Source organism: Salvelinus namaycush, chromosome 18, assembly GCF_016432855.1.
Source record: "Salvelinus namaycush isolate Seneca chromosome 18, SaNama_1.0, whole genome shotgun sequence".
NCBI classification, from domain to species: Eukaryota; Metazoa; Chordata; class Actinopteri; order Salmoniformes; family Salmonidae; genus Salvelinus; species Salvelinus namaycush.
Genome location: NC_052324.1, coordinates 26,234,284 through 26,351,271, shown reverse-complemented (window position 1 = coordinate 26,351,271; position 116,988 = coordinate 26,234,284). Strand labels below are relative to the sequence as shown.

General features: G+C 45.4%; 1 protein-coding gene and 1 pseudogene across 2 annotated transcripts; one reads left to right on the top strand and one right to left on the bottom strand.

Moving 5' to 3' along the window:
- Positions 1 to 24,536: 24,536 nt before the first annotated feature.
- LOC120063272 lies at positions 24,537 to 31,585 on the top strand (annotated as a pseudogene).
- Positions 31,586 to 39,640: 8,055 nt separating this feature from the next.
- LOC120063271 (growth hormone receptor-like) lies at positions 39,641 to 116,242 on the bottom strand. 2 transcript variants are annotated; one of them, XM_039013538.1, is made up of 10 exons: positions 84,541 to 84,772; positions 83,774 to 83,891; positions 56,306 to 56,438; positions 55,739 to 55,911; positions 53,999 to 54,177; positions 53,453 to 53,606; positions 52,898 to 52,988; positions 52,708 to 52,777; positions 41,966 to 42,183; positions 39,641 to 41,692 (listed from the first exon to the last, which is right to left on the bottom strand). In XM_039013538.1, exons 1-10 carry the CDS (start codon positions 84,601 to 84,603, stop codon positions 40,843 to 40,845), a joined length of 2,049 nt encoding a protein of 682 aa, XP_038869466.1. In that variant the 5' UTR covers positions 84,604 to 84,772; the 3' UTR covers positions 39,641 to 40,842. The 2 variants fall into 2 exon arrangements, with proteins under 2 accessions (XP_038869466.1, XP_038869467.1); XM_039013539.1 differs by lacking the exon at positions 84,541 to 84,772 and adding an exon at positions 115,895 to 116,242 and having other exon boundaries at positions 40,550 to 41,692.
- Between the last annotated feature and the right edge of the window lie 746 nt (positions 116,243 to 116,988).

The window sequence follows — 116,988 nt, the reverse complement described above, 5'->3', positions numbered from 1 at the left end:
AAAAGCATGCTCGAGCGGCAGAGTCGATTTCCGCGCTTATAAACACAGGGTCGTTACACTATACAGAAACACACCAAAATACAATGGAGAGTATTTTTTGTTTTGTTCGTTTTTTCTACTAATAGGTGTTAGGCTATTTCATGGCCACGATATTATTTTATGTGCTTTTAATGAACAACAGCAATCTTTCCCATATCTTTTGTGAGTCTGTCTGTATTATTTTCTCCAGTCTGTGCTAACATGATTTCATGTGATGTTTTAATCAACATATTCATCCATTCTGTAAAACATTGGATTATTAAAGATTTTCCAATACCTGAGGACCAGTCTTAATTAACACTGACACAATACCAAAGCATAATATTTTATATTCTGTTTGGTTACGTCGCGTTCACATGCTATTCAGAACTAGGAAACTGACATTTTCGACTTGTTAACTGCTTATAAACGTGCTGCGTACAACCAGTTAACAAGTCAGACATTTTCAAGTTTCCTAGTTCCGACTAGCACGTGAACACGGCATAAATCCCTCTCTATTCCAACCTGTCACTTACCACAGGGTTTCCCAAACTCGGTCCTGGGGCCCCCCCTGGTTGCACGTTTAGTTTTTTCCCTAGCGCTATACAGCTGATTCAAATAATAAAAGCTTGATGATGAGTTGGTTATTTGAGTCAGCTGTGTAGTGCTAGGGCGAAACCCAAAACGTGCACCCAGGGGGGCCCCCAGGACCGAGTTTGGGAAACTTAACAGATAATGGGCTTGTTTGAGTGGTAAGGCTGAAGCAACCGACTGCAGATGAAAGTCGAGGAGTGAAGTTGAGGGAGGTGCATCTACTACAGCTGAAAGTCAGACACTGATGTGGTTTTCCAACAACAATAAGGCTCAGTGCAACATGGCAGTGTTGTCATTGTTTGTAAAAGTTTTGCTTTACACACTCAAACCAACCCCCATATCTCACACTCATAAATAAATATATGTGTGTATATTCAGTGTACTACATTGTACTATCAATTGGGGTGAGAAAGCCTCAAATATCACATTTATTTGTGTAATGACCGATGCTGGAGTCGAGAAGCAGGTACGGGAAGTCAACATTTAATTAGGTACAGACACGGAACAAGACAGGAACAGCGCCAGCAGACACGGGTATACAAAGACAGACGACAATCAATGCAGCAGCGGGGAACAGAGATGGGGAACTGAAAAATATAGGGGAGGTAATAAACAGGTGATTGAGTCCAGGTGAGTCCAATAATACGCTTGCGCGTGACGGGGGAAGGCAGGTGTGAGTAATGATGGTGACAGGAGTGCGCAATGCTGGGGAGGCTGGTGCCCTCGAGCGCCAGAGGGGAAGAGCGGGAGCAGGCGTGACAGTACCCCCCCTTCTGGGGTCGCCACCCGGCATCCCACCTGGGCGAGCCTGATGGGCCGGCCGAGGCACGAGCGCTAGACAAGCCGGTTGGACGTGAATTCCTGACGAATCGGCAGAGGCGTGAGAGCCTGGCGAGCCGGCTGAGGCATAGGAGCCTGACAATCCGGCTGAGGCATGAAGGCCTGTCAATCCTGCTGAGGTGTGGGAGCCCGATGATCTGGCGGAGGCGTAGCAGGAGTGCGTAATGCTGGGGAGCCTGGTGCCCTCGAGCGCCAGAGGGGAAGAGCGGGAGCAGGCATGACAATTTGTACATATCCACTGTATACGTATGAATCGTGGAAAAAGTTGCATTACAGATAGAACCAGTGGTGACCCGTCATTCAGGGCAGGTGGGGCAGAGCCTGTTTTGAGCCCCACCTGTTTTGCATGTTATTTCGACATTAATACGTGTCACATATCAGTTTGCAAACAACGTAATAAAATATATATCATTGAGTTAATAAAGCCGCATACAAACATGGTCTCTTTTTTTCTTTCTTGAGTAAGGAAGCTCCAACATGCAGGTGTTTCAGCCTAGCTCAGTGCTTTCTGTGGTGGTGGGGCAGCCAGGGGAGTTGGTAATGTTCTCAAGTTGTGCCGTGATTGGCTCAGTGTTCTGTCACTCATGGGGACACTACGTCACTGCAAAATCTACAGGGAGAGCTCGAAAATTCAAGCCCCCTGGGTGCTGCCATAGAGATACATTAGAAGTGCCCTTCCAAAAATGCTCAAGGTCATTGGCCACAGATAAAAGGACATCAAATCACGTTATATCTACCATAGCTTTGATTGGACTGATCATGTCAACATCATACTTTCACAATCTTAGCTAGCAAGCAAGACAAGCAGTCATCATCATGACTCATGTTTACAATCTACTGGTGTCGTGGAAAATCGGTTCAAAATATAACGCTTAGAAGAACTTGTAAATTCAATATAGGCTTTTAATACAACGTATCACAAGCCGGGATGGTCCGCGGATCACACACCGTTTCCCAGAGCCCTGGCTCTTGTATTTATACACATACAGCATATGAGTCCATCCCACATGCAAATGAAGATACTTCCCCTAAGTCATCTGCCACTATTATCTTTTTAGTTCAGGCTTCCTGCTTGTTCACACCCAATAACGCCCATATCTGCTTTCAGTTAGATTATAATGGTGGCAGGACCCTCGCTCGTCCTAAAAATAATATATGTCCATCTATTCTATAGGCCTATGTCTTGGCCTTGTATTTAGCTCAGTGTATTCTTTGGTATGTTTGCCCTTATTAGGATCAGCAGACTATGTGTCTCTTCTATCATTAGTGTGTCCAGTTGTCTTAGGCGCCTATGTGTCGCCTTCTCTTCCTGTAGTCTGTTTTAGTGTTCAGCTGTCCTATACGTCTATGTGTCGCCTTCTCCTCCTGTGGTCTGATGTACACTTCTATGTCTGTCCCTAAATGTATCATTCACTCCCACACTGGCAAATCCTTTTCATTCCTTGTCGTATGAAGATAAATGATGGATAAAATTTATTGTGCTCATCGGCCATTGGACATAAACATTACACAACAAGTTAGAAAACGCAAATTCAACAATGAGTGGTTTGGAAGGAATCAGTGGCTAACTGCAAGCGTTGCAAAAACAATCACTAGCCTGCAATTCCGTGGAAAGGGTGTGTGGTCCAAGTCTGGGTTTAACGGTCTCTTTTCCAAGCTTAAAAGTATAAACATTCAACACCATGTGCCAGAAAAGTTTGAATCCATTGGCCATGCTGTCAATCCATCATGACTTCTGCCGAGTTCAAAACAACTGGAAACTCGGAACTGCTCTGACTGGGAAAATAAGTTTTGAACGGTCATCCAACTCGGAATTCCAACTCGGAAACTCGGGCCTCTTTCTAGAGCTCCGACCTGAAGATCACTGACGTCGTGATTCAACCTTGTTTTTTCCAAGTTCCCAGTTGTCTCGAAAGCACTATAAATCCAGAGAATGCCTGACTTTGATGACAAAGTTTGATGACAAAATTTTCCCAAAAGGACTGCCTCGCCACCTTCCTGTTCAAGTGAGCATAGCACAACAAGGTGAGTCCAAAAAAGTCTTGTATGCTGCTGCATAAATTATGTAATATTTTTTTTTTTATGTCACCTTTATTTAACCAGGTAGGCTAGTTGAGAACAAGTTTTCATTTGCAACTGCGACCTGGCCAAGATAAAGCAAAGCAGTTCGACACAACAACACAGAGTTACACATGGAATAAACAAACATACAATCAATAATACAGTAGGAAAATCTATATACAGCATGTGCAAATGAGGTAGGATAAGAGAGGTAAGGCAATAAATAGGCCATGGTGGCAAAGTAATTACAATATAGCAATTAAACACTGGAATGGTTGGATGTGCAGAGGATGAATGTGCAAGTTGAGATACTGAGGTGCAAAGGAGCAAGATAAATAAATAAATACAGTATGGGGATGAGGTAGATTGGATGGGCTATTTACAGATGAGCTATGTACAGGTGCAGTGATCTGTGAGCTGCTCTGACAGCTGGTGCTTAAAGCTAGTGAGGGAGGTAAGAGTCTCCAGCTTCAGAGAGTTTTGCAGTTCGTTCCAGTCATTGGCAGCAGAGAACTGGAAGGAGAGGCGGCCAAAGGAAGAATTGGCTTTGGGGGTGACCAGTGAGATATACCTGCTGGAGCGTGTGCTACGGTTGGGTGTTGCTATGGTGACCAGTGAGCTGAGACAAGGAGGGGCTTTACCTAGCAGAGACTTGTAGATGACCTGGAGCCAGTGGGTTTGGCGACGAGTATGAAGCGAGGGCCAGCCAACGAGAGCATACAGGTCGCAGTTGTGGGTAGTACATGGGGCTTTGGTGACAAAACGGATTGCACTGTGATAGACTGCATCCAATTTGTTGAGTAGAGTGTTGGAGGCTATTTTGTAAATGACATCGCCGAAGTCGAGAATCGGTAGGATGGTCAGTTTTACGAGGGTATGTTTGGCAGCATGAGTGAAGGATGCATTGTTACGAAATAGGAAGTCGATTCTAGATTTAATTTTGGATTGGAGATGTTTAATGTGAGTCTGGAAGGAGAGTTTACAGTCTAACCAGACACCTAGGTATTTGTAGTTGTCCACATATTCTAAGTCAGAACCGTCCAGAGTAGTGATGCTGGACGGGCGGGCAGGTGCGGGCAGCGATCGGTTGAAGAGCATGCATTTAGTTTTACTTGCAATAATATGCAATAATATGCCAGGGAGATGTGTATACTGTAGCTTAAAATGTATACTAAGTGTATGTTGTGTAGTAAGCTGTTAGTAGTCCATGTGCCTCACCCTAATAATGTGGTCCCTTTCCCCCTCATAATTTAGCCTACTGTTCTGACTTGGTCATGCACATGTAGCCTATAGCCTGTTTTAGAGAAATGTAATCATTGAATATTGTAAGAGCTTTCATTGTCTGCTTTTATGCCCCCTTTATTTATCCTACGGTTCTGACTTGGTGTACAGGGAGAATACTGTAAGAACGGCCCATGTTCTGAATTCTGTCGCTGTACATTTCAAAAGTGCTGAACCAATTGACTACGTCCGTCGCAGCTCGCTCATTAATGTCTTAATTGAAAATCTGTGCGTCGTCCCCTTATGCCTTAGTTTGTACATCTCATTTGTCAGTAGAAACCACATTTGTTTAAGCAAGTCAGCCATAGCAGCTATTTCTTTTTAAAGGCAGTAAATGAGGCTGAATGAACTGTTTCGCTGCCAGACAATAGCCAGGTGTAGCAGTGGTAAGGATTCACTTCATGGTGCTGGGGCACCGTTTGTCAACATTATAGTGCAATTAATGTATTTTTTAGTGTTGTGTCGTGGCTTTGCTGGCATGCATATGAAATGTATTATTATTTTTTTGCCCCACTAACATTTAAAATTGCCACTGGATAAAACAATACGCCAAATATTTCACCGGATGTATAAGTGTGAAGCATCCAATTGGCATTTCCACTCACTACCAAATATGGGGATGAGAGGAAGCCCAGTGGCCGGCAGCAGGAGAAGATGGATTTTGACCGATATTATGCACATTTTCACATCAATGAAACATTTGATCTCAACACAGTTTTCTGTTCTCAAAACTAGAATATGTTACGAACAGAGTGGACTAAGTTTTGTAGATTTTACCCTTTGCTAAATTAAATAAAAAATTGCATTTCAAATGTTTTGTTCATGAGCATGGCCTTATTTCTATTACAACATATTGGATGATTGTCATTCATATTTCATTCACCCAGTTCAATGTAAAAGCAATAAAAAAAAGTTTGTTACTAATACAGGGGCAGAACAACAGGTCAAGGGCAGGCAGAGGTCAGTAATCCAGATTCAGAACGGCAGGCAGTCTCAGGGTCAGAGCAGGCAGGGGTCAAAACCGGGAAAAACTAGAAAACAGTAACTAGAACAGACAGGAGCAAGGGGGAAACCGCTGGTAGGTATCACAAAACAAAATGAACTGGCAACAGACAAACAGAGAACACAGGTATAAATACACTGGGGGATAAGGTATTGGGGGATAAATGTATTGCCACCGGGCCCCGGTGGCAATACATTTGTAAAACTAAAAGCTTACCTTGACGTGGAAGAGTTCCAATGTTGTGTTGGATAGTCATAGCCAGCTAGCTAACATAGCATCCCTCTGTTTGAGCAGGGTGTTTGAGTAGGCTAAACTTGCTAGCTGCATAATGCTTCAGCAAATGTATATTATCCCAGGGGTGCTGGAAGACACAATGTAAGAAACCTCATTTATGTCCCTCTTACTACCCTGAATGCCTCTGCTGATCCTACAGCTATTGTATGCTATGAACCAGAGTTATACTGTTAGCACTGAGGCTGTACTAGGTCTGGGTGTAGCTGGTGCAGAGGAGTCAGGTGCAGGACAACAGAGATGAGTAATACACGTAAATTTACTCAAGACTTGTGGTAGATTAATTTCTGTATTACCAAAGAGAGAGAGAGAGAGACAAACTTCACACACCAGTCAGAGTTATACTTAATCTACACCTTTAATAATAATTAAGCTTTGCAATAGCATTTGACTTTCAACAATTCACTATCTCTAATGAATAGTTGAGAGTGTCAACATAATGGCAACTGAGATCTTTTATAGCAAAGATCCACCCCCCTAGTCGACATGACAAACCACAGATACAGTGGGGCAAAAAAGTATTTAGTCAGCCACCAATTGTGCAAGTTCTCCCACTTAAAAAGATGAGAGAGGCCTGTAATTTTCATCATAGGTACACTTCAACTATGACAGACAAAATGAGAAAAAAAATCCAGAAAATCACATTGTAGGATTTTTAATGAATTTATTTGCAAATTATGGTGGAAAATAAGTATTTGGTCAATAACAAAAGTTTATCTCAATACTTTGTTATATACCCTTTGTTGGCAATGACAGAGGTCAAACGTTTTCTGTAAGTCTTCACAAGGTTTTCACACACTGTTGCTGGTATTTTGGCCCATTCCTCCATGCAGATCTCCTCTAGAGCAGTGATGTTTTGGGGCTGTTGCTGGGCAACACGGACTTTCAACTCCCTCCAAAGATTTTCTATGGGTTTGAGATCTGGAGACTGGCTAGGCCCCTCCAGGACCTTGAAATGCTTCTTACGAAGCCACTCCTTCGTTGCCCGGGCGGTGTGTATGGGATCATTGTCATGCTGAAAGACCCAGCCACGTTTCATCTTCAATGCCCTTGCTGATGGAAGGAGGTTTTCACTCAAAATCTCACGGTACATGGCCCCATTCATTCTTTCCTTTACACGGATCAGTCGTCCTGGTCCCTTTGCAGAAAAACAGCCCCAAAGCATGATGTTTCCACCCCCATGCTTCACAGTAGGTATGGTGTTCTTTGGATGCAACTCAGCATTCTTTGTCCTCCAAACACGACAAGTTGAGTTTTTACCAAAAAGTTATATTTTGGTTTCATCTGACCATATGACATTCTCCCAATCTTCTTCTGGATCATCCAAATGCTCTCTAGCAAACTTCAGACGGGCCTGGACATGTACTGGCTTAAGCAGGGGGACACGTCTGGCACTGCAGGATTTGAGTCCCTGGCGGCGTAGTGTGTTACTGATGGTAGGCTTTGTTACTTTGGTCCCAGCTCTCTGCAGGTCATTCACTAGGTCCCCCCCGTGTGGTTCTGGGATTTTTGCTCACCGTTCTTGTGATCATTTTGACCCCACGGGGTGAGATCTTGCGTGGAGCCCCAGATCAAGGGACATTATCAGTGGTCTTGTATGTCTTCCATTTCCTAATAATTGCTCCCACAGTTGATTTCTTCAAACCATGCTGCTTACCTATTGCAGATTCAGTCTTCCCAGCCTGGTGCAGGTCTACAATTTTGTTTCTGGTGTCCTTTGACAGCTCTTTGGTCTTGGCCATAGTGGAGTTTGGAGTGTGACTGTTTGAGGTTGTGGACAGGTGTCTTTTATACTGATAACAAGTTCAAACAGGTGCCATTAATACATGTAACGAGTGGAGGACAGAGGAGCCTCTTAAAGAAGAAGTTACAGGTCTGTGAGAGCCAGAAATCTTGCTTGTTTGTAGGTGACCAAATACTTATTTTCCACCATAATTTGCAAATAAATTCATAAAAAATCCTACAATATGATTTTCTGGATTTTTTTCTCTCATTTTGTCTGTCATAGTTGAAGTGTACCTATGATGAAAATTACAGGCCTCTCTCATCTTTTTAAATGGGAGAACTTGCACAATTGGTGGCTGACTAAATACTTTTTTGCCCCACTGTAATAGGAACTGTTCACAAAGAAAGACTTTTATTTGAGAGAGGAGTATCCCATAGCCAGATAGCATTCGCTATAAATTATTGTTCAGTTTGGTCTCTAAGACGAGGTTCTAATCTCGTTCCTGGTACTTCATAGTACAAAAACACCAACTCATCCAATGGCATATATCAATTGTCAACTCTAGATACTGCCATCTCAAGTACACCCCACTCCTGGACAAGCTCACTGAGGGGAGTGAGCCTCGAGGTCATATACTATCTCAAGATAAGTGCAACATCAGAGGAGACATACAATGGTTCCAGACACTGCCATACTCATCCCCCCAATGGGAAAAGGAGGGAGTGACTGGCGTACAGACATTATGGAGACACTTAATTGGTTCCCCATTAATCACGCCATCCCTTCACATGGTTTAAGAATAGGTAAAGACACATTCACATAAGAAGACAATGTTCCATTCTGTCCTCCTCCCTTTCTGATATTCTGCATAGCACCAGATGGTTTAACAGATACATTCACATATAAAGACAAGCCTGACCTCTCCCCTCTCTGGGCCCAAGTGACTGAGCCCTAGCTGAGAAGGGATAAGTGCAACTGCCAACCCTATAGTCCAAAGGGAAACATTCTAATGACAAGTATCTCACATAAGCATATTATGCAAATAAAACATTATCTATGTTACCCAACTAATTCTGATTCATCCGCCACAGACTTAAAAATACAAGTCGATAATACCGAGCCCACAATACGGACCGTAAATACAACAAACAAACACGCACAAAAACCATGGGGAAAACAGAGGGTTAAATAATGAACATGTAATTGGGGAATTGAAACCAGATGTGTAAAACAAAGACAAAACAAATGGAAAATGAAAAGTGGATCGGCGATGGCTAGAAGGCCGGTGACGTCGACCGCCGAATGCCGCCCGAACAAGGAGAGGGACCGACTTCGGCGGAAGTCGTGACAGAGGCGGTGTGCCCTAGAAGTAAGTTAACTGTGTGCAGCTCACCCTGCACTAATATAAATAACCTGGGCATGTCTACCTCTGCTAATCTTCTCAGTAAAGCAATAAAAACAATCAAGCATACCAGAAAAGGGGAAAAAATTGCCCACTTTAACATATGTAGCTTAAGAAATTTGCTAGTAACAGATGACATTCATATTCTGACAACCTCTGAAACTCACTTAGATAATACCTTTGATGATACAGTGGGAGCAATACATGGTTATGAGATCTACAGAAAATACAGAAATGCCAAAGGTGGAGGTGTGGCTGTTAATATTCAGAACCACATTCTTGTAAAGCTTAAAGAGGATCTCATGTTAAATACTGTTGAAGTAATTTGGCTACAGGTTCATCTGCCTCACCTAAAGCCCAGTCTGGTGGGACGCTGCTATAGACCACCAAGTGCTAACAGTCAGTATCTGGATAACATGTGTGAAATGCTTGATAATGTACGTGATATCAATAAAGAGGTATATTTTCTTTGTGATTTAAATATTGACTGGCTTTCATCAGGCTGCTCATTCAAGAGAAAAACTGGGAGGGGTTGTGTTGTGGGTTAAAAAAGCACCGCTGCTCTTTAAATACTTCACTCACTGCATCAAGTCACACCCTATGAACGGAGCAAACGTATCTCAAAGTCAAGAACGTACAAGAATGTTTTGGGAAAACGGTAGCATTCAGTACAAACTGTTCCGCAATGTAGCGAACGTTAAAGCAAACTGAATGCACGCCTGGTGTGGTGCCTAGTTGAAACAAAATCCTGCAGTACCTGCGGTACTCCAGGAACAGGGTTGCCTACCCATGCTCTAGGGTCCTGTGGTGAAAGGACTGCTGTGCAAGGTCAATACCTTGCACAATACCTTGGGTAGTAGCTTTCTTCCAGGGCTCATATTCACAAAGCGCCTCAGAGTAGGGATAGTGACCTAGGATAACCTCCCCCTTGTCAATGTAATTGTACTCTGTGCGAAGGCAAAATTGATTATCCTAAAATCAGTAATACTCTGAAATTCTTTGTAAATATGGGCCCTGGCCTGTCAGCAATGTCACTCCACCTGAAATGCAACAACCACAAAAGCATGACTAAGAATGAGCTTATTCAGTCAGTAACTTAGCTAACTAGCTAATTAAACACTAATGTAAATGTCCACAAGCCCCCTTATCAGCCAAATTATATGGAAACAATGCTTATTTGCAGTAAAATAAGGAGGGGCATTTTTGCAGTCCCAAAAGCATCAATAAACAGGCAGGGGAACAAAGTAGTTTAACAAAAACTGTTAAAATAGTCAGTAACAAGCTACTCTTTAAAATATATCTACCAATTATATAGCTGAGAGAATGCCAAGAGTGTGCAAAGCTGTCATCAAGGCAAAGGGTGGCTACCTTGAAGAATCTAAAATGATATTTATATTTTGATTTGTTTAACACTTTTTTGGTTACTACATGATTCCATATGTGTTTTTTCATAGTTTTGATGTTTTCACTATTATTCTACAATGTAGAAAATAGTAAAAATAAAGAAAAACCCTTGAATGAGTAGGTGTGGCCAAACTTTTGACTGGTACTATATATATTTGTTTTATATATTTTCCTTTATTATGCTCCCCTATCCCTACTACCCCTCCCCTAATTGGAGTAAACAAATGGACAACAACACTTAGGCATCTACTTCCAGCTTATACACACTATATACACTACCGTTCAAAAGTTTCGGGACACTTAGAAATGTCCTTGTTTTTGAAAGAAAAGCTATTTTTTTGTCTATTAAAATAACATCAAATTGATCAGAAATACAGTGCAGACATTGTTAATGTTGTAAATGACTATTGTAGCAGGAAATGGCAGATTTTTATGGAATATCTACATAGGCGTACAGAGGCCCATTATCCGTAACCATCACTCCTGTGTTCCAATGGCACGTTGTGTTAGCTAATCCAAGTTTATAATTTTAAAAGACTAATTGATCATTAGAAAACCCTTTTGCAATTATGTTAATACAGCTTTCTGATTAAAGAAGCAATAAAACTGGCCTTCTTTAGACTAGTTGAGTATCTGGAGCATCAGCATTTGTGGGTTCGATTACAGGCTCAAAATAGCCAGAAACAAATAACTTTCTTCTGAAACTCATCAGTCTATTCTTGTTCTGAGAAATGAAGGCTATTCCAATGTGAGAAATTGCCAAGAAACTGAAGATCTCGTACAACGCTGTGTACTACTCCCTTCACAGAACAGCGCAAACTGTCTCTAACCAGAATAGAAAGAGGAGTGGGAGGCTCTGGTGCACAACTGAGCAATAGGACAAGTGCATTAGTGTCTAGTTTGAGAAACAGACGCCTCACAAGTCCTCAACTGGCAGCTTCATTAAATAGTACCCGCAAAACACCAGTCTCAACGTCAACAGTGAAGAGGCGGCTTCTGGATGCTGGCCTTCTAGGCAGAGTTGCAAAGAAAAAGCCATATATCAGACTGGCCAATAAAAATAAAAGATTAAGATGGGCAAAAGAACACAGACACTGGACAGAGGAACTCTGCCTAGAAGGCCAGCATCCCGGAGTCACCTCTTCACTGTTGACGTTGAGACTGGTGTTTTGCGGGAAGTCTTGTGGAAGAGGATCTTCAGATCCACAGCCTCCAGTGGTTAAAAGGTGTCCTCACAAGGAGCATCCAAAACCAAAGCTAATACCCAAGTGGGCGCAATAGGTTTAGAAACAGGTCTGTGACAGTGCACACCTTTTAGGAACCGCACTACTAGGGCATAAGGTTGAAAAGCTCCTGCTTGAAAGCTCCTGTAGGAACATTAAAATGTCCCCCAGAGAACTCTGAAAAGGCACAATTTATTTTGGCACCATAGCCAGGGTCAAAGCCTTGGCCGAGGGTGCCAAACCCACCCATGCGCCTGGGACAACAGATCCCTGCGCAGTGGGACTTGCCATGCGTCCCCGGCCAACAGGCAAATGATCCTCGCAAACCAAGGTTGCTTGGGCCAAAGGGGAGCCACACGAATCGACAACAAGCCCTCCAGGCGCCCCCTTTCCAATGTGGGCTGAATCAGCTCCACAGGGAAAAATCCGTAGAGGAGGGTTCGAGGCCACTGGGGTGCCAGAGCATCCGTCGAGTCCCTTATAGAGAAAAACAGACGACATTGAGAGTTTTTTCTTGCAAAGCATCAAATGCTTACGTCTGCCCTGCCGAGCATTTCCCATATCTGGTAGACCACCCAGGGGTGTAGCCTCCACTCCTGAGAAAGAGGGTCCCACCTGGATAAAAGAGTTGAGGCAACCAGGGACATGCGTCGCCTGTAGCAATACCATGTGCACACTGATGCTCTGCAATAGGGAGCGAGGCAAGGTTAGGAGGGAGAGAGACAGGGGGCTTGTTTGTCATTGCAGCCGACAGTGCAGGCAACAGCCGACTGACTGATCGACAAAGAACATTGCATCATAAATAATTACTCATTATTATTTGTCGTCAGTCAGTCACAATTTACCCATAATACATTATGGTTTTAATCCTCTTGAACACAACCAGTTTCTCCCTGTCTGTTGATGCACACCACTGACATATTGTCGCTCCGGGGGGATGCTTCTGTCGCTTGCGGGATACAACTGACAATAGCAGAGGGTCCCACCACTGGGCCAGGGCCTGTCGGCATGACGGGGACACCCGAAGCGACTGGCTTAGCTGCAAGATGCGTCCAGGTGAGGGGCTAGCACAGGGGAATGACTTCCATCACAGACGCCATCAACCACAGTAGGTGTAAGCACTGGTGAAAACACACTGTGTGACCCAGCCAAAATATGGGCTAAGCAGAGCCGGAACCCGGACACCCTCCCCTATACAAAAGCGCGATATGCGTGTGCGTCTAGCTCAAGACCCAGAAAAAGAATGTGCTGAGACGGAGTCAGACAGCTCTTTTTCTGGTTTCTTATGAAGCCTAGAGACCAGAAATGGGACAGTACCATGGATGTGTGTAACACTGTTTGCTCCCTCAACTCTGCTGCCACCAGCCAATAGGCTGTCATTCTGAGGCGCTTGTTGTTGTTGTTGTTCTTCTTCTTCTTCTTCTATGATATAATGGTGGTCTGTAAACCAACGTTAAAGGTGCATGCCGCCACCTACTGTGCTAGAGTGTGTGGTCAATCACGGTTAGCAACATTTCTATATCCTCCTACCCAACTCAGTACTTTTGAGAAAATAAAAAAGAGCCCTACTAACTTCTAATAGACCCTCCCCCATCTCCAAATTCCCTAACAACCCCCCCCCCCCCATCCTTACACTCTATGAGATGCTTGTTGAGGGCATGTAGGTCTAAAATGGGACGCAAAGCCCCGTTCCTTTTTGAAACCAGGAAATACTGGCTGTACCAGTCAACCTGGATCTTCTACAAAGGAACCACTCAGATTGCCTGCTTCTGGAGACCGGAGGATATTTCCTTCCTCAAAACAGGCGCTGAGGGGACTCACAACAAATTGTAGCCTGTAACCTGACCTCACTGTTAGCATGATCCATGGCGACACTGCACATGTGCGCCATTGGTCGGAGCAGACAGCAAGCCTCCCATGAAGTGCCATCTAGAGGGGCCGGATGCTATCTTGTGGACTGGGAGAGATTGGTTATTTTTCCATTTCTACCATTCTTGACAACGGTGTGTCTGAACATGGAGAAGGGACACTTTTCATTAAACTTAAATGCGGGAAGCACAACACTTTGGACACCCATGAACACGATGGAACTTGCAATTGAAAAAATCAGTGCCCGTCCCACGCTGGGTTCCCGGCCCACTCTGGGTACAAGGGCTCCGGCATTCAGTGACATCCCCTGATTGGCAGTGCCACCTGGGGGTACTGTTGTCACAACAAGCCTCACTCGGTTTAGGTGGTAAGATGCGTTCCGGTAACCATCTGGAACCCAGCAGTGGACCGCACACATAAAAAATAAACCCAGGGAAAATACTTTATCATGGAGGCTATCCTACTGACCAGTCATATGTGCTGGCGCAAAGTGCCTTGTGATCTAACTGAGAACGGGACAGAATTTAATTCCTAGGAATGATAAGCTTTGAGCTGTAGAAAGACAGCTCATTCCGGGGTTCATATGAACCACAAGGAGTGTGTGGGATAATAGCATGGTCATGTTCAACCCTTCTTGTTCCCTCGACTCTGCTACCAACAAACAATTGCCACAGAGCCCATAACCTGTATCGCTAGACAGCTCATAGGGACTAGTGAGCTACAGGCAAGAATAAGCAATCAATCCCAGTAATGCTCCACCTATGGGGAGGGGTGCCTCCTTGTGGACAGAGAGTGATTCGTCCAATTTATTAATCTCACCCTAGGGAGATCGATATACCCCTTGAACCCCGTGAACACCATGGTACATAATGTTGCTGCTACTGTCTCGTATGACCGAAAATAACTTCTGGACATCCGAACAGCGACTACTCACCTCGAACTGGACAAAGATTTTTTCTTTAATGAGTCCGACGCGAAGGGTATACTACTTTCTCGGGAACGGGCACAAATCCACGTCATTTGTAAGCGAGTGAGTAAACTTCCATTACCATCCATTCTATTGGCCAACGTGCAATCATTGGAAAACAAAATGGATGATACACGATCAAGACTATCCTACCAACGGGACATTAAACACTGTAATATCCTATGTTTCACAGAGTCGTGGCTGAACGACGACACGGATAATATAGAGCTGGCGGAATTTTCTATGCATCGGCAGGATAGAGAAGCTACGTTTGGTAAGACAAGGTTTGTGCGCGATGTCTAATAGTCTTGGTTGTATCATAAGGTAGAGTACCTTTTGAAAAGCTGTAGACCAAACTATCTACCAAGAGAGTTCTCATTTATATTATTCGTAGCCATCTATTTTCGGGATCAGTGTCTCATCCATGGGACAGTTGAGCTAACGTAGGCTAATGCGATTAGCATGAGGTTATATGTAACAAGAAAATTTCCCAGGACATAGACATATCTGATATTGGCAGAAAGGTTAAATTCTTGTTAATCTAACTGCACTGTCCAATTTACAGTAGCTATTACAATGGAAGAATACCATGCTATTGTTTGAGGAGAGTGCACAGTTTTGAACTTGAAAAGTTATTAATATACAAATTAGGCAAGTTTGGGCAGTCTTGATACAACATTTTGAGCAGAAATGCAATGGTTCATTGGATCAGGCTAAAACTTTGCACATACACTGCTGCAATCTAGTGGCCAAAATCTGAATTGCACCTGGGCTGGAATAATACTGGAATAACACATTATGGCCTTTCTCTTGCATTTCAAAGATGATCGTACAAAAAAATACAAAAAAACGTTTTTTTTCTTTGTATTATCTTTTACCAGATCTAATGTGTTATATTCTCCTACATTCCTTTCAGATTTCCACAAACTTCAAAGTGTTTCCTTTCAAATGGTATCAAGCAAATGCATATCCTTGCTTCAGGGCCTGAGCTACAGGCAGTTACATTTGGGTATGTCATTTCAGGCGAAAAATGAAAAAAAAGGCAGATCCTTGAGAGGATCTTAAATCTGTTTTACCTCATTTCTACCAGCATGTCACATGTGCAACCACAGAGGAAAAAAACTCTACAGCACTTTTACTCCACACACAGAGATGCATACAAAAGCTCTTCCTTACCCTCCATTTGGAAAATCTGACCACAATTCTATCCTCCTGATTCCTGCTTACAAGTAAAAACTAAAGCAGGAAGTACCAGTGACTCGCTCAATACGGAAGTGGCAAGTGTCTTCACTGACATTTTCAACCTCTCCCTGACCGAGTCTGTAATACCTACATGTTTCAAGCAGACCATCATTGTCCCTGTGCCCAAGAAAGCGACGGTAACCTACCTAAGTGATTACCGCCCCATAGCACTCACGTTGATAGCCATGAAGCGCTTTGAAAGGCTGGTCATGGCTCACATCAACAGCATCATCATGGATACCCTAGACCCACTCCAATTCGCATACCGCCCCAACAGATCCACAGATGATGCAATCGCACTCCATATTGCCCTTTCCCACCTGGACAAAAGGAACACCCATATGAGAATACTATTCATTGATTAGAGCTCAGCCGTCAACACCATAGTGCCCACAAAGCTCATCAATAAGCTAAGGACCCTGGGACTAAACACCACCCTCTGCAACTGCATCCCGGACTTCCTGACGGGCCACCCCCAGGTGGTAAGGGTAGGCAACAACACATCTGCCATGCTGATCCTCAACACTGGGGCCCCTCAGGGGTACGTGCTTAGTCCCCTCCTGTGTTCCCTGTTCACCCACGACTGCATGGCCAAACACGACTCCAACACCATCATTAAGTTTGCTGACGACACAGCAGTGGTAGGCCTGAATACCGACAACGATGAGACAGCCTATAGGGAGGAGGTCAGAGACCTGGCAGTGTGGTGCCAGGACAACAACCTCTGCCTCATTGTGAGCAAGACAAAGGAGCTGATAGTGGACTACAGGAAAAGGCTGGCCGAACAGGCCCCCATTAGCATCGACGGGGCTGTAGTGGAGCGGGTCGAGAGTTTCAAGTTCCTTGGTGTGTACATCACCAACAAACTACCATGGTCCAAACACACCAAGACAGTCGTGAAGAGGGCACGACAACACCTTTCCCCCCTAAGGGGGAAAAAAGTTCCACAGCTGCACCATCTAGAATTTTCTGACCGGTTGCAATCACTGCCTGGTATGGCAACTGCTTGGCATCTGACCATAAGGCGCTATAGAGGGTAATGCGTTCGGCCCAGTACATCACTGGGACCAAGCTTCCTACCATCCAGGACCTGTATACTAGGCAGTGTCAGAGGAAAGCCCAAAATATTGTCAAATACTCCAGCCACCCAAGTCATAGACTATTCTCTTTGCTACCGTATGGTAAGCAGTACCGGAGCTCCAAGTCAAGGGAAAAAAAGGCTACTTAACAGCTTCTACCCCCAAGCCACAAGACTGCTGAACAATGAATGAAATGGCCAATCGGACTATTTACATTGACACCCCCCCCATTTGTTTTTACACTACTGCTACTCGCTGTTAATTATCTGTGCATAGTCACGTTACCCATATCTACATGAACAAATTACCTCGACTAACCTGTAACCCCGCACATTGACTCGGTACCGGTACCGCCTGTATGTGGCCTCGTTATTGTTATTTCATTGTGTTACTTTTTATGATTTTTGACTTTAGTTTATTTGGTAAACTCTTTCTGGTAAACTTTGATTTGATTTGGTAAACACAGGCTAGGGAGATCTTATACGTTTTGTTCTATGAGATAATCTTCATCAGCTAACGTTACATTTTGTGAATTTTGAAGGATAAATGTAATCACAAAAAGCACATAAAGCACATAAATGCTTCATCATTCATTAAGGTCATGTTAACTGACTGATATTATCTCATAGAACAAAACGTATAAGATCTCCTATGCATGTGTTAACCTCAGACCTTATTTTCAGCGTTTATCCCCAAACCGTTTTCTTTCCCCATTCATTTTACCTATAGGAATGGCTGAACAAACCAGAGGTAAATCATTTCCAGTTTTTAGGACTATAAACTGGTGAGATCTTTAGAAATGACTAGAATCAACTAATCTCTCATGGGCAAATTCTGATAAGGAAGCTGACCAAATTTAGCAAGAAGGTACTTCTGGATAAACAAATCTAGTCTAGAAGAGAATAAAATAGAACTATTATCAATTTTGTGTGGTCTGCCTTTCTGCCTATTTCACATAGAATATATTCATTGTCTGCAATGGAATAACTTGTCTCAAAGGTTTTCAAATTAGCCTACACAGCATTTGTAATCTGCCGTTGTCAACATACACCTTTTGAATTTGCAGACAAGACAATTTTCTAAGTTAATCGTTTACGCTTCAGATAGTATCATTGAGTTCAGATCAAGTTCAAGTTTTTTTGTCACATGCACAATTACAGTGAAATGCTTAACTTGCAAGCTCTACCCAAAAGTGCAGTGATCAATATCAAAATAGTAATTAATTGTTATATATATTGTAACGGTGTTCCTCCTCCTCTTCATCCGAAGAGGAGGAGCATGGATTGAACCAAGGCGCAGCGTTGTGAAATGACATGATTTATTAAACAAGACGAAAAAACGAACTACACTTGAATAATTAACAAAACAAATAAACGATGTAGACAGACCTGGACGACGAACTTACATGAAACACGAAGAACGCAATAACAGGAAAACTGACTACACAAAAACCGAACGAACAAACATACCGAGAACAGTCCCATGTGGCGTAACATACAGACACTGACACAGGAGACAACCACCCACCAACAAACAGTGTGAAAACACCTACCTTAATATGACTCTCAATCAGAGGAAATGAAAAACACCTGCCTCTAATTGAGAGCCATATTAGGTCACCCTTTAAACCAACATAGAAACAGAAAACATAGACTGCCCACCCAAACTCACGTCCTGACCAACTAACACATACAAAACTAACAGAAAACAGGTCAGGAACGTGACATAACCCCCCCCTCAAGGTGCGAACTCCGGGCGCACCAGCACAAAGTCTAGGGGAGGGTCTGGGTGGGCATCTGACCACGGTGGTGGCTCAGGCTCTGGGCGAGGTCCCCACCCCACCATAGTCAATCCCAGCTTACTTCTCCCCCTCAGAATGACCACCCTCCTATTCCACCCACCTAATAGAAGAGGCAACACCAAAATAAGGGACAGCTCCGGGACAAGGTAGCTCAGGACAGAGAGGTAGGTCAGGATAGAGAGGTAGCTCAGGATAGAGAGGTAGCTCAGGATAGAGGGGCAACTCCGGACTGAAGGGCAGCTCCGGACAGAGACAGCTCTGGACTGAGTGGCAGTTCTGGATACATGGCAGCTCTGGACGCTCATGACTAGCTGACGGCTCTGGACGCTCATGGCTGGCTGACGGCTCTGGACGCTCATGGCTGGCTGACGGCTCTGGACGCTCATGGCTGGCTGACGGCTCTGGACGCTCATGGCTCGCTGACGGCTCTGGACGCTCATGGCTCGCTGACGGCTCTGGACGCTCATGGCTCGCTGACGGCTCTGGCAGATCCTGTCTGGTTGGCGGCTCTGGCAGATCCTGTCTGGTTGGCGGCTCTGGCAGATCCTGTCTGGTTGGCGGCTCTGGCAGATCCTGTCTGGTTGGCGGCTCTGGCAGATCCTGTCTGGTTGGCGGCTCTGGCAGATCCTGTCTGGTTGGCGGCTCTGGCAGATCCTGTCTGGTTGGCGGCTCTGGCAGATCCTGTCTGGTTGGCGGCTCTGGCAGATCCTGACTGACGAATGGCTCTAGCGGCTCCTGACTGACTAACGGCTCTGACGGCTCGGGACAGACGGGCGGCTCTAATGGCTCGGGACAGACGGATGGCTCAGACGGCGCTGGGGAGACGGATGGCTCAGACGGCGCTGGGGAGACGGATGGCTCAGACGGCGCTGGGGAGACGGATGGCTCAGACGGCGCTGGGGAGACGGATGGCTCAGATGGCGCTGCGGAGACGGATGGCTCAGATGGCGCTGCGGAGACGGATGGCTCAGACTGATCCTGTCTGGCGGAAGGCTTTGGCTGCTCCTGTCTGGCGGAAGGCTCTAGCGGCTCCTGTCTGGCGGAAGGCTCTAGCGGCTCCTGTCTGGCGGAAGGCTCTAGCGGCTCCTGTCTGGCGGAAGGCTCTAGCGGCTCCTGTCTGGCGGAAGGCTCTGTAGGCTCATGGCAGACGGGCGGCTTTGCAGGCTCATGGCAGACGGGCGGCTTTGAAGGCTCAATACAGACGGGCAGTTCATGCGGCGCTTGGCAGACGGACAGTTCAGGCGCCGTTGGGCAGACGGCAGACTCTGGCCGGCTGAGACGCACTGTAGACCTTGTGCGTTGTGCCGGAACTGGAGGCACCGGGCTAAGGACACGCACCGTCATGCTAGTGCGGGGAGCAGGGACAGGGCACACTGGACTCTCAAAGCGTACTATTTGCCTGGTGCGTGGTACCGGCACTGGTGGCACCGGGCTGAGGGCATGCACATCAGGACGAGTACGGGGAGAAGGAACAGTGTGTACAGGGCTCTGGAGACGCACAGGTGGCTTAGTGCGTGGTGCCGGAACTGGAGGCACTGGGCTGGAGACACGCACCATAGGAAAAGTGCGTGGAGGAGGAACAGGGCTCTGAAAACGCACTGGAAGCCTGGTGCGTGGTGTAGGCACTGGTGGTACTGGGCTGGGGCGGGAAGGTAGCGCCGGCAATACCGGACCGTGCAAGCGTACTGGCTCCCTTGAGCATTGAGCCTGCCCAACCTTACCTGGTTGAATGCTCCCCGTCGCCTGACCAGTGCTGGGAGGTGGAATAACCCGCACCGGGCTATGTAGGCGAACCGGGACACCATGCGTAAGGCTGGTGCCATGTATGCCGGCCCGAGGAGACGCACTGGAGACCAGACGCGTTGAGCCGGCATCATGGCACCTGGCTCAATGCCCAATCTAGCCCTACCAGTGCAGGGAGGTGGAATAACCCGCACCGGGCTATGCACACGTACAGGAGACACCGTGCGCTCTACTGCGTAACACGGTGTCTGCCCGTACTCCCGCTCTCCACGGTTAGCCTGGGAAGTGGGCTCAGGTCTCCTACCTGCCCTTGGCCCACTACCTCTTAACCACCCCCAAGAAATTTTTGGGGTTTCTTCACGGGCTTCCGTGCTAGCCGCGTACCTTCATAAATCCGGTCTTGAGCTTGATTCTCCGGCTTCCAGCCACGTCTCCTAGCTGCCTCCTCATATCGCCGCCTCTCTGCTTTCGCTGCCTCCAGCTCAGCTTTGGGACGGCGATATTCTCCCGGCTGTGCCCATGGACCTTTACCATCCAGCTCGTCCTCCCAAGTCCAGTAGTCCTGTGTATTCCACTGCTCGAACATACGCTGCTTGGTTCTGGATAGGTGGGTGGTTCTGTAACGGTGTTCCTCCTCCTCTTCATCCGAAGAGGAGGAGCATGGATTGAACCAAGGCGCAGCGTTGTGAAATGACATGATTTATTAAACAAGACGAAAAAACGAACTACACTTGAATAATTAACAAAACAAATAAACGATGTAGACAGACCTGGACGACGAACTTACATGAAACACGAAGAACGCAATAACAGGAAAACTGACTACACAAAAATCGAACGAACAAACATACCGAGAACAGTCCCGTGTGGCGTAACATACAGACACTGACACAGGAGACAACCACCCACCAACAAACAGTGTGAAAACACCTACCTTAATATGACTCTCAATCAGAGGAAATGAAAAACACCTGCCTCTAATTGAGAGCCATATTAGGTCACCCTTTAAACCAACATAGAAACAGAAAACATAGACTGCCCACCCAAACTCACGTCCTGACCAACTAACACATACAAAACTAACAGAAAACAGGTCAGGAACGTGACATATATATATATATATATATATATATATATATATATATATATACAGTATATATATATATCTACAGTACCAGTCAAAAGTTTGGACACACCTACTCATTCAAGGGTTTTTCTTTATTTTTACTATTTTCTACATTGTAGAATAATAGTGAAGACATCAAAACTATGAAATAACACATATGGAATAATGTAGTTACCAAAAAGGTTTTAAACAAATCTAAATATATTTTATATTTTACGTTCTTCAAAGTAGCTATCCTTTGCATTGATGACAGCTTTGCACACGCTTGGCATTCTCTCAACCAGCTTCACTTGGAATGCTTTTCCAACGGTCTTGAAGCAGATCCCACATATGCTGAGCACTTGTTGGCTGTTTATCCTTGACTCTGTGGTCCAACTCATCCCTAACCATCTCAATTGGGTTGAGGTCGGGTGATTGTGGAGGCCAGGTCATCTGATGTAGCACTCCATCACTCTCCTTCTTGGTCAAATAGCCCTTACACAGCCTGGAGGTGTGTTTTGGGTCATTGTCCTGTTGAAAAATAAATGATAGTCCCACTAAGCGCAAACCAGATGGGATGGTCTATCGCTGCAGAATTCTGTGGTAGCCATGCTGGTTAAGTGTGCCTAGAATTCTAAATAAATCACAGACAGTGTCACCAGCAAAGCACCCCCACACCATCACGCCTCCTCCTCCGTGCTTCATGGTGGGAACCACACATGTGGAGATCATCCGTTCACCTACTCTGCGTCTCATAAAGACACAGCGGTTGGAATAAAACATCTCAAATTTGGACTCATCAGACCAAAGGACAGATTTCCACCGGTGTAATGTCCATTGCTCATATTTCTTGGCCCAAGCAAGTCTCTTCTTCTTCTTGGGTTCCTTTAGTAGTGGTTTCTTTGCAGCAATTCGACCATAAAGGCCTCATTCACGCATTCTCTTCTGAACAGTTGATTTTGAGATGTGTCTGTCACTTGAACTCTGTGAAGCATTTATTTGGGCTGCAATTTCTGAGGCTGGTAACTCTAATGACCGTATCCTCTGCAGCAGAGGTAACTTTGGGGTTCCCTTTCCTGTGGCAGTCCTCATGAGAGCCAGTTTCTTTATAGCGCTTGGAGGTTTTTGCGACTGCACTTAGCCAATTAACTTGCCTAAATATTTTGAAATAACTTACATTTGTTTTGAAAAGATAAGCTTGAATAGGCATGGACTGATTGATCCAACAACCAAAAACACATATCTTAGTTAAGCTTTCCTAATGAACCAGAAAATCTGTAGTTATTTCTGTTTGTTTATCAAAGTTTGCTGACTAACCCATTGATCCTACTTTGTAGTAGGCCTATTTCCTATTTGTATTTGTTTTGGATCTCCATTAGTTGCTGCCAAGGCAGCAGATACTCTCCTAGGATCCAGCAAAAAATAAGGCAGTAATTTATTTTATAATAACACTTTTAAACATTAAAATAAATTTTACAACAGATTTCACAATACATTAAGTGTACCCCTCAGTTTTAAATGAAATCTTGACAAATACCATTCAAATCACATTTTAATTGTCACATGCTTCATAAGAGAACAAGTGTAAACTAATAGTGAAAATTACTGACTGAGCATTTTGTTGGATTAAGGTTAAAAGACAAAATGCTCTTACGTTGAGGAGGTTTTGCAAATCCAATTCGTTTTCCACATTGATTTAACTTCAACACATTGATTTTTGGGGTCGAAATGACGTGGAAAAATATTGATTCAACAATTTTTTGCCCAGTGGGCTGTTCTACAGATCTATGTGTGGACCAATTAAAATAAATACCATCATTGTGTCATCTAAATGGGCCAAAGATTGTTTTTTTGATACAATCTTGATTGTCTTTCAACTTATACCCAATTACACCTGTACAGTAATCTTACCTGTGGATAAACCTTGTCCTATGGTACCTACTGCCATAATAGGGAGAAGAGTTCAACCAAGTCTTATGTCATTGACTTGCTGTGGTCCTATCTTCTAGCTAGCTGACTTCTGCCCCTTAGTGATCACTGTTTCATAAGCTGACCTAGATCCATACGGAATGAGAAACACTTTGCTGCTTAAGGACTTAAGTTCTGTGTTTCCCAAGAGTTCATTGCATCCTTGTATTTTTTTATGATGTCTTTGGAACTTTGACCTTTATGTCTCTGTGCCCTTGAAATGGAACACCAGAGATAAGCCATTGGCAGTTAAAACCTCTTTGTAGAAGATTGGAATTTTCATACCATGCTGCAAGACAGTACATGGAACAACTTTGAGATTTTTTGGTGCATTTTTCTGTTCAACTTTACAACACAGTATAGCCTTCATGGGTTGCAAGTCCATACATGCACGCTCTCTCTCCTTTTTGTTAGATTTATCTGTTTTGTGTCAAATTGTTCAGTTAGGCGATCAGGTGATATACTGTACTTGTGCTGACTTGCATAACATGCTGGACACTGGCCAACCCCCACTTCCTCTCCCTCCCCTCACCCCGTTTCTTCACTACTCCTTTTTCACTTCTCCCCTTCAGAGAAAAACAGGCTGTCAAAATGTTCTGTTCTTTAACCATTCTGTGGCAGGCTTCACTTTTTCAGGCAAAGGAATGAGACAGAGGTAGTCATATGATCTGCATGCAAATCAAGTGAGATATAGGGACATTTTGATTTACAAGGCTAGTGCGCACAGACATGACAAACAATTACAAAGCAATAATGATGGTTAAAAGTTCACTGTTACTTTCCATGCTATTCTCAAGATATGTGTACTCCCCTTCTCTCTCTCTCTCTTTTTTTCCTCTCTCTCTCTTTCTCTCTCTATCACACACACATGCAAGATGTGCAGTAGTGCATCTGCACAGAACCCCATCATGAACTTTGTCTTCCTTTCGGGTATACAGGAAAATAACAGTGCGAGTATAAAAGGGGGGAGCAGAGGGAGTTGTTGTTGTTCCAAAAGCTACTGCTAGACAGAGCTGAGCTGACTAAGGAGGGACATTTTAACAGAGGGTAAGTGACTGCAGAATTATTTTGTAACTTGTTGTGCATTCTGATAATACAGAGAACAGCCTACATCTCTCTCTCTTTTCTGTATATAACCTGTGATGCACGATATGAACAAATTGAGATAGTGTTTTGCTATTTTAAAAAAAAACTTTGTTTTTTGATGCTCCGTGCGGCATATATTTAATCATTTCCAGTTGGTTCACAATTAAGTGTTTCTATAGCATTAATATGCAGAGAAAGAGAGAGAACCTTCTGCATTTACCCACCCGTCTCCGAATCTTAATTTTTCTGTTGTTCATCAGTTTGCCTTTGGTTGTGCAATAGAATAAAAATAAAATAAATGAAACAACAAAATGATATCCCTATAATAAAAGGCAAGAAGTGTAAAACAGAAATAATTACCTTATATTCTAATCACTAATTTATTTCATATCAGCAGATAAATATATATTTTTTCAAAGTCAGTCAAAACTGGAGAAATGTAACCACTCTCAAATTCATAGACAGAGCTATGGATGCAAGAACTGACCCTCCATAATATGAAAATAATAGTTTTAACCATGTTTTGTGGCTATACAGTGTTTGTTTACATTTACTTTATTTACAAACATTGGTGTAAACATTTGGGTTCTGATGGGCTACGACAGTTGAACTAAGCTCACAAGGCATTTGTAAGGACCAGTACCAAAATATTGTGCACTCACAAATGTAAGTTGCTCTGGGTAAGAGCATCTGCTAAATTACAAAAAAAAAAAAATATATATATATATTCTTCAAGAATCAATGGGTACATATAATTAATTTATGAGTCCAAAAATGGATGCAGCAACTGCAGATTGCTCCTTTACCTGCCATTGAAAAGACCTAATAAATCAGTTCCTTTCAGAGAAAGAGAAGTAATTTAGGAACATTTGGACACACCCAACGTTTGTACATAGGGAACATCCCCCTCATTCTCTGAGATTGTCAGCTTGAGCTTTCTCTTTAGTGTTGACACAGGAAAGGGACACTGTTCAAATCTTCATTACCTGAGTTGACTCTAACCTTTGTCTTACTTCTTTCTCTCTCTCTGTCTCTCTCTTCTACTCACACACCCTCAGCAGATCGAGCCTGCTGCAAGGCACCGTGATGAAGGCGGGGCTCAGCCTGCTCCTGGCTCTCTGCCTGCTCCCTGGGGGCGGAGCAGAGGGGGAGGGGACCCGCTGTAAGCCACCACCTGGTTGGAGCATTGGGGAGGTGGAGCCAATGAAGGGGGTTATGGGCCAGGTCACGGTGGTGGCCCTCCTCCAGGCCAGTTGATTGTTCTGCTTGGTGCAGGCATCCTTGTAAGTGGACCAGATAGGGCTCTGTTCCATTCCCTTAGCCACTTTCCTACCCCTAGTGGAGTGTGTGTTTTTTTTAAAGAATCTTTAAAATTGACACTTTTCCGGTTGTCAACAGCACATCTCTTTATAGAACGCCCGTTCTTTATTTTGTTATAACATTATTTATTTTGGCCATCTCTCCATATGCTCATTTTTCACTTCCTTGTTGTGTTCCTTTGAGCAGATTGGATGAGCTGCGCCTGAAGCTGGAGGGCCAGGGTCTGGACAATGTGACCTATATGGTGGTGAACCACCAGGCGGACCAGGCCCAGCACCTCCACACGTTGCTGAGCCAGAAACTGTCTGAGAACATCATATTGTACAAACAGGTGCCCAAACAGGATGACGTGTGGCAGGCCCTGGCTGGAAAGAAGGATGACTTCCTCATCTATGACAGGTCAGCTCCTTACTGTGGTCGGTCGGTCCGTCGGTCCGTCGGTCGGTCGGTCGGTCTGTGTCTCGTCTGTCTCGTCTGTCTCGTCTGTCTGTCTCTTGCCTGCCTGCGCTTGGTCTGCTCAGAAATACAAAACAGTGCTCAGCATTCTGTCTGTTCCTCTCTCTCTTTCACACACAGTATCTTGTCTTATACAGTATCATATACATACCTCTTTTTCCTACAGCATGCTGCTGTGTAATCATTAAAGTATCCCTCTCTCTCAATTAAATTCAAAGGGATTTATATGCATGGGAAACTGTATGTTTACATTGCCAAAGCAAGTGAAATACAGTGCCTTCAGAAAATGTTCATACCCCTTGACTTATTCCACATGTTGTTGTGCTACAGCCTGAATTCTAAATGTATTAAATTAATTGTTTTCTCTCACCCATCTACACGCAAAAGCCCATAACTACAAAGTGAAAACATGTTTTTAGAAATGTTTGCAAATTTATTGAAAATGAAATATAAAATTCTCACCCTTGAGTCAATACTTTGTAGAAACACCTTTGGCAGCGATTACAGCTGTGTCTTTCTGGGAAAGCCTCCAAGAGCCTCCAAGAATGTTCTTTGGAAAGCAGACTAAACCAGGGTTTCCTCTAGGATTTTGCCTGTGCTTAGCTCCATTCCATTTTTTTTTCATCCTGAAAAACTCCCCAGTCCTTAACAATTACAATAATACCCATAACATGATGCAGCACACACTGTAATTGAAAATATGGAGAGTGGTACTCAGTTATGTATTAGATTAGTTTTGTGGAGTAACTACAATGTTGTTGATCCATCCTCAGTTTTCTCCTATCACAGCCATTAAACTCTGTTACTATTTTAAAGTCACCATTGGCTTCATTGTGAAATTCCTTAGTGGTTTCCTTCCTCTCCGGCAACTGAGTTTTTGTAGTGACTGGGTGTATTGATACATCATCCAAAGTGTAATTAATAACTTCACCATGCTCAAAGGGATATTCAATGTCTTATTTTGTTTTGCATTTACCAATAGGCGCCCTTCTTTGCAAGGCATTGGAAAATCTCGCTGCTCTTTGTGGTTGAATCTGTGTTTGATATTCACTGCTCGACTGAGGGACCTTACAATTGTATATGTGGGGTACAGAGATTAGGTAGTCATTAAAAAATAATGTTAAACACTATTATTGCACACAGAGCCAGTCAATGCAACTTATTATGTGACTTGTTAACCACATTTATACTCCTGAACTTATTTAGGCTTGCCATAACAAATGGGCTGAATACTTTAACAATTTCTAAAAACATAATTCCACTTTGACATTATAGGGTATTGTGTGTAGGCCAGTGACACAACATTTAAATTTCATCTATTTTAAATTCAGTCTGAAACACAACAAACTGTGGAAAAAGTCAAGGGGTTTTACAAAAGTGAAATAAACAATCAGAAATGAACAGTAAACATTACACTCACAAAAGATTCAAAAGTATAGAGGCATTTCAGATTTCAGAAAATACATAAACATAAATATGGGTTGTATTAACAGTAGTTTGCCCTTTTCTTGTGGCAACAGGTCACACAACTTGCTGATGTGATAGCACTCTATGGTATTTCACTTAATTTGTTTTCTAATTCTTTGTGGATCTGTGTAATCTGAGGGAAATATGTGTCTCTAATATGGCCATACATTTGGCAGGAGGTTAGGAAGTGCAGCTCAGTTTCCATCTCATTTTGTGGGCAGTGCCTGTCTTCTCTCAAGAGCCAGGTCTTCCTACGGTGGCATCTCTCAACAGCAAGGCTATGCTCACTGAGTCTGTACATAGTCAAAGCTTTCGTTAATTTTGGGTCAGTCACTCAGTTATTTTCCAACTGTGTACTCTCTGATTAGGGCCAAATAGCAGTCCAGTTTGCTCAGTTTTTTAGCTAATTCTTTTCAATGTGTCAAATAATGATCTTTTAATTTTCAAATGATTTGGTTGGGTCTAATTGTGTTGCTGTCCTGGGGCTCTGTGGGGTCTGTTTGTGTTTGTGAACAGAGCCCCAGGACCTGCTTTCCTAGGGGCATCTTCTCCAGGTTCATCTCTCTGTAGGTGATGGCTTTGTTATGGAAGGTTTGGGAATCGCTTCCGTTAAGGTGGTTGTAGAATTAACAGCTAATTCCTGGATTTTGATAATTAGCGGGTATCCTCCTAATTCTGCTCTCCATGTGTTATTGGTGTTTTACATTGTACACGGAGGAGGTTTTTGTAGAATTATGCATGAAGTCTCAATTTGGTATTTGTCCAATTTTGTGAATTCTTGGTTGGTGAGCGGACACCAGACCTCACAACCATAAAGGACAATGGGTTCTATAACTGATTCAAGTATTTTTAGCCAGATTCTAACTGGAGTTTTATGATCCTTTTGATGTCATAGAATGCCCTTCTTTCCTTGTCTCTCAAATCGTTCACAGCTTTGTGGAAGTTACCTGTGGTGCTGATGTTTAGGCCAAGGTATGTATAGTTTTTTGTGTGCTCTAGGGCAACAGTGTCTAGATGGAATTTGTATTTGTGGTCCTAGCATCTGGACCTTTTTTGGAACACCAATATTTTTGTCCTACTGAGATTCACTGTCAGGGCGCAGGTCTGTTAATGATAATCCAGAGGATTTTCCCAAGGTTGCTGTTGATGCATATGCCACGGTAGTTATTGGGGTCAAATTTGTCTCCACTTTTGTGGATTGGGGTGATCATTAGTTGGTTCCAAATATTAGGGAAGATGCCAGAGCTGAGGATCATGTTAAAGAGTTTAAGTATAGCCACTTAGAATTTGTGGTCTGCATATTTTATCATTTTATTTAGGATACCATAAACACCATAGACCTTTTTGGATTGGAGGTTTTGTATTTTGTCCTGTAGTTCATTCAATGTAATTGAAGAATCCAGTGTGTTCTGCTAGTCTTTAATAGCTGATTCTAAGATGTGTAATTGATCATGTATATGCTTTTTTTTCCTTTTTTTTCTCTCTCTCTCTCTCTCTCTCTCTCTCTCTCTCTCTCTCTCTCTCTCTCTCTCTCTCTCTCTCTCTCTCTCTCTCTCTCTCTCTCTCTCTCTCTCTCTCTCTCTCTCTCTCTCTCTCTCTCTCTCTCTCTCTCTCTCTCTCTCTCAGGTGTGGTCGTCTGACCCACCATATCTTCCTCCCCTTTTCCATCCTGGGTACTCCCTACGTAGAGAACGCCATTAAGGAGACCTACTGCCAACGCATCTGTGGGGACTGCACGTATGAGGTACACACTCTCACACACAATCGGTATGTCTGTGTTTGTATGTGGGAATTAGTTCTATGACAAACCATCCAACACCCATCCTCCTCTCTCACACACAGAGCACAGAGATCCCAGCAGAGTGCAACAGGATGGTAGAGGTAAAGCCTGAGGGAGAAGACAAGCCAGTCACTGGAGGGGATACACCTCACGGTGGACGCGGCCATCATCACCATGGCAATGGGCACGGTCACCATGGCAAAAGCCATGGTCACGGTCACCATGGCGAGAGTGAGGTGGGGCGCGATCACGGTCGTGGCCATGGGGTGGAGCAGCAGCAACACCAACATGGTGCTGAGGGGCTCCACAATGGCCAGGCCCATGGCCAATTGCACGTTGGTCAGGAGCATATGGGTCAGCAGCCCAAGGAGGCGCAGGAAGGGCATACTATGCAGAGGCCCTGAGTGAAGGGGAGGGCCAGGTGAAAGGCGGAGCTCAGTTGACATTTGAAGGAGGGGTCTGATATAAGTCCCTCCTCCAAGGTCAGCTGATGCTGACACTGACGGGGGCTGTTTGGCAATGGGGTGAGCAACGAGCCAATCGGGCTCTGACACTGTGATGAGGCGCTGCCCGCCTCCTGACAGTGACAGGGACTGATGGGCGACTCCACCAATCACATCAGGGAGACCTGACAGTGACGCTCGCCCCCCGCTGACTGACAGCAGCCTCCGCCAGTGATGTCAGCCTGATCCCCGGGTGTTGAAACCTGAGGCTGAGAGCAGCTGTAAGCAGGGCCATGGCTCTGTGAAAGTTACCTTGCTTATAGGCCTCATATTAACATCTGTGAGACCAACACCGGGGCAAAGCGCTCATACCATCTTACCAACTAGTATTGCTCCGGTACTGTAAAGCCACACTTGATAGAGAGGGATGGAGGAATACATTGGGTCTGGTAGAAGAATGCTAAGCCTAAACCTATTACGATATGGGGAATAGGATGGTATTTGAGATGTACCCAAAGAGATAGTATGACATCAAGGAAGGTAGCCTCCACCCTCTCTCTCTCTATCAGTGCGTTGGTGTCACCCTCCCGGTAGTGTATGGGGTGACTATGTTGACGTTTCTCCCCCTCCGTTTTGCTCCCTCCATCCAAAATGAAGGCAGGCACAGAAACTACGCTTTAGTGGTGTCTGTCTGATGTCCGGCTGGGGAGAGGGGAGGGAGAGGGCCATACAATATGACCACCCCCTAAAGTTCAAAGTTCACAATATCGAGAGCTTTGGAAGGAGTATGAAGGAGTAGCGGCCAATGTTGAAATAAACTGACATCATGGCCAGAAATGAAAGATTTAAACCAAAGTTAGACATTGTTATATTCAGCGTTAGTTAGACATTGTTATATTCAGCGTTAGCAAAACCAATTTGGTTAAAATACATTATTGATAGAGTAAGATTTTTCTATTATGACCCCATCAACCTTTTCAACTTTTTCTTCAACTAAAAATCTAATGTCACTCCTTTCAAGCGACCACATTTATTTTTACCTTTGAATTAACGCTGTTTATTAAAGCAGTAGTATGTTTTGTAGACAAAATTCAATATTCACAGTTGTAATAATGTGTGTTTAGTTTTCCATTTTTCTGTCACTGTTATTGCTGTTGGCAATATTACACACATATCTATAATGCACTGTTTGTGAACTAACAAAACAAAGTGACCACTTTTCAACTAACAAAACCAGCTGGAATGAAGGTGGGTAGAGAGAAATATTGAATATACTGTACTTAATGAAGGTCTCTGGGGAAGACTACGGTCACCTAGAACACCCTATGCTTTGTACAGAGCAAATTCTTTCTGACTGTGGAGTGTAGGTGGTGGAACATGTAAGAAAATATCAATAAAGAATGGTTGATGCACTCATATTGCACTATGTGGTTTCTCTCTCTCTCTCTCTCTCTCTCTCTCTCTCTCTCTCTCTCTCTCTCTATATATATATATACAGTATATATGTTCCCTCCCTCTCTCTCTATATATATATATATCTTCCCTCCCTCTGTGTCTCTCTCTCTCTATATATATATATATATATATATATATATACATATATCTTCTCTCTCTCTACTCTCTACCTATTTTTCTCTCTCTATATATACATTTTTCTTTCTTTCATCACATTCCCAGTGGGTCAGAAGTTTACATACACTCAATTAGTATTTGGTAGCATTGCCTTTAAATTGTTTAACTTGGGTTAAACATTTCGGGTAGCCTTCCACAAGCTTCTCAAAATAAGTTGGGTGAATTTTGGCCCATTCCTCCTGACAGAGCTGGTGTAATTGAGTCAGGTTTGTAGGCCTCCTTGTTCGCACACGCTTTTTCAGTTCTGCCCACACATTTTCTATAGGATTGAGGTCAGGGCTTTCAAATCAAAGTTTATTTGTCACGTGCGCTGAATACAACAGGCTCTAAACAATAGTGCAAAAAAAGGTATTAGGTGAACAATAGGTAGGTAAAGAAATAAAACAACAGTAAAAAGACAGGCTATATTCAGTAGTGAGGCTATAGAAGTTGCGAGGCTACGTACAGACACCGGTTAGTCAGGCTGATTGAGGTAGTATGTACATGTCGATATGGTTAAAGTGACTATGCATATATGATGAACAGAGAGTAGCAGTAGCGTAAAAGAGGGGTTGGCGGGTGGTGGGTGGTGGGACACAATGTAGATAGACCCGCTAGCCAATGTGCGGGAGCACTGGTTGGTAGGCCCAATTGAGGTAGTATGTACATGAATGTATAGTTAAAGTGACTATGCATATATGATAGCCCACTGCAACCCCAGTGTCTTGTTTTTTGTCAGAAAGAAGTCGAACTCCGTAAAGTCGTCGGCTGTCATACCCCATTCGTGTCAAAGTACGACGAGTTGTTTATCCTTGTTTGCGTCTTTGGGCACCAATGCTGTCCTGGACTGTCAGTTGACTAACTGTAGCCCGTCTGTTGCTCTGCACAATTCGTGTCAGCCTCCTTTGTCCTCTTTCGTCAATGACACATTTTCGACCACTGGCATGCCGTTGGCAGGATGACCTTTGGGTGGTGGACCATTCTTGATACACATGGGAAACTGTTGAGCGTGAAAAAACGAGCAGTGTTGCAGTTCCTGACACACTCAAAACGGTGTGCCTGGCACCGACTACCATACCCCGTTCAAAGGCACTTAAATCTTGTCTTGCCCATTTACCATCTGAATGGCACACACATGCAATCCATGTCTCAATTGTCTCAAGGCTTAAAAATCCTTCTTAAACCTGTCTCCTCCCCTTCATCTACACTGATTGAAGTGGGTTTAACAGGTGACATCAATAAGGGATCATAGATTTCACCTGGTCAGTCTGTCATTGAAAGAGCAGGTGTTCCTAATGTTTGTACACTCAGTGTATTTAGGAGTTTATGTAATGGGGTCAAGGCATCCTCTTCCACCTTTAAAAAGCATATTCCAGAAGCGTCTCTGCACAGCAACTCCTCACTGTAATGGAGCTGAATAACCATTGAGACTGCTCCTCTAAGAAGGTCAACAAGCAAGCAGAGGCAATAAACGAGTGCTGTGTGGGCAGATAGCGTGGGCGTAATTGGCCTGAAGATCCAATACAGGGGGAGCAGTGACTTATGGGTAATTACCTGCAATGTCCTGGGACGCAGACCTGTGAGTGGCTGGCTCTCTGATCCAATCAGCCCCACACTGAGCAGCTGGGTACACAGGCTCTGTCTAATTGGCCAATCTGTTGTCCTCTCGACTGCTTCCAGGATGCTTCCTGATCCACTTAGCGCCGGAGAGACCCACACAGATGCATGGACAACTGCGCGAGCACGCACACACTCTTTATTCCTTGCTGTGTAGAGCATTTACTGAATCAACACCCTCCACTGTCACAGCACATTGTGAACTCATCCTGAGTGACCTAAAATGTGGAATATCACGCTCCTATTTCATCTGCATCAGAAGGTTTAATGGCCCATGCATTCTGGCCTTTAAATCAGAGTATCTACACTCAGGCATGACCTTCTTAAGTAGTGTGAGAAATCAATAACAATGTACAAATACCTAACCGACAAAGATATGTATTTATTGTGCATCTTTTTGAAAGATTTTGAACAGAAAACAGGAAAGAAAACAATGCAGCAGAACTTCAGAAACCCGTGGAACGTCGAGGCCCTCAAACCAGACCCTGTCACATTTTGTCAAGCAGGGTGTATAGCCAATCAACTCCAAAATAAATCCCAGAACTCAACACTTTCAGCCTAAAAATAACAAACAAACAAACATAACATAACCTGAGCCTGTAGCGTCGATGCTCTGGTCTGCTGATGCAAACGTTTCATGTCGATTTAAAAACCACTATAACTCATAGTAGTACCCTCCTGCTCATCTCACTCTTAATTGTCAACGTATGAAACACTTATGATAACCCTTTGATACAGATGACATGGGATTGTACAAAAACAATATAGAGTTTAGTTACAGTACGATCAGACTAAGATATTGGCTTATATCTTGAAATAATACTTGTGCTACCATATCTATACTGTATCACCATATACAAAATACTCTGTAGGAAAGCTTCTTATTGGCTGATGGATCAAAACACACATTATCTTATCTTTGTAGTGAATATGAAGGCAATATTTTAAACAATGTCATTGAAGCTTATTGATAGGTGTCTCCATCTTCAATTATTATACAATTTTAAAACAGACTTTGCTATGCATTCATGATAGATAATTCACAGACTTGACTTAGTCTGAAATACAAAATATAACAGCCCAATTCATACAGTGTCTAATATTCCAAAGCACAAATAATTGAGCTAATATTGACACATTAGTATTCAATTTAACATAAGGTACATTGGCAAAATTACTGACACAAATGGTAAACAAATGTCTGGTAACCTTAAATGGTAACACTTTACTTGACACCCAGCGTCATAACATGTTATGAGAGTCATAACCATGTCATAATGTCATAACCTGTTATATGGTCATAACGTTGTCATGACACATATATTTAGACCCATTGTGACATATATTGCGTTATTTTATGGCTGGTTATGACACCTACATAAGAATGTAAAACCCACAAGGCAAAACATTCCATTTCACCATAGCCTACGAGTCCACAGTATTACCTACCCTCAATGCAGGAGGCGAACAAGACACTCATGTACGAGGCTTATATGATTATGATGGTGATAATGCTTCTTGACAGTGTCATAAAGTGTACTTTCTTAGACCAAGTAAAGTGACACAGGATGGTCATAATGCTTCATGACAGTGTCAAAAAGTGTATTTTCTACAAGTTCATTAAAATATGATGAAAAAAACATTACTGTAAAGAATTCATTGCAACAACAAAAAAGGATTTAAGAAACAAACTTTCAAAGAAAGGAAACTATTTGGCATGGAAAAACTAATTTGAATAAATGTGGGTTTTGACACTTATGTAGGTGTCATAACCAGCCACAAAATAATGCATAATATGTCACAACAGGTGTAAATATATGGGTCATGACAGTGATATGACCATATTATGACAGGTTATGACAGTGTCATAATGTGTTATGACTCTGGGTCTAAGGTAAAGTGTTATACCTTGGGTATAGCAACCTTGGATGCTACAAACCACGTGCATGTCGCATAGTACATTCCACTATACAAACATTTACCAATGTCCAACAGACTAAACCTTAGCAGTACTTATCTAAATAATCTGATAGAGCTTTCCTTATAGTGTACATACACATAGGCACCTCTGGCTTATTCAGTTAATTGCAAAGTTTTAGAATGTTGCATATAGAAATGCAATGAATAGAGCTGACTCCAATGCTTTCATATTCTACTACACAACATAGAACCATGTCTGTTCCAAGATAATGCATTTCTATTTCAACCTTCTATGAAGTTACATCCGCCTGAATAAGCCTGTGGCAAGGCTGAATGCAGACAGGAAACGTACCAAGCAGCAACATTTCTGACTAGTAACAAGACAAAATACAACATACATAATACAGTAGTTGTTACAGCACTAGTAGATATATTAAGACATTTATTTTTCAATGTTTACATGCTGGTAGCAGAAAGAGAGAAAGCGAGAGAAAGAGAGAGAGAAAGAGCGAGAGAAAGAGAGAATAAGCATGACAGAGAATGGCACATTTGCACAGGTTGTGAACGATATCATGTGTCTAAAAACAGTTATCATTCATTAATTGTTAAATAGATTAATCCACAAGTGAACATTCTTGCTGTGCCGGCATAATATATGTTATCATATTTACCTCAGAAACCTGGTCTTAAGGTTTGATTGGCAAGGGCTGTGTATCACAGCCTCGATCTAAAATAGCTTATTCTATGCTGTTGTATTTCTGAAAAAGCCATGCGAATCGTCAAGTCCAAGAGTTCCTGTAGTGAACAACACAAAATAATCACAGATTTCCTGCACTATATATAGAGGCTTTTAGTCCGTATGATGCAGTTTGTACAGGCTGAATGTATCCCAGATACACACAGAAACTTTGCAAATCCAATCAGTTTTCCACATTGACTCAACGTAATCACATTGAATTTGTTTGTTGAAATGACGTGGAAACAATGTTGATGCAACCAGTTTTGGTTCAGTGGGACAGCTCCTCACATATCCTCTGGAGCTGATGGTTCTCTTGTGGATGAAGATAATCTTTCTGATGATGATAATAATATTTCATTTGTAGTGTGCATTTTCCACGCTCAATGCGCATAAGGTAGAAAACAAAAACAAAAAACGTTTAAAACAGCATGAAGTATAAACAACGATCACATGGAAACATGACATACTAATGCAAAATACAGACTTTAAGCAAATGAAGTGATGATACATCTACACTGAGTTGACCAAACATTAGGAACACCTTCATAATATTGAGTTGCACCCCCCCTCTCCTTTTACCCTCAGAACAGCCTCAATTTGTCGGGGCATGGACTCTACAGGGTGTCAAAAGCATTCCAGCATGGGATGCTGGCCCATGTTGACTCCAATGCTTCCCACAGTTGTGTCAAGTTGGCTGGATGTCCTTTGGGTGGTGGACCATTGTTGATACACACGGGAAACTGTTGAGGGTGAAAAACCCAGCAGCGTTGCAGCTCTTGACACAAACCGGTGCGTCTGGCACCTACTACCATACCCCGTTCAAAGGCACCTAAATCTTTTGTCTTGCCCATTCACCCTCTGAATGGCACACATACACAATCCATGTCTGAATTGTCTCAAGGCTTACGAATCCTTCTTTAACCTGTTAACTCCCTTTCATCTACACAGATTGAAGTGGATGTAACACGTGACATCATTAAGGGATCATAGCGTTCACCTGGAATTACTAATGCAGATTAATCAAATATGATAATGTGTTCTTTGTTTTAATGTTACATTTCCCGTTCACTGCCAGTTGTTGCCCTTTACGACATTGTGTGTGTGTATGTCAGCTCAAAAGAAGAGTGGATACTATCCTTTCCCCTTCTGTGTGTGTGCATGCCTGGGTATGTTTGTAAGGTTGTGGGCGTATAGAAAGCTCTGAGCTTCTAAGTACACTGCTCAAAAAAATAAAGGGAACACTTAAACAACACAATGTAACTCCAAGTCAATCACACTTCTGTGAAATCAAACTGTCCACTTAGGAAGCAACACTGATTGACAATAAATTTCACATGCTGTTGTGCAAATGGAATAGACAGAAGGTGGAAATTATAGGCAATTAGCAAGACACCCCCAAAAAAGGAGTGATTCTGCAGGTGGTGACCACAGACCACTTCTCAGTTCCTATGCTTCCTGGCTGATGTTTTGGTCACTTTTGAATGCTGGCGGTGCTCTCACTCTAGTGGTAGCATGAGACGGAGTCTACAACCCACACAAGTGGCTCAGGTAGTGCAGCTCATCCAGGATGGCACATCAATGCGAGCTGTGGCAAAAAGGTTTGCTGTGTCTGTCAGCGTAGTGTCCAGAGCATGGAGGCGCTACCAGGAGACAGGCCAGTACATCAGGAGACGTGGAGGAGGCCGTAGGAGGGCAACAACCCAGCAGCAGGACCGCTACCTCCGCCTTTGTGCAAGGAGGTGCACTGCCAGAGCCCTGCAAAATGACCTCCAGCAGGCCACAAATGTGCATGTGTCAGCATATGGTCTCACAAGGGGTCTGAGGATCTCATCTCGGTACCTATTGGCAGTCAGGCTACCTCTGGCGAGCACATGGAGGGCTGTGCGGCCCCACAAAGAAATGCCACCCCACACCATGACTGACCCATCGCCAAACCGGTCATGCTGGAGGATGTTGCAGGCAGCAGAACGTTCTCCACTGCGTCTCCAGACTCTGTCACGTCTGTCACATGTGCTCATGTGCTCAGTGTGAACCTGCTTTCATCTGTGAAGAGCACAGGGCGCCAGTGGCGAATTTGCAAATCTTGGTGTTCTCTGGCAAATGCCAAACGTCCTGCACGGTGTTGGGCTGTAAGCACAACCCCCACCTGTGGACGTCGGGCCCTCATACCACCCTCATGGAGTCTGTTTCTGACCGTTTGAGCAGACACATGCACATTTGTGGCCTGCTGGAGGTCATTTTGCAGGGCGCTGGCAGTGCACCTCCTTGCACAAAGGCGGAGGTAGCGGTCCTGCTGCTGGGTTGTTGCCCTCCTACGGCCTCCTCCACGTCTCCTGATGTACTGGCCTGTCTCCTGGTAGCGCCTCCATGCTCTAGACACTACGCTGACAGACACAGCAAACCTTTTTGCCACAGCTCGCATTGATGTGCCATCCTGGATGAACTGCACTACCTGAGCCACTTGTGTGGGTTGTAGACTCCGTCTCATGCTACCACTAGAGTGAGAGCACCGCCAGCATTGAAAAGTGACCAAAACATCAGCCAGGAAGCATAGGAACTGAGAAGTGGTCTGTGATCACCACCTGCAGAATCACTCCTTTTTTGGGGGTGTCTTGCTAATTGCCTATAATTTCCACCTTTTGTCTATTCCATTTGCACAACAGCATGTGAAATTTATTGTCAATCAGTGTTGCTTCCTAAGTGGACAGTTTGATTTCACAGAAGTGTGATTGACTTGGAGTTACATTGTGTTGTTTAAGTGTTCCCTTTATTTTTTTGAGCAGTGTACATATTTCACTACATCAAAAGGAGCTAATTTTACTATCATTACAAAGTGCAAGCGAGAGCACATTAACATTGGCATTACATTTAGAAACAATAGAAACAGAGAAACAGAAAAATATTATAACTACCCCTTTTCACATTCCAGTCATAGAGTAGTACCACAGTATGTGTCATAATACCCATAACACCTAGTGGTCAAACAGGGAAATGATTCCAATCGTTTTCCCACCATAAATCTTTCCCTTAGTTGACCTATTTCTAAAATCCCCTAAGGGCTGTGTTTCGTGTAGGCTTACCCTGTCATGACGTTTTGATAACCGTGTAAATCTCTCACGGACAAGGTGTCTTATCAATATATTTGCCTGTATTTACCCGCACAAAAATGAAATGCTAATTCATGCTTATGTCACTATCATAAAGAACTACAAATGCCATGATGATCTGGACTAGACTGCCAAATCGAGGCAAAGGTGAGAATCTCTGGATTAACTATTGTTAGCTAAATGTAGTAATGAATAAATTGGCAACATTTATTTAAACAGAGAATTCTATGAACTGTCTTGTGCAAATTTTAAATTGACACAATATATGTTATTAAGGTGTCAGCTAGAGATGACGTGCAGGAGCTTGCAGGGATTTGTAGTTTTGCATGTCTACTTTGACACTAATTAAAAAATGTAGATTCTGAGCGTAAATAGATCTGAATATATTGATAAAGTCACCTTGTCCGTGAGAGATTTACATGGTTATCAAAACGTCACGCCAGGGAAAGCCTACATGAAACACAACCCTTATTTTAAGTGTTTCTAAAATCCCCTATGGTGGAAAATGAATGATTGGAACCATTTCCCTGTTTGTCCGCTAGGTTTTATGGTTATTATGACACCTCCACTGTGGAGCTCTATTGTCCCTGCAATTACAATTAATGCAAAGTAAGAAAGTAGAACATATAAAAGCAGTCTTTCCTATATTGTGAGAATTAAGTCTATGCTGTAAGTGAAATCTGCTTGGTGTTACAGGTTTTCTTGTTCTCTGTTTATTATAGTGACCGGTGTCTGAGTTGTCACAGTGAGTGCAGACAGGTTGTCTAATGGCCGTGTTAAAAACTGACCTCAGTCTGGTAATAATTAGACGACTCTGCCGCAAAAAGGATGAAAGAGAAATATAAGCATAAAAATAGGCCATTAAGCAAAATAATGAGAGCGCGAAATGAACGACCGTAGTTACTAATAGTCACTGCTCGCTGTAGCGCTAAGTTTGACAAACAGCACACTCAAGTGTTCTGTCAATTAATGAGGCCATAACGATGATGTTAAAGTTGGTGTGTTTGTATAAATGGCAAGTAGATGTGCTTGTTATTCTCCCAGACATTTTGTTATTGGATCCATCTACAGTCAACTTAAGACTTAAACCAACAAGCTAGAGTATTAAATATGTATATGTTAAACGTACATATATATATACATTAAGGTGGGACTATGTGTGTCTGCAAGGCAAATGTTTACATTGCACCTCATCAGTCAAACAACAGATACATTGAAGTATCAGGTAACATAGAACTAGAACCATGTCTGAGCTTGTCTGTCTGTGTATGTATGGTGCATAAGTGTATCTGTGTGTATGTTAGAGAACCGTGCATTTCAAGGTTTCAGACTGTGGGTTTTTCGGTGTCTCAGTCTCAGTCAGAAAGAACACAGTAAGATTTGTTCACGTATTACTTTAAGCTCTATCAAACCAGAAAGGCCAATTTTACAGAAGCTCTTTCCTCAAGTTCCAGTCACTCATAAAAGCCAAACACAACAACTAAACATTTCTCTTTCTCAGCTTCCCTTCAAGCAAACTCTCAAACAAACGACCATGCTTGTTGTCGAGTCTGTCCTGTGACATATTTGGCTTCCAGCATTGATCAAGTAGAACAAGGCTGTCTGTAATGATTATTGACTTCATGACAAGTGGCCTCCAACCTCTACGCCCCAAGGCCTCCTGGGCGGTGTAGTTTTTCTTAAGGCGAGAGGTTGCCCAACAGGTCCGGGGTGAGGTACCCTATGGGCATGACGGGCAGGGGCTTGGAGGGGGGTTGTGGGGAACAGGTAGGGGACCTCTGGGGGGACGGGGGGTTGAGGAGAAGGCTGTGCTGGAAATCAACATCCTGAACCACAGTGTAGTCCGAAACAGGGGGGAGGAACTGAGCAGGGGGGGAGTCAGGAAGGATGTAAGGGGACTGGTAGTCCCCTAGGGGGGTGGTAGCAGGAAGATAGGCCTCCTGGTGGGGCTTGCTCTCGGCGGAAGGTGGGGGGAAGGTGTGGTAGACCTCCCCAGGTGAAGAGGGGTCAGGGGTGCCCATCTGCCAGCCACTGCTCTCGGTCGTGTAGCCCCCTGTCTCAGGAACAACCACCAGCAGCTGAAACTTCAGCTTGTTCGTTCTCCTCTCCTCCTCTTCCTCACTCTCCTCCTCTCCTCCCTCCATTTTTCCCATCTTATCCTTCTCTGTTGTTGGAGTGTTCTCCGGGGCTCTGACCTGCTGGCCTGGCGAGAGCACCACCCCTCCGGTGGGCGTCACATCGCTGACCTGGGCATAGAAGTCCATGTTTACCCAGCTCTGAGGGCCTCCCAGCTGGGTCTGGACCAGGTGCCTCTCCCCTCCCTCTGGAGGTAAGCCTGGAGCCTGGAGCCGGGGGCATGGGACCTCCAGCACATCTAGGGACGGGGTGCTTGAGTGGCTCCAGTTCCCCAAGCATGGCTCAACTTTGTCGGGTTGGCAGGACAGGAGGGCAGCCATTAACATCAGGGTATCCTGGTCAGGCAGCTCTGGATCATAGGAGCTGGCCCGGCCAGAGTCATCATCAGGGATACTGAGAGAGGGAGGGAGAGAGAAAGAGAGAGGGGGACAGAGGGAGGGAGAGAGGGAGGGAGGGAGGGAGGGGGAAAGAGAGAGAGAGGAGGAAAGAGATAGAGAGAGGAAGGGGTGGAAGGGGAGAGAGAGTTACCTGGAGGTACCATTCCAGATCCCGAAGCTAGCTACTTTAACGCTGCTTCATGCATCCAAAAGAGGCTCCTGTAGACTGACACTTTCCTAGTATAATTTCAGAAATGTTTCACTGAACAAAGCCTGCTCCATCCTATACCCGAGGCCATGAGAGCAGCCATGGTTTGCGTGGTGGTTGTTGTGACCGAGCAGTCTCTGTGAGTCTGAGCTCTGGTTGTCCTTCTCCCCAGGCTCGTCTGCGTCCAGCTCGATGAACTCCACCCAGGGCACGTCCTGGTACAGGTCCGGGGGGTAGGAGTGGAGAGCCCCCATACCAGCTCCACTCAGGATGAAGTTCAGCTCGTCCAGCTTTCCCTTCTGGATGGGGTGTGACAGAGAGAGAGACATGACATTTGAAATGTTGTTATTCTTTTGGAACTTCTGTGAGTGTAATGTTTACTGTACATTTTTATTATCTACTTGTCTTGCTATGGCAGTTAACATATGTTTCCCATGCCAATAAAGCCCTTGAATGGGAGAGAGCGAGAGAGCGAGAGAGAGAGAGAGAGAGAGAGAGAGAGAGAGAGAGAGAGAGAGAGAGAGAGAGAGAATGGGTTTGAGACAGAAGAAAGGGAGAGTTAGTGTGGGTGAGAGAATGAGTGTGAGAGACAGAGAAAGAGGGACAGTGAGTGTATGTATGTGTTAGAGGGAGTGAGAATGAAGCAGTGAGTGAGTGAGAGAGAGAGAGATGAAGTCAGAAGTTTAAATACACCAAAGTCAAGGAGTATGTAAACAATTCACAATTCCTGACATTTAATCCTAGTAAAAATTCCCTGCCTTAGGTCAGTTAGGATCACCACTTCATTTTAAGAATGTGAAATGTCAGAATAATAGTAGAGAGAATGATTATTTCAGCTTTTATTTCTTTCATCACATTCCCAGTGGGTCAGAAGTTTACATACACTCAATTAGTATTTGGTAGCATTGCCTTCAAATTGTTTAACTTGGGTCAAACGTTCTGGGTAGCCTTCCACAAGCTTCCCACAATAAGTTGGGTGAAATTTGGCCCATTCCTCCTGACAGAGCTTGTGTAACTGAGTCAGGTTTGTAGGCCTCCTTGCTCACACACGCTTTTTCAGCTCTGCCCACACATTTTCTATGAGATTGAGGTCAGGGCTTTGTGATGGCCACTCCAATACCTTGACTTTTTTGTCCTTAAGCCATTTTGCCACAACTTTGGAAGTATGCTTGGGGTTGTTGTCCATTTGGAAGAACCATTTGCGACCAAGCTTTAACTTCCTGACTGATGTCTTGAGATGTTGCTTCAATATATCCACATAATTTTCCTTCCTCTTCATGCCAACTATTTAGTGACGTGCACCAGTCCCTCCTGCAGCGAAGCACCCCCACAACATGATGCTGCCACCCCCGTGCTTCACGGTTGGGGTGGTGTTCTTCAGCTTGCAAGCCTCCCCCTTTTTCCTCCAAACATAACGATGGTCATTATGGCCAAACAGTTCTATTTTTGTTTCATCAGACCAGAGGACATTTCTCCAAAAAGTACGATCTTGTGCCCATGTGCAGTTGCAAACCGTAGTCTGACTTTTCTTTATGGCAGTTTTGGAGCAGTGGCTTCTTCCTTGCTGAGCAGCCTTTCAGGTTATGTCGATATAGGACTCGTTCTACTGTGGATATAGATACTTTTGTACCTGTTTCCTCCAGCATCTTCACAAGGTCCTTTGCTGTTGTTCCTGGGATTGATTTGCACTTTTTGCACCAAAGTACGTTAATCTCTAGGAGTCAGAACGCGTCTCCTTCCTGAGCGGTATGACGGCTGTGTGGTCCCATGGTGTTTATACTTGCGTACTATTGTTTGTACAGATGAACGTGGTACCTTCAGGCGTTTGGAAATTGCTCCCAAGGAGGAACCAGACTTGTGAAGGTCTACAATTTTTTTCTGAGATCTTGGCTGATTTCTTTTGATTTTCCCATGATGTCAAGCAAAGAGGCACTGAGTTTGAAGGTAGGCCTTGAAATACATCCACAGATACACCTCCAATTGACTCAAATTATGTCAATTAGCCTATCAGAAGCTTCTAAAGCCATGACATCATTTTCTGGAATTTTCCCAGCTGTTTAAAGGCACAGTCAACTTAGTGTATGTAAACTTCTGACCCACTGGAATTGTGGTACAGTGAATTATAAGTGTAAATAATCTGTCTGTAAACAATTGTTGGAAAAATTACTTGTGTCATGCACTAACCGACTTGCCAAAACTATAGTTTCTTAACAATACATTTGTGGAGTGGTTGAAAAACGAATTTTAATGACTCTAACCTAAGTGTATGTAAACTTCCGACTTCAACAGTTTTTTTGTGTTTTAAGCAGGTATAAAAAAAAAACAAGAGAATACGTATTTTAACTTCTACTTGGTCACAATCCCGGATCCGGGAGCACCCCCATCAGTAAAAAAGCTGACTAGCATAGCCTAGCATAGCGTCACAAGTAAATACTAGCATCTAAATATCATTAAATCACAAGTCCAAGACACCAGATGAAAGATACACATCTTGTGAATCCAGCCATCATTTCTGATTTTTAAAATGTTTTACAGGGAAGACACAATATGTATGTCTATTAGCTAACCACGATAGCAAAAGACACAACTTTTTTTTCTCCACCATTTTTTTCCTGCATAGGTAGCTATCACAATTTCGACCAAATAAAGATATAAATAGTCACTAACCAAGAAACAACTTCATCAGATGACAGTCTGATAACATATTTATTGTATAGCATATGTTTTGTTAGAAAAATGTGCATATTTCAGGTATAAATCATAGTTTTACATTGCAGCCACCATCACAACTCTCACCAAAGCAACTAGAATAACTACAGAGACCAACGTGAATTACCTAAATACTCATCATAAAATATTTATGAAAAATACACAGCGTACAGCAAATGAAAGACAAAGATCTTGTGAATCCAGCCAATATTTCAGATTTTTTAAGTGTTTTACAGCGAAAACACAATATAGCATTATATTAGCTTACTACAATAGCCAACCACACAACAGCATTGATTCAAGCCAACAATAGCGATAACGAATAAACCAGCAAAAGATATAAATTTTTTCACTAACCTTCTCAAACTTCTTCAGATGACAGTCCTATAACATCATATTACACAATACATATAGAGTTTGTTCGAAAATGTGCATATTTAGCGGCACAAATCGTGGTTATACAATGAGAATAGTAGCCAAGCTGCCAACAAAATGTCGGGAGAAATCTTGGGAGAGGCACCTAATCTAATCAGTAACTAATCATAAACTTGACTAAAAAATACAGGTTGGACAGCAAATGAAAGATACATTAGTTCTTAATGCAACCGCTGTGTTAGATTTTTAAAATTAACGTTACTACGACATACAGCGTGCGTTAAAGCGAGACCGCACCGAAATTAATGGCGGAATAGTATTTTTACATTTTCCAACAGAACAACGAATTAACATCATAAATACTTCTTACTTTTTGATGAGCTCCCATCAGAATCTTGGGCAAGTTGTCCTTTGTCCAGAGGAATCGTTGCTCGGTTGTAGATTGTCGCCTTCGACTTTGGAATTAGCAGTAAACATTAGCCATGTGGCGAAGACGTGTCCAACTCACTATAACGCAGCACTAAGAAATATCCGAAAATCGCAATATACTGATATAAACTGATTTAACTCGGTTTAAAATAACAACATTATGATGTATTTAACACCTATATCGAATAAAATCAGAGCCGGATATATCTAAGGCCTATAACGGGAGCTTTCCAGAACGCAATCCTGAGGTCTGTCTTGCGTCATGGCGAATGAAGAAAAGACTGGACCCCACGTTCCCAGACCCTTTATATGGCCTCAGATCTGCCTAGCAACTCCATTCCAATTCTCACTATTTGCTGACATCTAGGGGAAGGTGTATGCAGTGCATCTCGACCAATAGAAGACATGCAAATTAATAAACTGACCTCAGAACAGCCTGCCTGATTTCAGATTTCTCACTTCCTCACAGGAAAATTGCTCCAACTTGAGTTCTGTTTTACTCACAGATATAATTCAAACGGTTTTAGAAACTAGAGAGTGTTTTCTATCCAATAGTAATAATAATATGCATATTGTACGAGCAAGAATTGAGTACGAGGCAGTTTAATTTGGGAACGAAATTTTTACAAAGTGAAAACAGCACCCCCTATTGAGAAAAGGTTTTAAGTAATGTTTCAATTGCAATTCTGGCTCTAGGTAAAACAAGTAAAATAAATACATAATGACGTATGTGAATGTATGTGGCTATGAGAAGTGTAAAATCCTCCTATGCTGTCATTATCACTCTCCATTAGGGTTGCAAAGGGTCAGAAACTTTTCAGGAAATTTTCCATGGGAAGATAAGCCTGGGAATTTTGGGAATTATGCTTAAATTCATCAAAAAAGTTATCTTATAACAGTGAACCTTTTTTAGTGGGATACACAAGTCAAATTTAGGTCTTGTGCCATATTTTGGTTAAACTATCCCCAATTCAATGGAATTGCAACCCTCTGCATGCACAGTGCACTCTTCCATCACATGTACAGCTGATTCTCAAGATCTTGCACACTAATGAGATGCTATTGAGCCCACACTACTACACTGTCTGAGCCAAGGACTACATGCTTTCTCGTAAGTTTTGATTACAATACTGGGTGGGGTGAATATATTTTATATGACATACATGATTATTTGTTAACTAGTAAATAGTAGCCTACAGCAGTGTGTTTAAATAATTTCTAACTTGTTAACAATTTCTGCTAGTTAGTTTTTGCTACCAATTGGGTTTTAGCTTGCTTGAGCCTGCTAACCAAGGAATGTAATTCACCTGTTTCCATACATGTTTCATTTTAAAACACATATCTTACAAAGCAGTTGTTTTATCTAACTGCTTAACTATTTATCTGTACATGGAATTGCATTGGGTTTAAAAAAATAAAAAAATCTTTACAGGAAAATTCCACGGGTACTATCTGATGTGTGGAGACATTAAACTGCAGCAAATGTAGAAGGAAAAGCGGTGTACATTTGCAAATACTGTGCCAAATCATATGTGAAGAATGCAACACATCTGGCCAAGTGCATAAAGTTCCCTCAGCGCTCACAACAAGCAACCTCTGACAAAAGTCCCTCTACTTCTATTCGAGGTGAAAATGATGAATCAGACACCTTATCGATAGCAACAGCTCACGGTCCTCCTGGAATGCTGATGAATGTCTTGCTCGAGTTGTGTATGCAACTGGTTCACCTCTGATGCTCACAGACAATGTGTATTGGGAGAAATTTCTGAATGTTCTTCGCCTAGCACGCACCCCTCCAACCAGACATGCTTTATCTACTAATTTGCTGGATGCAGAGTTCAACAGAGTTTAAGTGAAGGTCAAGCAAATCATAGAGAAAGCAGACTGTATTGCAATCATCTCTGATGGATGGTCAAATGTTCGTGGGCAAGGAATAATTAACTACATCATCTCCACCCCTCAACCAGTATTCTACAAGAGCAAGGGACCACAGACATAACGGTCTCTACATTGCAAATGAGCTGAAGCCAGTCATCAATGACCTTGGACCACAGGAGGTATTTGCACTGGTGACAGACAATGCTGCAAACATGAAGGCTACTTGGTCTACCCTCACATCACACCTATTGGCTGTGCTGCTCATGCATTGAATCTGCTCCTCAAGGACATCATGGCACTGAAAACAATGGATACACTCTACAAGAGAACCAAGGAAATGGTTAGGTATGTGAAGGGTCATCAAGTTATAGCAGCAACCTACCTCATGAGGCAAAGTGAGAAGAATAAGAGCACCACATTGAAGCTGCCCAGCAACACCCGTTGGGGTGGTGTTGTCATGTTTGACAGTCTCCTGGTGGGGAAGGAGTCTCTCCAAGACATGGCCATATCACAGTCTGCCGATATGGACAGCCCATCAAGAGGATCCTCCTGGATGATGTATTTTGGGAGAGAGTGGTAAGCAGCCTGAAACTCCTGAAACCTGTACCAGTAGTCATTGCACAGATTGTTGGAGACAATGCCATCCTGTCTGATGTTCAGACTCTGCTTGCAGATGTAAGAGAAGAAATATGTAATGCCCTGCCCATTTCACTGTTGCTCCAAGCAGAGGAAACTGCAGTTCTGAAATACATCAAAAAGCGTGAAGACTTCTGCCTGAAGCCCATACACGCTGCAGCATACATGTTGGACCCCAAGTATGCTGGCAAGAGCATCCTGTCTGGTGCAGAGATCAACACAAGACCTATGGCGTCATCACTACCGTGTCTCGCCACCTTGTCCTGGATGAGGGCAAGGTTCTTGGAGGTCTCACAAAATACACTTCCAAGCAAGGGCTTTGGGATGGAGATGCAATATGGCAGTCGTACCAACATATCTCATCAGCCACCTGGTCGGGACTTTGTGGATCTGAGGCTCTTTCCCCTGTTGTCTCTATCATCCTCCAAATTCCACTAACATCAGCCATCTCAGAGCGCAACTGGTCCTTGTTTGGGAACACACACACCAAAGCATGCAACAGGCTGACCAATACAAGGGTTGAAAATTTGGTGGCAGTCCGGGCAAATTTTTGGCTTTTTGAGCCTGACAACGAGCCATCCTCAACAAGGTTGGATAGTGAGAGTGAAGATGAGGCCTTAGAGTCTGACGTTCAAGAGGTGGACATTGAGGAGGTCCAGGGAGAAGACATGGAAGCTTGAGAGGAAGACAACCGAAGCCTATGTTTCTAGACTATCATTTTACAGATATATGTTGAAAACATTTTTGGGAGATGCGATGGATCATTGGGGATCATTCAATATTCCATTTATTTTGTTGTTCAGTGAAATCATCCCATGTTTAGACGGGCGGGCGGGTACGGGCAACGAATGGTTGAAGAGCATGCACTTAGTTTAACTTGCATTTAAGAGCAGTTGGAGGCCACGGAAGGAGTGTTGTATGGCATTGAAGCTCGTCTGGAGGTTTGTTAACACAGTGTCCAAAGAAGGGCCAGAAGTATACAGAATGGTGTCGTCTGCGTAGAGGTGGATCAGACAATCACCAGCAGCAAGAGCGACATCATTGATTTATACAGAGAAGAGAGTCGGCCCGAGAATAGAACCTTGTGGCACCCCCATAGAGACTGCCAGAGGTCCGGACATCAGGTCCTCCGATTTGACAACCTGAACTCTATCTGAGAAGTAGTTGGTGAACCAGGCGAGGAGAAACCAAGGCTGTTGAGTCTGCCGATAAGAATACAGTGATTGACAGAGTCGAAAGCCTTGGCCAGGTCGATGAATACGGCTGCACAGTATTGTCTATTATTGATGGCGGTTATGATATCGTTTAGGCCCTTGAGCGTGGCTGAGGTGCACCCGTGACCAGCTCGGAAACCAGATTGCATAGCGGAGAAGGTACGGTCAGATTCAAAATGGTCGGTGGTCTGTTTGTTAACTTGACTCTCAAAGATTTTAGAAAGGCAGGGTAGGATAGATATAGGTGTATAACAGTCTGGGTCTAGAGTGTCTCCCCCTTTGAAGACGGGGATGACCGCTGCAGCTTTCCAATCTTTAGGGATCTCAGACGATACGAAAGAGAGGTTGAACAGGCTAGTAATAGGGGTTGCAACAATTGCGACGGATAATTTTAGAAAGCGAGGGTCCAGATTGTCTAGCCCAGCTGATTTGTAGGGGTCCAGATTCTGCAGCTATTTCATAACATCGGCTATCTGGATCTGGGTGAAGGAGAAATGGGGGAGGCTTGGGAAAGTTGCTGTGGGGGGTGCAGAGCTGTTGACCAGGGTAGGGGTTCATAGGGACACAGTGGTTTCCTGTTCATAGGGACACAGTGGTATACTTGAGCTACTGTACAAGTGGTGGGGTTGTTTGAAAAGTACATGTTCCTCATCAACAGCAGCCCACATCCCATTTCAACAGCACACCAACACAATGACACCTGGTCACACCTGGTCACAACCACACATCCTCCTCCCGTTAGCTAGTATCTCTAGAGCATATCAAATCAAATCTTCTTGGTCACATGCTTCGTAAAGAACAGGTGTAGACTAACAGTGAAATGCTTACTTCCCAATAATTGAGAGAGAGAGAAAATAGAGAACTAATATAAAAGTAATAATAAAAACACAACAAGTAATCTCTTATAGTATGTTATTGTTCAACTTTCTACTCAAACCATGTTTTTAATTAACATCAATGTGGATTATGTGTTTTCATCATATGTACTTGAACAGAAAAACTAGACTTGGATCATATAACACAAGTGTCTCCCTAGCCTACCTGTAGGAGATACACTACATGACCAAAATTATGTGGACACCTGCTCTTCGAAAATCTCATTCCAAAATCATGGGCAATAATATGGAGTTGGTCCCCCCTTTCCTGCTATAGCCCCCACTCTTCTGGGAAGGCTTTCCACTAAATGTTGAAACATTGCTGCGGGGACTTGCTTGCTTTTAGCCACAAGATCATTAGTGAGGTCGGGCACTTATGTTGGGCAATTAGGCCTGGCTCATTGTCGGCATTCCAATTCATCTTTAAGGTGTTTGATGGGGTTGTGGTCAGGGCTCTGTGCAAGCCAGACAAGTTCTTCCACACCGATCGACAAACCATTTCTGTATGGATCTTGCTTTGCACGGGGGCATTGTCATGCTGAAACAGGAAATGGCCTTCCCCAATCTGTTGCCACACAAAGTTGGAAGCACAGAATCGTCTAGAATGTCATTGTATGCTGTAGAGTAAATGTTTCCCTTCACTGGAACTAAAGGACCTAGCCCGAATCATTAAAAACAGCCTCCTCCACCAAACTTCACAGTTGGCACTATGCATTCGGGCAGGTCGTATTCTCCTGGCATCCGCCAAACCAAGATTTGTCCGTCGGACTGTCAGACGGTGAAGCGTGATTCATCACTCCAGAGAATGCGTTTCCACTGCTCCAGACTCCAATGGCGGCAAGCTTTACACCACTTCAGCCGACGCTTGGCATTGCGCATGGTGATCTTAGGCTTGTGTGCAGCTGCTCGGCCATGGAAACCCATTTCATGAAGTTCCCGAAGAAACAGTTATTGTGCTGACTTAGCTTCCATAGGTTGTTTGGAACTCAGTAGTGAGTGTTGCAACCGAAGACAGACAATCTTTACGCGCTACGTGCTTCAGAATTCGGCGGTCCTGTTCTGTGAGCTTGTGTGGTCTATCACTTCGCGGCTGAGACGTTGTTGCTCCTAGATGTTTCCACTTCACAATAACAGCACTTACAGTTGACCCGGGCAGCTCTAGTAGGGCAAAAATTTGAGAAACTGACTTGTTGGAAAGGTGGCATCCTATGAAAGTGCCACGTTGAAAGTCACTGAGCTCTTCAGTAAGGCCATTCTACTGCCAATGTTTGTCTACGGAGATTGCATGGCTGTGTGCTCGATTTTATACACCTGTCAGTAACGAGTGTGGCTGAAATAGCCAAATCCACTAATTTGAAGGGGTGTCCACATACTTTTGTATATATAGTGTACTTTCCATAATCAGTCAAGCCTGAGATCTTAATTAATAATATACTGAAGAAAAATATCAACGCAACATGTAAAGTGTTGGTCCCATCTTTCATAAACTGAAATAAAAGATATTCCATACAAATATTCCATACGTACCAAAAGCTTATTTCTTTCAAATGTTGTGCACAAATTTAATTACATCCTTGTCAGTGAGCATTTCTCCTTTGCCAAGATAATCCATCCACCTGACAAATGGGGCATATCAAGAAGTTGATCAAACGGCATGATCATTACACAGGTGCACCTTGTGCTGAGGACAATAAAAGGCCACTCTAAAATGTGCAGTTTTGTAACACAACACAATGCGACAGATGTCTCAAGTTTAAAGGGAACGTGCAATTGGGATTATGACTGCAGGAATGTCCACCAGAGCTGTTGCCAGATAATTTAATGTTCATTGCTCTACCATAAGCAATGTCGTTTTAGAGATTTTTGCAGTACGTCCAATTGGCCTTACAACCGCAGTCCACATGTAATCACGCCAGACCAGGACCACCACATCCGGCTGCAGGATAGTGGTGGGGTTATGGTATGGGCAGGCATAAACTACGGACAACAAACACAATTGCACTTAATTTGAATCCAGAGAGATACCGTGACAAGATCCTGAGGCCCATTGTCGTGCCAATCAACTGCCGCTATCACCTCATGTTTCAGCATGATAAGCCACGGCCCCATGTCGCAAGGATCTGAACACAATTCTTGGAAGCTGAAAATGTCCCAGTTCTTCCATGGCCTGCATACTCACCAGACATGTCATTCATTGAGAACGTTTGGGATGCTCTGGATTGACGTGTATGACAGTATGTTCCAGTTCCCGCCAACATCAGCAACTTCGCACAGCCATTGAAGAGGAGTGGGACAACATTCTACAGGTCACAATCAACAGCCTGATCAACTCTATGTGAAGGAGATGTGTCGCGCTGCATGAGGCAAATGGTGATCACACCAGGTACTGAGTGGTTTTCTAATCCACGCCCCTACTTTTTTTTTTTATAGGTATCTGTGACCAACAGATGCATATCTGTATTCCCAGTCATGTGAAATCCATAGATTAGGGCCTAATAAATGCATTTAAATTGACTGATTTCCTTATATGAACTCTAACTCGGTAAAATCTTTGAAATTGTTGCATGTATTTATAGTTTTGTTGAGTATAATAATCTGTAATGCACTCTGAGCCATAACAATTCACACTTGTTTTTACATCCTAAATACTTGATCACACCTACTCAAAAGACAAACTCACGCACGCACGCAGTGTTTGTCGTCTTACCTTAAGCAGTGCTGGATCTATCCCTTTGATTTTGGGTGCAGGGACAGGAGGCAGCAGAATCACCATCAGTCTGAGAGGAAGAGGAAGAGATGAGATGAGATGAGATGAAGATGTGTGTGTGTGTGTGTGTGTGTGTGTGTGTGTGTGTGTGTGTGTGTGTGTGTGTGTGTGTGTGTGTGTGTGTCCTCACCTCTGCTGCTGAGAGAAGATGATGAGCATGAGGAGAATGGCCACGCCCACAGCCCCGAAGATCAGGACCAGAGTCACAGGGAACATTGACTCTAGAACAGGATCATCATCATCAACTTAATCATCATCATCGTCTTCATCACGGCCATCATCATGGACCATCATCATCATCATCATCACGGACCATCATTATCATCATCATCATCATCAACATATATGTATCTTATAATGAAGAACACTTATTTAACCATTGTCATTATGCAGTGATACTATCTTATCCTTGCACAAGATGGCTGCCATGTTTGTTCCCAGGGACGGCAGTTGAAAAATTTGCCATCTGGCTAAAATGGGCACTTTTACAGTAATGTTGATTAATGTGCACTGTCTCTGTAAAACTACATTTAATAGTGTAAACAACACCGCCCCTCCTCTTCCCTCTGCCTCAACATGAGCCACCCTGTCTGACTCCACCCAGACCCCGCTCTACCGCACCCTGCCTGACCCCAACCTGCCCTGCCCGACCCCGCCTGACCCCAACCGGACTCTGACCTCTCACCTTTATTGGGAATCTCTGGCACGTGGACAAAGATGACATCACTGAACTCCCCAAAGTTATTGAAGGCCCTCATTGCACAGTGCACACGCACCTCGTACGCCTCTCCTGTCTGAAGGCCGTAGATAGACTGCTGGGTGCCAAACTCATGCTCCAACTGAGAGAGAGACGGGGGAAGAGGGAGACACGGGAAAAAACATTTGTAAGAGAGGATGTAAAGCTATGAAATGTCCAAATAAAAAGTGATTATGTCTCAGAGTAAATTTGCTTCTATATACAGTCTTCTGTGCCACAAACAAACTTGGTACTGTCGCTGATTGAGGCAGTCGACAACAGAATCTCTCTACTTGTTTGTGTCTATGAGAGGTTGATCTGTCAGTGACCTTCCCTGGCCTTGCCCTCTAACTCCTCTGACCCCTGCCCCTCATCAAGACCCTGTTTTCCCAGAAGGCCTAGCTCTGGCTTCCGCTACGGCCCCATCAAAGCTGCAGAGGCAGCTGGGTAATAGGCTGAAAGCGCCGTCAGGGTGTGTGTGTCCCTGTGACTCACCACTTTCCAGTGTGAGCTGTTCCTCCTCCTGTACTGGACTTCATACACCAGTGTCAACCATCCAACGGATACGTCAGCCGAGGGCGGGGGTTCCCAGCTCGCCATGATGTCATAGTTCAGGCCCGACCGGCTGATGTTCAGCAGCGTCCAATTCAGAGCCACTGGCGGGTCAGGGTGCACTGGCAGGGACGAAAGGGCATAGGTCAGTATATGAATGACTGGCCAATAAATGACCAATAGTGTAAAGTGGTTTCCTTCTCCATATGCATTATGCACTGATGAGACAAGTCAACCAATTTAGAATTGTCTTCAACATAGACCTCAATTGGTTTAATCATGTGTTTTCTAGCTGGACTGGGACAAAGCCTGTACCCCTTGGGGGTCCCAGGACCAGCATCTCACGTCCCCCTGCTAGTCTATAGACCAGGGGTCCCCAACTACATTCAGCCGCCAGCAGATTGTTTCTTGAGCGGAGGGTCGAGGTGCCAGAACATAATTATAAATAACTTGTACACTGCAAATTGACCGCAAGAAGCCCAAACAGATACAGTATTTGACAAAACATAATCATTTCAAACCTTGATTACATTGGGATACGTTCACATGTGTCTCTATGGGAAGACTTGGGAACAGATTTCCTACATCACTTTGAGCTGATTTCCTGGTGATTTTTTTCCTGGTGTCTTTTATGTCCAACAATAAAATGTTTTAAATCAATTATTTATTTAAGAGTTAATTTATTTACTTTTACATGGGGTGCCAAATAAAATCATCCGCGGGCCGCCAGTTGGGGAACCCTGCTATAGAAAATGTCTATCACACTGTCCACCTCACATTAGAAGAGCATGTCTGAAACATGTCCCCGCAAGTGTACCTGTATCCACTAGTCCAGTCGGTGTGAAACCTCCCTGAATAATAACAACAGCTGCTGCTATGATCAGTCATTATCATCAGTTCTATTCTGACTGAGAATTGTCCACCCCTCCTCCGTCTGTTCATCCCTGCTGTCATCTTTCCATTCACCTCTGAACACAGGGTTTCTGGTAGAAACGGCCTCCATCCCTCGGCTATCGTTAGTCTCACATGCTGATAGTCCTTCTCTGCTTTTGGAGGCGCGGGATGGAGAAGTTGCTCTAATATGGATACTTGTCATTTCCACACATGTTCCCACTGTTAGGTAAAGGACCCACAGGTCCAAATTAGATATAGTATATTCAAACTGTGGGAGCATGGTCTGACATTGACCAACATGCAACAGGACAATGCTGTTGTCCTGGTATTTCTGATAACGTGTTGGCCCTCTAGGCCTTACTGCTCCTGGTCCTCCTGGGAACCCAGTGTGCTTATAGGTTTTCATTTCAACCCAATTACTTCTGTCAACATGATTTAATGAAACAGTAATCAACCCCTCGTCCCACGACACGTTTGGATGGCCCCTCAACCAATCATGTAGATGGACGCAACAAAGTGTTAAAGTCAACTGCCACTGATGATGTCAAGACTGAGACTTGATGACAATTGTGTATTTCAAACAGTCAATTTCTGGATTTTTAAAAGACATCAGTGGCTTCCAGAAAATGAACAGGGATTTCATTGAGGACCCCACCCAGTAGGTAAGCCAGTCAGGCCCATTCAGATTCCTCAGTTCTGCATCTGGGCATAAAGAAGTGTCTAGGAGCTATCAACTAAGTGTTGTTAACTACAACAGTCCATATTAGCATGTCTCTGTTGTGCCCTCACCAATGTCCTGCAATTCGAAGCACAAGGTATCGTAGGTTTTGTTCTGGCTTTCAGAGTGGAGCCGCACACAGTATTTGATCCAGATAACCGTGTTGTTCTTATTAAAGAAACATTCGTTCTTCACAGAGGAGGAGTAGTCAGGGCACTCCTTCCATTCCTTCGTCAAGTCATTCCTAAGGGAGAGAGAGAGGTATTTTAGAGGTCTATTATGCAAATATACATTTTAGAGGTATATGCAGGTATACTCTCAAGTAGGGGTGTGCCGAGTACCCGGACAAAACGAGTATCGAAACGGATATGGAGAATTTTCAGAATACTATTATGACACAAGTACTATTTATTATTATCCGTGATCAGAAAAAAACCACGTCCAAGTAAGTAAATCGCATTTAAATCACACTTCCTGGTTTTTCGATCATGAGTAAATCTGATTACGAGTATCAAGTGTAATAAAACGGATACGATTATGAGTATAACGAGATCGGCACACCCCTACTCTCAAGTCCGCATAGGTCATTGATAAAGAGAGAATAAAACTTAAATAAACAGCTCTCTCTCTCTGCTCACTTCTTCCAGTACTGGATTTGCAGTGCTCCGGGTTCCGTGAGATTCTGGAAGCTTCCGGGACTCCACCAACACCTAAACGTCTCCTGTTCACTGGACTTACACCCAGTCAAATGAGGAGCCTGGACGGAGGGATCTGAGAGAGAGATTTTTATATTGAAAAAATACCTTTATTTGCCCAGTAGTTTGATTTCAGCACAATCTTTAATTCTGAGAGAGAGAGACTTCAATGATCACAGAGAAGCAAACTAACAAAATGACATGGGCTACTGCATAAGACAAGACACAGTATGTGACTCCATCTGTGGTGTGGATCAAATCTTTCATTAGGAGAAATATGCAGGCCTCTGAGGTGTGGACTTGGAACAAACTTTGATATGGGGTGGAACTGAGTGTAATTGAGTTTGTGCTTTCCTCTGGGTTGAGACAGGGAGAAGCAAAGCATTTCATACAACAGTTAATCAATGGCTGTTCATACATACACATTCCAAACCCCTGCTAGCTGTGCGCTGTGCATTTCACTCAGGCAGAGCATTACTACTGTAGAAAACAGTGACATTTTGAGTCATCAAATCTTGGTAGCAGGGCACCTGAGTGTAACCTAAATATACAGTTTCCTACTCTGTTTTTCCATTGCCACTTCTCTTCGATCCCTCATCAGCCACTTCTACCCCCTCCACACCCCCACCGACCCATCCTCCCTTCCTCTACTCCCTCCACACACACCCCCAACGGCCCATCCTTCCTTCCTCTACCCCCTCCACACCCCCACCGACCCATCCTCCCTTCCTCTACTCCCTCCACACACACCCCCAACGGCCCATCCTTCCTTCCTCTACCCCATCCCCACCGGCCCATCCTCCCTTCCTATAACCCCCCCGGCCCATTCTCCCTTCCTCTACCCTCTCCACACCCCACCGGCCCATCCTGCCTTGCTCTACCCCCTCCACACACCCCCCACCCCCCCCACCGGCCCATCCTGCCTTCCTCTACCCCATCCACCCCCCCCCCCACCGGCCCATCTTGCCTTCCTCTACCCCATCCACCCTATCCACCCCCCCCCCCCCCCGGCCCATTCTCCCTTCCTCTACCCTCTCCACACCCCACCGGCCCATCCTGCCTTCCTCTACCCCCTCCACCCCCCCCCCCCCCCACCGGCCCATCCTGCCTTCCTCTACACCATCCACCCCATCCACCCCCCCCCCCACCGGCCCATCCTGCCTTCCTCTACCCCATCCACCCACACCCCCAACGGCCCATCCTTCCTTCCTCTACCCCCTCCACACCCCCACCGACCCATCCTCCCTTCCTCTACTCCCTCCACACACACCCCCAACGGCCCATCCTTCCTTCCTCTACCCCATCCCCACCGGCCCATCCTCCCTTCCTATAACCCCCCCCCCCCCCCCGGCCCATTCTCCCTTCCTCTACCCTCTCCACACCCCACCGGCCCATCCTGCCTTGCTCTACCCCCTCCACACACCCCCCACCCCCACCACCGGCCCATCCTGCCTTCCTCTACCCCATCCACCCCCCCCCCCACCGGCCCATCTTGCCTTCCTCTACCCCATCCACCCTATCCACCCCCCCCCCCCCCCGGCCCATTCTCCCTTCCTCTACCCTCTCCACACCCCACCGGCCCATCCTGCCTTCCTCTACCCCCTCCACCCCCCCCCCCCCACCGGCCCATCCTGCCTTCCTCTACACCATCCACCCCATCCACCCCCCCCCCCACCGGCCCATCCTGCCTTCCTCTACCCCATCCACCCACACCCCCAACGGCCCATCCTTCCTTCCTCTACCCCCTCCACACCCCCACCGACCCATCCTCCCTTCCTCTACTCCCTCCACACACACCCCCAACGGCCCATCCTTCCTTCCTCTACCCCATCCCCACCGGCCCATCCTCCCTTCCTATAACCCCCCCCCCCCCCCCGGCCCATTCTCCCTTCCTCTACCCTCTCCACACCCCACCGGCCCATCCTGCCTTGCTCTACCCCCTCCACACACCCCCCACCCCCACCACCGGCCCATCCTGCCTTCCTCTACCCCATCCACCCCCCCCCCCACCGGCCCATCTTGCCTTCCTCTACCCCATCCACCCTATCCACCCCCCCCCCCCCCGGCCCATTCTCCCTTCCTCTACCCTCTCCACACCCCACCGGCCCATCCTGCCTTCCTCTACCCCCTCCACCCCCCCCCCCACCGGCCCATCCTGCCTTCCTCTACACCATCCACCCCATCCACCCCCCCCCCACCGGCCCATCCTGCCTTCCTCTACCCCATCCACCCCCCCCCCCACCGGCCCATCCTGCTTTCCTCTAACCCCTCCACACCGGCCCATCCTCCCTTCCTCTACCCCCTCCACACCGGCCCATCCTCCCTTCCTCCACCGGCCCATCCTGACTTCCTCTACCCCTTCTACCAGCGGCCCGTCCTGACTTCCTTTACGCCCCCCCCCCCCCCCCCCCATCCTGACTTCCTTTACGCCCCCCCCCACCGGCCCATCCTGCCTTCCTCTACCCCCTCCACCCCCCCCCCCACCGGCCCATCCTGCCTTCCTCTACACCATCCACCCCATCCACCCCCCCCCCCCCCCACCGGCCCATCCTGCCTTCCTCTACCCCATCCACCCCCCCCCCCCCCCCACCGGCCCATCCTGCCTTCCTCTACACCATCCACCCCATCCACCCCCCCCCCCCCCCCACCGGCCCATCCTGCCTTCCTCTACCCCATCCACCCCCCCCCCCCCCGGCCCATCCTGACTTCCTTTACGTCCCCCCCACCCCCCACCCCCCCACCGGCCCATCCTGCTTTCCTCTAACCCCTCCACACCGGCCCATCCTCCCTTCCTCTACCCCCTCCACACCGGCCCATCCTCCCTTCCTCTACCCCATCCCCACCGGCCCATCCTCCCTTCCTCTAACCCCCCCCCGGCCCATTCTCCCTTCCTCTACCCTCTCCACACCCCACCGGCCCATCCTGCCTTCCTCTACCCCCTCCACCCCACCGGCCCATCCTGCTTTCCTCTAACCCCTCCACACCGGCCCATCCTCCCTTCCTCTACCCCCTCCACACCGGCCCATCCTCCCTTCCTCCACCGGCCCCTCCTGACTTCCTCTACCCCCTCTACCAGCGGCCCATCCTGACTTCCTTTACGTCCCCCCCACCCCCCCCCCCCCACCGGCCCATCCTCCCTTCCTCTACCCCCTCCACACCGGCCCATCCTCCCTTCCTCTACCGGCCCATCCTGCCTTCCTCTACCCCATCCACCCCCCCCCACCGGCCCATCCTCCCTTCCTCTACCCCATCCACCCCCCCCCCCACCGGCCCATCCTGCCTTCCTCTACACCATCCACCCCATCCACCCCCCCCCCCACCGGCCCATCCTGCCTTCCTCTACCCCATCCACCCCCCCCCCACTGGCCCATCCTGCTTTCCTCTAACCCCTCCACACCGGCCCATCCTCCCTTCCTCTACCCCCTCCACACCGGCCCATCCTCCCTTCCTCTACCCCATCCCCACCGGCCCATCCTCCCTTCCTCTAACCCCCCCCCGGCCCATTCTCCCTTCCTCTACCCTCTCCACACCCCACCGGCCCATCCTGCCTTCCTCTACCCCCTCCACCCCACCGGCCCATCCTGCTTTCCTCTAACCCCTCCACACCGGCCCATCCTCCCTTCCTCTACCCCCTCCACACCGGCCCATCCTCCCTTCCTCCACCGGCCCATCCTGACTTCCTCTACCCCCTCTACCAGCGGCCCATCCTGACTTCCTTTACGCCCCCCCCCCCCCCCGGCCCATCCTGACTTCCTTTACGTCCCCCCCACCCCCCACCCCCCCCACCGGCCCATCCTCCCTTCCTCTACCCCCTCCACACCGGCCCATCCTCCCTTCCTCTACCGGCCCATCCTGCCTTCCTCTACCCCATCCACCCCCCCCCACCGGCCCATCCTCCCTTCCTCCACCGGCCCATCCTGACTTCCTCTACCCCCTCTACCAGCGGCCCATCCTGACTTCCTTTACCCCCTCCCCCACCGGCCCATCCTGCTTTCCTCTACCGGCCCATCCTGACTTCCTCTACCCCCTCTACCAGCGGCCCATCCTGACTTCCTCTACCCCCTCTACCACCGGCCCATCCTGCTTTCCTCTAACCCCTCCACACCGGCCCATCCTCCCTTCCTCTACCCCCTCCACACCGGCCCATCCTCCCTTCCTCCACCGGCCCATCCTCCCTTCCTCCACCGGCCCATCCTGACTTCCTCTACCGGCCCATCCTCCCTTCCTCTACCCCATCCACCCCCCCCCACCGGCCCATCCTCCCTTCCTCTACCCCATCCACCCCCCCCCCCACCGGCCCATCCTGCCTTCCTCTACACCATCCACCCCATCCACCCCCCCCCCCACCGGCCCATCCTGCCTTCCTCTACCCCATCCACCCCCCCCCCACTGGCCCATCCTGCTTTCCTCTAACCCCTCCACACCGGCCCATCCTCCCTTCCTCTACCCCCTCCACACCGGCCCATCCTCCCTTCCTCTACCCCATCCCCACCGGCCCATCCTCCCTTCCTCTAACCCCCCCCCGGCCCATTCTCCCTTCCTCTACCCTCTCCACACCCCACCGGCCCATCCTGCCTTCCTCTACCCCCTCCACCCCACCGGCCCATCCTGCTTTCCTCTAACCCCTCCACACCGGCCCATCCTCCCTTCCTCTACCCCCTCCACACCGGCCCATCCTCCCTTCCTCCACCGGCCCATCCTGACTTCCTCTACCCCCTCTACCAGCGGCCCATCCTGACTTCCTTTACGCCCCCCCCCCCCCCCCGGCCCATCCTGACTTCCTTTACGTCCCCCCCACCCCCCACCCCCCCCACCGGCCCATCCTCCCTTCCTCTACCCCCTCCACACCGGCCCATCCTCCCTTCCTCTACCGGCCCATCCTGCCTTCCTCTACCCCATCCACCCCCCCCCACCGGCCCATCCTCCCTTCCTCCACCGGCCCATCCTGACTTCCTCTACCCCCTCTACCAGCGGCCCATCCTGACTTCCTTTACCCCCTCCCCCACCGGCCCATCCTGCTTTCCTCTACCGGCCCATCCTGACTTCCTCTACCCCCTCTACCAGCGGCCCATCCTGACTTCCTCTACCCCCTCTACCACCGGCCCATCCTGCTTTCCTCTAACCCCTCCACACCGGCCCATCCTCCCTTCCTCTACCCCCTCCACACCGGCCCATCCTCCCTTCCTCCACCGGCCCATCCTCCCTTCCTCCACCGGCCCATCCTGACTTCCTCTACCCCCTCTACCAGCGGCCCATCCTGACTTCCTTTACGCCCCCCCCCGGCCCATCCTGACTTCCTTTACGTCCCCCCCACCGGCCCATCCTCCCTTCCTCTACCCCCTCCACACCGGCCCATCCTCCCTTCCTCTACCGGCCCATCCTGCCTTCCTCTACCCCATCCACCCCCCCCCACCGGCCCATCCTCCCTTCCTCCACCGGCCCATCCTGACTTCCTCTACCCCCTCTACCAGCGGCCCATCCTGACTTCCTTTACCCCCTCCACCCCCCCCCCCCCCCCCACCGGCCCATCCTGCTTTCCTCTACCGGCCCATCCTGACTTCCTCTACCCCCTCTACCAGCGGCCCATCCTGACTTCCTTTACGCCCCCCCCCCCCCATCCTGACTTCCTTTACGTCCCCCCCCCCCCCGGCCCATCCTGACTTCCTTTACGTCCCCCCCCCCCCACCGGCCCATCCTGCTTTCCTCTAACCCCTCCACACCGGCCCATCCTCCCTTCCTCTACCCCCTCCACACCGGCCCATCCTCCCTTCCTCCACCGGCCCATCCTGACTTCCTCTACCCCCTCTACCAGCGGCCCATCCTGACTTCCTTTACGCCCCCCCCACCCCCCCCCCCCCCCCCACCGGCCCATCCTGACTTCCTCTACCCCCTCTACCAGCGGCCCATCCTGACTTCCTTTACGCCCCCCCCCACCGGCCCATCCTGCCTTCCTCTACCCCCTCTACCAGCGGCCCATCCTGACTTCCTTTACGCCCCCCCCACCGGCCCATCCTGCCTTCCTCTACCCCATCCACCCCCCCCCCCCACCGGCCCATCCTGCTTTCCTCTAACCCCTCCACACCGGCCCATCCTCCCTTCCTCTACCCCCTCCACACCGGCCCATCCTCCCTTCCTCCACCGGCCCATCCTGACTTCCTCTACCCCCTCTACCAGCGGCCCATCCTGACTTCCTTTACCCCCTCCACCCCCCCCACACCGGCCCATCCTCCCTTCCTCTACCCCATCCACCCCCCCCCCCCCCACCGGCCCATCCTGCCTTCCTCTACCCCATCCACCCCCCCCCCCACCGGCCCATCCTGCCTTCCTCTACCCCATCCACCCCCCCCCCACTGGCCCATCCTGCTTTCCTCTAACCCCTCCACACCGGCCCATCCTCCCTTCCTCTACCCCCTCCACACCGGCCCATCCTCCCTTCCTCCACCGGCCCATCCTGACTTCCTCTACCCCCTCTACCAGCGGCCCATCCTGACTTCCTTTACGCCCCCCCCCCCCCCGGCCCATCCTGACTTCCTTTACGCCCCCCCCACCGGCCCATCCTGCCTTCCTCTACCCCATCCACCGGCCCATCCTGACTTCCTTTACGCCCCCCCCCACCGGCCCATCCTGACTTCCTTTACGCCCCCCCCCCCCGGCCCATCCTGACTTCCTTTACGCCCCCCCCCCCCCCCACCGGCCCATCCTGCCTTCCTCTACCCCATCCACCGGCCCATCCTGACTTCCTTTACGCCCCCCCCACCGGCCCATCCTGCTTTCCTCTAACCCCTCCACACCGGCCCATCCTCCCTTCCTCCACCGGCCCATCCTGACTTCCTTTACGCCCCCCCCGGCCCATCCTGACTTCCTTTACGCCCCCCCCACCCCGGCCCATCCTCCCTTCCTCTACCCCATCCCCACCAGCCCATCCTCCCTTCCTATAACCCCCCCCCCCCCCCACCGGCCCATCCTGCCTTCCTCTACCCCCTCCACACACACACACGCCCCCCCACCAGCCCATCCTGCCTTCCTCTACCCCCTCCACCCCCCCCCGGCCAATTCTCCCTTCCTCTACCCTCTCCACACCCCACCGGCCCATCCTGCCTTCCTCTACCCCCTCCACCCCCCCCCCCCACCGGCCCATCCTGCCTTCCTCTACACCATCCACCCCCCCCCCCCCACCGGCCCATCCTGCCTTCCTCTACCCCATCCACCCCCCCCCCCCCACCGGCCCATCCTGCTTTCCTCTAACCCCTCCACACCGGCCCATCCTCCCTCCCTCTACCCCCTCCACACCGGCCCATCCTCCCTTCCTCTACCCCCTCCACACCGGCCCATCCTCCCTTCCTCCACCGGCCCATCCTGACTTCCTCTACCCCCTCTACCAGCGGCCCATCCTGACTTCCTTTACGCCCCCCCCCCCCCCCCCGGCCCATCCTGCCTTCCTCTACCCCATCCACCCCCCCCCCCCCACCGGCCCATCCTGCTTTCCTCTAACCCCTCCACACCGGCCCATCCTCCCTCCCTCTACCCCCTCCACACCGGCCCATCCTGACTTCCTTTACGCCCCCCCCGGCCCATCCTGACTTCCTTTACGCCCCCCCCACCCCGGCCCATCCTCCCTTCCTCTACCCCATCCCCACCAGCCCATCCTCCCTTCCTATAACCCCCCCCCCCCCCCCACCGGCCCATCCTGCCTTCCTCTACCCCCTCCACACACACACACGCCCCCCCACCAGCCCATCCTGCCTTCCTCTACCCCCTCCACCCCCCCCCCACCGGCCCATCCTGCCTTCCTCTACCCCCTCCAACCCCCCCCCCCCCCACCGGCCCATCCTGCTTTCCTCTACCCCATCCCCACCGGCTCATCCTCCCTTCCTCTAACCCCCCCCCGGCCAATTCTCCCTTCCTCTACCCTCTCCACACCCCACCGGCCCATCCTGCCTTCCTCTACCCCCTCCACCCCCCCCCCACCGGCCCATCCTGCCTTCCTCTACCCCCCCCCCACCGGCCCATCCTGCCTTCCTCTACCCCCTCCAACCCCCCCCCCCCCCACCGGCCCATCCTGCTTTCCTCTACCCCATCCCCACCGGCTCATCCTCCCTTCCTCTAACCCCCCCCCGGCCAATTCTCCCTTCCTCTACCCTCTCCACACCCCACCGGCCCATCCTGCCTTCCTCTACCCCCTCCACCCCCCCCCCCCACCGGCCCATCCTGCCTTCCTCTACACCATCCACCCCCCCCCCCCACCGGCCCATCCTGCCTTCCTCTACCCCATCCACCCCCCCCCCCCACCGGCCCATCCTGCTTTCCTCTAACCCCTCCACACCGGCCCATCCTCCCTCCCTCTACCCCCTCCACACCGGCCCATCCTCCCTTCCTCTACCCCCTCCACACCGGCCCATCCTCCCTTCCTCCACCGGCCCATCCTGACTTCCTCTACCCCCTCTACCAGCGGCCCATCCTGACTTCCTTTACGCCCCCCCCCCCCCCCCGGCCCATCCTGCCTTCCTCTACCCCATCCACCCCCCCCCCCCACCGGCCCATCCTGCTTTCCTCTAACCCCTCCACACCGGCCCATCCTCCCTTCCTCTACCCCCTCCACACCGGCCCATCCTCCCTTCCTCCACCGGCCCATCCTGACTTCCTCTACCCCCTCTACCAGCGGCCCATCCTGACTTCCTTTACGTTTCATTTCAAAATCCTGGGCATTAATATGGAGTTGGTCCTCCCTTTGCTACCTCCACTCTTCTGGGAAGGCTTTCCACTAGATGTTGGAACATTGCTGCAGGGGATTTCTTCCATTCAGCCACAAGAGCATTAGTAAGGTTGGGCACTGATGTTGGGCGATTATGCCTGGCTCGCAGTTGGCGTTCCAATTCATCCCAAAGGTGTTCGATGGGGTTGAGTTCAGGGCTCCATGCAGGCCAGTCAAGTTCTTCCACACCGATCTCGACAAACCATTTTTGCATGGACCTCACTTTGTGCACGGGGGCATTGTCATACTGAAACAGGAAAGGGCCTTTCCCAAACTTTTGCCACAAAGTTGGAATCACAGGATCATCTAGAACGCCATCGTATGCTGTAGTGTTAAGATTTCCCTTCACTGGCACTAAGGAGCCTAGTCCGAACCATTAAAACAGCCCCAGACCATTATTCCTCCTCTACCAAACTTTACAGTTGTCAGATATGTATTCGGGCAGGTAGCGTTCTCCTGGCATCCGCCAAACCCAGATTTGTCCATCGTGACTGCCAGATGGTGAAGCGTGACTCATCACTCCAGATTAGTCAGCACTCGGCAGTCCCGTTCTGTGAGCTTGTGCGGCCAACCACTTCGCGGCTGAGCCGTTGTTGCTCCTAGACGTTTCCACTTCACAATACACTTACATTTGACCTGGGCAGCTCTAGAGGGCAGAAATTTGACGAACTAGACCTGTTGAAATGTGGCATCCTATGACGGTGCAACATCGAAAGTCACTGAGCTCTCAAGTAAGGCCATTCTACTGCCAATGTTTATCTATGGAGATTGCATGGCTGTGTGCTCGATTTTATACACCTGTCAGCAACGGGCGTGGCTGAAATAGCCAAATCCACTAATTTGAAATGGTGTATTTGGATACTTGTGTGTATATAGTGTATTTCTCAGTTTCTTTGGGATGTTAAATACATGTACATACTGCATTCAAGTTCTATGTGAATATAGGCCTACAGCTCCTATTTCAGTGCATTCCTCTCTCTCGCCGTCTCTTCCTCTCTTTTTCTCTCTCTCACACCAAGGTCGATCTGTTGCTCCCTGCACTCTGTTATTTCAACCCTCCCTAACTCCCACCCCTCGAATTCCAGCTGCCACAATCAGAGTTACCGCAGACCTGGAAAGCCATGAGGCCACAACCTACAGCAAGGAGAATGGCCTACAAGTCAAGTCAAAGTTTATTTGTCATACTGTATTCACATGGCACAACACAGTAAAATAAAATGCTTACTTGCAGGTTCACTCTTACTCTCCACAGGGTGCATAACAAGAAAGAATAGTTATAATAAAATAAATATAAATACAGTGAGGCACTTAAACAATGTTTGTGTTTGTGTGTTCGTATGTTTGGGCATATGTGCTAAGGTCTGAGAGTCAGTGCAAGGAGACTGTTGGTGTGCAGGTGGTCAGCAGTCATTGTGTAGATAATGACCGTACCATCTAAACTGTTGTGACATATTTCCATAACCAAACTTTTCCATAACCAAAAATATTGTATTTTCAGCTGTTTGAAGCTGGTGTACAAAACCGAAAGTAAAAGACGCAAAAAGTCAACTGTGGAACGGGAAGCATAGAAATAGCATATCTACCGCTTCTTAGATTTACTTTCAATGACAAATCTATAACTTACATATCTATGTAAATTTGGTTTGGTCGGCCAAAAAGTTACATATTGAAGCTTTAAGATACTCGGAGTTCAATTTTAATGAAAAAAAATCTAACCCCTGCCAACTGAAAGATTTGATTAATGGTAGAGATTCATCGAAGAAAACACGTACAGATGTAGGATCTTAATTTGAGACAGTTTTCTATAGCAAGAATATAATCCTGCCGCAACAGGAAATGTGAATTATTATGTGGATTAAAAATGTATGGACATTTTTGTAGGGGTTGATACATTTTTCATTAGGGCAAATCAAGTTTCTAAGTGGAAATTACAAACTTTAGAAGCCTTTTTAAAACTCAAATACATGTTTGTATTTCCTGCTTTGCAGGATAATTCTCAGCAACAAAAGAGTGATCAAATTAAGATCCTCCATCTGTAGCTTAAAACAACTTGCCAAGGCAATTACTGTAAAGCTAAACTAATAGGCTAAGCATGAATGGAAATATTGCATTAAAGAACCTTTCCAAATAGATTTTAAAAAACATACTACTGGTAGACTTCTGAACAGTAAATTGTTTACGAATGTCAAATCATGACTTTTTCTCTATACGTTTTAAAATGTTAGCAAAATGTATCAAAATAGACTAAGATCAAATAAATCTGAGTCATGGATACAATAATAATAATAATAATAGTAATAATAAGGCCCCGTCAAAAGAAAGTGTACTCCATCGTAGCTTGTGTACTAGGCTAAGTAAGTGAAAGGATTGTGATGAATTAATGCTGAAGTTGTAAAGTTGTAGGTGGTTTTATATAAAAGCGTCTGCTAAATTACCATATATTCTCCACTAACCTAACCACAACGGGACACATCTATCCAGCCTCCCAGCCTAAAGTGTGTCAGATGTGAAAGGTCCGAGGTGAAACGGTCTCCTGCATGCTCATTCAAACCTTTGATCTGTACATTTTTGACAACTAAAGGTCCAGAGACCTTTGTCATTAGCTTTTTGTGATGTCATCTACAGTCAGGTACAAAATTATTGGCACACTTGATAAAGATAAGCAAAAAAGGACAAATAAATAATTATCTCTCTCTCACTCTCTCTCTCAAATAGTGTTTGCCTGGATTTCTTCCTCCATACAGCGTAGCTAGGAAACGAGAGCCAGACTCACTGCTCAGATGTCAGCTTTGGTCATCGTGCATCATACAGACCCTCACCAGTCAAAATAAATCACTTTATGGGAGTACCAAAGCTGCCTGGTGACTAATGATAAATCCTGGTTTGAAAAGAGCAAAAGGCATGATAGGGATGAATCCGTGGGTATATTGCTAAACGGTAAGTTAATTACCCTGAAGAGGCTGACACTGACTCATTTCCAACTCATTTGATAAATGCCCAGCTAATAAAAATGTTCCCTTAAAAGGGAAGTGTTAACATGTTTCAACTCATATTCATCATCTCCAGCACCACCCCAACATCAACACACATGTATGTGAAAATGGAACATTTCTATGTTTAGCAGTAAAATAGATATGGCACCATCAACAAATGAGTTGATGTTGATGAGACGGGTTGGTTGTTTTAGCAACAAAAATTGTGTGTGTGCGCAACCATGGGGCAAAACAGATGATGTTGGCTTAGATTGTTGACAACTTGTAAGCTATATTTTTTTGGGGGGGGTGGGCATATTATGGGGTGGCAGGTAGCCTAGTGGTTACCATATTATGGGGTGGCAGGTAGCCTAGTGGTTACCATATTATGGGGTGGCAGGTAGCCTAGTGGTTACCATATTATGGGGTGGCAGGTAGCCTAGTGGTTACCATATTATGGGGTGGCAGGTAGCCTAGTGGTTAGAGCGTTGGGCCAGTAACTGAAACGTTGCTAGATCAAAACCCCGAGCTGACAAGACAAAAATCTGTCGTTCTGCACCTGAACAAGGCAGTTAACCCTGTAACGCTCGTCGTGGGTGGAAGAAGAGGAGGACCAAAGCGCAGTGTGGTAAGTGTCCATATTGTTTTAATACGAATAAATGAACACTTAACAAAAACAATAAACCGCCAAACGAACACTCCTGTACGGTGAAATAAAAACCAGCACAGAAAATAATCACCCACCACACACAATGACAAACAGGCTACCTAAATATGGCTCCCAATCAGAGACAACGACTGACACCTGCCTCTGATTGAGAACTATACTAGGCCCAACACATAGAAATCTAACAGAACAAAACATAGAAAAACAACATAGAATGCCCACCCCAACTCACGCCCTGACCAAACTAAAATAAAGACATAACAAAGGAACTAAGGTCAGAACGTGACAAATACACTGTTCCTAGGCCATCATTGTAAATAAGAATTTGTTCTTAACTGACTTGCCTAGTTAAATTAAAAAAATATTAGCCTTGACATGAAATCAGTCAAGACATGGTATCAATAACAAGATGAAATGAGCCACTTACAATTCCCCACATAGCAGTTTCTTGTCATTCTTGCTAGCAATCTGGCCATCCAGAATTACAACGGGCTGACTTCTGCCACATGGAAGCACGTACATCGTTTTTGTGACGTTGTAAGCCAACCCATCCATTAGTAGGCAGTGCCTACTCATAATTGGTTAAAATGACATGATGCACACCGATGATGCCATTGGAAACACATATCTTCCTCTATCTTTTTTACTACAAAAAATAGAAACACACCATTTTCACATATGTTGATGTTGTGGTGGTGCTGGAGAGGATGAATATGTCGTTGAAACATTTAGAAGAAATTTCCCTTTAAGAGTCTCACCTAACATTTTCATAGGAATGTTCCAGTAATGTGCAAGGACTGTTACCAAGAGACCATTTCCTTAATGTCAAACAGATCTTATCCAGAATGTGGTTACCATGTTCTCAGCATTTTCAATATTAATGTTCTAGACACTTTTCATTGGAACGTTCCAGTGTCCAGTTTTCTGAGGGATAGGAGAATATTCCATCAACGTCACACCTTCAACGTACACAGAACATGGCTACCATGTTCTCCGAAAATAAGATAATGTTCTAGGCATGTTTCATGGGAACGTTGCAAGAATATTCCTGTGTCCATAGAAGTTTAACCTAAGGCCAATGTCCGTGCCCCCCTACGGAAATACAATTAGCATAATACAAAAGTTCCCATAAAAATCTGTCAGTTTAAACTAGAGATATGTTTTTTGAATGCGTCTCAATCCACCACATCCGCCTATGTCGCACTACTGCATCTGCGGTGAAAGGTGACAAAGCTCGAGCGGTGTTTGTCTGAACATGCGACATCCCGAAAATCTTCTCTTCTCACAAATCGTCTGCAGCATCCGAACGATTTGGCCTACAACTATTATGACCCCTCAATGGAAAGATGACTCTCACGAACACAATGGTTTTGACCTCCACAAGTGTCAGGAGACTTTTCTGAAGTTGGTACAGCAGATCTGCCAACTTCTGTCTGTAGCATCCGGACAGTTTGGGCTACTCTGTGCAAAGGTGAGACTCTCATGAACACGTACATGTCGGTTGTCTTGCTCTAGGATGCCCACAGGCCTCACAAGACTTGTCTGAAGGTCCCTTGGCACCAGTTGAAAAAATGAATGGAAGTATATAAGGAGACTGTTTAATGCCCAAAATATGGGGTTGAATATATAACAAAAAAATATGTATTCCTGGTATTTGTTATACATCTCTCAGATATAGGACAGACACTTCAGAGCAAACTTCCTTTTGACATTTTTGGGGGACTATCTTTTGTTCCATGTAGTGAATCTGTTATTCACTGCATTAGTATGGGCTAAGGCTAAATTCAAAATCAAATAGATAAATTATCCTTGATAGGACCTTCTTAAAACAATTCCATGTAGCTTAGTAGAACCCCCCCACCCGGTTTAGACAAGGCTTAAACTCTGATGGGTTAAATCGTTCTGTCATGGCCCCCTAGAGGCTTGTGTCTAGTTCCCAGCTTCTGGGAACAAAATACGATTTTAGGACGTCTCCTAATGGTCCCTGTAGGGGTGTTCGATGTTGGTCCTGGAGGTTCCAAACACTTCTGGTTTTCATCTTCTCTTTCTAATAAGGGACGAATTCAGACCTGGGACACCAGGTGAGTGCAATTAACTACCAAGTAGAAACAAAAACCAGAAGTGTTTCCGCCCTCCAGGACTGGATTTGAACAGCCCTGCTTTAAAGAAATGACCTTTCTGTCTCAGGTACTGCTTGTTATCTTGGCCATGAACTCGGTTTTATGTAGCTGATAAACCACTGAGGCAAAGTGTGTGTGTCAAAACAAATTGTATTGGTCACATACACATATTTAGCAGATGTTATCGTGGGTGTAGTGAAATGCTTGTGTTTCTAGCTCCAACAGTGCAGTAGTAGTTAAGGGATCCTGAGTAGATCCTGTAGATCCTCTACATGCATGAAAAGGATGTTCACAATAATTAAAAACAGCCTTTTATTGTCATTCCATTCACAGGCTCATCAGAATGCCATGTTGGCCTTTACAGTTTCTTCTTCATCTAGACACACCAGCCAGCTGCAGTCTGATCCTTGCCTTAAATGTTTCCCATCATTAGATCCTTGCCTTAAATGTTTCCCATCATTAGATCCTTACTTTAAATATTTCCCATCAATAGATCCATTGCTCCGTTGTAACTACTGTGCTTAAACCTGTAGCTCTGAATACAGATGTGATTAGCTAGTAAGTGCCCTATATCCGTGCCCTATATCCATCCCCATAGGCCCCATGTAATATCCCTCTGCTGTACAGGACATTCTGTCATTTTAAAAGCATGTCCTTTCACCAACCATGTTGCTCTCTCCACTTAAGTGTCCAAATCAGTGGGATTGAATGTGATTTCCGTGCAAATTGAGTTAGGCTACATCCATTCAGAGCATGACATTAGAAAGGCTACAGCTTTTTACAAACACATTAACATGCACACAAACGCACACGCACGAACACACACAAAAACACTGAACACAGACTGAACACACAGAACAGAGGAAGCGGTTGTTTCTTACTAGTCTCTGAGGTACGCTGGCAATTCTTTGCTCTTAGCTTTCTATCACCGGCACAAACCAAATTAAATGCTACTCAAGGCCATCTTACTGTGTATACACGTCTGCAGGACTGATCCATTAAAGCCAAACAGATGAGCAAGACAGACAGAGTGAGTGTTATAAAAACTGTGTTTACTGAACACTGGTTCTATTAAGTAGGATGATAATAGGTAATATTAAGTGCTCCAGTAAATGTGTGTTGACGGGAAAGGTCTCCTCTGACTGGGGTGTTCATGCAGCGCTATTACATTAGTAACCATAGAAATAGGATTAGAATCTCAATAGGATCTCTATGACATTAACCATATCCATCATTCACTCATCTGACTAATTAGCAAATGATGGAACACAGCATAGTTTGTCACCACACTGATAAGAGAGACGTGAGAACAAAACCCAACCCACAAGGCCTGGGTGTGTCTTACAATATGGGATAGACTGAGACATACACACCAACATAACCACACACACACACACACACACACACACACACACACACACACACACACACACACACACACACACACACACACACACACACACACACACACAGAGCAGGTGGGACCTTTTGTCTTTGAGCGAGAAGAAAACGAGATACTGGCTAATGTTCTATCCTCATTTCAAAGTTATCCAATAGGTGAGGGCAATATGTGACCCATTTCAGGAAACTATGCGTACGTCGCGGGTCACTACTTCACAGGAGAGTCGTTTGAACGTAAAGTGTTCATTTTTTTTATCAAAATGCATTTTTTGGCAGAAATGCCTTCTCGAACATATGAACTTTTATGTGCCATAATAACAAAATTGTATGCCATCTGTAAATACGAATAAAATGTATATATTACGAGCCTAGTTGGTTTAGCCAAAGAAGACATCAACCTTCCCGCTAGCCATGATTGGCTGAGATAATGAGTGGGCTGGACATGCCGAGAGATGAGTTTGTATTGGTCTGCCATATAGCACGCTTCCCTCTATTTGAGCTGGTCAGTATGTCTAGGTAATCATGTCTAACGTGGCTTTAAAAAAATTTAGCATGTATTACAACTGCATAAGTGTTCTTCTCCACTTTCTGGAGGACTGAGTTTTGAAATCAGTGGAATTTGAGTATGATAGCTAAGGAGATGGAGAAAACACCTGTCTCCAGATTACATCTTCAAACTAAGGGCAACCATGGCATCTGACAGGAGACGCGTCTAACCATGAATGATGTATACGGGTAAGATAGTCTAGCTAGCTACATTTTCAGATATTACACATTTCTAATTGACATAAAGAGCCATTTGCTTGGCTAGCTATAGTCTAATGTTAGCTAGCTAACGTTCAACCTGGTTGGTTAGCTACCTAATGTTAGCTAGCTAACGTTCAACCTGGTTGGTTAGCTACCTAATGTTAGCTAACATTAGATTACCAACCAGGTTCACTTGTAGATTCATGCAGGGTAGTAACATCATTATGTGATTATGGTTCATTAGGGTTCATTGTTTACCTAACTAGCTAGCTAACTACATGTCTTAACAAAAGACTCTACTATGCAAGTAACCATTTCGAGTGCGTTCGTAAATTCAGTCTGGCCATCTACACCAATTTCAGAGCACTCTCGTCTGAGTGTGCGAGACAGCGCAGAATAACTGCTGAATTTACGAATGCTCAACACCCGTTGAATATGGCCGGTGTCAGTAAACTCATCAGCCAGAGCGTCTGCTGTGCGCTCTGAACGCGAAGCGCTCTGAATTTACGAACGGGCAATCTGAAAGCACAGTTGCAGTCACCAACGCTCTGGATAACAATGCTCTGCTAGGGCAAGTAACGCTGTTGTTGCTGTTCTCGCACACTTAGATGTATGGAAGTAGCTAGCAACTTAGCTTGGGTGCTTGACTGCTGTTAGTACATTTGGATCACCCCTTAAAGAGATGGGTGGGGCTAAAGCTTAAGAGGTTGTAAACGATGCTGTCACGTGTGTCATACGAATGAGACCAAGGCGCAGCGTTGTACACATACATTCTATATTTATTAAAAAAATTAACACTGAACAAACTAACAAAAGGAACCGTGAAGCTAATATGAATAGTGCAGACAGGCAACTAAACATAGAACAAGAACCCACGAACACAAAAGGGAAAATGGCTACCTAAATATGATTCCCAATCAGAGACAACGATAAACAGCTGCCTCTGATTGGGAACCATATCAGGCCACCATAGACATACAAATACCTAGACCTACAAAACCCCTAGAACTACAAAAACTAGCATACCCACCCTCGTCACACCCTGACCTAACCAAAATATAAAGAAAACATAGATATCTAAGGTCAGAGCGTGCCAGATGCTGAATGGGTGTAGACAAAGAAGAGCTCTCCAATAGTAGTACCAAAACATTCAAAGGACATTTTCTCAAAAGTGAGTTTACTTTCAAAGCAAAATTACTTTCCCACTGTTCCTCAACTGAAGTGTATGATATACCATTTTGTAGCTCTGAGTCTCTACTTTTATCCAATGTAAAAAACACAATTAAATATTTTGCTACATAAGACCGATTTGAGCCGGACGGTCACATACGTTTTTTCTATTAGATAAATCTCAAGAAAGGAATAAAGGAAGGGACTATTCACACCAAGGCTGGTTGTTGAAATCGTCTTCTCCATCATGATCACTGATACGTTAACAGAATCTCGTGACCGATGGCGATGTTCCGGTGCCTTGGATTAGCATGACTTATTATCCTGAATTTGCAGAGCTGGTGCTTGAATTGGGGACCTGGATTTTAACCCAAAAGTTCTCTAGTAATCACTGCTTACCTGCAAAATTGTCGCATCAGATACCTCCATGTTGTCATTCAGCGCAGCCTGGATGGTAAACATAAGTGTACTTTTCAAAAGGGGAGGGCTTTGGTTGGAGGGGGGCTGAGTACAGATTTGAAAACCTTCCCCTGGAAACCAAATGGAGTGGCAGGACATTAAGATGCTAATTCTTAAGCAGAGTTTTGGCAAACTATGTATATCTACAGTTCTGCTGTGTCACCATGACCTGCTGGCCCATATATCTTCCTGGCACCAACCTGACACACACACACACACACACACACACACACACACACACACACACACACACACACACACACACACACACAATTCCATTCAGACAGTGCTTGAGATTTCAAATCATCGATGTAGGAAGTGCTCCAATAAAATGTTCCTCAAATCGAAACATATGTTTTTCAGAATATAAAAAATAAGTCTGAATGACAAATAAATGTTAATAAAGTACACAACCTTTTCAAAAGTTTGGGGTCACTTAGAAATGTCCTTCTTTTTGAAAGAAATGCTTTAAACATTTTTTTTTAAATAACATAAAATTGATCATAAATACAGTGTAGACATTGTTAATATTGTAAATGACTATTGTAGCTGGAAACGGCAGATTTTTTAAATGGAATATCTACATAGGCGTACAGAGGCCCATTATCAGCAACCATCACTCCTGTGTTCCAGTGGCACGTTGTATTAGCTAATCCAAATGTATCATTTTAAAAGGCAAATTGATCATTAGAAAACCCTTTTGCAATTATGTTAGCACAGTTGCAAACTGTTGTTCTGATTAAAGAAGCAATACAACTGTCCTTCTTTAGACTAGTTGACTATCTGGAGCATCAGCATTTGTGGGTTCGATTACAGGCTCAAAATGGCCAGAAACAAAGAACTTTCTTCTGAAACTCGTCAGGCTATTCTTGTTCTGAGAAATGAAGGCTTTTCCATGCGAGAAATTGCCAAGAAACTGAAGATCTCGTACAATGCTGTGTACTACTCCCTTCACAGAACAGAGCAAACTGTCTCTAACCAGAATAGAAAGAGGAGTGGGAGGCCCCGGTGCACACCTGAGCAAGAGGACAAGTACATTAGTGTCTAGTTTGAGAAACAGACTCCTCACAAATCCTCAACTGGCAGCTACATTAAATAGTACCCGCAAATCACCAGTCTCAATGTCAACAGTGAAGAGGCTACTCCAGGATGCTGGCCTTCTAGGCAGAGTTGTAAAGAAAAAGCCATATCTCAGACTGGCCAATAAAAAGAAAAGATGGGCAAAAGAACACAGACACTGGACAAAGGAAGATTGGAAAAAAGTGATATGTACAGACAAATCTAAGTTTGAGGTGTTCGGATCACAAAGAAAAACATTTGTGAGAAGCAGAAAAAATAAAAAGACGCTGGAGGAGTGCCTTGAAGAAGGGACCTTGAAAGGGACCTTGAAGAAGGAAGGCTATCACTCCATGCCATACCCTGCGGACGGCGCTTAATTGGAGCCAATTTCCTCCTACAACAGGACAATGACCCAAATCAGAGCTCCAAACTATGCAATAACTATTTAGGGAAGAAGCAGTCAGCTGGTATTCTGTCTATAATGGAGTGGCCAGCACAGTCACCGGATCTCAACCCTATTGAGCTGTTGTGGGAGCAGCTTGACAATATGGTACATTAGAAGTGCCCATCAAGCCAGTCCAACTTGTGGGAGGTGCTTCAGGAAGCATGTGGTGAAATCTCTTCAGGTGACCTCAACAAATTGACAATTAGAATGCCAAAGGACTGCAAGGCTGTAATTGCTACAAATGGAGGATTCTTTGATGAAAGCAAAGTTTGAAGGACACTATTATTTCAATTAAAAATCAATATTTATAACCTTGTCAACGTCTTGACTATATTTCCTATTCATTTTTTCAACTCATTTCATGTATGTTTTCATTGAAAACAAGTACATTTCTAAGTGACCCCAAACATTTGAACGGTAGTGTATATTGGGTCACATCTTAAGCTGTAGGCCTGAATAACCTAATTTCCACAAGACTACAAACGTTGAGCTCAGCTGTAGGGTAAAAAACATATTTACACCATAAGCGGTTAAAAAGACACTTTAAAGCACATGTCAAACTCATTCCACTGAGTGTCTGCGGGTTTCCGCTCCTCCCTTGTACTTGATTGTTGAATTAAGGTCACTGATTAGTAAGGAACTCCCCTCACCTGGTTGACTAGGTCTTAATTGAAAGTAAAAAACTAAAACCTGCAGACACTCGGCCCTCCGTGGAATGAGTTTGACAACCCTGCTTTAAATAGTCTTTTTAACAGTTTTTAAGGGGGAAATATGCTTTTTACCATACATCTGAGCTTCACCGTTTGGAGTCTTGTAGAGTTTGACACCCCTGCTTTAGAGGTTCATGCTGAGGCATCATCCTGGTTTTGAAGTGAACAGATGAGGGTGAGGTATTGGTTGTGTATGTAACATTTACATGTTTATAAAGGAAGCTTCAGTGAATTATGCCCCTATACTGTATATCATCAAGTTAAAGGTCAACTAACCATAAGGTGGACAGGCTGAGGGGCAGTGTTAGACTACACCCTGTTCTCATGGATAGAAACAAAGCAGAGAGAGACACAGACGGACGGGACAGACACACTGAACACCAGATACACATAAGGGAATGTAAACAGGTTTTAAAAATAACTGCCAACACGCGCACTCACCTATGTCTTACTATACTTGAGGACTTTTTGGGGATCAACAATTGATTATTATTCAAAATCCTATTTTCCCTAACCGGTAAGCCATAACCTTAACCCCCTAATCCTAAAATAGCCTTTTTACAAGTGAGGACCGTCAAAATGTCCTCACTAACCTTAACCCCTGAGCCTAAAATAGCCTTTTTACAAGTGAGGACCGTCAAAATGTCCTCACTAAGCTTAACCCGAGCCTAAAATAGCCTTTTTACAAGTGAGGACCGGCAAAATGTCCTCACTTCTCTGAATTGGTTTAGTATTCTAGTGAGGACTTCTGGTACTCTCAAGTACAGTAAAACGTGTACACACACACACACACACACAGACACACACACACACACACACACACACACACACACACACACACACACACACACACACACACACACACACACACACACACACACACACACACACACACAATGTCCATAACAAACCAAACCCCTGTGTTCAGATCTACAAAGACAACTTCAACACACCTCTAAGAAACAAAGAGAGGGGCCTCCCGGGTGGCGCAGTGGTCTAGGGCACTGCATCGCAGCGCTAGCTGCGCCACCAGAGTCTCTGGGTTCGCGCCCAGGCTCTGTCGCAGCCGGCCGCGACCGGGAGGTCCGTGGGGTGACGCACAATTGGCCTAGCGTCGTCCGGGTTAGGGAGGGTTTGGCCGGTAGGGATATCCTTGTCTCATCGCGCTCCAGCGACTCCTGTGGCGGGCCGGGCACAGTGCGCGCTAACCAAGGGGGCCAGGTGCACGGTGTTTCCTCCGACACATTGGTGCGGCTGGCTTGCGGGTTGGAGGCGCGCTGTGTTAAGAAGCAGTGCGGCTTGGTTGGGTTGTGCTTCGGAGGACGCATGGCTTTAGACCTTCGTCTCTCCCGAGCCCGTACGGGAGTTGTAGCAATGAGACAAGATACCACGAAAATTGGGCAGAAAAGGGGGTAAAATTAAAATAAAATTTTAAAATAGAAACAAAGAGAATCCCCTATAAAAGTTAACTGGAGCTCTATCTAAGGTTGAAAATCTATCCAACTTGTCAATGTTTACACCGTGCTAGTCCATATTCACAAACTACTGTACGCACACCAAAACTTCTTATTCTGAAAACAAACCGGAAGCAAACCTGTGAAATGAAAGTAGCAGGAGTTGTTCGTTTTTAAAGTACATCAAACCATTTAGTGAATGTATATGGCCATAGGAAAAATAACTACTCAGTTAATAGCTTCCAATTGACTCATTCATCCCCCTCCTCTCCCCTGTAACTATCCCCCAGGTCATTGCTGTAAATGAGAATGTGTTGTCAGTCAATTTACCTTGTAAAATAAGAGTTAAAGAATATACCAACAATACTTCTATGTGGGTTGGATTGAGTTGAGCGTTAAGACCATCATCCCATTCTACTTTGAAGTGTGATAACCAGTCTGCCGGGGTCCACTCACAGTCCCAGACAGATCAGCCAGGATCCAGTCATTTATTAGCCCAAGATAATGTTCATCTCCTGTAATAACCTCACAACCACAGCATTACCTTCGTTATGTCATATTAAGAATGGCTGAGAGTAAATATAGATGAGTCGGTCGGGTTACAGTTACCCTTCTCAACAGACACGCACGCGCACACGCACACTGCTTTGGCATTGGATTGCTTTGTTCAGATTAGTCGCTGGTCTCTCACAGACTGACTGAGGTGGTTCTAGCCTAGTTTTCCCTGGGTGGTTTTAGTTGTCATGAGCCAACATAAAATATTCTCACATAATTTTGTTCTGTTACTGGCCTCCTTATAGATGTGTGTTTCTACCTGGAACATGGAATAAGGCCTGAGCATTGTATGGTTTCTCTAGGCTAATATCTGCCAGATGTTTGAATGTTGTGCCAGGAACACTACCAGAACTGAACAAAGCTGGGATCTCCTGGCAAGATGCCAAAGCCCTCATACAGAAGAGAGTGAGGTGGAGAGCCATGGTGGACGCCCAATGCTCCCAAGGGGACAGGATTAAGTCAAGTATGTCAATGTTGTGCCAGTGGCACCCTGAACTAGTAGCACAAATTGGAAATGTATCATCCTAACATCCCTCACCCCTTGACATTTCTTCCCTGGTTCTCCGTCCATTCTTTCCCATAAATGCTTGTCTGTATCGTTGGGCCCTGTCTTTCCTTAACGTGTCTGTATCGTTGGGTCCTGTCTCTCCTTAACTTGGCTGTATCGTTGGGCCCTGTCTCTCCTTAACTTGGCCAAGCCCTGCTACAAACCGTAAACACAACCCAGTACTGCTCTTTGTAGGGCTCAGACTGAGGGCTCTGAAATTGTAGTGTGTGTGTGTGTGTGTGTGTGTGTGTGTGTGTGTGTGTGTGTGTGTGTGTGTGTGTGTGTGTGTGTGTGTGTGTGTGTGTGTGTGTGTGTGTGTGTGTGTGTGTGTGTGTGTGTGGGGCGAGGCGTACCAAACCCTGTGCGGTCACCGCTTGTTTCTGCCTGCATGGCTAAAGAGCAAGAGCCTCAAAATCAGCACAACAGGATCAATAGGTACGCAGGGTCCAGACAGTCAGACGCACGCACATAGGCACACACTCACACACTAATCACCCTGGTCTGGCCCTAAACACAGGGAGCGTCTCCAAAAGCATATTTTCTGCTTGTTATGCGGTCTGCTCACTGGTGAAAAAACATTTAACAGGAAAAAAATTGTAGCTAAAGATTTCTAGGAAGGCCCAACAGAGCTTGAATCTCAGAGGCACGTCTGGTAAATATATGTAAAGGGTAGAAAATACTAAAACAGGTTGGGGTAGAAACTATGACGGAACTAGAGACACACACGCTGTGTGACTTCAGGAGCGTTTAGATAGAAGCGTGGTAGAGGAAATAGTGTAGTGACTAAGAGGAGAGAGAATGAGAGAGGTGGAGAAAGGAGGGAGATGTTTCACCGTTGTTGAGGAAGACTGGGCCAGTTCCAAATCAAATCAAATGTTATTGGTCACATACACATGGTTAGCAGATGTTAATGTGAGTGTAGTGAAATGCTTGTGCTTCTAGTTCCGACAGTGGAGTAATATCTAAAAGTAATCTAACAATTCCCCAACAACTACCTAATACACACAAATCTAAAGGGGTGAATGAGAATATGTGCATATAAATATATGGATGAGTGATGGCCAAGCGGCATAGGCAAGATGCAGTAGATGGTATAGAGTACAGTATATACATATGAGATGAGTAATGTAAGATATGTAAACATTATTAAAGTGGCATTATTTAAAGTGACTAGTGATCCATTTATTAAAGTGGCCAGTGATGTGGTATCAATGCAGGCAGCAGCCTCTCTGAGTTAGTGGTGGCTGTTTAGCAGTCTGATGGCCTTGAGGTAGAAGCTGTTTTACAGTCTCTCGGTCCCCGCTTTGATGCACCTGTACTGACCTCGCCTTCTGGATGATAGCGGTATGAACAGACAGTGGCTCGGGTGGTTGTTGTCCTTGATGATCTTTTTGGTCTTCCTGTGACGTCGGGTGCTGTAGGTGTCCTGGAGGGCAGGTAGTTTGCCCCCGGTGATGCGTTGTGCAAACCGCACCACCCTCTGGAGAGCCTTGCGGTTGAGGGCGGTGCAGTTGCCGTACCAGGCTGTGATACAGCCCAACAGGATGCTCTCGATTGTGCATCTGTAAAAGTTTGTCAGGGTTTTGGGTGACAAGCCAAATTTCTTCAGCCTCCTGAGGTTGAAGAGGCGCTGTTGCACCTTCTTCACCACACTGTCTGTGTGTGTGGACCATTTCAGTTTGTCTGTGAGGTGTACGCCGAGGAACTTAAAACTTTCCACCTTCTCCACTGCTGTCCCTTCGATGTGGATGGAGGGGTGCTCCCTCTGCTGTTTCCTGAAGTCCACGATCATCTCCTTAGCACTGCCTTCATTGGCAACCAATCAAATGAACACGGAACTCTGTGGTTTCCGGAGACTGCTCAGCATCTGACTACATCCCAAATGACACCCTATTCCCCATAGGGCTCTGTTCATAAGTAGTGCACTTCATAGGGAATACGATGGAATTTGGGACACATTATGATGGCCAGTCGTTATCTAAATAGTTATCAGAAGTTTATGTAAACTGGAAGCTATAAGTGTTTGCAGCAGGTTTTGGGAACAGCCTATTGCCAGGTGAACTAAAGACCCCCGGGGAAACACAGACACTAGAATCAAAACATTTGTGTATCATTTTAGCTACCCACAGTTCAGTAACACATATCACAAACTCAAAACCAGAGAAAGCTCACTAATAAAAACTACTTTAGTAGGTATTATCTTTGTCATTGCTTTTTTATTTAGCCAACTTTTGAAATTGTTCAAATGACATGTTCTACATGCTTTTGTCACCTGTATGAACCTTATCCATACCCACTCTGACCTTCTAGAAGTCCAGGAACAAAGTGAGGCTTAGTTTCAGAGAGGAGAGGCCACACCACCCAGATGTTAATGTGAGAGAGGAGCGAGGCCACACCACCCATGTATTCATGTGAGAGAGGGGAGAGGCCACACCACCCAGGTATTCATGTGAGAGAGGAGAGAGGCCACACCACCCAGGTATTCATGTGAGAGACGGGAGGCCACACCACCCAGGTATTCATGTGAGAGAGGGGAGAGGCCACACCACCCATGTATTCATGTGAGAGGAGAGAGGCCACACCACCCAGGTATTCATGTGAGAGAGGAGAGAGGCCACACCACCCAGATAATCATGTGAGAGAGGCCACACCACCCAGGTATTCATGTGAGAGAGGGGAGAGGCCACACCACCCAGGTATTCATGTGAGAGAGGGGAGAGGCCACACCACCCAGGTATTCATGTGAGAGAGGAGAGGCCACACCACCCAGGTATTCAGGTGAGAGAGGAGAGAGGCCACACCACCCAGGTATTCATGTGAGAGGATCGAGGCCACACCACCCAGGTATTCATGTGAGAGGATCGAGGCCACACCACCCATGTATTCATGTGAGAGGATCGAGGCCACACCACCCATGTATTCATGTGAGTGGATCGAGGCCACACCACCCATGTATTCATGTGAGTGGATCGAGGCCACACCACCCATGTATTCATGTGAGTGGATCGAGGCCACACCACCCATGTATTCATGTGAGAGAGGGGAGAGAGATCCCTGTGTGATGAGTCAGGGGAGAGTTCTGAACTCCTGCCAAAGACGTGTTCCTACATTAAATCTTCACCAGCAGGCCAACAGCGACCCATTACTTTTACAGTTTAATCCATAAGGGAGTGCTCCAGGTTTATGCCCTTATAATCTATGGACCACTGAGCTCTGGGTAGAGGAGGAGGCGAGGAAGAGAGGATGAGGAGAGGATTGAGGACTCCCTATGGAGAGTGCTGTTAGACAGGGTCACAGAGAGATACATAATGTACTGGAGCCCTCTAGACCAAATTCAAAAACATTCTAGATTAGTGGAGACAGGCTCATGGTAAGTGACAAAACATTCTAGATCACTCCATACAGATTGACCAAACATCATGTGAGGGAACAGTTTCTACAATAGAGGTTGGCCCAGAGCTGTTCACTTTAACCCACTTACAATGGACAGAGTCCATTTGAGCAGCAGCCAGTGCATTGCAAGGACATCGCTCAACTCCGGGTCCAGCTATCTCTCTCTATAACGCCATGTTCTGAACTCAAAGACTCGGAGCATAGTTTCACAAATGATGTTGCAACAGAATATGGCCATGAATATGACATTCCTGAATTTTGGTCCCTTAGATTGCACCATTCAGGAGAGACACCATTTACATGGTTACTAGAGCAAAACAATTAGGGCTCCCTTCCCCATTTTGTTACTCATGATATCTATAGTTTATTAAGTTTTACATATTATTTACATATTATTTGTCCTTTGTAGTAGTGGTTAATAAACATACAGTATATAAAATGCATGTCTTCCTTGGCTGTATGGAGGGAGCTGTGTTAGGTCAACATGTAACCCATCCTGTCTGCCTGTCCCTGGACTTTGTCACAGCCCAGTCCAATCTATTTACCTTCACTATTGATCTGGTGCAGTCTGACTGGCTGAAAAAGGAAAGGCTGCCGTTTGCTCAACCAACAACCTTTTCCCATGTGTGCAAATACAGGACTCTGCAACTGTTGTCTGATATAAGATTTGATAAGTGTAAATGCCCTGTACTGTGCAATATTAGATCAAACAAGAAAGGACATCGATTCACATGCTAAAGATTTGAAACTAAAAAGAGCAATAGATTCGATTTAGAAAAAAAGGAGTATTGTGTTATAAGATTGATGATTGTTGTCAGAGATAAATGGCAGTTACCGTAGGTGGAATCAGATACAGTAGGAGTGTCATACAGTTCAACACATCACACTCTCTCTACAGCGCTGATAATCACATGACGAGACCAACAAGTGTGTGAAAAGGTACGGGGTGTAGCAGTCTACCTGATGACGTCATAGAGCCAGGGCCCATCAGCGAGGCTGATCTCACAGCAGACAGCAAACCCAGGGGGAAGAGGAGGAGGAAGGATGGAGCAGCCATGACAGGGGGAGCTTTCCTTTGCTGGAGAGAGAGAAACAGATAATTGTCAGCGATGTTACCCAATGACATCCCTGTGTGAAATACTGAGCCAATATCTTCTTTACCCTGCACTCTTCCTTTCCCTACCACCCCCTCCTCTCTCAACCCTTATCTGCCCTGCTAGCACAAACTGTGGCTGACATTTATTTTCAGCTGGCCTATGTGAAACCTAACCCCGGACAGCACATAATTAACATCCAAGCAGCTACAGAGACGCTCCACACTACTGTGCACAAGATACTGTATGTTGCCCAGAATGTTTGTAGTGTGTGTGCGTGCGTGTCCATAATATAAGAGGCACAGTATAACTTGTGTGCATATGAAATAGTTCCCTCAAAGGCTTTATGCATTGATTGTACGGCTGTCAGCCAGGTCATTGAGACATCAACAGAAATCTACAGAGGTGACAGTCTGGTGACTGGAACATTATGCTCCATTCTCTTACCCTGCCAGCTTGGGATATTTCATTTTATTTCTGCTGTAGCGACAAGCAAAAATGTAAATGCAATACATTTTGTATTTCAAACGCACACCAATGTATAATTAAGCTGACCTTCAATGGCATAGTAGACACTTAGGCCTATCCTTAGTGACTGTCCATTCAATATGACTACAGTAGTTGCTGACTAACCTTTACAGTTCCAGGTGGTCCCGTGCGGTGCCATCCTCCTAAAACTAAAATAGCCGTTCTCATGAAGGCGGCGCGGCAGTGACACAGCAACACTGACAAACTGTTGTGGTTCACCAAGGGGAACAGATTCTACATGTGGCAAGTCCAGACCCTATATATAGGCCAACCTCTGTCTCTCTCCCTTTGTCTCCGTCTGTCTCCCCCTCTCCCCCCTCTCTTTCTGTCTCCCTGTCTCTATCGCTCTCTCTCTCTTTCAAACATCTATTTAGAGCACTGCTTCCCAAATCTGACTGGATTGGGGTCAACTAGAAGTCTTCAGAACCTTCTGGTAACCCCTAAGTGGATATAACAGGGGTTTCTTGCCACAACCTTGTCCTCAGCGACCACCCAGAAGGGACTGACTGACTGACTGGTCAAGAAGCCTTAGGGGAGACACTAGAGACTAATATTCCTACCAATACTAATATCGCAATTTATACAAGTGGGGTATTCATGACACTATTCAATAACGACCTGGAGAAGACCTGGCTATGTTAGAAAAACGACCTGGCCAAGACGTGTTTTATGACAAAGCCACCTATGACAACAATGCAGAGGCCGGCAGAACAGGAAGGACTAGAAATTTGAGCCTATTGGACTGAAATAGACACTGTTGTGAAGACCTGAAGTACCAGCTTCAAGGCAGAGTAGGTTGAGAATGGGTTACATATATGCTACATTTTGTTTTGAAATGTTATTATGTATTGTATGGCATTTGTGATAAGTATCAAATGTTATCCTACATATGATCTGTCCATTGAGAAGCATAGGAGCTCAATCATATATACACTGAGTGTACAAAACATTAGGAACAGCGTGTTCCTAATATTGAGTTGCACCCCCTTTTGCCCTCAGGACAGTCTCAATTCGTCGGGGCATGGAAGCTCACTAATATCTGTAATATAAACAAACCACTTCCTGAGAGTCAAAGCCCATCTGTTGCGTGTGTGTTTACAGGCCAGGAGGCCAAGATATACAAGGCAGGGATTCAAAAGTAAGGAATCTGGCAAGAGGGATGCTTGTTTGGCCATAGAAAATGGTTCAGTCCAAAATCAATTACTTCTTTCTTTCCACTTAGTTGTGCTCCCTCTTTCTCACAGTCTACATTTATCACCCTCTATTCCTTCTTCTCGCACCTCACACTCCTCGGGGAACGCACTCCTCGCAGTCTCTGAAAAAGTGTTGTACTGAAAAAGTTTGGCTACTAGCTAGCTACCTTCTGAGTTTGGATCCCGCGACGGGGCTGGCCACAGTTGCTGGGACCTCTGCCATCTGTCCAGGGATCCTGCCGATCAAGGGTATGATGTGCTGCTTGGTGTAGCAGCTAGCCTAGCTACCACTGTTAGCTGCCTATCAAGCTAGCTGGGTTTTCTTGAGGGTTTGAAAGTAGCCTGCAACGTGGTTAGCTCTTGTGGCTGGGAACGCAGATTGTCCCGGGCTTATGACTGTCTAGATCCCTGTTGTTTGTTGCCGTTTCAGGACTATCCTGAAGCTGTGCGCCAGAAGAGAAAATAACTTATCCTGGCCATGAAAGCAGCCAGAGCGCGTGGGGACATTGCTTACATTTGCTATGACAGGCTCATTGTCCACCCTCCCTCTCAAAAGGGATTAGACAGCCAAGCCTATGGGTTCATAGTTTCAACCCCCCTGCACACACATCAACTGATTAATGATTTTTCTCTTGATTTGTTTGTTCTTTTCCATATTATGTCTATCTCTGATAATCTACCCAGGAAAGGGATGAAAATAGTCAATTTTAATATATGTATTCTTACATGCTGACCACACCGCTCGAGTGCGAGAGTGTTGCGAAATAAATGTACACATACATGTTATTTTATCATTGCACCCACACTGCACACGCACGTCTGCGTGGCCAGGCGCTAAAATAGAACTGGATTCTATTTGTGACGCTCAACACGGTGCAAGTACAGCCTCTCCCATCTCCTCATTGGTTTTTAGGTGCATATACCCATGTGCCATCTCCTCGAAGAATAAATACACAACGCAGAGGACTAAAGGTCAAGAGGGAATTAACCATCAATAGAAAGTGTTTTCTCTGTAATATGGAATTATGATCAATGGAAATAGTTGTTTTTAAGGATTAATGGGTCAGAGACATGGGACGAATTTCAGTCCACGACTCATAGCTACATGTGGCAAGATTTCATTGGTCTGAAAAGTCTATACATTGAGCCTGACTCATGATACTTGTTATTTGGCCACTGGCCCAATTTTATTGCCAGAAATTCTAATTGGTCAACCACAGGCTCGGGTTGGGGGTGATAAATTACATCCTGTCTTTTGTTCTGTGGAGAATCATTGAGGACAGTGAAGAATGAACATCTACTTCTCAGCATAACAACTATGATTTGTTCTCTTTGAATAAACCTATTTTTCTCTCCCTGATTTGCTTTGGGGTCCGTGTTATTGAAGAATAACAACTGCTAACAGTTTTTAGGAGCATATACCCAGGTGGGTGATTGAAAGATTAACTGAGGTCCACACTCCAGTCGGTGGTGGTAATCCACCTAAAGTTAGTTGCCAACCGCCATATAAAGTACAAAATAAGAAGAAACCTGAAGGAAGGAGGAGAGATGACTAGAAACTAATTCAGATTACCATTTTATCTGTGGATTAATTGTCTGAGTAGAGGACCTTGTGCATTTCAGGTAAAATAACAACCCAATGTTTATATCCCAGGACAAATTAGCTACCAACAGCAAGCGAGCTAGCTAAATTGCCATAAATGTTTAATGCTTTTTGACCTGTCGCCAAATTAATATAATTGGTTCAGGGTTTGTTTTGATATTTCAACCTGCGTGTCCTGATAGCGTCTGGTGTGGGTGGACAAAATCAACGCGCACGCGTGCGTGCGGCTTGGTCAGCATGTTAGAAATAAGGTTCATGAAATCAATAACTTGCTATCAGATAACATTCACATATTAGCCCTTTCTGAGAGTCACTTAGATAATTCCTTTGATGATACAGCAGTAGCAATACAAGGACATAACATCTATAGAAGAGACATGAACACTTATGGGAGAGGTATGGATATATATATATAATATATAGATATATATACACACAGTATATACACAGTATATATATATATATATACACACAGATATATACACACACACATACATACATACTGTATATAAAGTCGGAAGTTTACATACACTTAGGTTGGAGTCATTAAAACTCGTTCTTCAACCACTCCACAAATTTCTTGTTAACAAACTATAGTTTTGGCAAGTCAGTTAGGACATCTACTTTGTGCATGACACAAGTCATTTTTCCAACAATTGTTTACAGACAGTAGTACGCAAGTATAAACACCATGGGACCACACAGCCATCATACCGCTCAGGAAGGAGACGTGTTCTGTCTCCTAGAGATGAACGTACTTTGGTGCGAAAAGTGCAAATCAATCCCAAAACAACAGCAAAGGACCTTGTGGAGATGCTGGAGGAAACAGGTACAAAAGTATCTATATCCACAGTAAAACGAGTCCTATATCGACATAACCTGAAAGGCCGCTCAGCACGGAAGAAGCCACTGCTCCAAAACTGCCATAAACTGCACATGGGGACAAAGATCATACTTTTTGGAAAAATGTCCTCTGGTCTGATGAAACAAAAACAGAATTGTTTGGCCGTAATGACCATCGTTATGTTTGGAGGAAAAAAGGGGGAGGCTTGCAAGCCGAAGAATACCATCCCAACCGTGAAGCACGGGGGTGGCAGCATCATGTTGTGAGGGTGCTTTGCTGCAGGAGGGACTGGTGCACTTCACAAAATAGATGGCATCATGAGGATGAAAATTATGTGGATATATTGAACCAACATCAAGACATCAGTCAGGAAGTTAAAGCTTGGTTGCAAATGGGTCTTCCAAATGGACAATGACCACAAGCATACTTCCAAAGTTGTGGCAAAATTGGCTTAAGGACAACAAAGTCAAGGTATTGGAGTGGCCATCACAAAGCCCTGACCTCAATCCTATAGAAAATGTGTGGGCAGAACTGAAAAAGCGTGTGCGAGCAAGAAGGCCTACAAACCTGACTCAGTTACACCAGCTCTGTCAGGAGTAAATGGGCCAAAAGGCTACCCGAAATATATGAACCACGTTAGACAATTTAAAGGCAATGCTACCAAATACTAATTGAGTGTATGTAAACTTTTGACCCACTGGGAATGTGATGAAAGAAATAAAAGCTGAAATAAATAATTCTCTCTACTATTATTCTGACATTTCACATTCTTAAAATAAACTGATGATCCTAACTGACCCAAGACAGGGAACTTTTACTCTGATTAAATGTCAGGAATTGTGAAAAACTGAGTTTAAATGTATTTGGCTAAGGTGTATGTAAACTTCCGACTTCAACTGTATATTCAGAGGTCGAGAGCTGTGCGTCCTCCGAAACACAACCCAACCAAGCCGCACTGCTTCTTGACACAATGCCCGCTTAAACCGGAAGTCAGCCACACCAATGTGTCGGAGGAAACACTGTACACCTGGCGACCGTGTCAGCCGAACCGCCACAGAAGTCGCTAGAGCAAGATTGGACAAGGACATCCCTGCCGGCCAAACCCTCCCCTAACCCAGACGACGCTGGGCCAATTGTGTACCTCCCCATGGGTCTCCCGGTCATGGCCGGCTGCGACAGAGCCTGGACTCGAACCAGGATCACTAGGACCACTGCACCACTCGGAAGGCCTGATTCAGGGAACTAAATCAACCTATCAGGGAATTTACAAATACTAGAGGAAAAAGGTCATCCAAACATATTGATCAAATTTGTACTCATATTGTAGCTTTGTCCTAAAGCTGTATCCATACCCATTGGATGCAGGGATCAAAATAGTGGAGTTCCAAAAGCTGGGCCTAAAATAGTGTATAAGAGATTCTTATTTGGATAATGTTAAAAATATTTGTTGGTCTGAGGTGATAAATAAGGAGCATACAAACGCTGCACTTGATGAATGTATGCATTTGCTTCTTCCAATTATTAATAAACATGCATGTGTTAAGAAACTGACTGTTAGAACTGTTAAGGCTCCATGGATTGATGAGGAATTGAAAAACGGTATGGTTGAAAGAGATGGGGCAAAAGGAGTGGCTAATAAGTCTGGCTGCACATCTGACTGGCTTACTTACTGCAAATTGAGAAATGATGTGACGAAACTCAACAAAAAGGAAGAATAAACTGTATTATGAAGCCAAGATCAACAATATAAAGAAGGATGGAAGTACTTTAAATTAAATTATGGACAGAAAGACTAATTCAACTCCATCTTCATTCAAATCAGATGGCTTATTCATCACAAAACCATGATGTTGCCAATTATTTTTATGATTACTTTTGGCATAGTTGGCATAGTGGACAAGCTTAGGCAGGAAAAGCCAACAATGAACAATCATATTCATGCATAAAAAAACGAATAATGAAAGAACAGCATTGTAAGTTTGAATTTTAACTGTGGGAGAGGTGAAGTTAATGTCATCAATTACTAATGACAAACCTCCTGGCATTGACAAGTTAGATGGAAAGCTACTGAGGATGATAGCTGATTATGTCATGCATTTAATCTGAGTTTAGATGAAGGTGTTTGTCCTCAGGCCTGGAGGGAAGCCAACATCATTCCGCTACCCAAGAGTGGTAAAGCAGCCTTTACTGGTTCTAACAGCAGACCTATCAGCTTGTTGCCATCTCTTAGCAAACTGTTGGGAAGGGCACTCAACATGTACTTCACTGACACAAATGACTGATGATTGGTTGAAAGAAAGTGATAATAAGAAGACTGTGGGAGCTGTACTGTCATATTTAGTGCAGCCTTTGATATTATTGACCATGACCTGTTGTTGAGAAAATGCACACTTCCGTTCAAAAGTTTGGGGTCACTTAGAAATGTCCTTGTTTTCCATGAAAACATACATGAAATGAGTTGAAAAATGAATAGGAAATATAGTCAAGACGTTGACAAGGTTATGAATAATGATTTTTAATTGAAATAATAGTGTCCTTCAAACTTTGCTTTCATCAAAGAATCCTCCATTTGTAGCAATTACAGCCTTGCAGACCTTTGGCATTCTAATTGTCAATTTGTTGAGGTCACCTGAAGAGATTTCACCCCATGCTTCCTGAAGCACCTCCCGCAAGTTGGATTGGCTTGATGGGCACTTCTAATGTACCATATGGTCAAGCTGCTCCCACAACAGCTCAATAGGGTTGAGATCCGGTGACTGTGCTGGCCACTCCATTATAGACAGAATACCAGCTGACTGTTTCTTCCCTAAATAGTTATTGCATAGTTTGGAGCTGTGATTTGGGTCATTGTCCTGTTGGAGGAAAAAAATCAGCCGTTTCCAGCAACAAAAGTAATTTACAACATTAACAACGTCTACACTGTATTTCTGATCAATTTGATGTTATTTTAACAATGGACCAAAAAAAAATGCTTTTCTTTCAAAAACAAGGACATTACTAAGTGACTCCAAACTTTTGAAAGGCTTTTCAACCTCTATCTAATATAACTCAAGAGGGTTTCTTTAATGGAAGCCTCTCTAATGTCAAACAAATAGGGTGTGGTGTACCGCAGGGCAGCTCTCTAGACCCTCTACTCTTTTCTATTTTTACTAATGATCTGCCACTGGCATTAAATAAAGCCTGTGTGTCCATGTATGTTGATGATTCAACCATATAAACTCAGCAAAAAAAGAAGATTTCCTCTCACAGTCAACTGTGTTTATTTTCAGCAAACTTAACATGTGTAAATATTTGTTTGAACATAACAAGATTCAACAACAGACATAAACTGAACAAGTTTCACAGACATGTGACTAACATAAATGAAATAATGTTTCCCTGAACAAAGGGGGGGTCAAAATCAAAAGTAACAGTATCTGGTGTGGCCACCAGCTGTATTAAGTACTGCAGTGCATCTCCTCCTCATGGACTACACAGATTTGCCAGTTCTTTCTGTGAGATGTTACCCCACTCTTCCACCAAGGCACCTGCAAATAACCGGACATTTCTGGGGGAAATGGCCCTAGCCCTCACCTTCCGATCCAACAGGTCCCAGACGTGCTCAATGGGTTTGAGATCTGGGCTCTTCGCTGGCCATGGCAGAACACTGACATTCCTGTCTTGCAGGAAATCACACACAGAACGAGCATTATGGCTGGTGGCATTGTCAAGCTGGACCATCACCCCTGGTAGGACAGAACTGCGACTCGTCAGAGAAGAGCACTTTTTGCCAGTCCTGTCTGGTCCAGCGCCGGTGGGTTTGTGCCCATAGGCAACATTGTTGCCAGTGATGTCTGGTGAGGACCTGCCTTACAACAGAACTACAAGCCCCCAGTCCAGCCTCTCTCAGCCTATTGCGGACAGTCTGAGCACTGATGGAGGGATTGTGCATTCCTGGTGTAGCTCGGGCAGTTCTTGTTGCCATCCTGTACCTGTCCCGCAAGTGTAATGTTCAGATGTACCCGATCCTGTGCAGGTGTTGTTACACGTGGTCTGCACTGCAAGGACGATCAGCTGTCCGTCCTGTCTCCCTGTAGTGCTGTCTTAGGCGTCTCACAGTACGGACATTGCAATTTATTGCCCTGGCCACATCTGTAGTCCTCATGCCTCCTTGCAGCATGCCTAAGGCACCTTCACGCAGATGAGCAGGGACCCTGGGAATCTTTTTATTGGTGTTTTTCAGAGTCAGTAGAAATGCCTCTTTATTGTCCTAAGTTTTCATAACTGTGACCTTAATTGCCTACTGTCTGTAAGCTGTTAGTGTCTTAACGACCGTTCCACAGGTGCATGTTCATTAATTGTCTATGGTTCAATGAACAAGCATGGGAAACAGTGTTTAAACTAGAGGTCGACCTATTATGATTTTTCAACACCGATACCGATTATTGGAGGACCAAAAAAAGCCGATTGTCACATATTGTTACGGAAGCGACCCAGGAGATGAGAAGCAGGTACGGGGAGTGAAGGTTTATTAGCTGATGGACATGAAACGGAACAAGAACAGCATCTGGACAGGAACACATAACAAACACAATAGAGAACAATGTGGACACAGGGAACACAACCAAGGAACAGAGATAGATATACAACAAAGTGAAGGAGTCCAGGTGAGTCCAATGAGCGCAGCTGTGCAAAATGTTGGTAACAGGAGTGTATGATGACCGGTAGGTAGTCTGGCGCCCTCGAGCGCCAGGGAGGAGGAGCGGGAGCAGACATGACACTGATACCGATTAATTGGACCATTTATTATATATATATATATATATATATATATATATATATATATATATATATATATATATATATATATATATTGTAATTATGACAATTACAACAATACTGAATGAACTTATTTTAACTTAATATAATACATAAATAAAAATCTATTTAGTCTCAAATAATTAATAAAACATATTCAATTTGGTTTAAATAATGCAAAAACACAGTTTGAGAAGAAAGTAAAAGTGCAATATGTGCCATGTAAAAAAGCTAAAGTTTAAGTTCCTTGCTCCGAACATGAGAACATATGAAAGCTGGTGGTTCCTTTTAACATGAGTCTTCAATATTCCCAGTTAAGAAGTTTTAGGTTGTAGTTATTATATGAATTATAGAACTATTTCTCTCTATACCATTTGTATTTCATATACCTTTGACTATTGGATGTTCTTATAGGCACTATAGTATTGCCAGCCAAACCTCGGGAGTTGATAGGCTTGAAGTCATAAACAGCGCTGTGCTTCAAGCATTGCGACGAGCTGCTGGCAAACGCAGGAAAGTGCTGTTTGAATGAATGTTTACGAGCCTGCTGCTGCCTACCACCGCTCAGTCAGACTGCTCTATCAAATATCAAATCATAGACTTAATTATAATACACTGCTCAAAAAAATAAAGGGAACACTTAAACAACACAATGTAACTCCAAGTCAATCACACTTCTGTGAAATCAAACTGTCCACTTAGGAAGCAACACTGATTGACAATAAATTTCACATGCTGTTGTGCAAATGGAATAGACAAAAGGTGGAAATTATAGGCAATTAGCAAGACACCCCCAATAAAGGAATGGTTCTGCAGGTGGTGACCACAGACCACTTCTCAGTTCCTATGCTTCCTGGCTGATGTTTTGGTCACTTTTGAATGCTGGCGGTGCTCTCACTCTAGTGGTAGCATGAGACGGAGTCTACAACCCACACAAGTGGCTCAGGTAGTGCAGTTCATCCAGGATGGCACATCAATGCGAGCTGTGGCAAAAAGGTTTGCTGTGTCTGTCAGCGTAGTGTCCAGAGCATGGAGGCGCTACCAGGAGACAGGCCAGTACATCAGGAGACGTGGAGGAGGCCATAGGAGGGCAACAACCCAGCAGCAGGACCGCTACCTCCGCCTTTGTGCAAGGAGGTGCACTGCCAGAGCCCTGCAAAATGACCTCCAGCAGGCCACAAATGTGCATGTGTCAGCATATGGTCTCACAAGGGGTCTGAGGATCTCATCTCGGTACCTAATGGCAGTCAGGCTACCTCTGGCGAGCACATGGAGGGCTGTGCGGCCCCACAAAGAAATGCCACCCCACATCATGACTGACCCACCGCCAAACCGGTCATGCTGGAGGATGTTGCAGGCAGCAGAACGTTCTCCATGGCGTCTCCAGACTCTGTCACGTCTGTCACATGTGCTCATGTGCTCAGTGTGAACCTGCTTTCATCTGTGAAGAGCACAGGGCGCCAGTGGCGAATTTGCCAATCTTGGTGTTCTCTGGCAAATGCCAAACGTCCTGCACGGTGTTGGGCTGTAAGCACAACCCCCACCTGTGGACGTCGGGCCCTCATACCACCCTCATGGAGTCTGTTTCTGACCGTTTGAGCAGACACATGCACATTTGTGGCCTGCTGGAGGTCATTTTGCAGGGCTCTGGCAGTGCACCTCCTTGCACAAAGGCGGAGGTAGCGGTCCTGCTGCTGGGTTGTTGCCCTCATACGGCCTCCTCCACGTCTCCTGATGTACTGGCCTGTCTCCTGGTAGCGCCTCCATGCTCTGGACACTACGCTGACAGACACAGCAAACCTTTTTGCCACAGCTCGCATTGATGTGCCATCCTGGATGAACTGCACTACCTGAGCCACTTGTGTGGGTTGTAGACTCCGTCTCATGCTACCACTAGAGTGAGAGCACCGCCAGCATTCAAAAGTGACCAAAACATCAGCCAGGAAGCATAGGAACTGAGAAGTGGTCTGTGGTCACCACCTGCAGAACCATTCCTTTATTGGGGGTGTCTTGCTAATTGCCTATAATTTCCACCTTTTGTCTATTCCATTTGCACAACAGCATGTGAAATTTATTGTCAATCAGTGTTGCTTCCTAAGTGGACAGTTTGATTTCACAGAAGTGTGATTGACTTGGAGTTACATTGTGTTGTTTAAGTGTTCCCTTTATTTTTTTGAGCAGTGTATAATAAACACACAGAAATACGAGCCTTAGGTCATTAATATGGTAAAATCCGGAAACTATCATTTCGAAAACAAAACGTTTATTCTTTCAGTGAAATACGGAACCGTTCCGTATTTTATCGAACGGGTGGCATCCATAAGTCTAAATATTGCTGTTACATTGCACAACCTTCAATGTTATGTCATAATTATGTAAGATTCTGGCAAATTAATTACGGTCTTTGTTAGGAAGAAATGGTCTTCACACAGTTCGCAACGAGCCAGGTGGACCAAAATGCTGCATATACCCTGACTCTGCTTGCACAGAACGCAAGAGAAGTGACACAATTTCCCTAGTTAATATTGCTTGCTAACATGCATTTATTTGAACTAAATATGCAGGTTTAAAACAATTTACTTGTGTATTGATTTTAAGAAAGGTATTGATGTTCATGGTTGGGTACATTGGTACAATGACAGTGCTTATTCGCGAATGTGCTTTTTAAATCATCACCCGTTTGGCGAAGTAGGCTGTGATTCGATGATACATTAACAGGCACCACATCGATTATTTGCAACGCAGGACAAGCTAGTTAAACTAGTAATATCATCAACCATGTGTAGTTAACTAGTGATTATGTTAAGATTGATTGTTTTTTATAAGATAAGTGTAATGCTAGCTTGCAGCTTACCTTGGCTCCTTGCTGCACTCGCATAACAGGTAGTCAAGCCTGCCACGCAGTCTCCTCATGGAGTGCAATGTAATCGGCGTCCAAAAACGCAGATTACCGATTGTTATGAAAACTTGAAATCGGCCCCAATTAATCGGCCATGTCGATTAAATCGGTCGACCTCTAGTTTAAACCCTTTACAATGAAGATCTGTGATGTTATTTGGATATTTAGGAATTATCTTTAAAAGACAGGATATCTTTTTGCTGAGTTAACGTGTCAGCAACCAAAGCTAATGAAGTCACTGAAACCCTTAACAAGGAGTTGCAGTCAGTTTTGGAATAAGTGGCCTGTAATAAACTGATCCTGATCATCTCTAAAACTAAAAACTAAGAACATTGTATTTGGTACAAATCATTCCCTAAACTCTAGACCTAAGCTGAATCTGGAAATTAATAGTGTGGCTGTTGAACAAGTTGATGAGACTAAATTATTTGGTGTTACCTTAGACTGTAAACTTTCATGGTCAAAACATATAGATGAAATGGTTGTAAAGATGGGGAGAGGTCTGTCCATAACAAAGAGATGCTCTGCTTTTTTGACACCACACTCCATAAAGCAAGTCCTACAGGCTCTAGTTTAGTCTTATGTTGATTATTGTACAGTCATGTGGTCAAGCACTGCAAAGAAAGAAATACAGTTGAAGTCTATGAAATGTCAGAATAATAGTATAGATAATTATTTATTTCAGCTTTTATTTCTTTCATCACATTCCCAGTGGGTCAGAAGTTTACATACACTCAATTAGTATTTGGTAGCATTGCCTTTAAATTGTTTAACTTGGGTCAAACGTTCCGGGTAGCCTTCAACAAGCTTCCCACAATAAGTTGGATGAATTTTGGCCCATTACTCCTGACAGAGCTGGTGTAACTGAGTCAGGTTTGTAGGCCTCCTTGCTCGCACACGCTTTTTCAGTTCAGCCCACACATTTTCTATAGGATTGAGGTCAGGGCTTTGTGATGGCCACTCCAATACCTTGACTTTGTTGTCCTTAAGCCATTTTGCCACAACTTTGGAAGTATGCTTGGGGTCATTGTCCATTTGGAAGACCCATTTGCGACCAAGCTTTAACTTCCTGACTGATGTCTTGAGATGTTGCTTTAATATATCCACATAATTTTCATCCCCAATGATGCTGCCACTCCCGTGCTTCACGGTTGGGATGGTGTTCTTTGGCTTGCAAGCCTCCCTCTTTTTCCTCCAAACATAATGATGGTCATTATGGCCAAACAATTCTATTTTTGCTTCGTCAGACCAGAGGACATTTCTCCAAAAAGTATGATCTTTGTCCCCATGTACAGTTGCAAACCGTAGTCTGGCTTTTTTATGGCGGTTTTGGAGCAGTGGCTTCTTCCTTGCTGAGCGCCCTTTCAGGTTATGTCGATATAGGACTCGTTTTACTGTGGATGTAGATACTTTTGTACCTGTTTCCTCCAGCATCTTCACAAGGTCCTTTGCTGTTGTTCTGGGATTGATTTGCACCCTTCGCACCAAAGTACGTTCAACTCTAGGAGACAGAACGTGTCTCCTTCCTGAGCGCTATGACGGCTGCGTGGTCCCATGGTGTTTATACTTGCGTACTATTGTTTGTACAGATGAACATGGTACCTTCAGGCATTTGGAAATTGTTCCCAAGGATGAACCAGACTTGTGGAGGTCTACAATTCTTTGGCTGATTTCTTTAGATTTTCCCATGATGTCAAGCAAAGAGGCACTGAGTTTGAAGGTAGGCCTTGAAATACATCCACAGGTACACCTCCAATTGACTCAAATTATGTCAATTAGCCTATCAGAAGCTTCTAAAGCCATGACATCATTTTCTGGAATTTTCCAAGCTATTTAAAGGCACAGTCAACTTAGTGTATGTAAACTTCTGACCCACTGGAATTCTGCTACAGTGAATTATAAGTGAAATAATCTGTCTGTAAACAATTGTTGGGAAAATGACTTGTGTCATGCACAAAGTAGATGTCCTAACCGACTTGCCAAAACTATAGTTTGTCAACATGAAATTTGTGGAGTGGTTGAAAAACTAGTTTTAATGTCTCCAACCTAAGTGTATGTAAACTTCCGACATCAACTGTAGTTAAGCTGCAGCTGGCCTTGGACAGAGCGGCACGTCTTGCTCTTCATTGTAATCAGAGGGCTAATATTAATACTATGCATGCCAGTCTCTTGGCTAAGAGTTGAGGAGAGACTGACTGCATCACTGCTTCTTTTTATAGGAAACATTAATGTGCTGAAAATTCTCTCTCCCCCTCTCGCCCCAACCCCCCTATTCCAGCATGTGGCCCCATTCTAATTGACCATCAATCTTCACTTCTTTCCCTTTCCTCTAGATTCTGCTGTTTAACCTCTCGCTCAATTCTCTACCAAACAAGACCAGACAGCTTACTCTACTACATAATCTTTGAGTTTCTGCTCCACACTGTTAGAAAAAAGTCTGTCCCCATAGGAGAACCCTTTTTGTTCTCCTACGGGACTGCAGGCACACTCTGAATCCATCTAAAACACACTGCTACTGTTCTGAGGATCAACCCCTAACGCCCACTAAGAACCAACCAAACTCCTGCCAGAGATACATGACTACACCTTCCTGACTAAATATATGCTTTGGGTAGCCTAGGTATTGTACTGCGCAGCAATCATTCACCAATGTTACTGATAGTCACCTAGGAGGCAATGATGTCATAATGTACAACCTATTAGAATCTAAATCTATAACTTTATTAACACCATAATCGAATCAACCAAACAGCATCATACTTTGTTGTCCATAACATAGGCAAAGGGGTATGGATGGTTACCCAACATCAAATCAGGCCGAAAGGTAGAATTGCGTAAAGGCCCTACCTGAACTGAAATCCCAATGGAAGATTTTTTCCATTTATTGATTGGGGCTTTCATCCAGTCAGTTAGTCTAAGTGGAGAATTGTTTTCATGTTTTGCCTTTGTTGCAATGTCTTTAGTGTTGTGAGCAGAACGTGTAGAATTAGAGGGTTGTAAGTCTATGGATCTGAGGCCTCTCTAATCTCCTGTCTATCTTTGTTCTGTCCTGTTCAGGTTCTTGTTCTATGGAGACCATCAGTGAAGTGTTGTTATTCTTACCTGGGGTAACAGAGTTCAGCAGCTAACACTCATCAGACTAGCCTCGAGCTAATTCCTCTCTCCCTCCCCTCTCTCTCTCTCGTTCTCTTCCCCCCCCCTCTCTCTTGTTCCCTCTCCTCCCCTCTCTCTCGTTCTCCCCTCCCCCTCTCTCTCGTTCTCTCTAGCCCCAAATCTCTCTCGTTCTCCCCTCCCCATCTCTCTCGTTCTCTCTAGCCCCAAATCTCTCTCGTTCTCTCTCGCCCCAAATCTCTCTCGTTCTCTCTCGCCCCAACTCGCTCTCGTTTTCTCCCCCCTTTCTCTCTCTCTCTCTCGTTTTCTCACCCCCCCTCTCTCTCGTTCTCACTCACCCCCCCCTCTCTCTCTCTCCTTCTCCCTCAACCCCCTCTCTCTAGTTCTCTCCTCCAAAACGCTCTCGTCCCCACCTCTCTCCCCCTCTCTCTCTCTCGTTCTCTCTTCGCCACCTCTCGTTCTTCTTCCCCCCTCTTGTTCTCTCCACGCCACCTCTCTCGTTCTCTCCTCCCCACCTCTCGTCCCCCTCTCTCTTGTTCTCTCCCACCCCCCGCTCTCTCCCGCCCCCCTATCTCTCATTCTCTTCCGCCCCCTCTCTCTCATTCTCTTCCGCCCCCCTCTCTCTCATTCTCTTCCGCCCCCCTCTCTCTCATTCTCTTCCACCCCCCTCTCTCTCATTCTCTTCCACCCCCTCTCTCTCATTCTCTCCCACCCCCCTCTCTCGTTCTCTCCCACCCCTCTCTCTCGTTCTCTCCCACCCCCCACTCTCGTTCTACTCGCCAAGTCTCTCGTTCTCTCACCCCCTCGTTCTCTCCCACCCCCCACTCTCGTTCTACTCGCCAAGTCTCTCGTTCTCTCACCCCCTCGTTCTCTCCCACCCCCCTCTCGTTCTCTCTCGCTCGTTCTCTCCCACCCCCTCTCTCTCGTTCTCTCCCACCCCCTCTCTCTCGTTCTCTCCCACCCCCTCTCTCTCGTTCTCTCCCACCCCCTCTCTCTCGTTCTACTCGCCACCCCCCACTCTCGTTCTACTCGCCACCTATCTCCTCGCCAACTCTCTCGTTCTCTCACCCCCTCGTTCTCTCCCACCCCCCTCTCGTTCTCTCACCCCCCCCTCTCGTTCTCTCTCATTCTCACCTACCCCGCCTCTCTCACTCTCGTTCTCCCTCAACCCCCTCTCTCTCGTTCTCCCTCAACCCCCTCTCTCTCGTTTCCCCTCAACCCCCTCTCTCTCGTTTCCCCTCAACCCCCTCTCTCTCGTTTCCCCTCAACCCCCTCTCGTTTCCCCTCAACCCCCTCTCGTTTCCCCTCAACCCCCTCTCTCGTTCTCCCCCATCCCCCATCTCTCTCGTTCTCTCCACCTCCCATCTCTCTCGTTCTTCCTCACCCCTCCTCCCCCTCTCACCCCCCCTCTCATTCTCTCAACCTCCCTCTCTCGTTCTCTCCACCTCCCCTCTCTCTCGTTCTCCCTCACCCCTCCTCCCCCTCTCTCGTTCTCTCGCGTTCTCTCACCCCCCCTCGTTCTCTCACCCTCCCTCTCTCGTTCTCTCACCCCCCTTTCTCGGTCTCCCACCCCATATCTCTCTCGTTCTCTCACTCCCCCCTCTCTCGTTCTCATTCTCTCTCCCTCTCGTTCTCTCACCCTCTCTCTCGTTCTCCTTCGCTCCCCCCCTCTCGTTCACTCCTCCTCTCCTCCCCCCCTCTCTCGTTCTCTCACCCCACCTCTCTCTCGTTCTCTCACCCCCCCTCACGTTCTCTCATCCCCTCTCACGTTCTCCCATCCCCCTCTCACATTCCCTCACTCCCCCTCTCTCCTTCTCTCACGTTCCCTCACTCCCCCTCTCCTTCTCTCACTCTACCCATCTCTCCTTCTCTCCCTCTACCCATCTCTCCTTCTCTCCCTCGACCAGTCTCTCCTCTCTCTCTACCCGTCTCTCCTTCTCTCCCTCTCGTTTTCGCCTCTACCCCCTCACTCTCGTTTTCGCCTCTACCCCCTCACTCTCGTTCTCTCCCACCCCATCTCGTTCTCTCCCCCTCACTCTCGTTCTCTCCCCCCTCGCTCTTCTCCCCCCTCGCTCTCGTTCTCTCCTCTCCCCCCTCGCTCTCGTTTGCTCCCCTCTCTCCTCCCCCCTCTCGTTCTCCCCTCACCCCTCTCGTTCTCCCCTCACCCCTCTCGTTCTCCCCTCACCCCTTCGCTCTTGTTTTCGGCTCTACCCCCACTCTTGTTTTCTCCTCGCCCCATCTCGTTCTCTCCCACCCCCCACTCTCTCGTCCTCTCCTCTCCCCCCTCGCTCTCGTCCTCTCCTCTCCCCCCTCGCTCTCGTTTGCTCCCCCCTCTCCACCCCCCTCGCTCTCACCGCCCCCTCCCTATCATTCTCTCCTCTCCCCCCTCGCTCTCATTCTCTCCTCTCCCCCTCGCTCTCATTCTCTCCTCCCGCTCGTTCTTCCCCCTCCCGCTCGTTCTTCTTCCCCCTCCCGCTCGTTCTTCTTCCCCCTCCCGCTCGTTCTTCTTCCCCCTCCCGCTCGTTCTTCTTCCCCCTCCCGCTCGTTCTTCTTCCCCCTCCCTCTCGTTCTCTCCTCCCCACTTCTCCTCGCCAACTCTCTCGTCCTCTCTTCGCCCCCTCTCGTTCTCTCCTACCCACCTCTCTCGTTCTCTCGTCCTCTCCACCTCGTTCTCTCCCACCCCTCCTCTCGTTCTCTCCCACCCCTCCTCTCGTTCTCTCCCACCCCCTCTCTCATTCTTTCCCTCCCCCCACCTCTCGTTCTCCTCGCCACCTCTCCTCGCCCTCCACCCTCTTCTCGCGCCCTCCCCCTCTCCTCGCACCCTCCCCCCCTTCACGCACCCTCCCCTTCTCGCACCCTCCCCCTCTTCTCACCCTCCCCCTCCCTCACCCCCTTCTCCTCTCTCACCCTCTTCCTGCTCTCTCTTTCCCCCTACCCACCTCTCCTCGCCACCTCTCTCGTCCTCTCCACCTCATTCTCTCCCTCCCCCCACCTCTCGTTCCCCCCACCTCCCCTCGCGCCCTCCCCCCTCCTTTCTCGTGTGCTCCCACCTCTTGTCGCGTCCTCCCCCTTCGCTCCCCCTTCGCCCCCTTCTCTCGCGCCCTCCCCCCTTCTCGAGCGTCCCTCTTCTCCTTGCGCTCCCCCCTCTCCTCCTCCCCCCTTCCTCCTCTCCTTGCGCTCCCCCCTCTCCTCCTCCCTCACCCTCCCCTCTCGTTCCCCTCTCACCCCCCTTCCTCCTATCGTTCCCCTCCCCCCTCTTCCTTCCCCCCTCTCTCCTCCTCCTCTCATTCCTCCCTCTCTCCTCCCTCCCTCCTTCCTCCTCTTGTTCCCCTCTTGCTTCCCCCCTCTCCTCTTCTCGTTCCTTCCTCCTCTCTCGTTCCTCCCTCCTCCTCTCACCCCCTCTCTCGTTCCTCCCTCACCCCCTCTCTCGTTCCTCCCTCTCACCCCCCTCTCTCCCCCCCTCTTCCTCCTCACCCCCTCTTCCTCCTCTCTCGTTCCTTCCCCCTCACCCCCCTCTTCCTCCTCTCTCGTTCCTCCCCCCTCACCCCTCTCGTTCCTCCCTCCTCTCACCCCTCTCGTTCCACCCTTGCTTCCCCCCTCTCCTCTTCTCGTTCCTTCCTCCTCTCTCGTTCCTCCCTCCTCCTCTCTCACCCCCTCTCTCGTTCCTCCCTCACCCCCTCTCTCGTTCCTCCCTCACCCCCTCTCTCGTTCCTCCCTCTCACCCCCCTCTCTCCCCCCCTCTTCCCCCTCTTCCTCCTCACCCCCTCTTCCTCCTCTCTCGTTCCTTCCCCCTCACCCCCCTCTTCCTCCTCTCTCGTTCCTCCCCCCTCACCCCTCTCGTTCCACCCTCCTCTCACCCCTCTCGTCCCCCCCTCTCACCCCTCTCGTCCCCCCCTCCTTTCTCACCCCTCTCGTCCCCCCCTCCTTTCTCACCCCTCTCGTCCCCCCCTCCTTTCTCACCCCTCTCGTTCCCCCCTCTCCTCTCCTCTTCCCCCCCCCCACCCCCCTCCTCTCCCCCCCCCCCTCTCGGCCCCCGTCTCTCCTATCTTAGTGTAGTGTGTGTGGCCTGCTGGTTCTTCCTCTGTAGAATGATGTTGACACCTCACCAAGGGTCAAGAGTCCACTCAATCATCACAACATAGAGACATCCCTCCAAGAGTGTGTGAGGGTGATCTCATTCTCACCTAAATTTGTGTGCTACCTATAATCTGCATGCAACCGGCATAAATTCTCACCCCCAATTTCAAGACAAAGAGAGAGCTTTTGAAATTAAAGTAATACAGCATTTTTTTCCTTCACGTTGCCAAATGAAGCCCTCGGTTCTAGATTGAAGCGGTGCTATAACTTTGCCCCGAGTCAAAAGCTTAGTAACCCAGAACCTGTATATTCACATTGTCCACTTTAATCCTCAACAGCTCTCCGGCAAGCCTGTCTGTAAGCTCCTTCATAAATAGCAGATGAAACCCAGCTCACCACCAACATGTTTCTTTCCTCTGGAAGAAACTCTCGAGACCCAGTCACGTTTCATAGATTCCTACATTTCAAAATGTTCGTAACTTGCCTCAAGATACAGTTCCAAGTTCAGTTTTGTGTTACACCGACAAGCCTAATTGATAAGGTTAGAGGATAATAAACTGATCCTAGATATGTGACTACAAGCAATTTCAACCCACCTCTCCCTAACACACACACAAAAGTTTGGGGTCACTTAGAAATGTCCGTTTTTGAAAGAAAATTTAAAAAAATCACCATTAATATCAAATTGATCAGAAATACAGTGTTGACATTGTTAATGCTGTAAATGACTATTGTAGCTGGAAACAGCTGATTTTTAATGAAATATCTACATAGGTGTACAGAGGCCCATTATCAGCAACCATCACTCCTGTGTTCCAATGGCACGTTGTGTTAGATAATCCAAGTTTATAATTTTAAAAAGGCTAATTGATCATTAGAAAACCATTTTACAATTTTGCAAACTGTTGTGCTGATTAAAGAAGCAATAAAACGTGCCTTCTTTAGACTAGTTGAGTATCTGGAGCATCAGCATTTGTGGGTTCGATTACAGGCTCAAAATGGAAACTCTTCAGTCTATTCTTCTTCTGAGAAATGAAGGCTATTCATGCGAGAAATTGTCAAGAAACTGAAGATCTCGTACAATGCTGTGTACTACTCCCTTCACAGAACAGCACAAACTGGCTCTAACCAGAATAGAAAGAGTGAGAGGCCCTGGTGCACAACTGAGCAAGAGGACTACATTAGTGTGTTTTTTGAACGGTAGTATATATATATATAACACACATACTGTTTCCTGTGTGTGTGTGTGTGTGTATACCTATATATATTATATACACATGTAACGGATGTGAAATGGCTAGCTAGTTAGCGGGTACGCGCTAGTAGCGTTTCAATCAGTTACGTCACTTGCTCTGAAACCTAGAAGTAGTGTTGCGCCTTGCTCTGCAAGGGCCGTGGCCTTTGTGGAGCGATGGGTAACGATGCTTCGTGGGTGTCAGTTGTTGATGTGTGCAGAGGGTCCCTGGTTTGCGCCAGTGTCGGGGCGAGGGGACGTACTAAAGTTATACTGTTACACACACACAGGAAACACTGTGTGTGTATGTATGCATGCATGTACGTACGCACAGTACCAGTCAAAAGTTGACACACCTACTCATTCAAGGCTTTTCTTCATTTGTATTATTTTCTACATTGTAGAATAATAGTGAAGACATCAAAACTATGAAATAATACATATGGAACCATGTAGAAACCAAAAAAGGTTTGGTCAATAGGCTACCTGCCGACTAGACTTGGAGCCTCTTTGGATTGTGATGCGGCTAAAATTCTATGACAGTCAATCTAGAAGCTATTGAACCAAGATGCAAAGTTTAAGGTTCGCCATTGCCCCCACCAATTGCAAAAGTTTGCAAATAGTTTTTTTTCATCAGTAAGTTAAAAACTTGCGCAAACACCACACTGCCTACAACATGAGTGTGCATGTCCTACAGATGTGGCAATGGATAGAACACATCGGTGTGTGTGTGTGTGTGTGTGAACCACATAGGCAGGAATGTTCTCTTCAGTCTAGGGGTGTGAACGTTTAAACAAAGTTGGGATCCTTAACATTTTCTAGACGATAGGCTATAAAGGCCTGGGGAAAGTTGTGTCATTTAAATAAAACCAGAGAGGAAGAGGCATGCAAAACAAGACATTGCAAGATGCATATTACCAAGACATTGGCGCACGGTCCTGCCCGCATGGTCCTGCCTGGGTCCTCTCTCTCCCTCCCTCAGGCTGTCCTGCCTGCCTGCCCCTCCTCTCCCTCCCTCCCTCCCTCCCTCGCGCTGGCCGGCCTGCCCTTCCTCTCCCTCCCTCCCTTCCTCGCGCTGGCCGGCCTGACCCTCCTCTCAAATCAATTTAAGGGGCTTTTATTGGCATGGGAAACACATTTTAACATTGCCAAGGCAAGTGAAGTAGACAATAAACAATAAAAATGAACAGTAAACATTACACACACAGAAGTTCCAAAATAATAAAGACATTTCAAATGTCTCTCTCACCAATGTGTCTTTATTGGCATGGGAAAATACATTTACATTGCCAAAGCAAGTGAAAATCAAAAGTGAAATAAGCAATCAGAAATTAACAGTAAACACACACAAAGGTTTCAAAAGGATAAAGACATCTCAAACGTTATATTATTAGCTATGTACAGTGTTGTAACAGTGTGCAAATAGTTGTAGTATGAATGGCAAGGGGTAATAAATAAACAGATAAATATGGGTTGTATTTACAATGTTGTTTGCGCTCCACTGGATGCTTTTTCCTAGTGGCAACAGGTCACTGCAGCATTCTTGATTTTCCCCCTTCACCTGGTTCTCCCTCCATCCATCCGTTCTCTCCTTCTTTCCCTCTCTCTACCTCCCTTCCATGCTCCTACTTCTCTCTCCCTCGCTCTGGCCTGCCTGCTCTTTGCTAATGATGCAAGTGTGTGTTCAGTCTGTTTGTAGAATATCCTAGCCTATTCATGGCACTGATGTTGCTGGGATACAGAGGTATCTTCGGGCCAGTCTTGCAAACACAGGGTACTTACTCTTTATTGCTGAGTGAGTGTTTTTCTGTTTTTGTATCAATATTCAAATTACAGTAGGCTACCGGTAGCTTGTATCGATTACCTTTTTCAGACAATGAAATGTGGCCCCTTGAAAGCATCTCGGCTACGACATGTTTGCTTGTCTGTTAGGTAGGTTACACAACGTATTTTTTAAATGCCAACACGAAACCTTCTCTGGAGACGAAACATTTTACTTGTCTGTAAAGGAATGCCGCTCCTGAAGTTCCATCACTAGGCGACCAGAACTGTCAATCAAATAATCTTGAGCTGCTGCGTGCAGCCTGCCTACCTGTGCACAGACCAACCTCCTAAAAAACTACTTTAAAGTTTGTTAAATACTGGGACTTACCAAGACATTTACACTGAACAAAAATATAAAACGCAACATGTAAAGTGTTGGACCCATGTTTCATGAGCTGAAATAAAAGATCACAGAAATGAACCACATGCACAAAAAGCTTATTTCTGTCAAATCTGTTTACATCCCAGTTGGTGAGCATTTTAGCCTGTCAAGATAATCCATCCACCTAACAGGTGTGGCATATCAAGAAGCTGATTAAACAGCATGATCATTACACAGGTGCACCTTGTGCTGGCGACAATAAAAGGCCACTAAAATGTGCAGTTTTGTAAAAAAAAAAACACAATGCCACAGATGTCTCAAGTTGAGGGAGCGTGCAATTGACATGCTGACTGCAGGAATGTCCACCAGAGCTGTTGCCAGAGAATTCAATGTTCATTTCTCTACCATAAACCACCTCCAACGTCATTTGAGAGAATTTGTCAGTACATCCAACCGTAGACCACGTGTAGCCACGCCAGCTCAGGATTCCACATCCGGCTTTTTGACCTGCGGGATCGTCTGAGGGGAGGGAGGGCGAGGCGCTGAGGAGTATTTCTGTCTGTAATAAAGCCCTTTTGTGGGGAAAAACGAATTCTGATTGGCTGGGCCTGGCTCCCAAGTGGGTAGGCCTATGCCGTCCCAGGCCCACTCATGGCTGGCCCCTGCCCAGTCATTTAAAATCCATAGATTAGGGCCTAATGAATTTATTTAAATTGACAGATTTCCTTATATGAACTGTAACTCAGCAAAATATTTGAAATTCTTGCATGTTGCGTTTATATTTTTGTTCAGTATAGTAGAAAGAAAACACATCTAGCTACCATACCATAAACTGCAGAAACAAATGCAGCAGCACATCTATCAGCAATGTTTATTGTTGTCAGGAAAACAATCCAAGGCTTGCAGTTAACATACGACGCCTCCTGGGGGCCATGTTGGAAGACCACCGCATTAATTATTCCGTTAACAGCCGACAGGCTAACCCAAACTGCAGTGCCTAAAACTAGTTGATTCATCATCACGGTCATTTTCTGTGGATTATTTGGCTGCTCTAACAATGCAGGAAAGACAACAGGAAAAAAATGTATTCAGATTCCCCGCACTCATGAAACACCGTTGGTGATACCAATGAGCTTAGACTCAAGAACTATCAAAAAAGTGAATAAACCTTTTTGCACGTTAAAACCTGAACCCAAGTTTAATTTAGATGTTATGCTAACAAGGTGTTAACAACAACACTACAGTAAGTTAGCCAAAAATAGCTAGCTAGATAGCTTGCAGTGTGTCACATGAGTTTCACAGTTTGGGGAAGCAATTTTTTCACCGTGATTGTTCAATAAAAACGACCTTGTCTTGAATGTAACCATGTAGCCTAGGCCAAAAACGGGTCCTGGCTAAAAGGGATCCAACTTCTGTCAAATTAACGTCAAGGTAATTTTTTGCACTTTAGTTTACCCTAACCCTATTCCTAACCTTAATCTAATGATCCTAACCGGCAACGTTCATTCTCGTAACCTGCTGCGTAAATTCTCCTAACTTATTAAATATTAAGTTAATTTGACCAAAGCTGGATCCCTTCCATGACCATGAAAAAGGGAGACGCAAGTTGTACGATATGACGTCCATATATCCTGGAGGACATTATTGTCAAAAAAAACAGCGGTTATCATGTATTCGTATAATAACCCAATGATAATTTGTTGAGAACTTCATTCATAAGAGGGAAAATGTATGGACATAGAACAAAGGCTTCAATGGGATAGGACAACCTGCTGTGTTGACTATTGGTTGTTCATTATACGACACTAAAACACCTGAATGAATTAAACACAGCCAAACAACACTTAAGAGATCTGATGGTATAGCTGACCTGAGAAAGTGATTCTAACATCAGGAGTGCTTTTCATTTGTTATGTACTACTGTAGGTTCAACCAGTTGACCTCTATCAAGACACCCATTCCCACTGTGAATGAGCAATGCTGCAGCAGCATCAGTTTCTACTTTGTCCTTTTCCAGATATGAAAGGAGACATCCCTCAGTTATATGAGATGGTTGTCATAGGCTGTGCTTCAGACAATCTGAATGATTCTGTTGTGCCATTTACGTAGAGAGCATCTTCAGGTGCGTTAGTGCTGGGCTGGAACAGAAGCATGCACACCCAGCAGGGTTGGCCTGCTCCAGTTGTAATAGGATTATACATTGTGTGTAACTTTTAAACTGTATTTTTGCTCACAAAATGTGCTATCATAGGTTCACATAATCCATGGTATACAAGGATGTACCCTTATTTTGTTGTGACATTCATTGGGACCTCTTCATCTGCAGACAGGGTTTTACGGCTCTGTATCTGAGGACAGAAAACAAAGAAACAGGCTTCATTATACTCAAATTAGACAGCACTGAATATTATGTTGCTATACAGTATCTCTCTGTCCTCAGTTTTTCCTTGCTAGAGACTGGAACAGGAGAATAGGTTCATAATGTCCTCCCACAAAGGTAATGGACCTGCCCTATCCAGAGTAGCCTACTCTGCCTTCTCGGACAGCTGGAACTGCTGGCTAATCCTTTCACCCTCTTCCATGGCTGTTAACTAGCTACCAAGCTACAAATTCATTTAGAGCTACAGTACAACGATAAATACATCAAGATAGGTAGCTAACTAGCTAATACAGTAGGAAGTTAGCAAGCTGGTTATATTTAACTCACTTAGCTACAGTATGTAAAGTTAGCTAACTAGTGAACATTACATTAGCAGCTTATTTGAGTACGCCTGCACACTAGGTTTCTTACATTGATCATTTTCAAAATATATTTACTTACTTGAGTAGGTTCTCCCACTGCCTCCATTTTCTAGGTCCTTAGAAAAATGAAGTTTCCAGTGGTTGCAAAAGGCAGCCAGCCATGTGGACGATTAGAGGACTTCCAACAGACTGACTTTGGTCGTCCAACATGGCGCCTGGTGCGGTTGCTAGGTGATTTGTGACACAACTGCAAGCCCTCTATAAAGAACAGTCTATACCGGAGCGGAATTCTACTGTCTGATAAGGTACAGAAGCTTCTAATTGTCTGAAAAGTTATCAATTGTTGCGGTCGACGTGTTACTGTAGCTGTGTTCTATGTCTGTAAAAGGTCGTGGTAGATAGAGCTTCATTGCCCGGCCCTAGAGGTCATACATATGTAATAGGACCATTATTCTGCATTGTGAATTGAGGTGGAATTGTATGGGTTTTTTCTTACTGTTTTAACGGAAAACTGATTTTTTTTTAAAACAGTTTAAACGTCAAGCAAAATTGTCCATTTGTCACATCCCTACTTCAGACCAGGGCAGGGATAGTTTGACTATAGGGTGTCCTCCTGCTTTCCAGTGTTGTGTACAAATATATTAACTTTCAAATCAGATGGCGGTGCTTGGATTATATACCAGTCTCTTTTTTGTGCCAGTAGGCAAGGCCTGAGTGGGAAGTGCTGTGGGTGTGCATGCGTTGTGCGTAAAGGCATGCAGGCCTGCTCTTTGGATGGTGCTCATGTCTCCTGCTCTAATTTCAGAGGATTGGAAAACTCCCAGTCAGCACAGTGAGTCTGGAAGGGGATCAGTACAAACATCTGCAAGCCCTGCTATGGGAAGGCAAGTAGATGTATGTGTGTATGCGTGAGTGTGACAGACAGCAACTGGTAGAATATGGTGCTTTTGTATGTTTTCAGTTTTCATATGTGTGAGAGTGAGAATAGAGAGTAATCAATTTGATACTGAATCTCTGCACATCTTTTAATTGAGCCGCGCATGGAAAATTCCGTCCTTAGTTTTGTGTGTGAATAGCTGCTATGTTCATTCTTTTACCTGAAACACATCTTTATGACGTCTCACCGATCTTCGCATTGTTCTAGAAACCCTAGCCAAGGCAGTAGATTACTGAATTTTTTTTGTGGATTTTACATAACATAGTAGGCTGGGTCTAACTCATTTGTGTGAAAGTAAGACAGGGCCGGTTCCAGTCTGAGGGCCTTATGCATAATGTTTCTGTCATGTGTGCTGTGTGTATTACAATACAATCAAATCAGACATGAGCGCGAGTGGCACAGCGGTGTAAGGCACTGCACTTCAGTGCTAGAGGTGTCACTACAGATCCTGGTTCGATCCCGGGCTGTATCACAACTGGCTGTGATTGGGAGTCCCTTAGGGCGGCGCACAATTGGCCCAGCTTCGTCCAGGTTAGGGGAGGGTTTGGCTGGGGTAGGCAGTCATTGTAAAATAAGAATTTGTTCTTAAGTCACTTGCCTAGCTAAATAAAGGTTAAATAAAAATAAATACAACACCCACCACCTACATAAAATTTGATTTTCAACTTATTTTTTTCACCTCTTCAAACCTCTCTAAATGGCATTGTTAGGTTAGAGATCTAACCAAGCCACATTTAAAGTGTTTATAACAGTGTCAAACAAATTTCCCCCGGGGGCCGCATTCGATCTTCAATGAGGTCCAGAGGGCTGCACTGAATATTCGTTATATTTCCTCACGGTTAAAATTTGTTTTAAAAAAGGCCTCTATCTATTGTTTTGGGAATTTCCGATGCTTCCTGACTGTCTAGCTTTCATTTTGTGATTATTCGCAAGCTGGACATGGTCAAGAAACTGTTAATGTAGGTCCATTCTAATTTATACACAGTTTCGATTTAATTTAAGTATATTGAATTCATCCCCACTCCCCACCTAAAAACGTATTTTTTATTATTCACTCAAACCACACGTTCCGGATTGGATCCCCTCGCATGTTGGACACCACTAGATTATAATAAATGAAAAGCCCTTTTCAACCCACTCTGTATCCTGAGGACCACTATCCTCTCCTCTCAATTCTTACTGCTGTTCCCACACCACACTGGGAGTGACTGGCCCATCACTGCAGCCTGAGATTTGAGCGTGTGTGTGTGTGTCTGCATGTGTGTGTCTGCGCGTGTGTGTCTGCGCGTGTGTGTCTGCGCGTGTGTGTGTATTTAAGGGTTTTATAGAGCTTGACTTGTAGAAGGTAGATTTAACGGTCCACTTCTGTCCTCGTCTATAAAACTCTTGTTTTCAGCAACATAAGGTACATCACATACCGTATGCCAATCAGCCTGCATTACAGAGGTGGCCTCTAAAGTCTAATGCTGTTCACTATACTTATTTCTAAAGGGTCCCTATCACTGCCCGCTGCACTAAGCACAGACATGTTGATGAAGTATAATATACAGGGGGAAACAAAGTATGACGTCTGTAAAACGATATTCTCTTCAGCTCATCTCTGCTCACCCTGTACGTGATTTAGAATAGTGAATCACCATGTACTAGACCTACACTCCATAGAATAACAGAGATTCTCGGCTCTCCAAACAACCCATTTAAAATATCTGATGCACAGTCTCTCTCAGCCAGTGGTCTGGTCTCACTTTAGTCATGTCAATTTTTTGTACCTTGAATCAGCATGGGGAATAATATAACGATGTGCACACAAAGTCTATAATATTTTGATACAGCGCTAAATAAAATATAAATAAATTGGACTACTTCACAAAATTTCCACATAACACATTCATTTAGATAGCCACTCTATGTGGGTGCTAGCAAACTTGCAAGCAGGCTAAGTAGCGCTAGGTATCAACTGCCAATCCAGTAGGGGCTTGACGCTAAAGTGAGCTTTGATTGATCAATAGCATTGTGATATCGTGGAGTATTTGCACAAAGTTCAGCTTTCCCCACCTTTGGTCCCGCCCTCTTCATGCTTCCTCGCCCATGGGCATGGCTAGAAGTCATCCAGCTTTTGTCAAATTTGTCAAGATTTGACTTTTTGTAGCAGGTTAGAAGAACTTACACAGCAGGTAGGATAATTAGGTTAAGGTTAGGAAAAGGGTTAGGGTTTGCTAAAATGCAAAAAACAACACTTTCAATGTTATTTTGACTAAAGCTGGATCCCTTCTAGCCATGACCCTCGCCCAACTGTTGCCCAACTGCCTACTTCACTTCCCTCCATTGAAAATGAATGGGTCTCCATTTGTTTTATCGCTCCCCAAGTGTTATGTTGAAATAAACTGTCAGTTTTGTCCCAATTTGGTTGAGTATAAAACAATCAGAATAGAGAAAGACATTAAAACAACTTATCATTAATTTACTGCCATCCTAGGGTCATGCACTACTCATAAAGCATATTTAGACTTTTATTATTCAGAAACATGAAATACCGTCAAATACCTCTATAGCAGCCTACTGTCAAAAACATTGAAAAATACCATATTGCCCAGCCCTTAATAGGGCAACAAGACAGGAATCAGGAGGATTGAGACATGATGTTACATCACCATTCCATTCCCAACCATTAGGAATAGATCAGACTAGTGCTGTGGCCGGCCTGTCACCGACTAAAAATAATCTGAGTCAACCAAGAGTCGTGTGTTCTTTCAACCAATCGATTGGTTGACATTTTAAAACGTGTATTTTTCCATATATAGACACAACCGGTTTGAATAAAATCAACTATATGTAGGCTACTGAGCTTGTCTGATGCTTTAAGCACTGTGATAAAAAAGATCAATATAGCCTAACCAGAAGAAAAAACCTGTTCCCGACCCTCCTCCTCCCGCTGCTGCTGGCCTTCGCAGATTCTGCTATTAGGCTCCTGAAGTTGCCAGTAATAGGCTACACCATCGGTCGGCAACCTATTAAAATTTGGAGTGCCATGTTATCGTACCATTTCTACTGATCTGCTGATCGAGGCCAGTTATGGTTTTCATATACACATTTTCGTGGAACAGTTTAATTTATTTTATAATTAAGTCTGAAGTTTACATACACTTAGGTTGGAGTCATTAAAACTCGTTTTTCAACCACTCCACAAAAGTCTTGTAAACATTTACAAACTATAGTTTTGGCAAGTCGGTTAGGACAACTACTTTGTGCATGAGACAAGTAATTTTTCCAACAACTGTTTACAGACAGATTATTTCACTTATAATTCACTGTATCACAATTCCAGTGGGTCAGAAGTTCACATACACTAAGTTGACTATGCCTTCAAACAGCTTGGAAAATTCCAGAAAATGATGACATGGCTTTAGAAGCTTCTGATAGGCTAATTGACATAATTTGAGTCAATTGGAGGTGTACCTGTGGATGTATTTCAAGGCCTACCTTCAAACAGTGCCTCTTTGCTTGAAATCATTGGAAAATCTAAAGAAATCAGCCAAAGAATTGTAGACCTCCACAAGTCTGGTTCATCCTTGGGAGTAATTTCCAAACGCCTGAAGGTACCACGTTCATCTGTACAAACAATAGTACGCAAGTATAAACACCATGGGACCACACAGCCGTCATAGCGCTCAGGAAGGAGACACGTTCTGTCTCCTAGAGTTGAACGTACTTTGGTGCGAAGGGTGCAAATCAATCCCAGAACAACAGCAAAGGACCTTGTGAAGATGCTGGAGGAAACAGGTACAAAAGTATATATATCCACAGTAAAACGAGTCCTATATAGACATAACCTGAAAGACCGCTCAGCAAGGAAGAAGCCACTGCTCCAAAACCGCCATAAAAAAGCCAGACATGAGGACAAAGATTGTACTTTTTCGAGAAATATCCTCTGGTCTGATGAAACAAAAATAGAACTGGTTGACCATAATGACTATTGTTATGTTTGGAAGAAAAAGGGGGAGGCTTGCAAGCCGAAGAACACCATCCCAACCGTGAAGCAAGGGGGTGGCAGCATCATGTGGGGGTGCTTTGCTGCAGGAGGGACTGGTGCACGTCACAAAATAGATGGCATCATGAGAAAGGAAAATGATGTGGCTATATTGAAGCAACATCTCAAGACATCAGTCAGGAAGTTAAAGCTTGGTCGCAAATGGGTCTTCCAAATGGACAATGACCCCAAGCATACTTCCAAAGTTGTGGCAAAATGGCTTAAGGACAACAAAGTCAAGGTATTGGAGTGGCCATCACAAACCCTGACCTCAATCCTATATACAATTTGTGGGCAGAACTGGAAAAGCGTGTGCAAGCAAGGAGGCCAACAAACCTGACTCAGTTACACCAGCTCTGTCAGGAGGAATGGGCCAAAATTCACCCAACTTATTGTGGGAAGCTTGTGGAGGGCTACCCGGAACGTTTGACCCAAGTTAAACAATTTAAAGGCAATGCTACCAAATATTAATTGGTGTATGTAAACTTCTGACCCACTGGGAATGTGATGAAAGAAATAAAAGCTGAAATAAATAATTCTCTACTATTATTCTGACATTTCACATTCTTCAAATAAAGTGGTGATCCTAACTGACCTAAGACAGGGATTTTTTACTCTGATTAAATGTCAAGAATTGTGAAAAACTGAGTTTAAATGTATTTGGCTAAGGTGTATGTAAACTTCCGACTTCAACTGTATTTGCCGCTGCTCGACTAAAAAAAATTATTGATGACCAAAAGCCTATCAACCAAACAATTGACCAGTCGACTAAATGTGGTCACCCCTAGATCAGACAATAGACCATTGATCACTTTCCTGTTGTAGATGCAACCACAACAGTGGGGTTTTGCACCCAAAGGGTTCATAAATAAAGACCAGGGGATATTGTATTCATTCATAATAACCATTGAATAGCCTTTAGCCTGTTTAATGTAAAATACTAACAATTTGACTGAAATGCATTTAGTGGCCTATTGCATGGTTGGCATACATGTATAACAGCACATCTTTTTTTAAAGATCCTGCACAGTCATCCAATTTCTCATTTAAAAAAGCCTTCGAGTGACCAATACATAGGCAAATTAGGGTTTAAAAATACAATTATGACATGGATTTCAGTATGTATTGCATGCAATAGGTCACTCCATGCATTTCGAATGGTAATGCAGTTCTAGCTCAGTGCCATACTTCAGATTGGAGTTTTGGGTCATTGCAGGTTTACACTAGGGCTAGGCTATCATTCATTCACACACTGTCAACAGGAGTCGGAGCCCTGCGAAATCAATAGGGAACAAATGGAGCTATGAAGCATTGAATTCTGTCCTGAGATTCTTTAACTATTCAAGCATACATGGTACACCATGTAATGATGCACTAAATCGTGTTTGAAAAGGGAATTCCGGAGGTGTGAACTTCTTACAACTACTGAAGTCCTTTGGAAACCGAAACACCTTAACCACCTCCACCAGAAGACATCTGCCACGCCGAAAACGACCAAATATTAACATCGCAGAAATGTGCACCACACCGCACGTAATACATCGCTTCAGATAGCAGATCATTCAAAAATAATAAAATAACTAGTTCCCTTGAGAGTTTCAGCTAAAGTAAAAACAGCTTTTATCAATAGGCTAATATTGAAACATAATAGAATAGAATTGCACACCAACAAATGTAGCAACACGATGGTTAATTATGTTGAATGGCGATTTATCAAAACTTTTTGCCAGTCCCAGTGTGCGAGATGCATCCACAAAAAGCATTGAGAGGACATCTCAAAATAAATCAAATACATTTGTATAATAGGCAGACAATTGAATGAATCATTTTATTCTATAAACACACTCACCTAACACGAAGATGTCAGCTGGAAAAATACGCGAGTGGTATCGAGTTCTTACGATTTGTTCATCTGACAGAACCAGGGCAAACACAAGTGGTCCGCCTTTTAACTCCACGAGTAGCCTACCCCCTCAACGGTCGATGTAAAGAAAGAAAAAAATCCAAGAATATCCCAATGTTCACTTTACCATACTTCAAGCTATGAGTAAGCACTACTAACAGCGATTATTTTTGATTGATTCCTCTATTTGACCAAATTGACCCGTCCCTATCGTTAGATTATTTCGACTGGGATCAAGTGCGACAGAGGGATTCGGATAGGGACAGTGTCCCTTTCACTGCTCCGGGCTCTTGCAACAGTCAAGCACATAAATAAGCGCCCCCGTCCGGAAAATATTTCCAAACTCCTCACTGAAATCAAGAGGGTGAAATACATTTCCCACTGGGCACAGACGTCAATTCAACGTCTATTCTACGTAGCTTCAATTTAATTTAATTGAAATGAAGTGGAAACGGTCGTGATTGGGAGTCCCATTGGGTGGCGCACAATTGGCCCAGCGTCATCCGGGGTAGGCCGTCATTGTAAATAAGAATTTGTTCTTAACTGACTTACCCAGTTAAATAAAGGTTCAATAAAATAAATAAATATGGAAATGATTAACAAGTAGGTTGTTTTGTAAATTTGAAATGTTATGTTAATGCCTATGAATTGAATGTTAGCCTTTCAATTGCATCCAAAGGTCCTGTCATCAGACTCAATTCAAGCTGTTGTGGAAGAGTCGAGAGAACATTTATTTTTTATTTTTAGTGCAAGCTTCTATTTGCCTCTATCTGATTAGGCTATTCGCAATTAACAGATGTTTTTATTTAACCTTTATTTCACTAGGCAAGTCAGTAAACTTAAGGAGCCAACCCTTTCTTTAAATTTTCGCTTAAAATGACATACCCAAATCTAACTACCTGGAGCTCAGGACCTGAAGCAAGGATATGCATATTCTTGATACCATTTGAAGGAAACACTTTGAAGTTTGTGGAAATGTTAAATTCATGTTGAAGAATATAACACAATAGATCTGGTAAAAGATAATACAAAGAAATAAC

Excerpts from the sequence above, each read along its gene's own strand:
- LOC120063271 (XM_039013538.1), bottom strand. The coding sequence starts at position 84,603 with ATGAGAACGGCTATTTTAGTTTTAGGAGGATGGCACCGCACGGGACCA. Across the intron at positions 52,778-52,897 it reads ATCTTCTCTCAGCAGCAGAG|ACTGATGGTGATTCTGCTGC; the intron begins GTGAGGACACAC and ends TCTTCCTCTCAG. Across the intron at positions 42,184-52,707 it reads TAGATCCAGCACTGCTTAAG|AAGGGAAAGCTGGACGAGCT; the intron begins GTAAGACGACAA and ends CACCCCATCCAG.